The sequence below is a fragment of the Rhinopithecus roxellana genome, chromosome 7 (genome assembly GCF_007565055.1).
Source record: "Rhinopithecus roxellana isolate Shanxi Qingling chromosome 7, ASM756505v1, whole genome shotgun sequence".
NCBI lineage: Eukaryota > Metazoa > Chordata > Mammalia > Primates > Cercopithecidae > Rhinopithecus > Rhinopithecus roxellana.
The window spans coordinates 63,570,499-63,675,825 of record NC_044555.1 but is presented as its reverse complement, the minus strand read 5'-3'; the positions used below and the strand labels follow the sequence as shown (position 1 = coordinate 63,675,825).

The window sequence follows — 105,327 nt, the reverse complement described above, 5'->3', positions numbered from 1 at the left end:
GGCTTCTCCAGCAGTATAAGACCTTTTTTTTTTTTTTTTTTTTTTTTTTTGAGACAGGGTCTCACTCTCTTGCCCAGACTGGAGTACAGTGGCCCCATCTAGGCTCACCGCAACCTCCACCTCCCAGGCTCAAGCGATTCTCCTGCCTTAGCCTCCCGAGTAGCTGGGATTACAGGCTTGCGCCACTACTGCCCAGCTAATTTTTGTATTTTTAGTAGAGACAGGGTTTCACCATGTTAACTTGGCTGGTCTTGAACTCCCAACCTCAAATGATCCACACTCCTCTGCCTTCCAAAGTGATGGGATTACAGGTGTGAGCCACCACGCCCAGCCACAAGACTCTTAAAAACTTATTAGACTTAACAATGGGTAAACTGATTAATAAAAATGGTACATCTATGTAATGGAATATTATTTATCCATAAAAAGGAATGAAGCAGTGACACATGCTACAACACGGATGACCCTTAAAAACATTATGCTAAATGACAGAAGACAAATGCAAAAGACCATATTTTATATAACACAATGTATAAGAAATATCCAAAATAGGCAAATCCATAGAAACAGAAAGTAGACTAGTTTCCAGGGGTTAGCAGGAGGGAGGAATGAAAAGTGAGTGCTAATTAGGTACGATGTGTCTTTTGGGGCTGATGAAATTGCTCTGGAATTAGTGATATTCGTTGTACAACTTTGTGACTATACTAAAACCACTGAATTTGACACTTTAAAAATAAACTTAATAAAGCCTTATTGGACTTCTTAAAATACGGTTGTAGTCAATGCCATGTAACAGCCACACCCATAGTTCTTTTGAGGACATAATTAACAGATCTGGCACATTTTTTGCTGTTTTGTAAATCCCACATCTTTCTCTCTCTATTGATTTAATAATGGAAGAATCTAGAAGAGGGCAGAGAAGGCCATCATCTTAATTACATTTTTTTTCCTGAGTAATGTTGTACAAGTGAGAGATTTTATTGAGGGCTACACCCTTAATCTGATCTTTACCTTACAGCACTTTTGACAAAATGGTTTTATTGAAGTATAATTGAAATACAATAAGTTGCATAAAGTGTACAGTTTGACAGATTTTAACAAGTGTATATACCATTACCACATTCAATATAATGAACACACCCATCACTCCCAAAAGTTTGTTTGTACCCCCTTGTAACTTCTCTTTCTGCCCCTCTCCATCCCCTCCCCCAGGCTATCACTAATGTTTTCTCACTATACATTAGTTTAATTTGTCTAGAATTTATAGAATTGGAATAATATACAGTATGTACCCTTTGTTCTGGCTTCATTCATTTAGCATAACTCTGATTTGGCTCATATGATAAATGTATGGTTAACTTTTAAAGAAACTGCCTATTTTCCAAGTTGTTGTACCATTTGATATTCCTACCAGCAAGGAATGAGAATTTTAGTTTCTCCATATTTTCCCCAACATTTGGTATATATAACCAGCCTTTTAAATTTCAGCCATTCTCATAGGTATGTAGTAATATCACATTGTGATTTTAATTGGAATTTTCCTAATGATGTTGAGCATCTTTTTGTGCTTATTTGTCATCCATATATCTACTTTTGTGAAGTGTCTATTCCAAATTTTGGGGGCTTATTTATATTCTCATGATTGGTTTTGGAGTTCTTCATATATACTGGACATGTAATTTACAAATATTTTCTCTCCACCTGTGGCTTGTCTTTTAGTTCTGTTAACATCATCATTTGAGGAGCATACATTTTTCATTTCAATGAAGTTCATTTCACATTATTTTCCTCTTTTATAGATTGTGCTTTTGGTGTCATATCTAGGAAAGCTTTGCCTAGTCCAAGATCACAAAGATTTTCTTGTACGTTTTCTTCTAGACATGGATCAAAGTGCTCTTTTTATTGGCATATAGATGTGTGATTGTTACAGTATCATTTGTTGATAATACTATCTTTTTTCCACTATATTGCCTTGGCACCTTTGTCAGAAATTAATTGATCTTATATGCGTGGGTCTATTTCTGGACTTTCTCTTCTGTTGCATTGAACTGTTAGTCTTTATGCCAACACCACATTATCTTCATTAACATAGCTTTTTAATAAATCTTGAAGTCAGGGAGTGTTATTTCTCCAAATTTATTTTTCTTTTTCAAAGTATTTTTTGCTGCTCTAGTTCTTTGCATTTCAATACCCATTTTAGAATTTGTCTGTTAATTTCCATGACAAAAGCCTACTGAGATTTTGATGTGGACTGAGTTGAATGTAAAGATCAGTTCAGGGAGACTTGACATCTCAAACATATTGAGTCTTCTGATCCATGAAATTTAATTTTTCTCAATATTTAAATGTTTTTAGTACACAGATCTTGCACAGCTTTTGCCAGATTTGTCTATAAATCTCTCATATTTTTAATGCTATTGCAAATAGCATTATTTTAAAAATTTCAATTCTGATTGCTTGTATAGTAAATGGTATATATAACTTACTTATTAGTTCTAACAACTTTTTTGTAAATTCTATTGGATTTGGGTTTTTTTAATAGACAGGGTCTCACCATGTTGCCCAGGCTGGTCTCGAACTCCTGGCCTCAAGAGATTCTCCTGCCTTGGCCTCCAAAAGTTCTGAGATTATAGGCATGAGCCACTGTACCCAACCTGGATTTCCTATATAGACAATCATGCCATCTTTGAATGGACAGTTTTTTTTTTTTTTGCTTCCTAATCTGAATACCTTTTATTTTCTCTTCTTGCCTGATTTCATTAACTAGAGCTTCCAGTACAATATTGAATAGAAGTGGCGAGAGCAGATATCCTTAGGGGAAAATTATTCTACCTTCACCATTAAGTATGATATTAACTGCAGTTCTTTTGAAATGTTCTTTAGTGGTTTGAGGAAGTTTCCTTCTAGTCTTAGTTTGCGGAAAATTTTACCAGGAATAGATGTTGAATTTTTGTCAAATGCTTTTTCTGCATCTATCGAGATGATAATATTGTTTTTCTTTTTTGATCTGTTAATGTGATAAATTGCATTGATTGAATTTTGAATGTTAAAACTACTTTGTATTCCTAGGGTAAACTCTACTTGGTTGTGATACATTATACTTTTTATGTTATATATTGCTTGATTCAATTTACTAAAATTTAAAGAATTTTTACATCTATGTTCAGGAGGGAAACTGGGCTGTAGTTTTCTTTTTTTGTAGTCTTTGTCTGGTTTTGCTATCAGAGTAATTCTGGCCTCATAGACTACAGAGGAACATATTCTCTCCTCTTCAATTTTCTCTAAGATTTTATGAGAATTGGTATGATTTCTCCCTTAAATGTTAGATAGAATTCACTAGTGAAGTCAAGTGGGCCTGGCATTTTCTTTGTGGGAGGCTTTTAACTACATATGTTAGCTCTTAAATGCTTAAGCCTAGGAATAATATATCACACTTTTCACAGCCAGAACCAGCCATATGGTTCTACCTAATTGCAGGAAGGCTAGAAAATGTAGAGAAGCACATAGATATTTGGTGGTCAGTAAATGTCTATGCCATAGGGTCTTTCTGAAAACATATAGAAAACTATGTCTACATGAGTAATTGCTCAAAAATTAAAGTTTTGAGATGTAGTAATTATATTACTAGGCTAGTTCATCTCCTCCGACATTCTACAAAAATCCCATTGCTTTTATTGTACAACTCTGGAAATAAAATCTTATTCTCTGTGCTGTATCTCTGTCCTCTGTTCTATGGAAACTCAGTTTTCTCCTCCTATGGCTTCTGCTCCACATTTGTGAAGAAGAGGATTTTATCCAAGTTAGGCTTTGGCAGGAAAAAAATAATTTCTAGATTGGATCCAAGGTGAAAATGGTTCTTCAGTGTTATGGAAACACAAATACCATGATTCTTACTGTCTTACTCTATAAATATTCCAGTGTCTGCACAGCTTCTCTTGGCTACGGAATCATTTAAACATTTCATGTCTGCCAATATTTGAACTACAAAACCCCTAAAGTTTTAATTTTATTAATATTTCATATTATTAACACTAATTAATGAGGCATGTCAGATACGCTTGTTCATAAATTAAGAACTTATTAGAAGTTAAATTATTCAGGGTAGATGCCAAGATGCTGTGACAGCGACCCACTGTAGATTGGCTGATTCAGGGTACATGTTTCTTTCTCAGATCATAGTCCAGAAATGTGCAATCCAAGGCTAGTAAAGCCACTCTGCAATCCTCAACATGCTTCCATTTCATGGTTCAAGATGGCTGCCCAGTTTTCATCTCCCAGCCAAGATTAAAGGGAGAGGCTCAGGATAGCATGGGAACCTTCCATTATCAAGGAATAACTTGGAAGTAGCATACATTACTTCTACTCACATTCAGTGACCAGAACTTAGTCTTATAACTACATCAAATTGCAAGGGAGGGTGAAATATCCTGAGCTGGGAATTCATGTGCCTAGCTAAAGCTCAGGAGTTGTACTATTAAAGAAAGAGAGACTGGATATTGGTGAAACGTGAGCAGGATTTCAGGAGTACGCAATGTGGACAGGAAGGCAGAAGAAAAGGTTTGGAAGCAGGAAAAAGAGGGGCAGCTTTGAGTGGGCAGGGGTGGAGCACTGGGAAATAGGCATTGTAGGAACAGTCAGGGTGCCGCTATTGAAATTTTAAAAAATACAACCATTTTGTCACTTATTCTGTCTCTTCTTCTAATTCAAGGTTCAGATGGCCAAGAAAAGGTGCCTGCCTTACACTATATCAGGGAAATAAAGAAGAATCAGGTGGACGCTACTTCCTGAAACTCTTGGGCTTTCGTAGTTGGATGGGGAGACATCTGGATTTCCCATTCCACCAGATTTTTCACAATAGGGAAAGGTAGCTCCCCAGAAAGAAATTGAGGCACCATTTGTTCTGGGCTATCACAAAACACAAACAGACCACATCAACCACTTACAATGTTTGCCAGAATATTGATTCCATCATTTAATTCGTTTGGCCATTCCAAAAACAAGGAAGTCTGTGAGTATTATAAAAATGAAGTCACCATCGTACCTCATAGTGCCAGGCCTTAGGTTTTACTGATGTTTTCTTTGTAATATTTCTTGTACCTGTGCCTTCTTTCCCATTCTTTGTATGTTTTTCAAGCCTTCTCATCTGTTGCCTGAAGTATCTATCCTTGGCTAGGATGCTTGGGGTTCAAGCAAGAGAAAAGCCTAATTCAACTGATGCAAACAGTAACATTTTTGCCACCTATATGAAGGAGTCCAGAACCCCAGGTAGGCTCCAGGCACCATGGATAAAGGCTCTGGTTCTATTTCTCTTGTTGTCCTCTTCATTCTCCTCATGTTCCTGTGTTGACTCCAGTCTCAGTCTGGTTGTGAAATGGCTGTTGCATTGCAGGCATACATTCGTGTATAATGTCAGTGGACAAAGAGGGACTTTCTCTTGCCTGTATGATTATTTTAGGAGTATAGCGGATGCTGAAATATGCCACCTATATTCCTCTTTAGGATTGAATACGTATTCTCTCAGCTGCTGGAGGTGTTTTTAGCAGACAGCCTGCAGCTGTCAGTCCTTTTTGGAAATGCCCTTTGCTGAAAATACTTGCCTTGCTGAAATTCACTTTCCCTTCCTGGGAGCAGCCGATATCCAACAACTGTTTGTCACCAGTACATAAAGGTCCAGCTTCCTCATCCCAGCTCAGAACGATTCTGCAGGACCATCTTTAGAGTTCTTTGTTGGGCTGGTGGAGGCATTCACTGAAACTACATCACAGCTGAAAGTCTCTCTCACCCACTCCTGCTGTCTTCTCTTTCCTCCCACAGGCATCAATCTCAAATGCACTCCCTCATGAAATTCCCACATGTTCATTGCCTTCTCAGAGTCTGTTTTTCAGAGAGCCTGATATGCAACAAGAAGTGAAGAAACCTTTCACAGGTCACCCCTTACATCTCAGTGTCCTACTGTGCCACATGCATACTCCTAATTTGATTCTTGGTAGGGGGAACAGGACTGTCATGATTGGCTTACACCAAGTACAGTTTTTCCCCTAGAGTTGGGAACGGGGTCAAGCTCCCCTAATTCTTGTAGAGCAAGGAGGGGAACTGATCAAAACTGGGGCTCTGCAAGCAGTGAAAAAGCAGGCGATGAATGTTGAGTTGACAACCAACATTGTCTGAAGCATCAACTTCCTGCCTCAAGATTTTTCTTCTTGCTCATTGCAACCACTGCGATGGTCATCTTCCCCAGAGACTGTTTTATTCATATCCATTTTATGTTTTAAAAAAATCTCCGTGGATACCCACAGATCATATTATACATAATTTCAATATTTTTGTTTTATTTTGTTTTTGATCTAACCCACCCAGAGAAACAGCATATGCTCATCAGTCACAAGGGCTTGTTGTTTACTGTTTCAATACAGAAGGGATCGTAGAAAAGCAGGAAAGAAGGAGAAGGGCACCCCAGGTAGGACAGTGCAAATTGGGCTCTCCAGAAGCATGTGTTTTTGACAACCCAGGAAGCCGTATTGCATTCTCCTGGAGAATCACTCACCTATAGGTTCTAGGCTTCAGAATCAAGTAGGTTGTTTTTTTTTTTTTTTTTTTTTGAGACGGAGTCTCGCTCTGTAGCCCGGGCTGGAGTGCAGTGGCCGGATCTCAGCTCACTGCAAGCTCCGCCTCCCGGGTTCCCGCCATTCTCCTGCCTCAGCCTCCCGAGTAGCTGGGACTACAGGCGCCCGCCATCTCGCCCGGCTAGCTTTTTGTATTTTTTAGTAGAGACGGGGTTTCACCGTGTAGACCAGGATGGTCTCGATCTCCTGACCTCGTGATCCACCCGTCTCGGCCTCCCAAAGTGCTGGGATCACAGGCTTGAGCCACCGCGCCCGGCCACAGAATCAAGTAGGTTTTAACCTGATCATCAAAGATCCAGGTAACTCAGCTCCAATTTTTCCTTCCAGCTGCCTCTCTCACTATTCCCCTACATGACCATTCTGCTCTATCTTACATTGCTGTCTCTGCTTTCATTCTTCAAACCCTGCCTTAAGCCTCACCACCTCCATAATAGCTTTTCTGAGCCCTGCAGTCCACTTTAACTTCTCACTTACCATACCACCCACAGTATCAGCCAACAGATGTTCGGCATTCACAAAGTCCTTCAAAACTACTAAGATGTCATATGTAGATATTTCTGTATGTATTCCTAGCCTTTCCTCTAATCACATTTCAATGAAATCAAGTGATTCCTGGATGTGACCACACTACAACTGCCACAAAGACACAGAGCTCAATCATTTTAAGAACACTGCACAGACAAAAACTTACTCAGTCATTTCTCATACACACAAAAATAAACACACATGTCTTAGTCCATTAGGACTGCTATAACAAAATACCATAAACTGGATATTTTATAAACAACAGAAATTTACTTTTCACAGCTCCGGAGGCGGGGAAGTCCAGGATCAAGGCACCAGTAGATTCTGTGTCTGGTCAGGGCTTGGCTTCTGATTCATAGATGGCAACTTCTTGCTACATTGTCACATGGTGAAAGAAGCAAGGGTTCTCTTTCAGGGCCTCTTTTATAAGGCCACTAATTTCATTCATGAGGGCTCTACTCTCATGATCTAAATTACCTACAAAAGGCTTCATCCCTTAATACCATCACCTTAAAGGTTAGTGCTTCAACATATGAATTTGGAGGGAACACAGACATTCAGATCACAGCAACAGAAAATGTGGAATTCTTAAATGCCAGTGGTCTCTGGTAAATTCTTGAAGCATTCCATGTGTGAGCAGCTGGAGTGCAGAAACCCTGTGATAACTCTTGGTATTCCCAAAGTGACTTTGCACATGGTTAACAAATGTTTGATGAATTAAAGTGAATCATCATTCAGTATGCTCTGAGTCATTCATTTGTTAGTGAGAAATGTCATATCAAATAAGCATTAAGAGGTTACACAATTCGATGCATTAAAGTGTTAATTCAAGCTTTTTTTTTTTTTTTTTTTGAGACGGAGTCTTTCTCTGTTGCCCAGGCTGGAGTGCAGTGGCGGGATCTCAGCTCACTGCAAGCTCCGCCTCCCGGGTTTACGCCATTCTCCTGCCTCAGCCTCCGGAGTAGCTGGGACTACAGGCGCCCACCACCACGCCCGGCTAGTTTTTTGTATTTTTTAGTAGAGACGGGGTTTCACTGTGTTAGCCAGGATGGTCTCAATCTCCTGACCTCGTGATCCGCCCGTCTCGGCCTCCCAAAGTGCTGGGATTACAGGCTTGAGCCACCGCGCCCGGCCAATTCAAGCTTTCATATGAGAAAATTCAAGCTTTCATATGGGAAAGTTTTAAAAACTTGTCCCAACAATAGGAATTCATTCATTTATTAATTTATTCAAAAAGTGTTTTTTGAGTACCTACCACGTGCTCTTTGCTAGTGCTATAAATACAGTGATGAACAAATCGGACACTCTTCTTGTGTCAAAGAGATTTAAAGTCTATCTGGGAATATAGATATTACTTACTTTACAAAAATAGACAAATGTTATGATGGTTCCAAACAAGTTGTTCAACTAGATACATGCTATAAAGTACATGTTTCAGTTACTCATTGCTAATTCATAATGAATCATCTCAAAATTTATTGGCTCAAAACAACAACTATTATTTCTTATTATATCTCACAGGTCTAAGGGTTAACGTGGCTCAGCTGGGCATTTCTCACTTAGGGTGTTTCATGCAGCTGCAGTTCAGCAGTGACTGGGGTTGAAGTAACCTTGAAGGCTTCCTCACTTTCACGTCGGCAGTTGATGCTAGCTGTTGACTGGGATCTCAATGACCACTCCATGTTGCTTCCTCCCAGTGTGGCTGCCGGCTTCCAATAGTCAGCATCTCAAAAAAAAGCCCAGGCCAAAGCTACATTACCTTTTATGACCTGGCTTTAGAAGTCACACAGTGTCACTTCTGACATAGTCACATAGCCACCTTAAGAGGAAGAAGAGCGTAATAGATGGAAGGTATTGATTGTTACAGCCGTCTTGGAAAATACACAGCACATAAGACAGGTAGACAAACTTGTCTACTCGGGAGTCAGGGAGAACTTCCCGAAGAATAGTCACTTAAGATAAGATATGAAAATATGGAGCTGTTACCTGGAATAAGGAGTAGGAAATGCAAGCAAATGGAATATTATGTGTAAAAACCCTGAGGCAGAAAGGAACAGAACACAGACTGAAAGAAGTGTGGCCACAATATAGAGTGAGCGGAAGCATGCAGGACAGAGTTAAAGCTGGATAGGTAGACAGGATCCAGATCAAACAGGGCCTTTTTGGTTACAGTCAGAATCTTGTTCTTTAGTCTGTAGTACCAGTAATTCATCAAAGAGTTTTAAGGTGGTGAGTGACAGTTTGTTCTTACTACAGCAAGTAGGGAATACACTGAGGTTGCAGGAGGGACAGGAGTGGATGCATGGGACTACTTACAAGGCTGTTGTTGGGAGCCCAGTTGACAAGTGATGGGATCTAGCACTGGCTAAGTGGGTGGCAATAAAGATGGAGAGACATGACTGGATTCAAGCACCATAAAGAGGAAAATCAACAGCACTTAGGGATGGGTTGGATGGGATGGGGCATGGTGGAAGAAAAGTGTCAAGGATGAACAGTGGTGCCAACTATAGAGACACAGAAGACAACTAGGTTGCAGAGTAGAGGTCCTGAGTTTATTCAGTAGACGTGGAGTTGGAGATGCATTTGAACAATGAAAAGAAGGTACATAGAGTTGAGAACACAGACAAGGACCTAAAAATACAGATTTATGGGATCTCCGTGTTTAGCTGACAATTAAAGCTATAAGTATGGATAAGATCATCTTGGGAGACAGTATAGAGATTCTCATGGAATCCAACATTCAATGGTTGCCGAGAAACAGATGGATGCTAGAAACTGAGAAGTATCCAGAGATGTTGGAGGCAGGATAATATTATGTCCTGGAAACTAAAGGTTGTTAGTGCCACTAGAAGTGATAAGTGGTTATTTTTATGTTGAATGTTTCTAAGAGGTGTGCAAAGATAAGGACTAAAATATTTCTGTAGGTGCCAATAACATGAAGGTCATGACCGCAAGAGTTATTTCAGAGGAGTCATGAGGGCAGACATCAGATTGGAGTAGGATATTGGAGGTAGAAGGTTTAGGCAACATTTTTGAAAGGAAGAAAGTTGTAGGAAACTATATAATATGACCATCGTGCAATGGCATCCGTTTGAGAATAAGATATACCAAACATTGGATTTCATATACCAGATCATATACTCAAGAGACACATCACTGCATGTTCTCCTTTTGAGAGAAGGGAACATGAGGCAAATGGGGGAAAGTGCTGATAACTTATGTGTTCCAGATGACCACAAATTGAACCCACTCCAGCAGAGACAGAGAAGAACCAGAGCAGGAAAGCAGGAAAAGCTTCAAACAGCTGCATGAAAAATATTACTGTACAACCCCAAGGCTGATAGCTCAGAATCTGCATTTAGTGTGGACATGTTCAACTCTCATGGGTCTCTGTGCAAGTCTTGTAACCTTTCCATGCATTGACTTTTCTTTGGCTATTTACCATGGTCAGAGAAAGGCTGATCCTTGGAAAGCACTTGGAACAAAAAGTCCAACAGGATTTGACTAAATGAACATTGATTAGTTATCACTAACAGAATGATGCAACCCAGGAAGGACTATTAACTCATTGTTTCTAAACTTTGCCATTTTTTTTGTACTTGGCTACAGCCTTAAGAGCTCTTGCCAAGCAGCAGGGTTTCTGCATGTGCTTTGGCCTCCCTGAGGACCTCACAATGAGCCAGAAACTCTCAGCATCCATGAGAGGTCTTTAGGAAAAGAAGGAGAAAGGGCATGGGCACAACCACAGGGAGAGGCAGCTTATAGTGAGCACACACATAGAGACAGTGGGGAGGACAGAGGACACAGTCCAACAGGGGATGTACATTAGCTGTTCTTGCGGCTGGAAACCCTTCTCTAGCCTCCAGGACAAATTTTCCAGTCTAAGTCCTGGCAGTGATGCTGACCTTTGGGTTGCTTACAAGAGAGTAAATGAAAGCTTTCCCTCTCCTCCAACACATCCTTCTTTGACTTGAAACATGTGACAAGGCTGTTACCTCCAGCAGATGCTTGCTGGATGAATCAGCATTCTAAAAGACCAAGGCCCCAGGATGTGCCAAAGCATCAACAGAATCAGTAAGGATTAAGAAGCGAGTAGGGGCCGGGCGCGGTGGCTCACGCCTGTAATCCCAGCACTTTGGGAGGCCGAGACGGGCGGATCACAAGGTCAGCAGATCGAGACCATCCTGGCTAACACGGTGAAACCCCGTCTCTACTAAAAAATACAAAAAACTAGCCGGGTGAGGTGGCGAGCGCCTGTAGTCCCAGCTACTCGGGAGGCTGAGGCAGGAGAATGGCGTGAACCCGGGAGGCGGAGCTTGCAGTGAGCTGAGATCTGGCCACTGCACTCCAGCCTGGGCGACAGAGCGAGACTCCGTCTCAAAAAAAAAAAAAAAAAAAAAAAAAAGCGAGTAGGGAGAGACAGTTCAATGAATGCAGCCTTCTGCAAGGGGGCAGTTGCACCATCTCTGAAGTGGACAGCCCAAAAATCTTATTGAGAATAAAGGTTAAAAGGGTCAGAACTACCTCTGCAGGACCCTGAGCAGACCCAATTGGGTCTAAAATGGGTCTTGTTGAGGGAATCAATATCATAATAGTTGAATGGAAGCATTATCTCTGAGGATAGTCTCTGTATGTTAAAAAGTCCTAGTCCCACACAGTTATTTTCCTTTTCAAATGCATAGCCTCAGGGATACAAATTGGGGGTTTCCTTTTCAAATGCATAGCCTCGGGAATACAAATGAGGGTTTCCTCATTACCACATTAAAGCATTCCTGCCTCAGAAGTGTTGTGGCCTTGTTTTTCTCTGTTGCTGTGTTAGGCAGAAAGCATAGTTTCACAAGCTCCATTAAAACCCACGGTGAGGGCTTTAAGGTTATGGAGCTCAATCCTCATAGGAAGAAGATTGAGCCACAAAATGTAACTGATGTGTCCTCATGTCGTTCCATTTTTCAGTCTGCTTCTAGTCCTGGGTCATGTTCCCTTGTGTATATTCCCTCAGGTCCTATCTGGCAAAAAGTAAAAGCCTTTCCCCCTTGGGATTCAGATGTCCCCTATCAAGATCCAGAAGCTGATGTTTGCTATGGCTTCCTTCACTCCCCTCTGTTCTAACTGTATATCGTCTTTTTTCCTTTCTTCCTTTTTCACCAATGTTCCCAAGAATCTTATCCACTGTAGTGACTTTAGCGTTTACCTCCATGCAAGCATTTCAAATCTATATTCTCTCCTCATCTTTCCTACTGAATTCCAAATTGTCTTACCTCTAGACACCTTTACATTGTTGTTTCACTTGCATTGTAATCTTAACATGTTTAAACTCAGTTCTCTCCACACTGGCTCCTCACCTGTATCCGTCCAATACCAATCAAAGAAGCAGAATCAGTAGGGGATATGAATTGCATACAGCCAATATGGATTTGTTATGGGGAATAGCCTTCATGCAATTGTGAGAGTTGGATAAGCATCTCTGTATGGTTATTGTCTCTGATTCTGATGATGGAGCTTGAAGTCCATGGGGCAGGCAGTACGGAAAGAAAGACAGAGGTAAAGTGGGGAGATCAAGAACAGGTTGGAACCAACAAGCACAAGCTAGAATCCCATGAGGAAGAACTGGAATACATGTTAGTTCTTATTGCCTCTGACTTTGGTGATAAGGGTATCTAGCAGAAGTGGGACTTTTTGTCATTGACCTAGATACACATACCTGGCCTAAGAGTCACAGAAACCAAAAGGCAATCAGGGCAAAAGTAGAGCAGTTGCAGGCCCAGCTGTTGCCTCAAACCAACGAAGTGAGTCAGCAGATCGACAATAACATGTGTGAGCTGAAATAATGGCCACTGTTTCTCTTCCAGCCTTCAAATCTCCCAAGAGTCTCCCATGTGGCCAACCCTAACTGGAAACAAACAAGAGAGTGAATTCTGGGAAATGTAGCTCAGCCTAGGCAAGTTGATAACATTACAAAGCCATTAAGATCCACCCCTAGACAACTTGGCATCCATATATGTCTCCTTAAAGTATACTTAATCTCTGAATAATGATAATAAGAAAGGCATGCCTCTGCCTAGTGTGATATAACTATCTCTCATACAACTGAAAAAAAAAATGCTAACCCTTTCCCCAAGTTTCTTTTTTTGTCCTTGGGTGATGTTTATTATTTTCCAGGCTGCTTCACATATATCCTTTTATAGCTTGTAACTTAAGTGCTAAGATATAAAGTAAACTATTATTAAGACAACTTGTGTTAGATGATAAGGGGCCATGAAAGGGAAAAAAATAAAAATATCTGGCTAATATATAAAAACATATTTATATTAAAATAAGGAGGAAATACTTACAACTCGTATAGTCCTTGTTTCTGCAATGGTCATATGGTCATAGTTAATATCAATCACTACCTTTTCCCCATATTCTATCTATTGCTATTCTTTTTGCCCTCAGCAAGCACCTCAGCTGGTCATAGTTCTTTGTTTGGTGGAGTGACACAAAACTTCATTCTTGAAAGCTCTGGGGTATTAGCAGTCCTCCCTGAATTGAATTGTTACAGTTTTTTGTTGACTTTAATCTAGGACATGGAAGTATTAAGAGGCACTCTTAAAGATTTCCTGCATTCCATATATGCTTGCTACTCCTATTGTGTTACTAGTAGCAATTGTGTTGCTACTGGTCACACAATTTTTCCCTGATAGAACTGAACACCCTAGCCAGAAAATAACCTCATTTTCTGCCGGTTAATTCAATGGCATAAGGTATCCAGAGTGGACAGGCAGCAGTCTCATCTTCCATTTCAGTGGAATTAATGTTGGGTCCCCTTTTGAAAGTATTCCTCCCTTAGAACTACGATCTCTAGACTAGTAGAGCCTACAACATAGGGATGGGAAGCAACATTTTGCTAATGGATTAGTAGAGGTAATAGTGAGTGCTGCTACTCTTATTTTCATCCCTGGCTTTTTAGATCTATGAAAATATATATATACATTTTGAGATGAAGTCTTGCTTTGTTGCCCAGGTTGGAGTGCAGTGGCACGATCTCGGCTCACTGCAAGCTCCGCCTCCCAGGTTCATGCCATTCTCTGCCTCAGCCTCCTGTGTAGCTGGGACTACAGGTGCCCGCCACCACACTTGGCTAATTTTTTGTATTTTTAGTAGAGACAGGGTTTCGCCGTGTTAGCCAGGATGGTCTCGATCTCCTGATCTCGTGATCTGCCTGCCTCGGCCTCCCAAAGTGCTGGGATTACAGGCGTGAGCCACCGCGCCTGGCAGATCTATGAATATTGACTATGGGAGAAACAGGACCATATAGTGGACTCTGACTCAAAGCATCCTGGAAGACATTGCCCAGCCCTGCAAGGTGTTTTCAAAAGGCCATAACAGCATTTTCAAAAAGCCACTCTGTTTCTATCAAGACAGCTGCTTCAGGATGATGGGGAGCATGGTACGACCAGTAAAGTCCGTGAGCATGGGACCATTGCCATGGTTCATTTGCTGTGATGTGGGTTCCTTGTTTGGAAGCAGTGCTTTGTGTAGTATCATGATAGTAGATAAGATAAGTTTATGGATGGTAGTTTTGGAAGAAGCTTTGTAGACAGAGAAGGCAAATCCATATTCAGTATAAGTGTCCATTCAAGTATCAAGGTAGACTACTCAAAATCCTGCCCACTGTGAGGATGAATTTCCCCTCATCCCTGTCTTTCAAGGCTATTATAGAGCAGCACTGTAGATGCTACCACTACTTACTTTCATGTAGTGTCTTCACGTCATGCAGCATCACCAGTAAACCAAACCTGAGGTTTTTCTTCCTTAATCAATTTGTCATAGGGAACTCCCCATGAGACCATCCATACCGGTTGGAAAAGTGAAAGTATATAGCAGAAGTAGGGGCCATGAGCATTTGGGCTGCTTCTTTTTGTTTGTTTGTTTGTTTGTCTTTTGCCCTGTCACCCAGGCTGGAGTGCAGTGGCACAATCTCGGCTCACTGCAAGATCCGCCTCTGGGGTTCATGCGATTGTCCTACCTCAACCTCCCGAGTAGCTGGGATTACAGGTGCCCACCACCACACTCGGCTAATTTTTGCATTTTTACTTGAGACAGGGTTTCACCACATTGGCCAGGCTGGTCTCGAACTCCTGACCTCAAATGATCGACCCGCCTCGGCCTCCCAAAGTGCTTGAGATTACAGGCGTGAGCCACTGAACCCAGTCTGGGTTGCTTGTTCATGCAACTTGTGGTTTCAAGGCCTGATCAAGCCTGATCACATATACACCTCTCCCATTTGATAATGGAGTGCTTCTTTGCACACACAACTTTACGGCTTATCTAGTTGAACAACCTCAAGCTCACAATGGGGAGCTCAGGTTCCATGGTAAGTTGATGGCTCATGGTTAAGCATCCAGTCTCTACAAAGGCTCAGTAGCAAGGCCAAAGTTGTTTCTGAAAAAGAGAGCAGTTATCTGCAGAATATGACAGTGGTTAGCTCCAAAATTCTAAGGGTCCAGTTTTGTGTCACTTACAGGGGCTTGCCAAAGACTTCAAAATGCATCCTTATCTGTCACTGACACTCTAAGCAGCACTGGAGCTCCTGGGTCATATGTTCCAAGTAGAGCAGTCTGCACAGCAGCCTAGACAAAAGCCTTCTCTTATTCTGGGCTCCAATCAAAACTAGCATTTCTTAAGTCAAATTCATACAATGGCCAACCAAAGAGGAAAATACGAGGCATTCTCTCAATCAGCTTCTGTCTTAAAATTCCCTAAGCAAGTGTCTTATTGGCCTGGCTGGGACCTGTGCCAATCCCTCTAATTGCAATGTCTTGGGAGTAAAGTCCTACTAGTGACGCAGCCTTATTCATGCAATCACACCCATTACTAGAGTTTGAGGTATCTGTGGTTGGTAGGCCCCCTCCAAAACCATATTAGTTCCCCAAATGGTGTTCTGGGAAAACAAATCAATGTCCACCCTGGAAGAATTAAGCTCTTTATGGCCTTCACTGTCTTCATTCATGAAGACAGCAAATCTTCCCATTTAATTAAGTCTTTCCTCTATGGCTCTTAGTTACAATTTTTAGAATATGTGTATATGTACATGTGGTGTATCATACATTTGTTTTATAGCTTAAACCTTTATTTAGTTATTTTGGGTACATAAGAAAGCTATTAATCTTCATACATTTTCTATTTTTTTTTTTTTTTTTTGAGACGGAGTCTCGCTCTGTCGCCCAGGCTGGAGTGCAGTGGCCAGATCTCAGCTCACTGCAAGCTCCGCCTCCCGGGTTTACGCCATTCTCCTGCCTCAGCCTCTCGAGTAGCTGGGACTACAGGCGCTCGCCACCTCGCCCGGCTAGTTTTTTGTATTTTTTAGTAGAGACGGGGTTTCACCGTGTTAGCCAGGATGGTCTCGATCTCCTGACCTCGTGATCCGCCCGTCTCAGCCTCCCAAAGTGCTGGGATTACAGGCTTGAGCCACCGCACCCGGCTCATTTTCTATTTATATACTTTACTGAACTCTCTGTGGCAGGCAGAATTCTGAGATGACCCCCATGACCATTACTTCCTGATGCTACTCCCATGATTACGTTAGGCTGCATTGCAAGAGAAAATTTCCGGATGTGTTCAGGTTACTAGTCTTGACCCTGAGGTAGAGAAATTTCTGGGTGGGCCTAACTTAATCATGAGGCCTTCTAAAGTGAAGTCTTCTCTAGCTGGTGGTAGAAGAAAAAGTCAAAGAGAGATTCAAAGTGTGAGAGAGATTTGATGCCAGGGAGGTTCTCTGTTGCTAACATGGAAGGATCTGCAGGTCAAAGGGATCTGAGAGTGATATCTATTTGCTGACAGTAGTGCCTGACCAGTATTCATTAAGAAAACAGAACTTCAGTTCTATAACTGCAAGGACCTGGCAGGCTAGAACTTGTGCTGTATTTGATGTTTGCTATATGCATCATGTGAAAGACTAAATCCACTATAACTGTTCTACTCACAGTTGGTGCCAGAGGCCTCACATTCCTCTAGTGTGTTTTTTTTTTTTTTTTTTTTTTGTCTCCCTGCTTGACTTTGGGATTCCTTAACACTCCCCCTCAGGGAGAATCTGGATCTTGCTGCTCTTTCAGCTGGAATTCACTGTCATTTGCTGGAGCTCTGTTGGTGTGGTGGTAGGGTGTGGGGAGGAAAAGTGTTCTATAATACTATGATGAAATCTCAGCCTTTTATTGAGCATGTGTCCTTGGGCTATGACCTTCGCAGATATTTCTTAGTTTTTTAAAACTTCCCCTCTTAGGTGAGACAGGAAGGCTAAGGAGGCTGAAGTACAGGAAATGCACTTCTCCTAGGTGGGATAAGCCTCTGGTAAAATAATTCCCCTTAGTAAAGTAGTCCTTTTTTATGGAGAAGTCTCTGGGCGTATTTCAAATGATTAGATTAATCTTCCCCTCCGGCTGCCAGCACAGGAAGGGTCTTTCTTGGACCTTCATCATGAAAACATGGCAGGGTTCTTAGAGGTAAAGCCCACAACAGTGTGGGGGTCCCAGCTATGACTTCAGCTCCCACGGGTCTTTCAATGTCGTATTAGTCAACACTCAGCCTCCAGCAATTTTTCCAAACTGCCATTTAAGTTTATGGTTCCAACACGTCGTCTGCTCCAGGTAAGCAGAGCTTGACTGTGACTCTCTGGACTTCTCTGTCTTTGCAGATGATGTTGGTGGCAATTTGCCGTGAAAACGCAGTTCTCTTTTGGGTAAGAGAAAAGATATTGATTTTCAGTGTGTTCAGATTTTTCTCGTTGTAAGGGCAGGAATGATGGCTTCCAAGTACATGCAGGTAAAACAGAAAGTCATTAACTTTAATTTTTATTTCTGCATTCTTATATTTTTCAGTTCTCTTTACGACCACCCATTCCTACTTTAAAAAAGAATTTTTCATGAGTCTTTTATTGAAAGCACCAAATAGATATTCTCTAAAATTGCTTTTCATTTTTATAGTTTATTTTCATAATAGAGATCTGTTTTACTTTGAACCTTTAGTAAAAATATTCTTTTTCTTGTGCTGTAGAATTTTTTTCAACCCCAAGAGCTTGTGTTATTTCATTCTGAATATTTACGCTAAAAAAGGAAGAAATCTCTTTAAGCCAAAGGATTCTAAACAGACACTATTCTTAGACTGTCTTTATCTTCTTTGATCTTGACTTTGAACATTCTTACTTTAACCCTCTCATGGTTAGATTTTTCATTTTTTATTTTCTATTTTAATTTCTGAAATACATGTGCAGAACGTGCAGGTTTGTTACGTAGATATACACGTGCTATGGTGGTTTGCTGCACCTATCAACCTGTCATCTAGGTTTAAAGCCCCACATGCATTAGGTATTTGTCCTAATTCTCTCCCTCGCCTTGCCTGCCCCCCCACTCCTGACAGACCCTGGTGTGTGATGTTCTCCTCCCTGTGTCCATGTGTTCTCAGAGCTAGATTTTTAATAGATATGCATGAGCACAAGCACCAACCCAATGCACCCTACTTATCTGGCATTCGTTTCACGTGATTCCAATAGACTCAGGTCAAATCATCTTGCCCTTCTATTCTTCAATTCTTGAAAAGTCTGATACATATTGTAGTCTGTACAGATGTATTATGTGAAAGAGTAAATCCACGATAACTGTGCTACTCACAGTGTGTTCCCTGGACTGGTGCTGCTCTCTGAACTGTTTTGTACTGGTTCACAATTAGATAAGTACAGAAATGGAGAGTATAACCTTAGAGACTATGATAACAATTTCATAAAATAATTTTACATCTGCTGGGCAAGGTGGCTTATGCTTGTAATCTCAGGACTTTGGGAGGCCGAGGCGGGAGGATCATCTGAGGTCAGGAGTTCGAGACCAGGCTGGCCAACATGGTGAAACCCCGTCTCTACTAAAAATATAAAAAATAGCCAGGTGTGGTGGCGGGCACCTACAATCCCAGCTTCTTGGGAGGCTGAGGCAGGAGAATCGCTTGAACCTGGGAGGCAGAGGTTGCAGTGAGCTGAGATTGCGCCACTGCACTCCAGCCTGGGCAATAGAGCGAGACTTCATCTCAAAAAAAAAAAAAAAGAAAAAGAAAAAGGAAAGAAGAAATAATTTTACAAATTATTGTTATTATTTACAAATATTAGGTTTGTGGAATCTAATAATAGAACCTTGAACTTTTGTATGTCTTTGACTTGTTTTCTCTTTCATTTTTCTACTTAGTCATCTTTACTGATTTTACCAAAGTATGGATCAATGAACGATTGGACATTAGAAAAAAAAAAAAAAGTCCTTTACCACAGGTAGTTTGAGAAGAAATGCCTTAGAATGAAGCACTCCTAAATATCTCCTTGACTTTTACTCTACTGGCAACCCATTTCCCAAGGTACAGTGAGCCACCACATTTCCCCTTAAACTTCCATCACTTTACTGTGAAAGGATACAGAAAGAAAAGAACTGGGTTTATTAGGAAAGCAGAAGTAGAGCAGGAGAGCCAGACCAACACCATTTTAAGTTAACCTCCATCTTGAGACTAACAAGGCACATTCCTTGCCAGTCATGGCCCGTAGTCATAAGGTGTTTACATTTAAGGAAACAGCTTAATGATATCTGCAAGGACACATTCCTACAGCAACAGAGTGTCTCTATGTCCCTATATCCATAACAGTACATGATTTCAAGTTCATTATAGTTATGCTTTAATGTACTTATGCCAATTATGATATATTTATTTATTTATGCTTTGATGTATTTATAAATTTGCTTTGATGGATTTATGCCAGTTATGATGTATTTATTTATGATGTATTTATCCTTGGCATCCTAAGTGCCAAGGATGGTTTTATTTAAATCAATGAAGTAACAAATTTTGTCATACTTTCAGCCCACCCACATGTAGATATAACTTAGCTTAGCTTTTACATAGATAAGACTCCTAAACAAGAAAACTTAAAACAAAGATGAGGCATTCCTCTTCTTAATTTCTGAGGACACCCTAATCTGTAACTGAGTAGCTTTTAATAAACTGTCTCTTCTCACTGTACTCTGCGACTTGCCTTTAACTCTTTCCTGCTCAAGATCCAAGAACCCATTCTTGGGGATTCCTTTTCTGGCAACACCTTGAGAGGGCTGGGAGAATGAGGAGGCATGGGAAAATGGGAGGGGCATAACAGGGCTTTCATTCTTTCTCAGAAAATACCTGTCCTGCAGTACATAGATGGCTGCCAGGGTCTCTTTTGATGCTGTCTCTGAGTTGACAAGCTCAAGGAAGAAAGTTGGGGGCAGGGAGGTGACTCTTGAGAATCCTTTTCCTTCCTTCTCTCCTGGGGCTCATTCTGCTCTGACTCAGGGGACAAGACTGTTTTGTTGACTACAACCTCCTCAACACTGCACGGAGTGGAAAGATACCTCCCTCCTCCTGCCAGACTTTGATGTCTGTGTTCTCTTCTTCTCACCTCTGGTACTTTGCAGGAATGCTTCAGATGACAAGACATGCACCTGAGGTGCCTTGGAGACTTAGCTTATAGGCAAATAGATTGCACTGTTGTAGGTTGAGCTGTGAAGCCACTACTGGCAATCCCTACGCTGTATCAGTGTGATTCTTTTTTTTAAAGAAAACATTTTCAATGATTTGTTTAATTTAAATAAGAAATATCATCACGTTTACACATTTAAACAGTACAAAGGATTGTATAGTAATAAAAAATTATTTCTCCTACTCTGACTTCCCCATGCCCTGATATAGTATCATGCCTTCCCCATATCACAAATGGTAGCAAGATATGTGTATTATTTTGCTTGTTATTTCATTAAACAAAATATCTGAGAGTACCTTTCCTATCGATGCATATGCATCTTGTTCATTCTTTTTAATGGCTATGTAGTATTCCGTTACATAGGTATGCATAATTAATAAAATAATTTCCCATTAATGGATATTTACATTTACAAAAATGTCGCCAACCTTTTGTTACTATGAGCAATGCTGAATCAACACCTTATATGCACTTCTTTGCACAGATGAGCCTGATGGAGCGGGGAGACTACCTGGCTTTCTAGGGATTCTTAGATTCTTCATGTGTGATTGGTTTTTGAGATCTAACATAGGACATCATTTTTATCTTTGCTGTCTTTTAATGTTTCAATACAGCATGCCTGCCTAGAGAAATGTTTGGAACCTGTTTCTTGCCGTCCTATCTTCATGTCCTTTGCCAAAAATATCTTTTTCTAGTTCATAAATAGTAACATCAAGCAGGATAGGAATGGTGTCATAGCTCCGTGGCACTCCCTGAGTGACTTCTTTTTGTTTTCATCAACTCATTAACCCATAAGTTATTTGACAGATTATGAATCTATTTAACTATCTGATTGTCTTCCAAGATATTGTGGGATTAGAATGAATTGACAATCTCTTCCTCTACCTTACCTCCACCCTCATCTCTTCTAGCAGAGAGAAAACTGAAATAAAAATAATAAGAAAAATAGAAGTCCCGTTGGAATTTTCTCTATAGGGTAGCAAAGAGAGCAAGAGACTTTTTTTTTTCTCATTCCAGGCTCTTATTTTATTTTTTCATGTTCATATTAGTTCTTCCCAAGGTTTATATCGAATACTTCAAGCTTGTCAAGGAAAAATAATGGTTTCCCAATATTACATCTAATTGTGTTCCCTATTACTCTAACCCACGTGATTTATATACCTTTTACATTTTGACAACAATGGCATTCCTTTTAGTATTCCCACTAGGTAAGAATACCACCTTGTTCTCTCCCCTTTATCTTTGTTAGGTAAAAATGAAAGGGTTATTTCGATTTATTAATACAAGAGGCAACTGAGCTTGGATCTATCCTTCAAGATATCCTTGCACAATGAAAACAACAAATGTTATTTTGCTCTATAAACATTATATTGAGGTGTTTCTTCATGTCTTTTATTTTTGCTTATTTTTTAATGGACACATTGTAAATGTACATATTTATGGGACTCCCATCTCTACAAAAAAAAAAATTAGCCGGCTATGGTGGCATATGCCTGTAGTCCTAGCTACTCAGGAAGCTGAGGCAGGAGACTTGCTTGAGCACAGGTGTTTGAGGCTGCAATGAGCTATGATTGTGCCATTGCACTCCAGCCAGGAAACAACACTCCTTCTGGATAAACAAATTCAAATTCAGAGTAAGACCCTGTCTAAAAAAAAAAAAAAAAAAGAAAGAAAAGAAAGAAAGAAAAGAAAAAGAAAAAGAAAAAATCAAGGCAGTATTTTTTTTTTTTTTTTTTTTGAGATGGACTCCAGCTCTGTCACCCAGTCTGGAGTGCAGTCGCGCAACCTCTGCCTCCCGGGTTCAAGTGATTCTCTTGCCTCAGCCTCCCGAGTAGCTGGGACTACAGGTGTGTGCCACCACTCCCAGCTAATTTTTGTATTTTTAGTAGAGATGGGGTTTCACTATATTGGCCAGACTGGTCTCGAAGTCTTGACCTCAAGTGATCTGCCTGCCTTGGCCTCCCAAAGTGCTGGGATTACAGGCATGAGCCACTGCACCAGCCCTCAAGTCAGTATTTTGCGTGACCATCACCTTATCCATTTCCGATTTATTTCTTTGTGGTGAGGACATTCAAAGGCCAGAGAGCAACTCAAAAGTAGGTGTGGTGTTTCTTGTAATCCAGAAAGAATCAGTGGATAGGAGAGAGCTAGAAGTTCCTTCTCAGCCCCATAATAGAATGTATACTGGTTGTGGTTAAGACACATTGCTTCAGAGGTGACACAGGAAAGGAAGGCTGCTGGCCAGGCTATCCTAGACCTGGAATTTGGGGTGCACATTAACCCTTGTTTATGGACCTAAAGAAGTAGTTCTCTACTGGGGGCATTTTTCCCCTAGGGGACATTTGGCAATGTCTGGAGACATTTTTTGGTTGTCACAACTGGGGAATGGGGGATTGCTACTGGTATCTGTTGCATAGAGGCCATCAATGCATCTCTCATCGTGCAGGGCAGTCCTCCTCCCCAAGAAATAATTATCTAGCCCCAAATACCAATAGTGCCCAAGTTGAGAAACTCCTGGTCTAGAATTTTTATCCTATACTAAAACTTGTACCGCAGAGCTTAGGGGATTGGGGAGAGACAAAAATATGCATCTGGTCAAACTCCAGGTCACATCCCTAAAGATTCTGATTTCATTAGTGTGAGGTAGAGCCTGGATATGGTATTCTCATGAAGCTCCCCAGGTGACCCACGTAAACAAGGTTGAGAATGACTCCCCGGAGAGTCTGGTCTGATGGAGGCCACAGAAGAGCAGACCTCCCCCATTTTCCTGTGACTGGGGGGTTATTTAAAGGTTGGTTCCCTGAAGAGGTAGCAGCAGTGGAGAAACCCAGGGGAGATGGAACGAAGTCCCCCCAAGTGCTAGATAGGGTAAGATGGAAGTTCAAGTCTGGGGCTTTTGTGAGAATTGGGAAACAGCACTCCTTCTGGATAAACTTCTAGGTGAGTGCTCCCAGGGCTCTTAGCCTAGCTATCAGACCAGACTACTGTGGCAGAGAGAAAGATGCCCTTCTACAGTGGTTGTGGCCCCTGCCAAAACACAAAGCTCCTGAACCCAAAGGCATCTGGATTTTGGCTCCCACTTGCCCCTTCCTCTGGGTGCCTTTGTAGGGTGCACAAACTGCACAACCTAATGCAGCAACCCCAACTAAAATTTGCCTTAGCTAAGATGTTTCTGAGACAGCAAAGGGGCAACGTATTGCCTTACTGATTTAACAAGAACTAAACAATCAAAACAACAAACAAACAAACAAAACCATGAGAGGCTTACTCAAATGCCTCAAAGAAACCAGATCCGTCCTGTGGGCAGCCTAGAAACCCCATCCTGATGCCAGGATCCAGCGATGCCAAGCTACAGGGAGGAGGTTCCAGTCTGGTCGTGGTATCTTTGGGGTGGTTAAGAACAACCCAGGAAATGAGGAAATCTGGCTGCAGGAACCTACAGCTGGATGTGGATGAGACAGAACTTTCTGTGCCTTGTGCTCTCCCATCAGCTGATTCTGGAAGGAGAACCTCAAGCCCCATCCTAAACCGCAGCACAGCAGGCACGCACCTGGTCCAGTCCTCGATTTATTCCTTTGCAAAAGAGAAACAAACCAACCAAAAAAACTGTAGTATGGACTTTGACGTCGGCAGAACTACACACCTAAGTTCCAGTCCCTGCTCTGCCAGTAACGGGGGTGAATCTGGGCAAGTTTCTAAGCGTCGGTTTCTTCTTGGAGAAAGTGGACATAGTAATAGCGAACTTGGGGCATGGTCGTGAGGATCATACCAGAGAACGTGGCCATAGTATCCGGCCGCAGTGTGGCCACTCTGAATCCCCTCGGTTGCCCCTTCTGTTTCCGTGTGACTCACGCAGCTTTCTTCTGCACAGATGGTATCCTTCTAGACGTCTGGGATGTTCTAGGCGGTTGAGCCACCCGTGTGTGTATTCTGGGTGAGGGGGCGCGCAAATTGGAGCAAAGAAAGATACTCTAGGATATTTCGCTCTGCTGGGGCATGTCTCCAGCGCTGTCTGGCCAGAAAGCGCTGGCACAAAAGGAGGAGGTGGGTGGGTCAGAGCCCCAAACCGCGCAGTGTTCCAGGGGGGCGGAGAAAGGAGGGCAGGCCCCAGGCGGGAAGGAGGGAGGAAAAGAGGCGAGAGGAGGAGTTTTCCAGCCCGGCCTTCGCCCGCTCGCTAGCACGCAGTCCCTTGGTTTCTTTGGTCTCCTCCCGCCCCCTGGAAGCGCGCTGCGCTGCCGAGGCGAGCTACTTGCCCGCTCGTCATGGGGAGCCCCGCACACCGGCCCGCGCTGCTGCTGCTGCTGCCGCCTCTGCTGCTGCTGCTGCTGCGCGTCCCGCCTAGCCGCAGCTTCCCAGGTAGGATCGGAGGCGTGGCTGCCTCCTCAGCTGGGCACCAAAGACCCCCGGAGTCGCCGTTGGGACCCTTCGCTCGGGATAGCGGGAGGTGCAGGGGGTGCCCTTTGTTTGCGCAGAACTCCTCTTTCGCGGCCCGAGGGTGGGGGTGATGCGCAGCGGGGCTGGTGTCTGGGCACGCACCGGGAAGAACTGACTGTCCCATCTCCAGGCGCGGGGCGCCCTCGCGGCGACGGGAGCCCGAGCACCTTCTGCGTCCGGGCTTCCAGAGTTCCAATCAAACCCTTTTCGGTGTAGGAGGCTCCAGAGAGAAAGTTTGGCCGCAGACTAGTTTGCTACTTTCTCACACCCAGAATTTTGCTCACTGGAGGCTGGCAGCTTGTCCTGGAAGGAGCCTCTATGCCCTCCCACTACACGGCCCAGGCTACCCCCTTGGGGCCGCAGGGCACGAGCCAGGGTAAAGCGACTTTTGTGGAAGGCACGGGCGGGGCCTCCCCTGAATCTCTTAACCCCCCCTGCTGGGGATTCAGAGAAAGTCTGCGCCTCTGAGGAAGAATCGCCGGCTGAGTGGTGACATGTGGCATGCACTTGATTAGCCCCAGGGAAAGAGGGCTACTCGCGCAAGGCTCTGCTGGGCAGAGGGTGTGGCTTATTCCTGCTGGGCGTGGTCTCCGGCATCTAAGGGCGCCCTGGTGTTTCTTGGGGGCTCTCCTGGTGTGAGCAAAATTATCTTTGGAGATGCACTTTAAAAGGCTCCAGCTAACTTCCTCACCGTAGAGTCAGTCTTAAGTTAGCGAAGAGCTTCAGGGGAGTAGGGCGATGTGCCACGCACTCCTGTTGCCTCGGAATGGAGAGGAAATCCATGGATGCGTTTTAATTTAGTGTTAATGGGAAAGTGGGTGACGTGGGCTATAGGGCGTGCAAATATTTGGCTCTGCGTTCAACACTGTGGGCAGCTTAAATCTGGGGTATTAGAAATGAACCTACTGAGTTCTGGTAGAAGGATAGAGGATGCCCATCTTTCTACCAGTGTGCTTGGGAGATGTAGGGATGGCTGCGGGAAACTCTCTGCCTGCACCTAAATGAATGAATGAATAAAACAAATTTGTAAATTAATAAACAGGAACATCTGTGTTTTGAGCTGACTCTTAAGTTTTCAGCTGCTTTGTAGGAACTGATTCAGGGTAAAGTGGAAAGGAAATTTTATCCTTACTGCCAGGCAACTGTCATTCCCATGGTGTGTTAATACCACCTCTCCCACTCCTTTTAGCATGAATCAGGTTAAAATGAACCTATAGGGGAAGAGGAAGTCATTAAGTGCCCCAGAAGCAGCTTTCTGGGAGCAGGCAAATAAGGTGAGAAGCTAGAGATAGCTTTTCCGCACTGAATTGAGAGGTGTCTGTGAGCTGCCTGGGAACCTCAACTTCTTGTTGAGCCTTTCTCAAGCTGGGGACCCCTTCTCCTTTTCCATCCGACCTCCCTCCCTTCTCCTCCCCTGCCCTCCCCTCTCCTTTCTCTCATCTTCCACCTTTATATAGTATAGCTTGCTACCAGGGCCCAGCCACAGAATCATGAGTTTGCCAGTTTGGGCATTCATTACCACAGTCTTTTGGGACCTATCCCTGGCTTTCCTGGCTCCCTCTGCCAGCCTGCAGGCTGCTCCCAACTTTTAGCCACCATGTTCCTGCTTGCCACTACCTCCACTGACTCCTAACCTGCCCTCTGGCTCTGCTCAGACCACAAATGAGCCGAAGCTGATTGGAGCTGCTTGATAAACACTCCTCGAGCCTCCTTTTGGCATGGCTCAATGGGGTCTCTTGGGAATTGTGCTCCACCGAGGTTGTGAGATCCAGAGGAGGGGATTTCAGTCCAAGCCAGAGGCTTTGGAAGGCTGGGGAGGGGAAACTCTAGGCCCTTGGGTCCCAAAGCAAATCACATCGGCTGAGTTCACTCTAAGTGCTGGGTGACAAATTTTAAAGATCATTTCAAAGACACTCTCTTAGCAAGTGGACATCATATGTCCAGTAAGAGAGAAAGTAAGGGCCCTGAATCTGGAACTTCTGAAAGAAGGTGGAGATCTAGGGCCCCATCAGCAAGTCAATTATGTAACCATCTGCACGTGAATAGCAAATCTGTCAGAGTGAGAGTAAATCACTCTCATTCCCACTCCTAGAAGGTCTCTGGAGTTCTTCCATCTTAGAATTTAATGCAGCTTTTCTGACTCTCTGATCTATTTTTTGCAGCCTAGCAAAGATGCAGTGTCTATAAAAACCCACATGAAGTGTATGGAAAATTTGTAGAAAAGTTGTTTGTGTTTGCCTGTGTTTGTATGCTTATAACAGATGAGAATTTTGATTCTGTTCTTAAAATAATTCTTAGAGCTGTATTTGCATGTGAGATTTTGTAGGTTCACTCTGCCTCCTTCTGCAAACAAGGCTGAAGATGGAGAAAGAGTACCATGGCCTCTAAGAAAGGCTTCGTGAATCTTACATCTGGAGAAAACTGGGAAAGTAGCGTGGTTTTACTAGTCAGGAAAACCAAGTGAGGTTTGCTAAAAGCCAAACCAGACTACATCAGCTGAAGCAGTCTTCTGAAATACCACATTTGGAGATAAGTACTAGGAATGGAGCACCTAGCTCAGGTTCTATAATTAAGGTCTCACCGGGAACAGGCTAGGAATTCCTATTTAGATTTAAAACGTGTAATCAGCTGACAAAAGTACTCTGCAATGAAAAGGAAATATGCTGGGGAGAGCAGATCATTTTTCTCTAGCATTTTCTTCATTGATAACACTTTCAGTACAGTGCAATGTTGTTTGTTAATTACTACCCATTTCACAGATTTGGGAGCTGAATGAGACACCAGAAACCATTGTTAAAGCTGCATCTTCACATCTTCCCAACTCATCAGTCCTTGTACCATAACCAGTGCTGCTTTTCTCTTTTAGATTATTGCTATAACATTCTCACTTTTGGTCTCCCTAATTCTAGCTCATTTTACTTTCTCACTTTAGATAATGGTCTTTTAAGTCCGTTGACTTTAGTACTGTTTTTTATCACATCACTCCCCTACTCAAAAACTTAGGGCAGCAGCTCCCTGTTCTCCCTCAAGTAGAAAGTTCTTAGTTGTTTTTAGGGGCCTAGACAGTTTGCTTCTAGCCTAATTTTCCAGTCTTTTCCCACCTGGTTTCCTAAAATCCTATCCTTATAGAACCTGAGTCACATTTTCCTTCTTGGCAGATGCTGCTTTCTGTACCTGGAATCCTTCCCCCTGGCCATTTGTCCAAATTCTGCCCACCATCCAGGAACACCCCCATTTCGATGAGACCTTTCCTTGGTCACTCCGATGGGAAGCAACCTGCCTTCCTTTTAACACCCATGGTCTCACTCAGGTCTCTTATATTTATCACATATGTCACATATGATAATGCTGTATATTATCATAATTTATGCGCTCTTCTTCTTCTTGCAGATTTTAAGCCCTTGAAGTCAGGGGCTGTGCTGTGTCTTACCCTTATTTGTATTTCCCATGGTGCCTAGCAGAGCACTTTGTGCCACATGGATATTTGTGCTTAATGAATTAACAGTGCCTGTAACTCCAGTGATGGGCCATTGGACAGGAAAGGAGCTGAGGGAAACATGTGCACAGGTACACAGGGCTTTGTGCCACCATGAGTCTACGTACATAGAAACGATGGCTTACTGGCTACAGAAGTTCCTTTTAAATCTACGAACACTCTCTGTTTAAGCAATAACCTTCTCTGTTGGGGGCTGTAAGCTGAGAGACTGACTGCAGCCGCAAGCTGGAGTTTGCACTTACTATTTTTGTTGGCCACCTTGATCTATGCCTTTCCAAAGTGGTTGAATGGTTTCCTTAGTAAACGCAAATATGTGTGCTGCATCAATCCCTCTTTCAGAGAACACAACTGAAATTAGTAATTGAAAGTGAAGAGAGAATTTAAATAGAAGAAGTTTTAGTTTTGCCAGGCTATAGCATAGTATGAAAGTTGTAGCAGGCAAGTTATGATTAATGCCCAGGTTAAAGATTCGCTTCCAAAATAGCAGTGTGAATAATAACCTCTCCCAAGTTCCAATTCATAAGGAGTTTCTCAAACCAGCCCCTCAATTCTTAATTGATTGAAGTAATTGTGACAGGAAATCAAAGCATTCTATTTCAAATCTCCCCTGTAGGATTTAACCAGAATTTCCAAGATGACACTTTCCTAATGTGTGATGTCTGAACTGCTAACTTTTATGGGCCATTTGTTTTAGGAGGGTGATCTTTTAAGCCTGAATCTTTCTCTGGGAAATTTGGGTTTAGTTCTGACATAGAATCAGTTTCTACCTTTTCTAATAAAACCTGGGCTCTGCCCAGAGACTTATTTTCAAAGTGAACACTGAATGATGAAGCATTTATGTGCTTGGGAGACCACGATGAAGAAGGTGTGTAATTTCTTCTCTCTCGTAGCTTTCTGTCTTATGGGGAAATAGAGACATGGTTATTTCAGGTAATCAGTGTTATAATACAATTGAATTGACAGGCCCGGGGAGCACAGAGAGGAGCTATGTGGGAACACTGGGATTGGTTATTGAAGAATGATGCTGAGACTTGCTGATGCGGAGATGGTGGCACTAAAGGCCCAAGAAAAAGTGAAAGTAGAGAATGTGTGGGCTTCTCTAAGAACATTTTGAAATTGGAGACAAAAATCTGTGTGAGTGTCCTTTTTCTGGGGAGATGGCTCTATCCCGATTCAAAACCACTAGTTGCTAGAGCATCTTCATGAATTCTATGAGAAAATGTGCACTTAATGGGCAGAAAAAGCAACGTACAGAGTAAGATGAAATTACCAGAGTAGGTAAACTTGAATTGAACCAGTGAGCAGGTGGCCTTTCCAGTTACAGCCAGGTGTATAGTTTCCAGTTATTTTCACTTAAAAAGCAGCACCAAGCAAAACAGATGGAATCGTAAATTGTAATTGCCTTCAGGCCTGGGCTGGTAACTTGCTGTACCCCCCTGCCCCACTTAGTACAGTGTGACTTGGGGGGGGATCTTTAGTCAGTATGTGTGGATTTATTGATTGAAGTAATTGTGACAGAGAATCAAAGCATTCTATTTCAAATATCCCCTGTAGGATTTAACCAGAATTTCCAAGATGACACTTTCCTGAGAAAACGGATTGCAAGATAGCTAAATGTCAAAGGAAATTTGTCCATTTGGATAGGCAATGAATCAGGGCATAGTTAATTGCGAAGGCTCTTGGATGTCAAATCACCCTAAGACATTATTCTAAGAGACTTAGAAACTCAAGGGAACTCTGGGGGCAGTATTTGCAGATAAAGATTTAGAGGAAAAGCTTGTGCAAGAGAAAAGTCCTTGGTAGCACTGCTGAGCTCCCAAGTTTTCCAGATGATAATTGGTAGCACCTGGATCATACGGGTGTCTGGCACATTCTGACCTCAGAAACCTCTGGAGTACTCATTCCCGAGCTGAATGATTCACTCACCCGTAATCCTTAGCTCACACTGGATACTTCTTTATACATTGTTCTCCAGGGAGAAGATAAATGGGTTTGGACATAATGGCTTGGCTTATCCCAGAGGTTTGGGGTTGTAAATTGAGCATAATGATTTTCAAACTTTCTTCTGAGTAATAGATCCAAACATAGAATCTGGGGACAGACTTTCTGTCTTGGCCTTGAAATATCATTGCAATATTTCTTCTGTCCCACTCTTACAGTGACCTGTAGTGTAATCACATGTCCTAGCAGCTCATTTCCCCTGCTATCACTAGCTGTTTGCAATGTACATCCAGTTGTACTTAATGAGAACCTCCTCAATGCTGATTACACCCCATGATCTACACGCCTGCCACTTATTGTGTGGGTGGCTGAGCTGAATGACCCTGCCAATCCCAGCGATCCAAGATTGTTCACAAACACTAGTTAAATTAGGGCCACAGGGTGAGAATTAAGCCAAGGTTTGGCAGGCCCATTGTGGAGTGGTGAGGAAGTGGTAGAGTGGCTACATCCTCCACCTTCTGAGATTTTGCCCACAAAGTGGCAATTCCTTATAGGAACTCTGACAGACATGTTAGTACTGACTCAGTATTAGTCAGATCAAGGCTCCAATTCCTTTCGATCCCCGACCCTGAAATTCTGTTTCCATTTAGATTTTAATTCAGCTTTCCAAGGGGTAAGGTCATTATGTTGCACCATTACCTATTCACGGACCGGATGCCCCCAGCCACATGAGTAGGTTGTGGGATCTTGTTAATTTTTGTATTCTCATGGTCTGGCAGGGAGCCTGACTTCTGGGAGGCTCTCAGTGAATCTGTGGAGTGACATTTGCTGGGGGGCATGCCTCTGGCCAGTTCTGAGCCTGTGGGTGGGCATCTTGGTCTTTATCTAGATTTCTGCAGGAGTTTCTCTGTTCCACACCCAGGCTCCCTTGCATGGGTTGCCTAATTCATGGAACCATGGAACCTCAGACTGGGAGGATGCCTGAGACAGTAACTTGCCCTGCATTTTAGGGAGAAGCCTCTGAGGCTCAGCAAGATGAAGGGATTTGTCTGGGGCCACACAGAGAGTTAAAAGCAGAATTGGGAGTAGAGCTCAATCTAGTGGCTAGAATTCCTTTCACTTCATAGGCATGCATTGAATTCAATTTTTGAGTGGTCCCTACATGTCAGGCATCCTGTGGGACACCAGAGATAGGCAGGCAAGAATGAATGGCACTGAGCATTTGATATGGTTTAGATCTGTGTCCCTACCCAAATCTCATGTTTAAATGTAATCTTCAGTGCTGGAGGTGGGGCCTGGCCAGAGGTGACTGGATCATGGGGGGTGGATTTCTCATGAATGGTTTAGCACCATCCCCTTTGGTGTTATTTTTGCAATAGTAAGTTATCATAATATCTGGTTGTTTTGAAAGTGTGTAGCACCTCCTCCATCTCTCTTGCTCCTGCTCTGGCCATGTAAGACATGCCTGCTTCTCCTTCACCTTCTGGCTTGATTGTAAGTTTCCTGAGGCCTCCTCAGAGGTAGAAGCCGCTATACTTCCTGTACAACCTGCAGAACTGTGATCCAATTAAACCTCTTTTCTTTATAAATTACCCAGTTTCAGGTATTTCTTTATAGCAGTGTGAAAATGGACGAATACAGCATTGTTCACTGAGCCCCTGTCCAGGGTGTATCTCAGAGCTATTCTTTATACTGACACTTGGCTGTACTCTCAGCATCTCATATCTAGAGCTGTTTGGATGTTCTTCAAGAGTTCTGAGAAGTCGCTGCCCCAATGTCAGTTCTTGCCCTCTTTTGAGGTTGTCAGAGTCCCAAATGCTTCCTCTCTATACCACTTGCTTTGAGCTCCTTAACTGATTTGTGATTACATTAATAACAGTTTTATTGAGATACAATTCACATACCATACCTCATTCATTTAAACTGTATGACTCAGTGGTCTTAGCATATTCACAGAGTTGTGCATTCATCACCACAACCAATTTTAGAATGTTTTCATTGTTCCCCAAATAAACTTCAAACCCCTTAGCCATCATTTCCCAATCCCCCATCCTTAGGCAACCACTAATCTATTTTCTGCCTCTATATATTTGCCTACACTTGACCTTCCATAAAAATGGAATTACACAGTATTTATCCTTTTGTGTTTGGCTTCTTTCACTTAGTATAGTGTTTTCAAGGTTCAACTGTGGCAGGATACTGGCTAGAGTCAGCCCATGGTGCCTGACCACCTCTCAATGCTGGCTGCAGGGCCACCACTAGTGCATAAAGCACCTTGGAGTGAATTAGAAAAAGAGGCCCCCATCTGGGCACATGTAGATCTGTGGACACAGGGCTTGGTCAAGAGACAGACTTTGGGCAAGAAAAGGATAGAGGCTGGCCCAAGACTCAAGGACTTGAGACCTTGAGTCCAAGGATTCAAGACTTGGAGAGTGGAGGGCAGGCTAGATTTGAGATGAGACCCCACTTGCTCTTTGCGAGGGTGTGATGGTGGGTGCTGTAGTGCAGGGAACTCCCTGAACTATATCTAGGTAGTCCTGGATGTCAGTAGCTTAACCCCAAGTGGGACAAGCTATGGACCCCATATTCTTTTAGAGCTTGTAACTCTGTAAAAGGAGAACAAAACAAAAAGCTGTGCTTGCATGCAAGCAGCATCTGTGGTGAACTCTTGGGTCACGTGGCAGCACGTTAAAAATGCAGAAGCTCAGGCCCAAACTCAAGACCTACTGAATCAGCATCTTCATTTTAACAAGATCCTTCCAATGATTCTTCTACACGATGAAATTTAGGAAGCAGCTCTTGGCCAAGACAGGGTGGCTTGCCTGTTTATAACTACCACACAATGGCTCACTTCCCCTCCTCTCCCATTTCCTGTTGGCTTTGCCTTCATCACTGAATCCTCTGGCCTTCCTTTCCTAAGTCCCCAACATTCCTGAGATAAGCATGTACAGCCTGTAGGTTAGGTTTTTCCTCCCTTCTCTAACTCAAAAACAAATGCAACCCCCCTTAACTTCATCTCTTTTTAAATCTTTCTGCCAGGAATACAGCCCCTGCCTGGCTTAGCCTTGAGCAGCAGCAAAACACATCTTCAGGCTGATTGGTAACGGGGGCCTTGGATGGCTTTTCCCTGCAGCTAAGATGTATTAATACCTTATGAATAACTTTAGCTGTCAAGAAAACCAGGCTAGTGTGATCAGGACTGCTCCTGCCACTCTGCCAAGACTCCTGGGGCTGAGAATTTCTGGAACTGATCAGCTCTTAAAGACACAGGGACTTTTTATCTTCATACCAGAAATCAGTGCCACTGGGGTTAGCGGGGAGGCAGCACCTTGGGAGATGAGTGAGAGTGAGACCAGTGGGTTAGTGAGGAAAACACCCAGCCCCTCATAGTAAGCCCCTCAAGCTCCATGAATTGGGGATGTCAGAAGACTGAACTGTTAACAGCACTGAAAGGGGGTCTCTCACCTTTTCAGGCAGTTGGGTAAGTAGTAGTTTCCAACCCAGCAATGGTATTTTTTTTCTCTTTTCTTTTCCTTTTTTTTTTTTTTTTTTGCTTTTTTTTTTTTTTGACGGAGTCTTACTCTGTCACCCAGGCTGGAATGCAGTGACATGATCTCGGCTCACTGCAACCTCCATGGCCAAGGTTCAAGCGATTCTCCTGCCTCGGCCTCCCGAGTAGCTGGGATTACAGGTTTGAACCACTACTCCCAGCTAATTTTTGTATTTTTAGTACAGACAGGGTTTCACCATTTTGGCCAGGCTGGTCTCAAACTCCTAACCTCGTGATCCACCCTCTTCGGACTCCCAAAGTGTTGGGATTACAGGCGTGAGCCACTGTGCCTGGCCAGCAATGGTATTTGTACAGGCTGAGTTAGGATCACCTGGGGAGTCTGATGAAATATGGTTTCCCTGGCCCATATTTTGATACACAAATCAAAATCTGTGTATTTTGATTTGGTAGATCTAGGTTAGGGACCAGTAATCTAGGGTGAGGGTCTGCAAACAAAATCCAGGCAGTCCAAAGATGGCTCACTGCCAGTTTTTATATGATTAGTTAAGAATGGTTTTAACATTTTAAACTGATTGAAAAAAAATCAGAAGAATAATAATGTTTTGTGACACATGAAAATGATATAAAATTCAAATTTTGATATTATTGAAACACAGCCATGTTCATTCCTTTGAGTATTTGTCTATGGCTACTTGGCGATACAATGGCAGTTGAGTAGTTGTGACAGAGTCCATATGGCTTATAAAGCTGAAATGTTTTCCTTTACAGAAAATGTTGGCTGAACTCCTAATCCAAGGCCTTACTCAAAGTGTGGTTTGATAACCAGCCTCACCTGGGAGCTTTATAGAAATGTAGAATCTTGAACACCATCATAGATATGAAATAAGCACCTACCTTTTAACAAGATTCCTGGGTGTTTGGGGCTACTTCTTCCCTACCATGAGGCTCAACTTGGGACTCATCTTGGAGGTCCAGGCCAGCATGCTATAACTAGCCTTGTATATGGTTAATTTATCTGACACATAGCTGGGTTTGAACCATTCTTAAGGTTTGAAGTTTGGTAATCTCCTGATATCTTAGATGCTCTAAAAGCTAGGTTCCTGTTTTATTCTTGCCAATTCTTGGCTAAGATCCAGTGTCCTAATCTGAGGCTGGAGGTAGACTGGCTTTTGCTACCTGCTGACAGATTTCTTAATGCTTCTTGGATTTCTAGACAGCAGTCTCCAGATGTGCTGCCCTGCCAGGATCTTGGTATATAGTATGATAGCCCTCCACCTTCTCCTACTTCCTTCCATGAAGCACCGCTTCCCAGAGACATTCAGAAATGGTGTATGGGAAGCAGGATGCATTGTTATTTAGTTGCAAAAGGCTGGGTTAAATAGGTTTCTTTATTGCAGGACTGCTTAGGGTCATTGATATGCTAGTGTACCTTGTTACTCTCTGAGAGAGGATGAGGAGGAATAGTGAGGACCACAGAATCTCAGAGTGGGGTCTGTAGACCAGCAGTAGCAGCTGCAGCATCTCCTGGGAACTTAGTAGATATATACATTCTCAGACCACACCCCGGAGCTACTGAGTTGCAAGCTGGGTATGTGGGAAGTGGGCCTAGTCATCTGTGTTTTAGCAGATCCTCCAAGTGATTCTTATATTCACTCAAGTGTGAGAACCACTGGTGTGGACATTTCCAAATGGTTTTCTCCGAACATCTCACTAGCCTAGTGTTTCACATTTGTTGATTTCAATTAACACTGTGTTTTTGGTTTCAGGACAAGACATTTGGGAACATGACATTGAATTTCCTGAAGCATTTACTGGCGGCAGTGACTACTGCAGGCTTGGGGAGGTAGAAGTAGGGAAGAAAAAAAAAGCCCAACCTTTGGGTAGCATCATCTGTCACACATCTGTCTCTCTAGTAATTGTGTTTTGGTTAAAGGAAGTTTTTTTGAGTTGAAAGCCACCAACTTTTGAGTATTATAAACATATGTTCTTTAAAATGTGTTTTTTTTTGTATTAAAATATAAAGAAAGCTGGGGACAGCCCTTGGGGTGTTTCTCTCTCCTCTTCACGTTGCTTCCTTTCAGAATACTCTCTTCTGTAAAATTTTCTCATGCAAATTCCAAACTCATCTTTACAGGCCAGCCAAGTCCAGATGGCTCTCATTTGAGCGAGTGACCCTTTTCTCCATGGGAAGCCTCAGGACACATTCAGATAGGAGGGAAGCTGTGGCTCTCAGCATGAGGAGGCTGTGCCTTCCTTCTCAAAGCTCAGCTCACTCCCTCTCATTCCAGACCTTCTTCCTTTGCCTTCCAGGGCTAGTGGTGTCACAGCCATGGGCCTGTGTTTGAACACTTTTTGGTGTTTACTCTGTGAGGATATGTAACTGCTGTGTTGTCACTTAGTTTGAAATTCTCAGTGATAGTGAGGCTTGAGGGTGAGTTGGGAGAAAGCACTAAGTTACTCTCTTTCCTCCACGGGTTGGCCACTGAGGAGAGGAATGAAGGTTGAGAAAGCTATGCAGACCTTGATTTTCAGTGAAAATAGATGAGACAACTGACAACTTCCATTTCTATACATTTTTGGTGGGCAGAAAATAGATACTGTAGTTTACTTTTCTTGGCTTGGTGGACTGAATGTTACACATATCTATGAAATGGCCCATTTGGTATTGCAGATGAGCTGAAAGTATCCTCTGATGAATGTATTTTAACAAAGTTTTCAAAAATTATAGGCTGGCCACTTTTTTTCCAAAATTTTTTGCAAAAAAAAAAAAAAAAAAAAAAAAAAAAAATTACAGGCTGAGCACAGTGACTCATGCCTGTAATCCCAGCACTTTGAGAGGCGTAGGTGAGAGGATCACTTGAGCCCAGGAGTTCAAGACCAGCCTGGGCAACATAGTGAGACACTATCTCTCTAAAAAAAAAAAAAAAAGAAAAAGAAAAAGAAAGAAAGAAAAGAAATAGAAAAGAAATTAATCAGGTGTGGTGGCACTCACCTGTAGTTCCGGCTACTCAGGGGCTGAGGTGGGAGGATCGCTTGAATCCAGGCGGTCAAGGCTACAGTGAGCCGTGATCATGCACTGCACTGCAGACTGGGTGATAGAGTGAGTCCCTTTCTTTAAAATAAAATTATAAAAGTAAAACATGCTCATTATGAAAATATTCAAATAGAGGCATAAAAAGTTAAAAGCAGGCCCACCCTTCATTTTCCTCTTGATTCCATTCTCTTTTTCTGAAGTTGCCACTCAGTAGTTTGATATAAGCTTCTGGACAGTTTTCTATGCTTATGATTCTTAAACAAAAAAGGTAAAAAAATAACGTATTGCTACATGTAACAACAACACAGACATAATGTTCAATCAAATAAACCAGACACAGAAGAGTACACATGGCAATTCCATTTATACAAAGTTCAACAACAATGTGCAAAACTAGTCCATGGTGTTACAAGTCAGAATAGCAGTTGTCTTTACAGGGTAGCCACTGGGAGGGGCCACAAGGGGGTCTTCAAGGGTGCCAGCAGTATTCTATATCTTGATCTGGGTTGGGAGGTCTCATGGGTATGCACATACATAGAATGTATTGAGCTGTATACACTTAAGATTTGTGCACTTTACTATATATGTTTACCTCAATTATAAAGAAAAAAAATACCCACAAATGTATGTGTGGATGGGGCATAAATGGATTTAAGATGTCTTTGTTAGATTTCCATGCCATTGCCTATGGGGACTTTGGAAATACATGGTAGTGATTTGGGTTGTCAAAGTGATAGAGAAGGCCAGGCCTGCACAATAAAGAACTGACTCCCTCAGAATGCCCATAGCGCCCACATTGAAAAACACTGTTTTAAAAGTTTGCAGACTGTTCTATCAGGCAGGTGTTCAGAACATTGGGTAGACCTTTGAAATAGTCTTGCGTAGAACTTTACTCTGTCTTTAAATGGAGGTGAAGCCTCAAGAGCTGATGTGGATGGATGGGTTCTTGATTTGTTTTTGCCTTCTGAACCAAATTGTAAAGGAATGGAATCATCTCCTTTGCCAGGGAACAGAGGCAATTTGATAACCCTCAAATGTGAACTTGATGCAAGAGAGAGCTCTTCTCCAGCTCAGTGTCTCCCTCCCATGCTCATAGCTCTCTGAGGCCATGTGGCCTCTGCCAGTGTCTTGGTCTGGAGTCTTCTGCTGAAAGTCTTACTGCATCCTCCTTTTCTTTCTTGGATTTTCTCTGTGTCCCATTTGATCTCTATAGAGGAGAGTTAAGCATTTGAAGGACCACATGCCACATCACAAATTGCTATTGTTCCACTGTCTGGTTTTACTTTAAAGGCTAGCCCTCTTTTTGTCTGTCTGTGTTGACTGGGGACAGTCAGGCTACAGAGCTTTGCAAATGCCCCTTGGTGAGAACAGGACTTGGCATTTATTGAGGTCCCCTGCTTTGGGCTGACCTCCTCAGATTTAGGTGCTTGTCTTTTTTCTGTTTCTCCTCTCTCCCATCTCTGGGCAATGGGCAGGGACACACTTTGGCCCTTCATAGTATTAAACAATAGAAGGAGACTAAATTGGAAAAATATTATTTTTCCCTTGGACCAGAGTAATGCCTTCATTTATAAAGCCTTTCTTTTAAGTTTATTTTTGTTGGCTCTCTAAAGTGGGACCACAATTGATATTTCACAAGCCACATGCTGTTTTAATTGTCTTGGCTAATTAAAGGCAGAGTGCCTGGGGATTATGGGTGCCATGGACTCTCCCTGGGGTCTTCCTTTTGGGGTCTGCACAGAAGAGTTTGAATAAGAGGATGGAATATTGTCTAGTATTGTCTCTGATGAAACAGCTGCAGAAAGCAAGGCTGTCTCTGGCAGCTCATGTCTGGCAGGGATCATTCTCTCACCAGGCAGCCATTCTACTGCTGTTTATTTCTGGATGAAATAAAGTTAAAATGAACATTTCAGAGTAGCCTCAATGGGGAAAGAAGTTATATAAAGGCAGTGTCTGGATGCCAGAGAGGGAGGAAGAGTCCCCTGTAGGATGGAGCCCCAATTGCCCACAACAGTGACTCACAGCAGTTGCCCAGTGAGCAGTACCCTTATTGTCTTTCTTCCCTTCTCTGTCTCTGCTCTAGTCCATCACTATGCCTCCTGGGATTGCTTCCCAAATGAACTACTTGTACTTTGTCTTAGAGTATGCTTTTGGGGGAACTCAGACAATGGCTAGGCTGGAACTTAATCCAGGATTTTGGTTTTTGGTCCAGAGTTCTTTGTACTGCTGAATTGACTCCTGCTGAATAGAGCTCCCTAGGTCACTGAATGAACTGTAAAGAAGGCTTCTATGATGGACACTTGGAGGTTGTTTCACTTATCTTTTGATGCATAAGAAACCACTCCAAAACTTAGTGGTTTAAATAAGTGACAACTATGTATTTACTCATGATGCTGCAGTTTGGGCAGGACTTTGGGGGACGGCTCATCTCTGATTCACATGATGTTGTCTGGGGTGACTCATCTGAGTCTAGAGGATCCAGGAGAGTTCCACTCATGTGTCTGTGTCTGACACTTCATCTGGGATGACTGAAATCGCTGGGATGGCTGGTCCCTCTCTCTGCCTCTGTGCAGTCTGCATAGTTTAGCTCTTTTCCATCTCCCCATGTTGCCTTACTCTCCATCAGGAAACTGTCATTACATGCAGCTGGCCTCCCAGTGGACAAAAGCCAAAGCTACCAGGACACTTAAGGCATAGATCCAGAACTGTCACAGCATCACTTCTGTTACATTCTATTCGTCAAAGAAAATCACAAGGCAGGCCCATATTTGGGATGGTAGTGGTAGTGGATGGAGTCTACCTCTTATATGCATGTGCGGGGTGGGAGGAATTGTCAGTGGCCACTACGCAGGCAATCCACTACAGAGCTGGTTTGTGAGGGCATATAGGAGATGGGAGTTTAGTTTTCCAGGATGTTTGCTGGGTGCCTTCTGATTAAATGCCGGACCCCAGGTTGCTAGCCAAGTGTATTAGGCTGTTTAGCTACAGAATGTGGCATATACAGATTCACTGAAAGTTCACAGAAGTGAGTAAATCAGCATCCCTGGGAATATCAAAGGCTCATTTTCCAGTGCTTATTGATAGTAGCACTACCTCCCTCCCCGACTATCTCAGACTTCTCTCTCTTCCTTCTATCAAAGGCAAAGACTTTATTAAACAAAAATGAACTCAAAATAGAACATAGACCTAAATATAAAGCCTATAAATATGAAACTTCTTGATGACAACATGGGAGAAAATCTTTGTGAACTTGAGTTAGGCAAAGATTTCTTGAATATGACACCAAAAGCATGGTCTCTAAAAGGTGTAACTGATACATTTTACTTTATTCAAATTAAAAACTTCTCTTCCAAAGACCCCACTAAGAGAGTAAAAATAAATATATAAAGAACTCTCTACACTCAATCACAAGAAAACAAGCCACCTAATTTTTAAAACAGGCAAAATATTTGAACAGATACTTAAACCAAAGATATTCAATATTATTATCCACCTGCTATTTGGATTAAACTCACGCAACTTAACTTCTGCTTTCGTCTGCCAACTGTGAACAAAGCCACTTGCTCTTTTAGGGAAGTGATTTGTAATATACAGTGCAAATGTAAGGTATGGTTATACCTCCCACAAAACAACTTGCACACATTTCTGCTCCTTGGAGAGGGCTGACTAGCCATTTTCTCTGTCTCTCTCACTGGACTTTATGTGACAGACACCCACAAATTGCTAGCCATGGCCGTTAAGTAACCACTGGCCACTGGCAATTTGAGGCAGATCATTTACTGTAAGCTCGACTGGACGTGGGTGTCTCCTACCATGCTTTTCCAAGCCAGGCTGGTTTTTAGGCCTCCCTAAAAAAATCTCCCACTGCCTACTTGTTCTGCCCTCAAGTGTCCTGGTGTCCTTTCATTTCAAGGAACTTGCATCATTTGCGCCTATAACAAGGGGCTTTTAGTCTTCCTTGGTACTATGGATATGCAAGAAATGTACTTTGACTTTGATTTTTTCTTTGAATTCATTTGTAAGCAATGGTAAAGTTTGAAATGTATTACTACATATTATCATACATTGTTTTTTCTCAGGACCTAACGTTAAATTCAATGCTGAGTGCTTAATAAGGATACTGATTACATGAGAAGTAAGTAACAGAACAGTTTTCATCTAGTTTCTAAATTTAGGGAGAAAAAAAAGCTTGGATGAACAGCTGCAATGTGCCAAATAATTTCCCACTTTTGTGAATCCCAAAGGCCCCTCTTCATGCATTCAACATTCCTGAAATTTCTGGAATAAGAAAAAATTGTGAGAAGAACCCACGGGGTTTTTAAAACAAACTTTATACTTGAGGTGTGCTTGCCATGTAATAAACTGTACTGAATTGCTTTCGTACCCTTTTCAAAAATTAATTGGAAATTTTTGTGCAGATCTGTTTCTGGGTTCTTTATTCTGATCCATTGGTTTATGTGCTTATTTCTTCACTAATACCAAGACTGTCTTGATTACTGTAGTTTTGTAATATGTCTTAACATTGGGTAGTGTGATTCCTCTAACTTTATTCTTCTTTTCCAAAATTGTTTTGGCTATAAATTTCATATAAATTTTAGGAGCAGCTTATTTATATCTGCAAAACCTTGCTAGTATTCTGATGGCAATTATGTCACATCTACTGATCACTTTGGGGGAAAATTGATATCTTTAATATTTGAATCTTTCAATCCATGAACACTGTACATCTCTCCATTTATTTAGGTCTTAGATGATTTCTTTCACAAACATTTTTTAGTTTTCAGTATATAGATTCCATACCTGTTTTATTAGATTTGTAAGTATTTCATTTTCTGGGACTACTGGAAATATTTTTATTTTTTAAATTTTACTCTCTAATAGTTAATTGCAAGTATATAGAAATGTAATTGATTTCTGTGGTTTGACTTTGTATCTTGTGATATTGCTACCCTCAATTGTTGTTCTGTTGATTCTTTGAGATTTTCTACATAGACGATCATGTCATCTGTGAATAGGGACAGGTTTATTTTCTTTTCCTTTCTTTCTTTCCTTCCTTTCCTTCTTTTCCTTCTTTCTTTCCTTCCTCCTTTCCTTCCTTCTTTCCTTCCTTCTTTCTTTCCTTCTTTCCTTCCTTCTTTCTTTCTCTCTCTCTCTCTTTTTTCCCTTCTCCTTCTCCTTTTCCTTCTCCTTCTCCTTCTGTTGCCCAGGCTGGAGTGCAGTGGCAAAATCTCAGCACACTGCCACCTCCGCCTCCTGGGTTCCAGTGATTCTCCCACCTCAGCCTCCTGAGTAGCTGGAACAGCAGGCGCACACCACCACACCTGGCTAATTTCTGTATTTTTAGTAGAGACGTGGTTTCACCACATTGGCCAGGCTGGTCTTGAACTTCTCACCTCAGGGGATCCACTCGCCTCAGCTTCCCAAAGTGCTGGAATTACAGGCGTGAGCTACCGGGTCTGGCCAGGGACAGGTTTATTTCTTCCTTTCCAATCTTTGTATCTTTTCTTTCTTTCTTGTCTTACTACACTGGCTAGGACTACCTGTATAGTGCTGAATAGGGTAGTGAGACTGGGTGTTGTGTTGTTCCCAATCTTAGGCGGAAAGCATTTCAGTCTTTCACCATGAAGTATAATGTTAATTGTGGGCTTTCTGTAGATCCCTTTCATCAGGTTGAAGACATTCTCTTCTCTTCCTAGATTGCTATAAGTTTTTTTTTTTTTTTAAATCACAAATGGATGTTACATTTTGTTAAATTCCTTTTCTGTATTAATTGATATGATCATCTGGATTTTCTTTAGTTTGTTAATGTCGTGGGTTGCATTGATTAATTGATTTTTGAATATAAAGCTAGGCTTCCATTGTCAGGATATGTACCATTTGGTGTTAGCATATTATTCTTTTTATGTAGTGTTGTGTTTTATTTGGTAATACTTTATTGGGGATTTTTACATCTGTGTTCATGAATAATATTGTCCTGTAGCTTTATTTTCATGTAAAGTCGTTGTCTGGTTTTGGCATCAGAGTAATGCTAGCCTTGTAAAATGAGTTGGGACATGTGTTCTCCACTTCAATTTTGTGGAAGACATTCTGTAGAATTCTTTTAAAAATATTTGATAGAATTCACCAGTGAAATCACTGTGCCTGGAGATTTATTTTCAGGAAGATTATCTATTCATCTTGAGTGAGTTTTGATTGTTTGTGCTTTTTGAAGAATTGGTTCATTTCATCTAAGCTGTCAAAGTTATGTGTAGATTTATATATATAGTGTCTGCCGTGATACCCTCTGTTTCATTCCTAATATTGGTAATTTGTTTATTTTCTTTGTCAATCTTGCTTGAGTTTTGTCAACAATATGAATATTTTCAAAAAAACAGCTTTTGGTTTGATTGATTTGTTTCTATTGTGTTGTTTCATTAATTTCTGCTTTTGCCTTTATTATTTTTATTATGTCCTGCTTCATGCTTTGGGTTTGTTTTGTTCTTTAGTTTCTTTTTTTTTTTTTTTTCAATTTTATAACTTTATTTGATGTATTTGATGATCAGCAATTAGTTCTCATCCACATTGACTGTCTGTAGATTTTTGAAAGTGGTAACAGGTACATAGGTAACCAAAGTGTAGAGCTTATTTGGTGAATCTTCATCCTCATTACGTTTTCTGGACAGCCGCACACGGATTCGGTATGGGACATTCCTTATTCCTTTGGCCCAGACAGCTTTGTTGAGCCTGGTATCAATGCGCACATCTGGAGTTCCCATCTCCTTCATGGCAAATTTCCGAATCTCTTTGAGTGCCCGAGGGGCACGCTTCTTGAAGCCCACTCCATGGATGCGCTTGTGAATGTTGATGGTGTATTCTCGGGTCACCACCTCGTTGATGGCAGAACGGCCCTTTTTCTTCTCGCCACCCTTCTTTGCGGGAGCCATTCTGCCGGGTCCAAGTTAGAAAAGCTGTTCTTTAGTTTCTTAAAGTGGAAGCTTAAGGTATTGTTTTGAGGCCTTTTCCTTTTTCTGATATAAGCATCTGATGCTATAAATTCCCCTCTGAGAACTGTTTTATCCCACTGTACTCTCTCTCGTCTCCTTTTTGAACTCTAGTGACTGAAATGTTAAACATTTTGATATTGTCCCACAGCTTCCTGAAAAAACCAAGATTAAAAAGAAGATTGAAAAAAAAGTTTATTGAGCAAGGGGAAGACTAAGAAAGACAAAAAGTCATAGGGCATCTTCCTACCCTCTTAAGACCACATCTTTTCTAGAGAGAAAAATTCCTAATTCCCAGAGTTTTAGGTATCTAGAGTTTGCTATGCAAATGCTATAGTTGCCACTGCTGTCACTCCTGCCCACTGTCACCACAGGATTATATGGGGGCTGGGTCATGAGATAATGGAGAAAATGAACATAAAAGAAAACCAGGGAATTTTCTTCATTCTCTCTGAAGCATTAAAAGAAAACCAGGGAATTTTCTTCATTCTCTCTAAAGTATTACAGGTCTTCTTTTCCACTCTTAGAGACAGAGATAGAGGGCTTCTCCTGGAACTCTCTCTGTACCCAGTGTCCTACTTCTGTGTTTGGGCTGATTTTAGTCTAGTCCTGGGATACCAAAGTAACACCAATTCAGTGTTACCCCAAATTCTTAGTCTGCCTGCTAATGTTTACTTTTTCAGAGTCATCAAATAGCTGTTCACATGCACTTTGTTTAGGTTTTTCAGCTGCATTCAGTAGGAAAGATAGGGTGAAGTACGATTACTATGTCTTACCCAGAATTGGAATATTGTGACCTTTTTTTTTTTGACATTACATTATCCTTTTCATGGTAGTAAAATAGGTAATTTTCTTCCTCCCTTCCTTCTTTCTCCTTTTGTTTCTTCTTTTCTTTATTTTCTACTTTTTCCTCACTATGATGGCTAGTATATTGTTAGACCTGGATAAATAACTTTTGACTTCGTTGCAGATGGTGAAGAGTCTCTTGGGTGAGGTTTTATAGTCATTACAATTTAGAGAAAGGATTGGATTGTTTATCATTGGAAAACACTTTGTTTTCTAAAGGTATATCTACTAAGATGAGAGAAGAAAAAATCATAATCTAAAAAGTGGGGAGTAATAGTCTTATAGAGTCACTGTGAAAGTTCAGAGGGATGATATATTTGTACCAGGAACAAATATGTTACGTTTGTTCCTTTAAGTAAATCTAGTCCCATCCAAAAACATATTTATTGACATTAGCTCATTTTTGAAAGCCTTTTTAATATGAGCTAATATCAATAAATATGTTAATAATGAAAGAAACCTAACAATGCAGAATGATTATGCATCAAATGCTATATGTTTACTGTGGTTTGAATGTTTGTCCCCTCCAAAAGTCATGTTGAGATTTAATTGCTATAATAACAGTATTAAGAGGTGGGACCTTTAAGAGGTGATTGGGCCATTAGGGCTCTGCCTTCATGAATGGATTAATGCCATTATAGCAGGAGTGGGTTGTTAGTTATCTCAAGGATGGGTTCCTGATAAAAAGGAGGAGTTTGCCCCCTCTTTCCCCTTCTGTCTCATGTACTCTCTTCTGCCCTTCTGTCATGAGATTATGCTGCATTAAGGCCTCACCAGATACTAGTGCCATGTTCTGGGGCTTCTCAGCCTCCAGAACTGTGAGCTGAATAGGCTGAATAGACTTCTCCTCCTTATTAATTACCTCTCTGTGGTATTTTAACAACGGATGGTAGACTAGGACAGTGTCCTTCTTCTGCTTTATTAGATGGCTTATTTGAAAAGTGAACAAGCAACCCTGCTTGTAGTCTGAGGAATGGAAATTGTGGAGTGGAGGGAGATTCAGTAAGAGATGATCTTTCACCCAGATGAGGCTATTGTTAAACTTTTCACTAAATTGCTTTTATTTTGGCCCTTGTATTGGTATCATCAAACATTAAACAGCCTTAAAAAGTGAAATGATATCCAGTCATCTACAAAAGAGTGAATTGTGAGGAATTATGTGGCTTATTTCCCAGTAGAGACAAGTGATTTCACATTCTGCAGCAGACCCATGAGCCACACAAGTCACATGAAAGGTGGCCATAGCTCAGGTGTTTGGCTCAGCTTCCTATTCTATCCAAGCTGTTTCTAATCACAGATGAACCAGCCACACATTCTTATTTTGAGCAGACATCTGAAATTGACTTCAGCTTAATTGCAATAAAGTTAAGGATTGGAAAACATTTGTGTTAACATCTACATTCTGTTCAAAACATCAACGAAAGCCAAATCCTCCAAATTAATAGGATCTTTTGAAGTCTTCTCTTTCGAATAAACAGTGTTGACATGTAATTCATCATTAACTCATAAAAACACTTCAGTAATATAAATCAGGACTGAAGTCTAAAAGCCATTCTGCTTTCAATTAGAGCATCCAAACCTGGTATCTGAGATCTTTTGTCCTTTTTTATTTCCCAGCCACTCTGTTATTTTGTCAATCTCCCTCCTCATCTGTATCCTGCTCACGCTCTAGAAATCAAGTCTTTCCCTCAGATGCAATGCCTGCATCTTAATTTTAAAAGTAGTTAATAGAATATACCAACTGCATGTTTAAACAGGAAGAAACTAAGGCTCCTGAGTGGTGATGGGGCTGGCCAAAGTCACATGGCTAGCTAGTAGCAGAGCTAGATGAGGATTCTTAGCATCTCACTCCATTCATTATTTTACTCCTAGTCTTCTAGAAAGACTCTGTGCTGTTCTCAGAGTCTCACCTCAGAAATATCACACTAAGTTTTTAATTCACTCACAAATGTTTTTAATACCTTATATGAAAGAAAACCAACTTGTGATGTTATTAGGTTGTCGCAAAAGTAATTGTGGTTTTTGCCAATGGCAATGGAAAAAAAACCACAATTACTTTTGCACCAACCTATACAAGTCAGGATAGTGGCAGTTTTCTGATCATGTTCTGTTTCTTGATCTGAGTTCTGTTACATGGGTGTGTTCAGTTTATAACAATTCATTGAATTGTGTACTTTTTAAAAAATAAAATATTTATTACAAGCGGCTTATGGTATTATCCCTGAGTTTTGCTTGGGCCCCAGAACTTAATATGCTATTAATGTCCTTTATTATGCAACGAGTCACCTTTCTCATCCAGCCTAAAAATTAATTTTCCTCTTAACACTCTTTTATTCTGCTCTCCAGTATACTTTTGCTTCCTGGCGCCTGCCTAATGTTTGTACCATCAGTGTTGTAGAATCCTACTTCAAAAGAAGCATTTGCTTACAGCCCAGAATCATAGCGGTGATCATGCAGTGATCTTAGCCCCCACCCCAGGGTGCTTGCTTGTTTGATAGTCACTGTGAGTGTTCCTAACAAGCCAGGGCATATCTGGATTCATCATTTCCCTGCACATTTGTGCTCCAAATCTCCAGCAATATGTGTGATAAATAGTCTGGAGCTTATTTTCTAAATGATAGCAGTGAAACCTCCTGCTTTTCTTTCTTTGAATTGAATCTGAGACACATGAAATTGGTATTCTCTGAGGCTTCTCTCTTCCCCCTCCTCATCTTTCTTTTACAGCAGGGGAAAAGGCAGAAACCTAAGTTTGTAATTGGCAGTGGATTGAAAGCCGTAGATCCTTCTCTTCTCTCCAGAGATAAAGAAATGATCTTTTGTGAGCGTTCATCACTCTGTCTTTTTATTATTTCTCTCTCTTACTTTAGGGTCTTATTTTGTCCTGTCCTCCACCTTTCTGTACACCACTCCCTCCCCAAAGGTTGTTTTTTCATAGCGTAAAAGTTGATCCTGAGTCTGTATGCAAGACATTATTTGGTACTACAATTTCACAGAATCATAGAATCTTAATCTTGGAAAGGGCCATAGAGCCCCACCCTACTTCCCTCATCTCACCCCTCTTGCCAGCATCCTTTGGCCTCATGGGAACACTTCCAGCTTCAGTAAGCTTTGATGGAATCTCAAGATGGTCTTGAAGTCTTAGAATACCCTGCCTCACACTAGGCTAAAATCAGCTCTACGTAACATATAGCCATTGTCCTTATTTCTCACTTTGGTACTGCACAAAGTAAGTCTCTCTCCATTTTTATCCATGGGATGGCCATTGAGAAATCAGAACACAGGGATTCTATTTCCTTTTAGTCTCATTTTCTTCAGGCTACAAATCTAAAGTTTATTCACCATTCAATAAACTTTTTATTTATTTGTTTACTTATTTATTTGCTATGAAAGCTAGCCTCTGTTGGTCATTTTTTGTTTTTCCTTTCTAGCATCTTCTGGCATTTCTGTGTCCTTCTCAAAGTGTGGCCCCAAGTGATAAATATTTGAGGTGATAGATATGTAAATTACCCCAATTTAATCATTATGCATTGTATGCACATATCAAAATATCACTCTGTATTCCATAAATATGTACAATTATAACATGTCCAAAAAAAGAAAAGAAAAAAAAAAAAAGAATTGGCCCAAATGGTCTGTTATTCCAGTGTGGTTGCTTCAGTCCAGGATAAGCCAGACTTCTTTGGTTTAGCCTCTGCCCTCTTGCAGGCCACTGTTGCTCTTTTTTAAGAAACTATTTCACCTGCTGGCTCACAATGTGGACAGCTAGCTGGCTGCTCTTTCCCAAACCTGCCAGGGAAGGTCTCCCCGCTTGCTGGGTGTACAGTTTAGTGTAGGGAGAGAAATACAAGACTTCACGTTTATAATCTCTATTAAATTCTTCCTTGTAGGTTTCAAACTAGCTATGGCCTATGATTTCGTCATCTGTTGGTTTTGCCCATCTGTAGCCACCATTGTTGATGCCCTGTGCCATCTCCCCTCATCCGATCTCTGGATTCATCTGCAGCTGAGGTAGACAGTTCTCAAACATACTGACAGTTTCTCACCTTAGATGTTCACATGTCTTAGAGGCTTTACCTTTGGATTTTCTCCAGTCCTGTGGAAGCTCGCTCAGCAAGAATTTCTGGTAGAGTAGGAGACGTAACACCCCACCAGCTCTTAGCCAAAAAGGACAGGAGTCTGTGGGTAAATACCTGATCTTTTGTGTCCCTGGGTTGTGTTTCCTCAGAGGCTCCTCAGTGGGAATGAATCCAGGTTGCCCCCAGAAGTAACCTGCTCATTAGTATATCTTTATGGGCTCTTCCCCTTTTCCTTTCTCATTTCCCCTACTTTCTCACTGTGCTTCCTGGGATCACCTTCCAAATGAACAACAGCACCCAAGTCCTTGTTTCAGACTCTGCTTTGGGAGAAACAAAGCTAAGATCTTGTCCTCTCCAGCTTGGTTATTTTCTACAGATTTATTCCTCTTAATTCTTCCTTCACTGGTAGAATGACACAGAGCCCTACAGCACATCTCCTGAGAGGAGGTTGCCTGTTAATGGGTTGTGAAATTCTTGTAGTGGCCATGATCAGCACTTTTTAAAAACTAAAATGTAATAGAATAGCAAATATGAGAGGGCATCATGCCTTAAAGATTGTTTCATGCAACTTATTTTTCGATCATATAAATGTATGTGTGTACTGAGTCACAAAATGAAACATTTTCTGTGGATGATATTCAAAAAAGTGAAAAGTAATTGCTTTCTGTGAATACAATTCATAAATCAGTATTTCTCTAAATGGACCTTTATGTAAACTGGATTTACTAGCGAGGCATTCTCTTGCGTAAACCAAAGAAATGAGGTTACTTTGGCCTGATTTGCTCTTTTTGAACCAATGCTGATTCCAATGCTATTCTAAAAAATTCTTCCTTTTTTTTTTTTTTCTGTTAATAATCTGTACTAAAATAACACTTAGGATAAAATTGAAACTTTTCGTGTCTACAGTTTCCATACTCCATATTTGTACTGGTTTGAAAACTGTCTATCCACAGTCTTTACACTTCTTTGGTTTCCCTTAATTTTTCAGTGATTATGAAGAATAATTTCACTGTCCACCCTTTATATTCTTTAAGGCCCTGGGATGTAGTTTCCCTGGATCTGGAAATTTGAGCTCAGGTAAAATTGCCAGCTGGGGTCTCCTTACTCTTGAGCCCCTCTTCTTAATCTGTGACTTTTTTCCACATATAATATTAAAGCAAGAAAGATATTTAGGTGGACTTTAAGGAAGAAATTTCAACTTTCCTAAAAGTGAAATGTTGAGAAGAGCTTGGGAGTAGGCTGGGAAGGCTGTCTCCAAACTTTTGAGTTTTCACTGGGACACTCTCAGTACGTGAGGCTGGTGCCTGCATCAGATTATCTTCCAAGAGTATTTCCAGATCTAAGACTCTCTAATTTTATTGGCAAAGCATATCTTTTAGTTGGAGGCCCAAATGGTAATTTTTAAGAACTTCTCGGATAAACATGTTCTTATCATTGCAAACAAATGAGAAACAAACCTAACAAGCTCTTAGCATCAAATATATTTTAATTGCTCTGCTTGAAAAATTTTAAATTAAACAATGAGTAGAACAAAAGAATATTTATATAATATGGATATGGTAAACAAACAAAACAAAACACAAACACCTCTACTTACCAGCCAGTTTAATAAGAACTTACCAAGAAAAGTGCAAAAACGTTACCCTGTAGTCCTTGCAATTCTTTCCTCTGGATTCTTTTCCTTTCCCTATCTCCTCAGAGGTAACCAATGTCCTAAATTTTGTATTTATCATTCCTATCATTTTCTTTATAGTATTACTGAATATGCTTTTGTCCCTAAAAATACATTATTTACGGCTGGGTGCGGTGGCTAATGCCTGTAATCCCAGCACTTTGGGAGGCCGAGGCAGGCAGATCACCTGAAGTCAGGAGTTCAAGAACACCCTGGTCAACATGGTGAAACTCCATCTGTACTAAAAATACAGAAATTAGCTGGGAGTGGTGGCACATGCTTGTAATCCCAGCTACTCAGGAGGCTGAGGCAGGAGAATTGCTTGAACCCAGGAGGTGTATGTTGCAGTGAGCCAAGATTGTGCCACTGCACTCCAGCCTGGGTGACAGAGCAAGACTCCATCTCAAAAACAAAACAAAACAAAACAAAAACATCATTTACATTTACATGCTTTTGACTTGTGTATAAATGGACACGTGCTGAATATATTCTTTTTGTTGTTGTTGTTGAGACGGAGTCTCGCTCTGTCGCCCAGGCTGGAGTGCAGTGGCCGGATCTCAGCTCACTGCAAGCTCCGCCTCCCGAGTTTATGCCATTCTCCTGCCTCAGCCTCCCGAGTAGCTGGGACTACAGGCGCCCACCACCTTGCCCTGCTATTTTTTTTTTTTTTTTTTTTTTTTTTTGTATTTTTTAGTAGAGACGGGGTTTCACCGGGTTAGCCAGGATGGTCTTGATATCTGACCTCGTGATCCGCCCGTCTCGGCCTCCCAAAGTGCTGGGATTACAGGCTTGAGCCACCGCGCCCGGCCTGAATATACTCTTATACAACTTGCTTGCTTTTTTTTCACTTGACATTAGATTCTTAAGAGTTGCTCATGTTGTTACATGCAGTTGTGTTTTTTCATCCACGTTACCTTGTAAGATCCCATTGTGTAAATATGCCATCATTTATCCATGCTACTCTTGATGTGCATTTTGGGCTGTTGCTAGTTTTATGTTCTTGTAAACAGTGCTGTTGGGAAGATTCTTCTCTATCTCCCTTGAACAATGTGCAGGAATTTCTCTAGACTAAGTACCTAGGAGTTGAATTGCTGGATAATATGCATACATATCTTTGACTTTGTTCAATAATGCCAAATTATTTACTAAGGAAGTTAAACCAATCTAAACTTCCAGCACCAATGTGTATTTCCATTGCTCAACATCCTTGTTAACACTTGATCTTGTTGTATTTTTAGAGTTCTTCCAAACTAATGGGTAGGAAATGGTATCACTGTGGTTTTAATTATTGTTAGTGATATTTTAGTAATAATATAATAGTAATAATAATATGGTTATTGATTCTCAGGGGAAGAATTTTCCTTCTTTCACTCAGTGCCAGGGTACAAGATGAGAACTTTTCTTTGCAGTCCCTATACATGGGATGGATTTATTTCACTCTACACTGAGAGTATAGGCTGTTGGTATATCAGCTTTGTGTAGGAGGTGAGGGTGAGGGGATGTAGGCAGTCTCCTCTAAAACTGATGATCTTGAATAGTCCCTGGAGTTTGTCTTCTGTATCCAAGGTCTCACCAGTCCATGGAAATTAAAGCTCAGTTTTGGCAGTTGTCCTCAGAATAAAAGGTGAGCCTTAATATCTGGTACCTAATCATGATCCTGCTTTCACAGTATTTCTTACTTTCTTGCAAGCCAGAAGTGGATTTTTTTCATTGATTTTCATGTAAGCACAGCCAGGCTACATGGCTCACCATACTGCCTGAAATAGGATCCTAATTGCTTGACTTTGAAATTGATTCCATTTTCAACCTTTAGTTACTTTCAAATGTATTTCATGATATTGTGCTAGAGCAATCTGTAATTTGATGTTTTAAGGACATATGTGCCTCCTCAAACTATCCTCTTCAGAGTCACAAACTAGAAAATTCTCAGTGGAGATGGCTGACCCACCACTTGTTCAAGATTTTACAATAAGACAAAAAGTTGCCATTTGCAAACATTTGAGAATATTTTTTTGTGTGTTCATCAAGGGAGGAGAGAAAAAACCTGCCTAGAGTGTTTCCCATTTGCTGTCTGCTTTAATTTTTCATTTACAAGTCCTTGGTCAGAATTTCATTGAAGAGGGGAACTTCTAGGAAGCATTGGCATTCGTGCTCTATAAATGCCCTGTCCTAACTTCCCTAATTCAGCCTTAACGATGATGAAGATCCCATACCCAGTTTGACTGTGCTGTGTAAAATTTGAATGTGACTTGACTATTACACATGGAAAAACATTAAAAGACCCATACTAACAAAACAATTACTGACTGTTGTTGTTAGGGCTGCAAAATAGTGTGTTTGTACATCCCCCCCCCCCCCTTTTGATAGGTTTCATGTGAATTCATGTGAGTACCTTGATTGAATTAAATAATTCATGTAAATCACCCAAGGCAGTGCCTGAGGTAGTGTCTGTTAACTGAACAGTAGGTATTTCTTCTCTCTTACAAGCTAGGACTGTAAGGACTGTTTTAGGACTCACTGGTGTCTACCTTGGCCAATAAGACCAGATAAGATGGTGCTGTACAAAGCTGCTCCTGCATGGTAAGAGGCTGGAGAAATAGTTGCTACTTCACTTAATTTACCTTTTATTTCCTTCTTACCCTGGACTTTCATCTGTACACCAGGATGCTGGAAAATTGCTCAGAAAGACTCAATTTTTGGCAAAGTTCCCTTTAGGGCACATATTGCCTTTTTCACTGGCCAATGGTTTCTGAGAGCTGGCCTCATCCCTGCAAATGAGGACTTCACCAGTCCCTCCAGTCCCCTCCCTGCAGACAGCCTTCCTTGGTCCTGGGGGAAGGACAAGGGAGCCTGTCACTGCAGGCCCTTCTCCAGCAAGGGACTGGGAAGGGGCCAACATGCCTGCAGGCTCCTGTATTGACAAGTTGCAGCATCCTTAAGAGCAGCCAAGAAATAAAATGGTAATTTGCATTTGCATCTGGAATTTCTGAGCTTCAAAATCTTGGATCACAGCACTGTCATTAACAGAAAACAGGACACACATATAAATATCCATATCCATATTAGCCTCTTTGTTAGACTCTGGGTCAGCAGCTCGAGACTGAAAAGTAGCAGGATGATTGTACAAGAAGTAGAATGAACCTGAATGCTGTGTTTCAGGGCAGGGGGCAGCAGGCATAAGAGGGAGGAGAATGGCCTCCCCATTTATTGCACCCTGAGCCATCCCCCCAGGGACATCTAGAGCTTGACTACATTATGGCTTAAAACAGCTCTTATGGATTCTCTAGGGGACCTGATCACCACTGATAATGTTGTTTCCAAGGAAAAACCAATTTCAAATTATGAGCAACTGATTTATAAATGCACTTTGGGGACGCTGCCATCCATAGGTGAGAGGCCACATGACTCCCCTGTCATCAGTGCCCTGATACTTTGGCAGGGTTACAAGCCACCCTGTGCCTCTTTGTGGGGCTCTCTTTAGCTGAACAGTGGGCTAAATGTGGTATTCGTTGGATAGCACCAGATGCCTATCCATGCAACATATTATCTCCAATTGCCTGTTCTGCTGCCTGAGGTTTCTCCATGAGGATCAGGAAATTTCCACAATGAGAAGGAAGCCATTTGGGGAACCCTGTATAAAACTATAGTGTTAAGGCATTATGTAAATATGAGAGTAGATAAATGACTTAACAGATACGTACAGCAAAGATTATTCTGATTATCAACTTGGGAGTTCTAGATAAGTTGTGTAATACAATTGTTTTCAAAGTCTTTTGATTCCTACCTGCAGTAATAAATATATTTTATATCACAATCCAAAACACACTATACTATGCACACAGTATGTCATCAAATCCAAAACTCTATCAGTCGTCAGTCACCATTATTTTAGGTATCACTAAAAAAGAAAAATGATACCAATTAAACTATGCCATTCCATTTATTATAGAGCTCATCTTGGGTTCAGGGAAATTAAAATGTAAAAATAGTGTTTTAGAGTTAATAAAAAAATATATATATATGTATGTGTGTGTGTGTGTGTATTGTGTGTGTGTCTGTATAATTGAAACAAAAGTGTCATGAAACAATGCTCATTTTTACTATGTATGGTGTATTATGAGTATCTACCACTTTCCCCTATTCTAATCTAATGTATTTTATTGCAAATAAAGCTGGTCCTACTAAATTTATGGAATGGCTCACTAATGTTTTAATTTAATTTTAATGTGTTAAGTCTGAGCTACAGTATTGTTTTGAAATAGGGAATTGGAAATGATATGCCGAGACTGATTTCTTATCCCAAACCAGATGTCATGCTGTATGTTTTAGTCATTTATTTCATTCAAATGTAAATTGATGGTCTACTGTTTAAGTCAGGACTCTTGATGGCACATAACAGAAACCAGTTTCAAAAAAGCTTTGAAGAAAGGATGGGCTTATCATTTTATGTTAGGCAGAGGTATGCTGGTGGGGCCAAGCAATACTGGAACCAAGGGCTCAAATATTGTGGGATCTCTCTTTCTCTCTAACTTTCTCTGTTTTGTCTCCGCTTTTCTTTGATAGTTTCATTCTCTCGAATTAGCATTCTGTATGAGACTTAATCTTTGTCATTGGCAGCTTCAGGGCTCACATCTTCCTCATTTACCACCAGAGAAAAAATCCTTCCAAGATTCTCATTGGTTCATGTGATTGGTTCATATGATTGCTCCTGTAGTCAAGGGATAAGATAAACTCACCTCTACTAGAATCACATAGGTGTCATGAGGAATAATGCAGTTTTCCAAAAGAAAGGGTCTTATTTCTTTTTGAGAGGAACATAATAGATGTCCATCACACCTAGGAAGTGCTAGCACCAGGCATTGTGTGCTGGGGTTTAGCCTCACACAACAGGTATTGCCAAAAGCCTGCAGATGACCATTTTGAAAACTAGAATTGCCATCAGCTTAGTTGCACCTTCATTTTCCCACTAGAGCTTGAATCTCCCAGTGAAGATAATAACTGACAACAGCCACGGTGTGACTATCAGTTCAAAGGCACCGAATGGAAAAATGGGTGCTTTCAAGAGAGAAGCTACCCAGAAAAGAAACGATTCTACCTTCCACCACAGGCAGAACTGGCCAAAATAGCCATCTGTAAAAGACTTCAAGTAAAGTCCAGGCTTTTGTTCTTGGGTGCTCATGTTCTATTCCCTGTTGGGGAACCAGAGAATGTTTTATAAGGAAGAAGCCTTAGGTTTCAGCTGAGCAGACTGCAGCCTGTCACTTCCAAGCATTCTCATGATGTTCATTTCAGTGTTTCGCTGCTGTTTTCTGGAAATATCTTTCTTCACACTCTCTTCTCTCTCTCTTTCTGCCATTTAATGTACTATATTAAAATATCAATCTACAGCTGGCAATTAAAAGTTTACTGCCTACAATTATCAGTACACACTGTGGTGATTTTATTTTATTTTCTTAGACTCTGTCTTTTCTGAATTCAGTTATTCTCAGTTTTGCCATGATGTGCCAGAATTTTGTAAATTATACTGCTGGGTTACTGCCAAGAACGACGTACCAGTCGCAGCTTTATTTGGGCAGCTTTTTTGTGGCTTAAATACAGTATCTGTTTCTGTAAGTACAGCCTTCACTGAGGGAGATGGATGTCTCATTTTGATACTGATGGAACAGCTTGAGCATATCAGTAACGTGTAGACTAAAGTCTCAAGGGGAAGAAAACTTTTGAGAGCCTTTGTTAGTTTCACAGGGGCAGTAAGGGGAAACAAACCCTGACTGTATTCCCTGAAGAGTTTGATGTCTAGCTGGGAAGAAAGAACTTGAAATGACTTCTGAAAATCCACAGCAACATAAAATCAGTGCTAATTTAAAAATGTGAACAGAGTGCATCGATGTGAATGGAATGGTTAGGAAAGATAAACTGGGAGAGCTAGGCTTTGAAATAGCTTTAAACACGAGAAAGGAACTGAGAGGAGGGGAAAGGCTTTCAGGTAGGTTTCTGAGTCATGAAGACAGAAACAAGGAGTTGTGAAATTGCATGAGATTTAGGATCAGAAATGTTCAGTCCTTGTTCTCATATAACTGATAATCACTTCATTCTCTGAGCTGATAATACAATCATAAACAAAGTGGCAAAGAGTTGTTGCTCTCCCCAGGTTTACATTCTAGTCACTGAATGATACTTGCCTCATAAGGTTGCACTGCGGACTTAAAGAGGCAATGGAAATGAAAGAGCCGGGCAGATTTTTAAAATGATGTGCCATGGTAATTTGTTTATTGCCAGGTGGAGAAGGAGGAGGGCAATTTGATTTGCTTGACTGCTGTTGTTCCAGCTAGAGGTTGAGGATGGGAGTGTACTAGGGGAACATAATTTGAAAACATGTACTATGCCCTTCTACACACTACTGCTGCACCATTTTACAGATGAGCAAACTGAGGCTCAGGAAAGAAAAGTGGCTTCCCAAATCGGGATGGCACTGGAACTTAATGCCAGGGCTTTTTCGATTGCATCCTACCAGAGAGGATGGCCATGAGCAGTTGAGGAAACTCAGTATCTGCTTGCTGTTTCATGGGACATAACATCTATGCCCTGAACAAGTCGGAGAAAAGTAGACTTCCACCACCAATCCCCCAAAGGCTTTCTCAGATTTTCCGATTCCTTCATTCTGAGGGAGGAAATAGAATTAACTTAACAAATGTAGGTTTTCAAAGTATTTAAATCACTGTTTTTCTAATACTTTTGACAAGACCCACAGGAAGAAATATATTCTACTGTGACCTATTGTTAGAGTGAATATATTATTTATTGTACAAATCAGGAAGGTTTTGAGTGTGAAAGAGAACGCTACTAATAATAATGTTAGATGGTAACCATGTGAGGTGATGGATATGTTAATTAGTTTGATTATGGTGATTATATCACAATGGATACGTATTTCAAAACATCATGTTGTAAACTTTAAATATATATAATTTTGTCCATTATAGCCCAGTAAAGCGGAAAAAGTAATGCTGGGACAACAGGCATAAAATGGGACTGTGCTATGCAAACTGGGGACACCCTACCATACATACACCCATATAAAAACAAAAACTGTACAAAGTAAGGTTTATTCTTTCTATGTGCAGTGCACCCTGACATTTTCAATTCTATTTCACTACAAAAATACTAGTCATGACCTACTAAATGGGGTCAACAGTTTGAAACATACGATTCTTAGTTGATTGTTGGTATCGCTTAGGCACTTGTGATGGTAGTAAAGACAGGGATTTGGTAAGGTGAATGTCTGATATGTCCTATAAACTTGTTTCATCTGAACATTCTGTTGAATTTTCTGCCCCAAGAAAAGCACTGGTAATAAACATTTTCTTCAGTTTATTCCCCATGATTAACAAAAGGTTTAGACGAATCTTTCTGGATCCCTTTGTTCCATTTGGAACAAGGATCTTCCTCTGTGTATTTCCCCTCTTTTCTTACCCTTGGGCTTTTATCTGTTAATCTGCCACTTATTTAGAGAAGTAAGGAATCCAAGGAAGAATGTCTCATTTACAGATTCTGGCTCTCTGTGTACTTGTTCTGAGCTTTCATCTTGGGGTTGAAGCTGGTGCTCTGAAAAGCTAAAGTTTCTGCTCTGCTCTACTCCTTCAAATATACACACCTTTACACACATCTCCTGGACATCTCTCCTCTGTTGAAACTTTGCCAAGGTATAACAGAGTGGATCTTGCCTGCAAGTCAGGCATGCAGAACTGACTTCTAGGCTTCTTCAAAAATCCCTATAAATTAGGACTTTCCAGAAAAGAAGCTCCTGCAGATTTAGCTGTGGAGGACAGAAGGGTTACCACTGTACCTGTGTCCACACAAGCTATGGACAGGCCCTTTTGTTAGCCCATTTCTGTCACTAGAAATGTTTGTACACTCACCTATGTTAACAAGAGCTTCAAGAATACAAGAGACCCAGCAATAGCACCTCTCAGCAATAAAATAACTTTTGGTGAGCCCCCATTTTGCAAATGTTTTTAAGTCATAAAGGCATATAGGGAACCACAGGATTTTTCCTGCCTCAGAGTATAAACTATGGTAATGTCTTGAGCCTAAAAATCACTTTTTCCTAAAGCAAATTTTATTATCTGGATCATCTGAATTCATAGACTAAACTTGACAACAGTTTATTTTACTGAAAAAATGGACTATATGGCTTTTCTTGGTGGTTATTAAGATGAATAATATACATATGTGTATGAAAGATTTTCTAAATCACAAATCATACAGGATTGTTAGAGGAATTTTTAAAAACACAGAAAACTTTGGAAGCACTGAGATTCTTGACTATGCTTCATGCTTAAACTTTAAAAAGTATATCATGCCAGATGTAAGTTTGTCATATTTTTACATTTTTTTCAAGAAACTCATGTACACAGCAGCTCAGGGTTGTGGAGGCCTTCAGTTTATACTCACAGAATTAAATACAAAATGTGATTATGAACCCTCAAATTAGAAACTTGTAAAACTAAAACATATATTATGCCATTTAATTTATGGCAACCCTGTTGAGGCATGCCTAATTGGAGTATTTGAGGCTTAGAGAGACTCAGTGGCTCTCTTAGCTTGGTTTCCTAGAAGCAAAGCTTATGATTTGTTGAGGGAGTACTCTCAGGAGAAAAACCTATAGTTGAGGAAGGGAAGCAAGAAAGAGCTAAGCAAGGATAGAATCTCAGGTAAAGTCTAGCACCATAGGGTGCTTAGAAACATAAATACTGCAAGGTTGTACTTCCACCTCACCTTTGGAGGCTAGAAGTCTGGCTTCATGTTTCTCCATATCCGTCAAACATTGGTTGCCTCCAGGAAACAGATGGGGAGGATGAAGTGGCTCCTATCAGCTGAGGACAATTCTCTGGAGAAGAGGGCAACTGTGAGTTATTTGCAGTCAAAGGCTCCCAGCAGCTAGGAGATGGGCACACCAGCCTGAGTAGAGGGAATCTAATTGAGGAATAAGCAGTATCTGCCCCAGTGACCTAAGAGAAGGCTATTAAACCAAGGCTGAGAGGTACATCAGAATCTTCTGACTTTAAGGCAAATGCCCTTCCTCCTTTTCTACTTTCTACTCTTCCTACACCTTTTCCTCCTTTTGTTTTAAAAACAAATACTGTTTATTATGTCAGAATTTTTAGAAGTCAGGATCTGGGCATGGTTTAGCTGGCTCAAGGTCTCTCGTGAGGTTGCAAGCAAGTTGTTGTTAGCTGACTCAAGGTCTCTCATGAGGTTGCCAGCAAGTTATTGGCTTGGCCTGCAGTTTCATCTGAAGGCTCGACTTGTGGGTGTTATGTGTGTGTGTAGCTGGGGAGATCTTCTTATAACCTTACTTATATGATTGTTGGCAGGCTTTTGGTCCCTCAACACATGGACCTCTCCACAGGGCTCCCTCATGACTTGGCAGCTAACTTGACCCAGAATGAGTGATCCAAGAGAGAGAGCGTGAGACAATATCCAAGATGGAAACCACAGTCTTTTTATAACTTGACCTCAGAAGAGATATGGTATCCCTTCTACCAAATTGTGTTCATTAGAAGCAAGTTAATAAATTCATTCCACACTTAAAGTGGGGAGTTACAAAAGGTTATGAATGCCAGGGGATAGGGATAACTGGGGGCCATCTTAGAAGCTGCATATCAGAGTCTACCCTCTGGCACCCAGTGATTATTTCCCCCCAACATGCAAAATATACTCACTCCCCTTTTGTTTAGAAAGATAGCACCTATTCACAGCTAAGCAATTCACTGAGCCTGCTTTCTGACAGTATAATTTTAGGGGATCAAAGGCCTCTGCTTGTTCTGTAATGTCTCTGCCCTCCTAAGTCAAGCTAGTGATATTTCAGCATATATAACTCTTTTAAGAATTTTGTGGGTCTCCTGTGAATCTTCTTAGAGTTCACTCTGTTAGACAAAAGTTCACTCTGTTAGCCACCTTACAAATCTCAAAGACATAGACTCTTCTCTGTTGTTTGATTGAGAGGATCTTGAGATCTTAAAGGGCCTTTTGTAAGACTGAAGGTACTCTAAGGCACTACCATGATTTAACAAAGGATTTTACAGCCGTATTTTTGCCTTCATCTTTAAATCATGTTTTTCTGGCAGTGCCTTGGATTTGATCTTTGTTCAGAAGCTATTCAAATGTCCTCTGTTCTGTACCACAGCTGCTCTGTAATCCGTTGGCAGATCATTTGTTAGCACTAAATCATCTGGCTCCCACAAACAAACACCCTATGGCTTCCAATAGTACAAAATACCCTTTTCTAAACATCCAAATCTGCAGTATTGTCACAGTTTAAATTTATATACTGAAGCTGGACTGATTAGAATAAAACCATCCAAAATTATACGCATGAGGCCACAGTTTATGTGTCGCAAGAAACTTAAGGCATATTTTTCTCCTTTTCTCCAACATTTCTACCAATTCTGAATCATACACTGGGTATGCAAGGTAAATTAGACATGGTTCCCACCATTGAGCAATTTATAGACATGATTTATCTCCACAGAATACTTTAAAAAAGTTAGGTCTAGAACTGTGCTATCCAGTATGGTAGCTATTAACCACATGTGGCTATTTAAATGTAAATGTAAATTAACTAAGATTAAATGAAATAAAAACATTCACTTCTCTTGTTTTACTAGCCACATTTTAAATGCTTAATAACCACATGGGGCTAGTGGCTGCCCTATTTGACAGTACAGATAAAGAATATTTCCATCATTGCAGAAAGTTCCATTGGACAGCACTAATCTAGAGGAAACCAGTATGATAAGCATTTATCCTTTTTAAAATCGTATTTGCTGCTCTCTCCCCCACACTAAAATGAGTTAAATATCAAAAAGAAAGACACTACATGCTTCTTCAGTAAATATTCTAACATGCTTAACAATAAAGAATGCTGTAAGATCATGGCTCTTAACATTTATTAAAATCTACTGAAAGCTAGCATCTTTTTCTCCTAGAAAAAGCATGCTAGTAGTACCAAAAGGCATGTATCAAAAGGATGTACCAAAAAACATGTTCAATTACAAGGGATTCGTGGGCCCTCCAAAGCCCTTTCATTAATTCTGTAGTAGGCCATGATCCTCAGGTTAAGAAACCTTACTGCAAAGTGAATTTTATTTTCCCATTGACTTTCAGTATAAAATTGATGGTGCAATTTACTATTAAATATGCTTCTTTCTGACAATATTAAAATTATATTTAGAATAACGATGAGGGGAGAAACAAAATATAAAGAATGAAGAACTGTCTTCAAAATGACTAAGAAACCCAACACTTTGAGCTAAAAATATAATACAGAGCCAGCAAATCTACCAATTTGGGTCAGGTATTATAATCGATAAAGAAATATGTAGTTTTAGCAAATTTGCAAAGTTTTCCATTAGTCTTAAATCTCTACCACATCCCCACCTTACAGTGAGAAACCTTATGGTGTGATAGCAGGAACATTCTAGTAGCCTTCAAAAATCTAGACTCCTGATGTAATTTCAATACATATAATAAATGTTACTTAAGAGTGACTCTGGTGCCTCAATGATCTTGTCTATCTGGACATTCAGAATGAATGGGTGGGATTCCGTAAGCCAGGAAGATCCTTCTTTGAACTTTGGGAAAAAAAGAGTGGCTATTTCTTTGAAAATCTGTTGAATTAGAGAAAGTTTTTGCAAGGAGAGCAGAATTATAAATGCGGTTGGCTTCAGGTATGGCTGAGAGACAGAATCCTACATGGCTCTGAGTTTCTGATTTCTGAGCCAACGTACAATTTGTATTTGTGTGGAAGAAGCACTGAAGCATTCTTTCCAGAGTGGTAATCTGAACCATATGTAGACTGATTAATAGTTATGTCATAATAAAACCTCAATTAGCAGAATTCTAGAGGGACAGCCTTTTGTAAATAAAGAAAAGTTTACTAGGAAACCTCCCTTCTCCCCAACTTTTTTCTCTATTTTCTTTCCTTTTGAAAAATTTTAATGGTGGGGAAAATCTTTCCCCAATGTACATAAATCTCCTCTGCTGCTTTAGTAAGTACAGTCTACTGAACATAAGTGAGTCTGTCTTTGAACTTATTGTATCTTTCAGGGTGTCTATTTTGCAGACTAGTCATCATATTTTTATAGAAGTTAATATATGAGCTCAGGCTGAAAATAAACTGGAAATTTTCTGAGAGTGGCAGCTAATACCCATTTATTTTCTTTTCACTTAAAAAACATCTATCAAGGCCAAGAGCAGTGGTTCACGCCTGTAATCCCAGCACTTTGGGAGGCTGAGGCGGGCAGATCACTTGAGGTCAGGCGTTCGAGACCAGCCTGGTCAACATGGTGAAACCCTGTCTCTAGTAAAAATACAAAAACTAGCTGAGCATGGTGGTGCATACTTGTAATCCCAGCTACTCAGGGGGCTGAGGCACGAGAATCTCTTGGACTCAGGAGATGGAGGCTGCAGTAAGCCAGGATCACACCACTGCATTCCAGCCTTGGCATTCCAGCGAGGCCCTGTCTCAAAAAAAAAAAAAAAAAAAAAAAAAAAAAAAAAAAAAAAAATATATATATATATATATATATATATATATATATATCAAGAATACGCAGGAAAGTTCTTATTCATTTGTGGACCAGTTTAGATGCATACAGTTGCAAGTAACAATGCAACTCACAGCAGCTTAAATTGAAAGGATATTTATTGTTGACCTAACAAGAATTGTGGAGGTAAGACGTCTAGGTTGGTGTTGTAGTCTAGTGAGGTCATCCAAGATCCCAGGTTGTTTTTATCTATCCACTTTACCATCCTCCACTGAAAATCTTTAGTCCTGTGACGTCTCACCTTGTGGTTGCAAAATGGCTGCTCCAGCTTCAGACGTTTATCCTTACACAATAGCCTCCAAAGCTGAAAGGGAGAAAAGAGGGAAAAGTCTTCTCCTTGTGCAGTTTTCTCTTTTATCAGGAAGAAAAATCTTTCCCATAACCTCCCTCCCCCCACCCCTAAGCAGACTTCGTTTTACTTGCCATTGTCCAATACTGGGTTACACGCTTATCCCTGGAGCAATTCCTGGCAAAGGGGAATTAATTTTTTGACTTAAAGTCATCATGGTTCATCTTTTGGGGAGGGACACATTGCTGCTGAACACAACCTGTGATCTTTTAGTAAGAAGGAAGGGGAGAATGGCTACTGGACAGGCAACCAGCAGCTTCTGCTACACATGGATTCTTCATTTTGCTTCTGTGGGACCCACTCTTGGCATACTTGTTCTCACACTACTGAAGAAGCCATTTGCTGTTTGCCTATCAGTGATCCCAAAGCCAGCTATCTCATTTCTTTGAAACTGTAGGAGCAGAAGGCAGTAAGGCCTAGTGAAAAAAGAATGATAGATTTGAAGGCTAGGCAGACAGGATTTGAATCCCTGATTTACCGCTTACTGGCTGCATAACCTTGGACAAGTAGTTAAAGACCTTAGAGACTTGGTTTCCCTATTGATAAATCTAAAATAGTACCAACTGGCCAATGTTATTGTATAGATTTAATGAGACAGTGCATAGAAATTGCCTAGCATAGTACACATATCAAAGGCACTTAGTGTGTGTTATTTCCTTTCCCATGTGAATTCAGTTGCACAGAAATCAGATTGCATTTAGCTTAGTAGATAGACCAATTCGGAAAAAGAGTAAGTTTGACTTTAGCAGGTTTTTTTTCCTTTTTTCCTCCTTACTCATCTATGTTCACATAAAAGTCCCCTCTCTTATCTACAAAAGACTTGTGGGTAGAAAGCAGTGTGCCCTGTGTTAGGGTAGTGTCCAGTTACTAAGAGAAAGCTATAAAACCATGTATTCATTTCTTAATTGGATTTGCTTAAATATCTCTTAAGTTTAGTATAGGAAACAGAATCCTCTCTAGGTATTTTACACAAAAAAACATTTAATGCAGGAAATAAGGTACTCACAAAATTGGAAGGGCTGAAGCAATGGAAGTCAAGAAGTTGCATTAAAGGTCAAATGGCACCATGACTTCAGTCCAGATGCCAGAAACTCCTCTTATCACTCAGGCTAGGAAACTGTTGCTGCCGTGACTATCACCACTGCCAACATCACCATCTTCCCTACCACACAAAACTGATGAGGGGACAGTGGGCAGAGTTGACAACACTCACATCTGCTGAAGCCTATTTTCTGCATGAACAACTGCAGAAAAGAGTTCCTTCCCTTTGATTCCTTCCAAATCACTAAAAGTAGACCCTTTCACAACCTAGGGATAAGGGAATCTGGAAACCGTACTTTTCAACCCAATGCCAGGCTTTCTTCCGCCTTACCCATGTGAAAGCCCTCCTTATCTTACTCATCTGTGATTTTCCTGCTGGGCTATCCACCCATGTGCATTCTCTCTTCGCCCCTATTTTCCCTCTATGCCCTGTTTGGGCTCTGACATCCTGTTCTGGCCTACCATGCCTCCCTATCCTTTCTGGTACAGATGTCTGCCTTGCTCTAAAGGTCTTAGAACTCAACTGTTCAAGAATAGAGGTTTAGGAAAGGGTAAGAGATCTCCTTGCTTTGTTAAAAATTACCATACGTATCTTTGTATTTCCCAACAATTTAGTGTTAGAAGTTTTTGAACTTTGTAAAAAGGGAATCATATATATAGTATATAGTCTTCTGGGACCAACTTTGCTTACAATATTATTTTAGTTTTATTCATCCATATTGTTGTTCTCACAAATGAGCTTTGCCATCTTTTAAAATCTTTCTTAATGCATTTTTGCATTTTGGGGGTTATGCTTCATTCTTTATTCATTCAGCAGTCTATAATATTTTCCCATGTTAAGAAACCTCTTCAAAATGAACATTATTATGTTATGAATGGATCATAATATGACCATTTCTTGTAGTTGGATATTTAAGTTAATTCCTATCTTAGAATGTGGTAGATGAAGAAAATAGAAGAAAAAAAGGCTGAGATTTTCCATGTGGCAGACTAGCTGGAAGATGGTTATTTGCTGAAATGGGAAACACTGGAGGATGCACAGATTTGGTGATAAGAAAAGGAATCTGGTTTTGAGCAGGTTGAGTGTGAGTATGGAGATATGCAGGCAACAGTTGAAGATTCTACACTGCCTTTTTAGGAGACAGTTCAAGGCTAGAAACAATGGATTTGTCATCAGTACGTGAGGAATGGTTTGAGGCAAGTATGGGAGTGAGATGGTCCAGAAAAATAGTCTGGAGATGTGTAAAGGACCAATACTGGATTCCTGGGAAATACTTATGTCCAAATGGCAGGCTGATCTAGATGTGCTGTCCAGAGAGTCTGTTTAGAAAGAAGGAAGAAAATCGGGAAACTGCCGTCATTTGGAAGCCACTGCAGAAGAGAGCTTCATGAAATGAATGGGTAGTCATTCATAGTAAATGCTGTAAATGCTGTAGACAAGTTAGCCAGAATGACAACTGAGGGCAAAATGTGTGTGTGTGTGTATATGTGTGTTGGAGGGCTGGGTGGGGGGAGAAAGTTTGCTTCTCATGTATCTGTTTTCTTTTTGTTTGTTTGTTTGTTTGTTGTCTTTTTTTATTTATTTTTATTTTTTTATTATACTTTAAGTTCTAGGGTACATATGCATAACGTGCAGGTTTGTTACATATGTATACTTGTGCCATGTTGGTGTGCTGCACCCATCAACTCGTCAGCACCCATCAATTCATCATTTATATCAGGTATAACTCCCAATGCAATCCCTCCCCCCTCCCCCTCCCCATGATAGGCCCCGATGTGTGATGTTCCCCTTCCCGAGTCCAAGTGATCTCATTGTTCAGTTCCCACCTATGAGTGAGAACATGCGGTGTTTGGTTTTCTGTTCTTGTGATAGTTTGCTAAGAATGATGGTTTCTAGCTGCATCCATGTCTCTACAAAGGACGCAAACTCATCCTTTTTTATGGCTGCATAGTATTCCATGGTGTATATGTTGGAATGATTGAAGGTTTACATGCAGACATGCAGTTCAACTATTTCCTTGGGTAGATTCCTAAAAGTGGAATGACTTAATCAAAGGGTTTGAGCATAGGCTTTTGATTCACGTTGTTAGGTAGCTTTCCTGGTTTTCATGGTTTTTTGTTTTGTTTTGTTTTGTTTTTGAGATAGGTTCTCCCTATGTTATCCAGGCTGTTTTTTGAACTCCTGGGCTCAAGTAATTCTCCCACCTCAGCCTCCCTAGTTTCTGAGATTACAGGCATGAGCCACTGTGCCTGGCTCCAGTGCTCATTTTTTTTATATGCAATAATGAATAGTTTGTAATTTTGTACACATCTGGGTGTGCAGAGACAGGGTGAGGAAATCTGCAGCAAAGGAGAATACAGAATTGGGCTTTTGTAGTTGTGGGTGTTTTCCTAATGGACACAGTCCAGCCCTCATCTCCTCCCCACTTTCAGTTTCCACTCTCTACATCTCTCATCCAGAACACAAGTGGAACAGGGACCATTACTCATTAGCTGCATGGGGATTTGAATAACCTCACAGTGGAGTGGTGGCAGGTAACTACAGCTAAATGCATGACCAAGATAGAGCTAACTCTAGTCATTGAATAGACTGTGAAGTCTGGAGGGAAGTTCTCTGAATTTAAGATTACAGTTTTGAAGTTTGGCACCTGCTACTACTTCAAGGATTAAGGATTTACTGCTCACTGGAATTCAATATTTAATATTCTAAAAACCATTCAGCTCCAACTTGCAAATGAGTTAAATTAAAATAATACACAGACATTCTCTCTGAGGCTGTGGTTTTATTGGTGGCAACACTCATTAAGAAATTTTACTGGCTGGGCATGGTGGCTCATGCCTGTAATCCCAGCACTTTGTGAGGCCGAGGCAGGCAGATCATCTGAGGTCGGGAGTTCGAGACCAGCCTGACTAACATGGAGAAGCCCTGTCTCTACTAAAAATGCAAAATTAGCCAGGCATGGTGGCACATGCCTGTAATCCCAGCTACGCAGGAGGCTGAGGCAGGAGAATCGCTTGAACCCAAGAGGCGGAGGTTGCGGTGAGCCGAGATCATGCCATTGCACTCCAGCCTAGCAACAGAGCGAGACTCTGTCTCAAAAAAAAAATAAATAAATAAATAAAAAAGAAATTTTACTTAAGCCATACCTTCATGAGAAGTTCTAAATAAGCACACAGTCTATTTCAGACCTCAATTCCTACAAATACTGTATACAGAAGCAATTTTGTGTTTCTTTTGTCATTAAGATAAGACTTTTTTTTTTTTTGAGACGGAGTCTCGCTCTGTCGCCCGGGCTGGAGTGCAGTGGCCGGATCTCAGCTCACTGCAAGCTCCGCCTCCCGGGTTTAAGCCATTCTCCTGCCTCAGCCTCTCAAGTAGCTGGGACTACAGGCGCCAGCCACCTCGCCCGGGTAGCTTTTTTTGTATTTTTTAGTAGAGACAGGGTTTCACTGTGTTAGCCAGGATGGTCTCGAACTCCCGACCTCGTGATCCGCCCGTCTTGGTCTCCCAAAGTGCTGGGATTACAGGCTTGAGCCACCGCGCCCGGCCAAGATAAGACATTTGATTTACCTCCTTATCTTCCATTTACATTTATTTCACAAGATGGACCTGTTTTCAGGTACCATAAACACCCAGTTCTACTGAGTTTTCTTTGACTGCTGGGGAAACCGTGGACTGTGTCTGATGCACACATTTTATTGCATCTCCCCTGGCATGAGATTCATATACATTGGCATCTTCTCAGAGTGAAGTTGACTCTCTCTATTTCCCTCTTCCAGAATTTCACTTGGCATATGGTGATTCCAAAACAGTTTGAGGCTCATTTTGATTGGTTTTTGGCAATCTCAGCTCAGCCAGTTTTACTCTGAGAGATCCCCTGTTTGTTCCTTCATGAATGGCCACAGAAGCTTTTGCTCTTGGCTCTGCGTTCTAATAGCATCTCCTGCATGGTCTGTGGAAAAGCAATGCTTTGAAATGTGCGTCCCTACTATGTGGCTTTTCTTGCTGCAGTTTCTGTTCTTTTTTATTGTAGGATCGGGAGACTCACCACTAGAAGACGATGAAGTCTGGTATTCACACCCTAGATATAAAGGTGAATGCTTTGCTTGTGTGCTAATGAGGACTTGCTGATGCCAGGAGAACTTTCCTTTTTGCCCTGCAGAACAGATTGTAATAAAGTGACCAGACAACACATTTAAGTTCTAATTATCTATCAAGGAAAAAGTATTTTTTTTAAAAAAAAATATATATACTCCCTTTTTTAAAAAAGGAAATAAAACAAAATGCGTTGGAAATCTCTGAAATGCTGTCTTTCAGCATCCCAATGGTCATTTTATTCTCATAAGTTTCTTTACTGTCCTCACTTCTGCAAAGGCAGCTGTAGCTGATGAAAGTGAAAATCAAGCCATGAGTTCTGCCTAATTCACACATTACAGCCAGAATCATCCAGAGTAAACCACCCAAGGTCAAATCTGGACCAAGTGCTGATAATGTACTAAGATGAATGGGGAATGAAAAAACTTGATTTTCATAAGCTCATTTCATCGTGCTCTTTCTGAGCCCAGCATGGCTCCTGAAACGGTATGTTAAAGTATGTTGCTCAAATGAAACTTAACTTAATGATAAAGAACTCCATCTCTACATATTCACAGCAATCCACTCCCCAGCAGGTATAAAAAGCCTAAACAAGAAACTTCTATGCAGATTCAGGTAAGTAGGTCCACAAATATTTCTACTGGTGAAACATTTCTCTGAAGTTTAGGGAAACCTGGGAGAAATGAAGGTAAATTTAGAGATGCGTTCGCTCTGAATCTAGTTCCTCTTACAGTGGAGGAAGAATTTGGAAAAAAAAAAAAAAAAAAAAAAAAAAAAAAAGGTTAACAAAGTTCCACTGTGGCATTTTGCCCTGGAAATTTGTCCTAATTCCTGGGATGAGGACGTGGCCCTTGTTTGTTGTGATGTGTCTCAGATACAGGAGAATCAGGGTAGGACTGGACAGCTTTTGGCTGGAGATGTCCTTCAGTTTTCTATACAAGTCAACAATATTTCCAATATAATGACTGGTGCCTGGTGCTTATGTCCAGGTGTGCTTCCCACCACCTACCACATTTGTTTGTGACATCTGAATGCAAATACTCATTCCTACCTATAGTTTCTATCTTCATAGCCTCAGAAATTAACCAATCAAGCAAAGCACCAATATGTTAATCAGATGTTTGTGGTAAAGAAATGTTCTAATTCACAAAACTTCTCAACTATTTATGGGTTTAGATTTTTTTTCTTTGAGTCCCTTGTTGAAAAATCTTCCTAAAACACATGCATGCACAGATGACCCTTCACATCTACAGCAGGGGTTGCCTAGTACCCTCAGGTCATTGTTTTTCATGTCCATCCTCACCTCACAGCATTGCAAATGTGACAGGTAGACCAGATGGCCAAAATGTGTGCTTGCCCTAGAACTTACCCTGAATGTTTAAGAATACATTTTCTTGGGGCATTGTTTCTATTAACAGTTAAATTGCTTACTGGTAGCAATCGTTTCAGTATGTGTAAGTATATCTAAACATCATGTTGTACACTTTATACAATAAAATTTAAGTTTTATTTATTATTATTATTATTTTTTGAGATGGAGTCTCACCCTGTCACCCAGGCTGTAGTGCAGTGGTGCGATCTTGGCTCACTGTAACCTCCACCTCCCAGGTTCAAGCGATTCTCCTATCTCAGCCTCCCGAGTAGCTAGGACCTACAGGCACATGCCACCACGCCCAGCTAATTTTGTATTTTTAGTAGAGACGGGGGTTTCACTATGTTGGCCAGGCTGGTCTCAAACTCCTAACCTCAGGTGATCCACCCACCTTGGCTTCCCAAAGTGCTGGGATTATAGGCGTGAGCCACCGCACCTGGCCAAGTTTTTTTAATTTTAAAAGCTAGAGGCAAGCCATTATTAACTGAGGGTTTAGTTTTAGATCCTGAGGCCCCTGCACAGTGTCCAGCACAAAGTGTTTTTGAATTAAAATAGGAAAGAAAATTAAATGTAACCAACATTTACGACGCTCCTGGTATGTGGCAATCATGGCTTTTGATTATTTTGCTTGGAATACCATCATATATTCATACTGATTGAGTTAATTTGTGATGTATGTATAAGCAGGTCATATATATACATACAGTAGTTCCCCCTTATCTGCGGTTTCACTTTCCAAGGTTCCACTTACCTTCAGTCAACCTCAGCCCAAAAATATTAGATATTTTGAGAGAGAGATAGTACATTCACATAACTTTCATTACAGAATATTGTTATAATTGTTCTATATTATTATTAGTTGTTGTTAATCTTTTGCCATGTCTAATTTATAAATTAAACTTCATCATAGGTATGTTTGTATAAGAAAAAAAACAGTATATATGACGTTGAGTACTATCCAAGGCTTCAGGTATCCAATATCCCCCGTGGGCAAAGGGGGAGTACTGTATATCACAAATATGTGTAGTACATACAGATTATATCTGTAAACCCTTAGAGGAAGGAAACTTTATTCAAGGAAGTTCTTTAGGCCTTGTGTGAGCTCCTGCAAGTTTATATCCACATGGTCAAATTTAATCAGCTCTAGTTAAGCCTTCAGGACATCACTTTTACCTAAGAAGTCCAGGGAAGTTTACTTGAGTCTTGAGTTTAGGACTCACTTGCAGCTGTCTGCAAAACATTGTATGATGAAAGTATTAGCCAGGCCAGGCACGGTGGTGCGTGCCTGTAGTTCCAGCTACTTGGGAAGCTGAGACAGGAGGATCACTTGAGCCTAGGAGGCCGAGACTGCAGTGAGCGATGATCATGCCACTACACTCCAGTCTGGGTGACAGAGTGAGACCCTGTTTCTAAAAAAGAAAAAAAGAAGAGAAAGTATTAGCCGAAGGAAATGTGAAGGCAAAAGTAAAACAGTGGTCTATGCATAAGACGTGGCCAGAACTGTTGGTTTTTGTAACTGAGAGGCAGTTGGAGGCATATCCTCAGAAGAGAATTCCTGGAAAAGTAAAACAGGGTCTGTCCTCCTTCCTGGCCACATGATGGCGGTCTTACCTCACTCACTGACAGCTCAGGTGCTGGGTGGAGTGATGAGCCAGGCAGCTGCAGGGAAGGGGCTCCTATTCATAGCATTGAGAGCCTGGCAGACTTTAGTGAACTCCTCACTGTTCCCCATCGACTGTGGGACATTGGGGTAGTGGCTACTGTAGGAACTTATCCACCAGGGAGTTAGTGTTGCCCTTATATTTTGTGGATCTCAAAGATAACATTTCAAAAGCACAGCAGGGAAGTTCTGATTTATTCATTTCATCCTAGCTGTGCTTTGGGCAACTATGAGACCAAAATCAAAACACCTGCAACTTTGTCATCTGGGGAGGGTGTCACCCTGTTACCTAAATGGGGCATAACTGGGGGCACTTCCCTATGGAGAGCAATTGTTCTTTGACTTTAGGCCAAATTTATATATTATTGCAAAAACCTGGAAATTGTAGCATCATTTAGATTAATGCCAGTATTACAACATTTTAGAGAGAATGTGCATATAGCCTAGAAGAAATGCAAATTAACCAATTATTGAATCCCCGCCACTATGTAGGACATCAATTGCTCTCAAAAGAATTATTTATCTAAAAAATAAAAATAAAAAATCTTGTGTATCTAGTTAAGGGAAATACTAAAAAAGAACAAGCATTTATTGAACATACACTGTGTGCTAGGCACCGGGCTAGCTGCTTGATATGCAATTTTTATTTAGTCCTTATAACAGCACTATGGCATAAGTATAGTTATTGATTCAGAGAGGTTAGCTAACTTGTCTAAGATCACACAGTTAGTTATAGAGGAACTCAGATTCATGTTCAGATATATCCGACACTTAGTCCCATGATTATAACTTCCCTACCCAGAGACACCTAAGAAAACATGGGGCACTAATTGAAGGTCCACAATTTGGAATGTAGCCAGCCTGGGACAGTGAGAGTAAGGGGACACATTTTCTGAAAGTGTCATTTCGTATTTATCTCTTTTGTTTCTGCTACTCGTATTTATCTCCTCTTTTGTTTCTGCTACTTGTAGATACCCCGTGGTGCTCCCCCATCAAGGTGAAGTATGGGGATGTGTACTGCAGGGCCCCTCAAGGAGGATACTACAAAACAGCCCTGGGAACCAGGTGTGACATTCGCTGCCAGAAGGGCTACGAGCTGCATGGCTCTTCGCTACTGATCTGCCAGTCAAACAAACGATGGTCTGACAAAGTCATCTGCAAACGTGAGTAGGCCAGCTCTGTGTTGGGTCCTCAGAGATGACCAGAGCCAATGTTCTTTTGCTCCAAGATTGAGGATTTTCACTGAACACTGATGAGGAAAATTCTCTTTATGAGCAGGGGGACAAGAGGGGGGTTCTAAAGATGTGGTGGAAGTGAGATGGCTCCTCTCAGAGAGAATGATATGATCAGCTGTTTGAGAAAAGGGGAGAGAAGATCATTGTTCAGAAGATGAGTTACTTTTGTTCAGTTAGTGATGGATCCTGAAGAGGCATTGGGGATTTAGAAACAAATAAGACACACATGGGTCCTGCCATGAAGAGGCTCTAGCAAGGCAGAGGTGTCAACTGAGAGATAAGTACAAGAAGGAGCCGGGCGCGGTAACTCAAGCCTGTAATTCCAGCACTTTGGGAGGCCGAGACGGGCGGATCACGAGGTCAGGAGATCGAAACCATCCTGGCTAACATGGTGAAACCCTGTCTCTACTAAAAAATACAAAAAACTAGCCGGGCGAGGTGGCAGGCGCCTGTAGTCCCAGCTACTCCGGAGGCTGAGGCAGGAGAATGGTGTGAACCCGGGAGGCGGAGCTTGCAGTGAGCTGAGATCCGGCCACTGCACTCCAGCCCGGGCGACAGAGCGAGACTCCGTCTCAAAAAAAAAAAAAAAAAAAGTACAAGAAGGGTACTAAGTCAGTAGCAGATTAAAGAAGTGCTCTCCCAGCCGGGCGTGGTGACTCATGCCTGTAATCCCAGCACTTTGGGAGGCTGAGGCGGGTGGGTTGCCTGAGTTCAGGAGTTCGAGACCAGCCTGAGCAACACGGTGAAACTCTGTCTCTATTAAAATACATAAAATTAGCCGGGTGTAGCGGCATGGGCCTATAATCCCAGCTACTCAGGAGGCTGAGAAAGGAGAATTGCTAGAACCCGAGAGGTGGAGGTTGTAGTGAGCCAAGATGGTGCCACTGCACTCCAACCTGGGTGACAGAGGGAGACTCCGTCTCTAAAAAAAAAAAAAAAAAAAAAAAAAAAGAAGTGTTCTTCCAAGGAGTGGGGCTTAGGGAGGCAGGAAAGAGTCACAGAAGAAGTGATGCTTATTTATGAAAGTGAGTGTGCCTCAGGGGAGAAGATTAGAGGAGCAGCGTTTCAGGGGCTGGCTTTTAGCTTCATGACAAGTCATACCTCATTTGGAAAACTGCAAGTGGTACAGCATTGTTGAAGCACACTTTAGATGTCTTTGGTATTCAAAACAGCCACCACTTTTTGAGCACTTATGGTTTGCCAACAATTTCACATACATTTGATTTTTACAGTAACAATATCAACATGGGTGTCATTACGTTAACTTCATTGTCGGGGAAACCGAGGTTTCAAGGCTGCAGCCATGTCATCAAGACTATGCAGACTCTGCAACTGGGTGACTATAGTGGACAATCCGCTCTACCCAGATCTCCTCAATGCCTTTTCCTAGTTGTGTGTATCCAGTACCCAGCTTCTGAGTACTTGGCTCTTAAAGACTTGCAACTTCAACCTATTCAGAAGACTGCTCCTTCAGACGACTGCTCCCGCTCTCTCGCTCTCGCTCTCTCTCTCTCTCTCTCTCTCTCTCTGTCTCTCTCTCTCACTCTCGTTCTCTTTTCACAAGAGAGAGCATCTCCTGCGAGCAGCCTGTAGCTGCCCAGTGACTGACTGGTAAAGAATTCTGAAAGCCCAGCTTCCTTGCGGGGGCAGGGCAGAATGAGCTGTCATTCACACTCCAGAGCTTCCCTGTGGGATCAGGCTGCTGCTGACTTTGCCTGAGATCTCATGTTGCCTGGCTTTCTCCCCTTCCCTGTTCTGCTTTCCTCACCCCCTCACTAGTCTCCCTGGGAGCACTTTCTTACTAAACCTCATGCACATAAATCTGTATCTCAGAATCAGCTTCTGGGAAGCTCAACCTAAGATAGTGGCTTAGCTGGGTTGCCAACCCAAGCCAGTGTGATATGAAACTTTGTCTCTTCTGTGTGACATAAAACCATCTGTTGTTTCTTAAATTCCATTTTATTTATTTATTTATTTATTTATTTATTTATTTAGACAGAGTTTTGTTCTTGTTGCCCAGGCTGGAGTTCTATGGCGCAATCTCGGCACGCCGCAACCTCCGCCTCCTAGGTCCAAGCCATCCTCCTGCCTCAGCCTCCCGGGTAGCTGGGATTACAGGCACGCACCACCATGCCTGGCTAATTTTGTACTTTTAGTAGAGATGGGGTTTCTCCATGTTGGTCAGGCTGGTCTCGATCTCCCGAACTCAGGTGATCCACCTGCCTCGTCCTCCCAAAGTGCTGGGATTACAGGTGTGAGCCACTGTGCCCAGCCTTGTTATATTTAAATTAACTTTTCACCCCATGCTTTCAGTTTCTAGACTCTGAAACGAAACTCTATAGACAAAAACTAAGAAATGCTGAATATCTGATTTTTCTCATTTTCAGAAAAGCGATGTCCTACCCTTGCCATGCCAGCAAATGGAGGGTTTAAGTGTGTAGATGGTGCCTACTTTAACTCCCGGTGTGAGTATTACTGTTCACCAGGATACACGTTGAAAGGGGAGCGGACCGTTACATGTATGGACAACAAGGCCTGGAGCGGTCGGCCAGCCTCCTGTGTGGGTAAGAAAATGCCACAGCCCTCAAGAGGCACTTGCTTTGGGAGGAGCAGGGGGTATTCGTATCGTGGATTGTAAAGGGAGCATCACTATTCCTCCTGTAAGGCCTAAGCATGCAACTTTGCTTTCAGTAGCATCACTGGTTCTCTGGCTCAGCCCTAAATCTAACCTCAGTGTTTATCCTGGAGCTGACTTCATAGCGGATGGTTTCCATCTGACTTTTGTCTTTTTCTTGGTTTGCTATTGAGGCAACTGCAGGCTGGCAGAGATGTGGCATACACCTGCCGATTTTAGTTCAGGGGCCTGAGCAAAGTTATTGACACTATAGGGACAGTCCAGTAGAGAATATCTATGTGTCTTTCAGCCCCAGTGTACTTCCTTTGTCATTGACTCCGGTGGTCAGTAAGCACTCAATTTGTTCAGCTGGAAGGGATTTGGATATTTTGCCTCTGGGTGTGTTGGGCAGTGAGTGGTTCCCATGGTGTGGTCCTGGGAGCAGAAGCAGCAGTAGCATCCCCTGGGAACTGTTTAGAAATGCAAATTTTCACCAACCCACCCCTACCACCTGCTGAGTCAGAAACTTTAGGGTCAGACCCAGCACTTCGTTTCTTAATGAGCATTCCAGGGATTGTGAAGCACTCAAATAAAGAGCCACTGACCTAAGGCACTGCTTCTCAAACTTTACTGTGCAGCGAAGTCCTCTAGGGACCTTGGGAAAAATGCAGATTTAAATTCAGCAGGTCTGGGGTAAGGCCCAGGATTCTGCTAAACGATGCTTTAGGGCAAAGTTTCTGAACCTCAGCATGATGGACATTTGGGGCCAAATAATTCTTCGTTGTGGAGCCCTGTTTTTTTGTTTGCAGGATGTTTAGCAGAATCCTTGGATTTTATTCAGTAACTGCCAGTAACACTGCCCACAGGGGGCACCTCACAGATGTTGCTTTCAGTGTCCTCCCTGTGATTTGGTATGTGCATAGCTCTTCAAAACAAACCAAAAAGAAAATTGAATCTACTCCCTCATATTGGAAGGGGCAGAGGTGATGGTGGGAGGAGAGAAGCTCTAAAATCTTTCTGCTAAGCAAGCTTTGGCAGAGTACTCTAGGGATCATACTGTTGAAATTTCCAGATTGTGTGCAACAATGGAAAGAAAATGCTGATTGTTCTAAAAAAGCAACAGCATGTCTTAAGCTGGACCAGATGGGCCTGGAACCTTCCCAGAGGGAGAGAGAATGAACCCCGAATTCAGGAGATTCATATTACAGTTTGTCAGGACAAGGTTCAGGCATATTTGGGAGAAGGAGGATTATACATGCAATTAGGTAGGAGTGACAAAAAGGGGTAGAGCGATCCACAAGAGAGCCTAGAGCTCCCAGGAAAACAGAGAGAAATGGGCAAAGCAAGCAGGCAATTCTTTCTTTGATTTTCATGACAAACAAGCTGAGGTTTGTCCCCAGTGAATTTTATTCTAGGGATATCATTTATTTTTTTGGCTTTAATATATTAAAATAGTTTAATAAATTTGTTTTTGTGTTGGCAGGGGTAGGGGGTCCTTGAGTGTAACTCAGAACTTCAACCTATTTTAGGAGCTGACACATAGTGGCTAAGTAGTTCCCAGATTTCCACACAGCCTTCAACAGTCTTGGCCAGAGCTGTGCTGAGTGGTGAGAAAGTTGTCCCAGTTCTCTTCTAGACTGCAAGGGAAGAGAGAAGACTGGGCTTACTTTTGACTCTGAGGTGGTCAGTTCTGTGGTCTGGCTAATTTGAAGGTGCCACAAGTTAAAATTAATTCTCTTACACAGACCATACTCTGGCAATGGGCTGAAATTCATGGTTATTTCAGAAACAGATATAGATAAAAATAAGTCAATGTAGGAGGGAAAAAAATACTGCAAATTGCAGGAGGGTAAACTCTTTGAAGAGCCACAACATCCATTGATCTGGAAGAAAATAAACCTTAGAATGTAACCACTATTGTTTTGGGGGGATATTTTTCTTTCCATTTTTAGTTATTTTTGGTTATGTTGGCATTTAGATAGAACAATGGATAGTTGGAATCACAAGTCCTCATGTAGTGACCATATTTTGAGTAGACACATGATCTCTCCTTTAGACCAGCACTTCTTCCTAGGCCAAAACAGGAAGAAAACAAATTAAAGATACTTTAAAAACCATGGACAATGAAAAACCAGCAAAGGTCTTTTGACATGCAGAGAGTATCCATTTAAAATTGCTTTAACAAAAGACAATGTACAAACCCCGCTGAACGGATTGTAATAAAGTAACCAGACAGCACATTTAAGTTCTAATTCTCTATCAAGGAAAACATATTTTTAAATAAATATATATGCTCCCTTATTTTTTTGTTTTCTACAGAGTAGAATAGGTGGAGATTTATTAACACAAATGAAATTCTGGAATAAAAAATTTCGGAGATGTAATATATGGAAATTGATGGCATACGTTTCTCGTGTCCCAGCTGTCTCACAGCTGGTTTACCCAATGACCCATAGGAATAGGATCATTGCATTATTGCTGGGCTGCATTGCGTTGTTCAGTTGATGCAAACATCAGTAGGGCTAAGAATAAATGTATCCATGCATTGTTGCAAATGATGTTAAATTGTGCTAAATTCTTCCTGGGTTGACAAGTACACATTCTTTTGCAAACTTTCAGAGGCTAGTTTCAGTGTCAAAGCAACTTGATTGATTGAGATACGGATTCACTTTTTCCCTTACATGATTTGTTAGTACAAACAGAACAGGTCAACTTTTAGTGGCCCTCTCTAATATAAATGTATCACCAATGAATTTTTATTTGGGCTTCTTTCTTGTGAAGATGTTGACTTTTAGAGATGAGGTCTCATTATGTTGCCCAGGCTAGCCTCTTGCTATGTCGTCCAGGCTGGTCTTGAACTCCCGGGCTCAAGTGATCCTCCCACATCAGCCTCCTGAGTGACTGGGGCTACAGGCATGAGCCACCACACCCGGCTATGATCATGACTTTTAAATGTGGATTTCATTGCCTCCCTTCTTGCCTCTTTTGTCTGTTTTGGAAAGTTTTCTGGATTTTTGTATGGTGCCAAACAGAGGAAACCACTTCCCAGAGCCATCCACAGAGATTACACTCTGGCTGGGGGAAGCAAACAACTGGGTGACTTTTCAATGGCCAGATTTGTTCTGCATTTGGCAGTCACTCGCTTCCTATGCCCCCTTGAAAAGAACTCTTTCTTTCTCTGTCACCAAACTCAAACTATTTTATATTTGCATCAGTGATCTGTTGCTGCACAACAGACCACCCAAAACTTAGTGGTTCCAAACAACTATGTTATTGCTCAAAGATTCTATGGGTTGGAAAGTTGGGCAGAGCTTTGTGGGGACAGCTTATCTCTGCTGTGTGTGGTAATGGCTGAGGTGACCAAGTGGAGCTGGAGGATTCAAGCTGGCTTCACTCACAGGCCTGGTACCTCAGTTGGGAAAAGTTGTACTGACTGGGGTCTGGCTGACTCTCTTTCTCTCTCTCTCATTTATAATTTCTCATCCTGACTACATGGCCTCTCCAGTCAATTGGACTTCTTTAGATGGCAGCTGACTTTTAACATAGTGAAAGCAGAAGGCACCGGATTCTTTGAGGGCCTGGGTCTGGAACTGGCACAGGGTCGCTTCCCTTGCATTTTATTGTTATCTGTTGGCCAAGACATTGTCCTTTTGAACCTCTTCCTTCTTTCCACTACATACCTGGTTAGATGTGTCAAGGATTTCCAAGTAAATAGTTCAGCTTCAGCTGAGTGCTGGTGGCTCACACCTGTCATCCCAGCACTTTGGGAGGCTAAGGCAGGCAGATTGCTTGAGCCCAGGAATTCAAGACTAGCCTAGGCAACATGGCAAAACCTTGTCTCTACAAAAATAAGTGAATAAATAAAAAAAAATAAATAAATAATAAAAAAATTAGCCAGGCATGGTGGTGCATGCCTGTAATCCCAGCTACTTGGGAGGCTGAAACGGAAGGATCACATGAGTCTGGGAGGTCAAGGCTGCAGTGAGTTGATATTGTGCCACTGCACTCCAGTCTGGGTGACAGAGTGAGACCCTGTCTCAAAAAAAAAAATCCACCTTCTTAGATAAATAGTAGTTGATACAATGCAATATATTTGTTTCTCATATTTTATATGCACAGAGAAAACTAGAGCACAGAGAAGGGAGACAGTTTGTCAGATGTCTCCAATGAATAAGGCAGAGCACAGAGGCCAGAATTTTCACTGAAGGTTTCAAGATTTTTATAAATTGCAGGCATCCTAATTCAACAGGGAATAGTAATTATGTTTCTATAGTAACTTTGTTCCTTTCATTCATGGAAATGTATAACTTATAAAATGCTATCGGGGCCAAATCTGGGTAATAACAGACTTAGGTCTCTGGGGCATCAGCTGAAGGGCAGACCAGCTGGTCTCATCAGCTGAGAGAGAAGGCAGCTGCTTGAGAATGTGTCAGGATCAAGTCCTGTGGAGGCTCTTCAAGAGTTCATGGGGAAGCTATGACAGGCCATCACAAAACCGTATGTGTGCAAAGGTTGGCGGAAAACACTAGGTCAGCAGCAGGCAGACACACAAAAGGGTTTGGTTTATTAAAATAACTTCAAAATATGTAATGGCATTTAAAAATCCCAGACCACAAAGAAATTCCTAAAGAGAGGAAATGCTTCTTCCCAATCTATAAATGGGGACGCTAATAACACTGCTTAGTCTAATGGATGGTTGTGCAAATTCAGTAAACTAATATAGGGAAGATACTTAGCATGGGGTGGGCATGTAGGAAGGATTCCTCCAACATTAGTTATTATTTGTAATGATTTATTTCTTCTTGTTTCTTCTTTGGAAGAACACTGTTTCTGAAAAGCTTGGCCAGTTCAGCTGATCATTATTAGCTAGAGATAAGCTGGCTTTGGGAAACTCTGAGATTCTTCACCCAGATAACCTATCTTGGAGCCTGTGTTCTTACACTGTTAGTACATCTAGATACAGAAAACAAACAGCAATGTATCACCCAGACATTTAGTTTACCTGACGGACACTAAGTTGCTTTTCACTCTGACTATGCTGCTCCAAGAAAATACGGTAACACAATGTAATTTTACAGTGAAATCTATATGCTAATAAATATACTTTCTATAATGTAATTGCCAGCTATATTTGACCAGCAGGGGGCAGTCATTATATACTTGTCTTTCTGTGAAATGTTCATCTGAATTATAAGTTTGTCTTCTCTCACCTATCATAGTAAAAAATTAAATTATTTTTCAAAAAACTTAGCAACTGAGAATAGACATCTTGAATGCATTTAAGGCATCTTCCATTTCATCATAGTATTTGTATACTTTATTTTATCAATTCTGAGAAGCATATTTTTTCTACCTTTTAATATCCCCGAAATATGGATGCATTTCACAATTAGGAGTGACTTAGATTCAACAAAATATGGTGGTTATTCAATTTAGGATTGGTGCATTAAGGCTGTTAAGTTCACACCCCACTGAAGCATGACATAGAATGAAAATGAATTTGGATAGCTGAAGGCAAAATTGTTTAATAAGTTATTCATAACTTCTTACCCTAAATAAAATGAGAAATTATTAGACAAGACACAGGAGAAAGTATATAAAGAATTTTACTTGGTGCATTTAGTCTCTCAAAGACATCTGTCATTCAGAATCAAAAGGACATTTAACTTTCATTAAGGCCGTAATAGCACTTAATACTTATCAGTTGATATGTAAAGTAACGTGAAGCTGAATGTCCTTAATTTGCTATGCCCTCTTTAAATACATTCTCTACCTGTTCAGAAACATTAAGTAGAATTTGCAGAAATTTGAACTTCCTCCTGTGATTTCACTTCAGCTAGAAGATGAAATACAACCCAGTGTAGAGTTGACATCTCATTTACTTTGAGCCCTCATTAACCACCCATCCTTGTTATGACTATTGAGGCAGAATTCCTATTACCACATAGAGAAACTACTTGAAGAAATTGGGGAGGCTTTTGGAGGTCCAGAGCCACAGTAAAACTGCTGTCCCAGAACACAAAACCATAAGTGTAGTTCAGTAGCAGTTCAAGGGGAGAATGGACCCAGACAGACCATTGCCTATTTTAAGATATTAAGCAATATGTTGATAATAGATAGCAGAAAGAGAGAGAGAACTTGTTCTGGTGGCAAGTGCCCTGACTTAGATTATAATTCACAGTGCCATTATCTACATGTGTGGTCTTAAATAAATCACTGAATTTCTTTGAGCCTCAGTTTGCACATCTGTAAAATGAGAAAATTGGGCGGCTCCTCTATACCTCCATAGCATTCACTTTTACCTTGCCTGGGGCATTGCCATTTTCTACCTCATGTTATATTTCATGTGTGGTAATGTAATCCCCCCAATACATGGCAAATTCCCTGAAATGTCAGGAACACATGATTCTCTTGCCTTTGTGTACCTCCAACCCCAGCAGTTGGAATGAAGCCTTGGATGAGATTGGTACTCATGAAAAATTTATTGCCTTGAATTGAATCTGACTAGATGATAGCTAGAGTGCCTTTCTCTAATATTCCATGATGCTGTCCTCAAAGCAGGAAGTACTCACTAAAACCAAATGACTTCTAGTTTCAGCTGAGTAACTGCCATGTGGCCATCAGTAGGCAGAATTTGGAAGCATGGAGAGGAAAGGCTGTAACTAATGAATTACCCACAGGACACCTCGCAAGGCCAGTTGATTGCAGGTTTAGCCCTGCACATGTGAGTATTGAAACAATCTTCAAAACTTAGCAGGAGAGTAAAAGCATTATGAAGGGAGAAAAGGGGAATATATAGGGTGAACAAACTCTTTGAAAATGGAGAATACCCAGAGGCTTTGGTATTTTAAACTTTGGGTGTTGAACCCTAGTTTGACTAGATATTTCTTGATGATGATGAGAATGTTTTGGCTATATTTTCAGATATGGAGCCTCCTAGAATCAAGTGCCCAAGTGTGAAAGAACGCATTGCAGAACCCAACAAACTGACAGTCCGGGTGTCCTGGGAGACACCCGAAGGAAGAGACACAGCAGATGGCATTCTTACTGAGTAAGTGAAACTTGGCAGATAAAATGATGTTGTCTCTTTTATGTGAGATGTTTGCTACCCAGAGTAGGGGAGTGTATATATGCTAGTCTGTTTATGCTTTCAGATGTGGTCCACATGGTCACTACCTAATATACTATATATGTTACCTATGTATTTGTTGATTGCCTGTCTCTATTATAATATGTTCACTGCTATGTCCTTAATGCCCAGAACTGTGTCTAGCACATAGTTAGCACTCAGTAAATCCTTACTGAAGGAAAAAAGAGAAATAAGGGGTGGTGAATGATGTGATTATTATGCATTGCATGCTTGTATCAAAGCATCTTGGCTGGGTGTGGTGGCTCATGCCTGTAATCCCAGCACTTTGTGAGGACGAGGCAGGTGGATCACCTGAGGTCAGGAGTTTGAGACCAGATTGACCAACATGGTGAAACCCTCTCTCTACTAAAAATACAAAAATTAGGCAGGTGTGTTGGCACACACCTGTAATCCCAGCTACTCGGGAGGCTGAGGCAAGAGAACCGCTTGAACCCATGAAGCTGAGGTTACAGTGAGCCAAGATTGTGCCACTGTGCTCCAGCCTGGGTGACAGAGTGAGACGCCATCTCAAAAAAATTTAAAAAAATCTCGTGTACCCCATAAATACATATACCTACTACATACTCACAAAAATTAAAAATAAAAAAAATTTAAAAGAAGGGGTGGTGAGAAGGGAAGGAGGAACAGAAGGGGAAAGAGGAAGCCAGTTGGTTAATTTAGGGATAGAGTAACCCGCATTGCCTGCCCAGGCAGACCCTACTCATGCCCCCAGGCCATGACCTGCACTGGGAAGCCATCTGTGTCTCCCAGGTGGTGCCAGAGGCTGCCGCTCTTGTGCTCTGTGAGTACAGTTTGGTGCAGAACTTTTTCAACCCTTGTTTTTTGGCTGTATTTATCTCTTTCAAAGCTTTTTAATTTATTTTTAAAACTCCTGACCATATCAGACGCTTACAGATGCTTATTTAAAAAAAGGGAAGGTGTTGGCCAAGCACAGTGGCTCACGCCTGTAATCCCAAAACTTTGGGAAGCCAAGGCAGGCGAATCACGAGGTCAGGAGATCAAGACCGTCCTGGCTAACACGGTGAAACCCTGTCTCTACTAAAAATACAAAAAATTAGCCAGGCGTGGTGGCGGGTGCCTGTAGTCCCAGCTACTCGGGAGGCTGAGGCAGGAGAATGGCGTGAACCCGGGAGGCAGAGGTTGCAGTGAGCTGAGATCGTGCCACTGCACTGCACTCCAGCCTGGGCGACAGAGTGAGACTCCGTCTCAAAAAAAAAAAAAAAGAAAAAAAAAAAGGGAAGGTATCTTCTGCTTTCTTCCCCACCTCTACCCCATTCTCCTGGACCAATTTCATTCATAGTTTGACATATATCTGAGTTGCTTTTTGTTGGTATGTTTGTTTTACCAACCACAATGAGAGGCACTGTTAAGAAGCTTTTAAAAATGGGTGGATCCCTTTGTGAGGGTTAGCTATGTGTTGTTCTAATCTAGCATTTGGGCCTGTATCCCTGCAACTGTTTGGTTGGCCTTCATATTCCCTGGAGACCACCACTTCATGTTAGCATGTTCATATCTGTGCCTTAAAGTTTACGGGCATATTAGAGCTTCCCACTGGGTTTTCATCTGTAGATAAAAGGATACCTCTACTTTATCTCCTGGTGATCCATAAAGCAAGAAAAGACTTTCTAGAATCCTATCAACCCAGGCTGTGCATGACAAAACATTTTTACACAATGATTAGGCAATAACAGTACATTTTCTAGTGAGAGGAGGCAGGACATTTTGTTCCTACATTCCAATAATTTTCCCCCAGTGCCTCATCTAGCTTAAGTAATACGACTAGTTATGCTCTCCCATTGTAACTTCTCAAAGATAAAGTTTGACCATTACAAAAGTATTTGCTATCACATACACATCCCACGAATCCCTTTGGAGAAAATGTAGGCAATCAGAATTGAAAGGTAAGTTGACATAATCAGGGATTGCGTTTTATTTACCTTTGACTCTTCAGGGTCTAGCACAATGCCTGGCCCAGCCCCTACCACATAGTAGGTTTTTAGATTTTTGCAACTCTGACTGCTGTTGAAATCCTGTGTAATAAACACAAAACATCAAGCCATCAGATGACTCTATTTGTCTAAAAGCTTTGTGAGAATATTCACTTTGTTGTTTTTGTGGGTAACTTGTGTAATACGGTTAGCAGTGTTACATTTTATTTGATTTTTTAATTTTTTGAGACAGAGTCTCACTCACTCTGTCACCCAGGCTGGAGTGCAGTGGCACGATCTCGGCTCACAGCAACCTCCACCCCCCAGGTTCAAGCGATTCTCCTGCCTCAGCCTCCTGAGTAGCTGGGATTACAGGTGTGCACCACCACACCCTGCTAATTTTTGTATTTTTAGTAGAGATGGGTTTTTGCCATGTTGGCCAGGCGGGTCTTGCACTCCTGACTTCAGGTGATCTGCCCGCCTCGGCCTCCCAAAGTGCTGGGATTACATTTATGAGCCACCGCACCTGGCAGGATTGTTACATTTTAAAACAGCATCTCAGTACTCTCCTGTCCCTTTGTTCAAAGCAGCTGTCTGCTTCCAGGGTTCTACAGCCCAGAGGCCAGAAAGGTTTAGAGCAGGATGCGATGGGAATGCACTCCAACAGGATGCGGAGTTCAGAGAAGGCTGTCTTGTTCCCTTTACAGCTCTCACTTGGGCTCCTTGCTGCCCTGGCATTTCTCCTATGACCCCTTCCACCATTTCCTATCCAAGCCACTGCTCTATAGCTCCCTTGTGAGGGAGAAGGTTCTAGTGTCAAGCTCTGAGATAAGTGCTTCTTGTGAGTTCCCTTATTTATTCCTTCTGCTGTTTGCATGCCACAGGCGAAACAAAGTCTCAGAGAGGTTACATCTACTTATATTTGAAGTATCACTCCTCTCAGGTTTATCTGAATTTAAGTTGTGCTTTCTAAAGACCTTAAAGCATCTAAAGCCAACAGCAGCATGTCTCAAAATTTTCTCACGACCCCTCTCTCATACCTGGTAAACAGCCACCTCACCCTACATGTAAGGCTTTCCTCAATGGTGACAATGATAATACCACATGTTCATTATTGGCACATATTCTCATCATTCCCTGAACTGTAGGGGGATGGGGAATTTGTATGTATATTGAAAAACAGAACATGGATTTTGATCATGCTATACTTATTGGTGTTCTCATTAGGCAGCCAAGAAAAAAGATGAAGTCACCCTAGCTGTGTGACCTTGGGCAAATTCTTTAGCCTTTTTGTGCCTCAGTTTCCTCATCTGTGAAATAGAGATAATACTACCTACCTAATAGGGTTGTTGGATTAAATGAGGAGGATTAAATAAATATTTGCAAAATGCCTAGAACCATGCCTAACATGTAAGATTTATGTAAGTGCAAAGAACACTTTTAGTCATTATTATTGTTATTAGGATAACCAAGGAATCACAGAGAACTTGCCTTTAGGTCTCCACAGTCCCAGATAGAAAGAACAGAGAAAGTTCTAGTACACCCTGTAGGCCCAAATTGCCAGTGACTGCTTGGACTATATTCTCTAATGATTTTCCTCACAGAAAATTCCCTTGTCTTCCCAACAGTGAGGCAATTCAGGTCCCACCTGGAACAAGAGTGAGATTGAAGGAAGAGACTTGGGCCCTATATTTTTCATCCTCCCTCCCCTCTCTCCCCACTTCCATACCATTCTACCCTACAGCCGGAAAAAAGTCTAAGCTTCCCAGTAGTTTGGGTCTTCCATATTCTGGTCACGAACTGCTCTTCTAAAACAGACTAAAGCTTAGGAGATTCTATTCTTCAAGAAATTTTTGTTCTACTTAAGCTAGTCTAATTGTTGCCCCTCAGTCTCTCCATGTCCTGTAAAGAGTGGGGGGTCATCACTTGCTTGTCAGATCCATAATGTCATCTTTCCTGTTTCTGATTTTTTTTTTCTCTCTAAGTGTCATTCTAAAAGGCCTCCCCCCAGGCTCCAACTTTCCAGAAGGAGACCACAAGATCCAGTACACAGTCTATGACAGAGCTGAGAATAAGGGCACTTGCAAATTTCGAGTTAAAGTAAGAGGTAAGAATACTGCTTATTGTCGGCCCCCCCACCCCCCGCCCCCTTTAGAAGAGCAAAGGGAAGCAGGTCCTCAAGCCAGAACTCTCTCAAGTGCCTACTGTGGTGGTAGACTTGCCAGCTTTAGATTAGCCTCTAATGAGGCTTGGGGAAGTGCCCTATCTTAATGCCTGAATTTCATGATACACATATGGATGGGCATCAGTGTTGCCAGATTATTTAAGGAGTTCCCAGGACTAGTCTTACAGGAGCCCATAGCTGACTGTCCTGGAAGAATATTATTCAATAATTTTTCCATCCCTGAGCTTAGGTGACCAGCTGAAGCCTGTGAGTCCATCTACAACTAGAGTGAATAGGAGCCCCCTAATTTGGGCCACCAAGAGAACATGTTCTTAGTGTTCTAGAACCATTGGTATGAAAGAAAATGTTTGTAAGGATTATTTTATGCCTGATGGTTTGGGCAACTAATTGCTAACCATCTTTACTCCTTACTCTTCTGGACTTTACTTCCTCATCTATAACACTAGGAGCTAAACCAGTTGATATCAGTGGTCTCATTGGTATGGATGGGTGACCATTGCAAGGCTCACCCACTGACCAAATAGTCATCCCTCCTCCCTCACTCATTTCACAGGCTGATGTAGAAGCCTGATTGCAAAACTGATGCCTCTGCATCCTCACCTTTTCTGCTTACTCTGTGGATGGGAGCTCAGCACTGAGACCCCTCTGGACTTGTGTCCCTACAGTCAGACGCTGTGGCAAACTCAATGCCCCAGAGAATGGTTACATGAAGTGCTCCAGCGATGGGGATAATTATGGAGCCACCTGTGAGTTCTCCTGCATTGGCGGCTATGAGCTCCAGGGTAGCCCTGCCCGAGTATGTCAATCCAACCTGGCTTGGTCTGGCACGGAGCCCACCTGTGCAGGTATGTATGCAGCCCCTCCAGCCTGCAGCAGAACCTGTAAACCCCTTGGTTCTTGATTCCAGTGTAAGAGGAGTTTCCCTTCATAGACTTTGAGAAGTTCATGGCCATCCCTCTTTATCTGAGTGGATGAACATAGTCCCTAGATCCCTGCTGCAGCTCATCTCATCTGCTATCCATCTTGCTTCTGCCTATCCTCTAATTTCCCTTTCATGTCCTCTAAGGAAGAAGCTCAAGGTAGGAACCTAGGGCCAGCCTTTGGTGACATTATGAATCAGCAAAATTTGCTGTAGTTTCCTTTGTTCTAGAAATGTAAGGATCTTGTTTCTAAAGCCAGTACACTGTCATGTAGAGACAATATCATACCTGGCATGAAAGTCACATAGACCTTGGGCATTTGGAATCTTTCCTCCTATGTAAAATGAAGAAAATAATACCTCATCTACCTCTTGAGTTGTTGTAAGGATTAAATTAGGTCATCTGTGGAACAGTGGAATACAGCAGTGCCTGGTACAGGTAAAGCCTTATGCCAGCTCTTATTCCTGATGAACAAAAATTGGGCTGGGTAATGAGTCTGAAACTTGGGCTAGCCAGAAAATTATGGATGTATCTCTTGTTTATAGACTTCTCTTTTTCTCATTTCCTGGTACCCTTTCATCTTTATCCCTTTCTTTTAATTGAAGCCCCCATTTAGAGTTAAGTGACAGAGAGACATATATACCATCAGCTAAATGCCTAAGATTCTTCAATTTCATGTGTTAAAGTAGAAAGAACACACCTATTATAGACTCCCTACCATGTTGGCATTAAGGCCTGGGGTGTGGTGTCTAACAGGCTGCTAGACCTATGTGGTCCAACATGGTAGCCACTAGCTATATGTGGCTACTAAGCACTTGAAATGAGGCTATTCTGAATTGAGATATGCTATAAGTGTAAAATATATACCAATTTCAAAATCTTAGTGTGAAAAAGAATGTAAAGTATCTTAATTTTTTATATTGATTACATGTTGAAATGAAATATTTTGGATATATTGGGTTAAATAAAACATAAAATCATTTCTGCCTATCACTTTATACTTTTTCTTTTTGTTTGTTTGTTTGAGCTGGAGTCTCACTCTGTCGCCCAGGCTAGAGTGCAGTGGTGCGATCTTGGCTCACTGCAACCTCCACCTCCTGGGTTCAAGTGATTCTCCTGCCCCAGCCTCCTGAGTAGCTGGGACTACAGGTGCGTGCCACCACGCCTGGCTAATTTTTTGTATTTTTAGTAAAGGTGGGGTTTCACCGTGTTAGCCAGGATGTTCTTGATCTCCTGACCTCATGATCTGCCCACCTCGGCCTCCCAAAGTGCTGAGATTACAGGTGTGAGCCACTGCACCCAGTCTCTTTACACTTTTTTAATGAGGCAACTAGAAAATTTAAGATTAAACATAGTGGCTTACATTGTATTTCTCTTGACCAGAGCTATCCTAGACTCTGAGCCCCTGGGGCAGGGAAGAGGGCAGGAAAGAGGGCAGGAACTGTGTATCACTCAGTGTGACATCCTAGTGCCTAGCATAGAGCTTGGCACATGGCAGGCACTCAGTATATAATGGCTGAATGAATTAATGTGTGAATGAACAAATACTTCAATGCAAACCTAAAATGTGAAATATGAAAACCAAGATTATAAATCATACATGGCGTCTACTAGTTTTTCTCATATTATTTCTTCTTTGGAGCTAAGCCTTTTGTTTGCCTATCTATGTAACATCCTTCATTGACCTTGAACAGCTAGAATTAGTTGTCATTTATTTGATTAAAGGGAAGACCTATTTTAAAACTGCCTTGTCCCATGTCCTCTGTGCCTGTGTTGCTTGCTCTGTGGCCTTTGTGCCCCACATTGCTTTGTCCCTTCTGCACCAAGGAGGCAGACTTCAGAGATTCTGAGCCATTCCAAAGCCAGCCTGGCCATTGCCCGTTCTCTTACCCTTCTGCCTCTCTGCACCCCTTTCCCCAGCAGATACTATGGTGCTTGGCCCATATGCCTTTCACATTCGCATCTATGTTCAAAAGGCTACTTACTGCAATTAACTGGGTCTCTCTGTCTGAGAGCGTTTCTTCCCTGGCTATGAAAGCACTGTCAGCCCATGCACAGAGCCAGCCTGAAGTGATGGAGAGCTAGTGCCCTAGAAGCAGCCCTCAACAATGATGGAGCAATTGTATAAATACTCCAGTTCCCTCCAGTGGCTTAATTCTGGAGGTATGTTGTATATCATCTCCTAGGGTTCCCCAGTGGGAGTGAGTTCCAAATGCCCACAGCAACAACTTGCTTGATAACCAACTGGTATTGTTTTCTTTCCTTCACTGTCTCACTTCCTGACATAAGCAGAATAATGGTCCACCAAAGATGTCCACATCCTAATCCCCAGAACCTGAGAATATGTTACCTTACATGAAAAAAGGGACTTTACAGATGTAATTAAGTTAAGGATTTTGAGATGGGAAGAGTATCCTGGAATACCCAGTGGGCCCAATATAATCACAAGCCTTCTTATATAAAGGAGGCAGAACTGCTGTCAGAGTCATAGAAAGAGATGATGGAAGGAGAGATCAGAGAGAAGAGAGATTTGAAGATACTACACTGCTGTCTTTGAAGATGGAGGAAGGGACTACTAGCCAAGGAATGAAGGTGGTCTCTCGATGCTGAAAAACACAAGAAATCAGATTCTCCCCTAGAACCTCCATGGGAACATAGCCCTGCCAACACCTTGATTTTAGCTCCATGAGGCCAGGATCTTTTCGATCCTGACCTGCAGTATCTAAAATAATAAGTTTGTATTATGTTAAGTCACTGGGTTTATGGTGATTTGTTACAGCAGCAAGAGGAAATGAATATACTTCCTCACTCCTCCGCAAGTGCTTCTTGGGACCGCCTCCCAAATAAACTACTTACACTTGAATCCTTATCTTAGGGTTTACTTCTTACACAAATGGTCCTGTGTGTCATCATAGGCTCTGTTGAGCCAGAACAAGTAGAAGGTTTCTGACTCATGTGGCCGTTTCTGGTTACAGCCATGAACGTCAATGTGGGCGTCAGAACGGCAGCTGCACTTCTGGATCAGTTTTATGAGAAAAGGAGACTTCTCATTGTGTCCACACCCACAGCCCGAAACCTCCTTTACCGGCTCCAGCTAGGAATGCTGCAGGTGAGTCCTCGAGGCAGGGCCGAGGTGGCAGGGAGACCTTTAACAGGAAGGGCCCAGCCATTTCACTAAAAGCAAAGACCAGATTCAGTGCCTAATCCACTTACAGTGAGTTTCAGGAACTGGCACTTTAGAGCTACCACCATTCATTTCTGGTTCTGGGCCATAACCTGATTAACATTGACTCCTTAGAGTTAACCCAATCGTTTTCCAACTAATGAGGTTTGCCTGTCTTCACCAATAAGTCTAATTGACATACTGTCCAGGCCTAGCCACAGAACAATTGTCTTTGCTGAACCTGTCCAGGATATGCCTGGCTGAAAGCAATCAATTAGCTGCCTGCCCAAAAGGCTGGCCCAAGAGATGAAAGGAATCCAGGAGCCCTCAGTCCCCACATTTTTCCCCAGGGAATTTCTTTGACTCTCAGAGGGTGACAGCCCTTTTTTTTAGCACAGTGGTTCTCAACGTGTGATCCATGGACTGGACCAGCAGCATCAGCATCACCTGGGAGCTTGATAGACATGCCAATTCTCAGGGCCCCTCCCAGACCTACTGTGTCAGAATCTACACTTTTAACAAAATCTCCAGGTGATTCCTAAGCACTCTAAAGTTTGATGGGCACTTTTCTGGGAAATATGTCCTTCTCAACTATGTAAATTTTGTAGCTACTAAATGAGCAACCAGCATCTTGGGTGTGTGGAGAAGGATGACTAGAAACTATAAGGATCAAACTAGAAGTTGCTTGCTTTTGTCCTGAAGCTGGTTTGCAAAAGAGTGGCCAACTTCACTGAATACTAAAGAGGCAGGATGTGTGCTGTGCCATGGATACAGTGCTGCACATTTTTTTTAGAGAATATTTTATTCATTTGTTACAGTGGATAGAACTAAGTGCTTAAAACAGTCTTGATTTAATCAAGGGCTACAATTTACTTCTCATGTCAGCATTAATAAAACGTATAATAAGAAGTCTCTTTTCACTCTTCCCACGTACTTGAAGAATTGCCTGTGAACTCTGAAGAGCCATATAAGGTTTTTGTGAGCTCCCTTAATAGTAACCAAATTCATTGCGTCTTTACCCCCAGTCCCCACCAGCTTACCTCCCCTTGTATCTCCTTGTCCAAGCCAGGGGCCTGCTTTTCAGAAAAGACAAGCTTATACTTCTCTCTTTTGTGGGAAATTGGCATTGCAGGCTATATTCCATGATCATGCATTTCCTCATCTGTTCTTATTCCATAGGAAAATGAATTAAGCCAAACAACTTGCTTTTCCTCTGTGTCAGCAAACTATGGTGACCCCTGGCTAGTTTCGGTAAATTAACTTTTATTGGACACAGTCACACTAATTCATTTGTGCATGATCTATAACTACTTTTGCACTACAATGATGGAGTGAAGTGATTAGGACAGAGGCCATCCAACCTTGCCAAGCCTGAAATACTCTCCAGCCCTTTACAGAGAAAGATTGCCGTCATCGCTCTAGTCTGTCCCATCCCTTCAGACACTTGCTAGCTTAACAACTGGTTGGATAAGATATTTAATATCAAGATGTTTTGGTGTGACCTCCTCTTCCAAGTATACTTACATTTGCATTTTAACCAGAGCCTTCAAAGAAAGGTTTGGTTAACTTAGGCATTTCAGTGAGAGTAATACAAAAGCCTATTTCTGACTTTTTTTTAACTTTTCAACCAGTTCTGTAACCTCATGTAGGGACGTTTCAGTGGAATTTTGGTAAAACGTATTTGATGTTTTCATCTTTCAAGACTTCAAAATTTCTTTTCCCATTTAGCCAAATTCATCATATTTGTCTTACATTACTTTTTTTTTATTTTTTATTTTTATTGCCATTGCCATTCCTGATGAGCCCTGCTGACACGTGGTTGACTGGGCTACATGCCCAAGGTTCTTGGCAAGAGCCAGCTTAGAGGCTTGGAACCTTTTATCCTCTTTCCCCCTGGGATTGGGTGTGGAGGGCATAGGGCAGGGGAGTGTGGAGAGTGGAAACAGGGCAGAGAAGTGGACTCTGGAAATAGAGTAGTCTTCTCTCCTTGCAAAGAAAAAGTTAGAATCCTCTGGGGTGGTCTTGGGCACTTTTTAGAAAATTTGACTCACTCGAGGGCTCACCCTGTCTGGAAATACATAGACTGCCCTTTTGCTTAGGTTTTCAAAATCCCACTGTCAAGCCATATCGGAATGATTCCTCTAGGAAAGGTATTTAGGTTTTATAGCCACTAGCTTAACCCCAATTTCTCATCTGTTTTCAGTACAGTTCAGAGTGAGCAAATAAACTTCCAGAGACAGGCCAGTGCTACTTCTGTCAGTTTCTAGTTTGATAAGGATGTCTTTTTTAGCCATGCTCATACCTCCCCTGTTGGGTTTTCTTTTTCCCAGCAAGCACAGTGTGGCCTTGATCTTCGACACATCACCGTGGTGGAGCTGGTGGGTGTGTTCCCGACTCTCATTGGCAGGATAGGAGCAAAGATTATGCCTCCAGCCCTAGCGCTGCAGCTCAGGTAGGGGAAATTTCTGTTCTTAAATCTTACCCCTATGAATGCACTTTAAACTGATTAGGTTCCCTGGTTTCTTTCTATTCAGGATTGAGTCCAGGCAACCTTCAATGTTTAATTGCTTTTATTCTGGGAGTGTTATAACCATGCTAATCAGTATGTTGCTGTTTGTTCAAATACATTGTGCAATGGGTAATTACCAGTGTTTTCTTTCTTACCCCCTCCAACCAACCGTTTTTGCTTCGTGCATGTGTGTGTGTGTGTGTGTGTGTGTGGTTGGTGAAGGAAGGATGGCTAGGAGAGGAGGAGCTGAAAAAAAGATTTAAGCAATCCTTGGTCTTATTAGAAGAGCACGCATCCAATTAGTCTTTCCAGGCTTGGTCTCTTTTTTCTCCATTCTTCCAGAACACTTGTTTATACCTCTATGTTAACAATTATATTTTACTTTCATAACCCTTACAAAGTTGGAGCCGTGGATTTTAGTCTCTGAATAATGTATTAAAGAAGCAGAATTCAACACCCAAAAGATAGTTTCAGAATAACCCAAATTTCTACTTGCATCTCTTGACCACTGTGAAATGGATAATTAGACTAAAGCAAAACTCCTTAAAATCTTCCTTTCTCACCCAGCCTTTTCAAAACCCATTCAGAAAATTCTGCAACAAGTTTTAAAAAATCATTGACACAGGATATGAGCAAGTAGTACTAAATAAGCAACAGCTTCATAAAACCTACTTTGAGAATATTCACCGTAAATATGTAGATATCAACACAACTCTCTGTCTTAAGTTTTGTACAGTTCAACTTGAAATAAGAGGATTCATGAGTTCTCTTTAGTCGGCTGATGAATGGAGAAGGCTGGGTACACTCATATGCTTTTGTTTTTGTTATATTTTACTGCATTTGCATGTAGCACTTCCCCATACTGACTTCAGTAGCACATCAATAGCAGAGCTTTCAAATGTTGCTACTCGGTACCTAGCACAGTACCTGGCACCATGTTGGCGCTAAGTGGAGTAAATGACTCAAAATTTCATTGAAACAGCCTTACTATTTCCAGAGTTGATAACAGCTTTTAAAAGTATATTGTATATTTAAAAGTTAGTGTATAAATACTTCAAGTTGAACTGTACAAAACTTAAGACAGAGAGTTGTGTTGATATCTAAATATTTATGGTGAATATTTTCAAAGTAGGTTTTATGAAGCTGTTGCTTATTTAGTACTACTTGCTCATATCCTGTGTCAATGATTTTTTAAAACTTGTTGCAGAATTTTCTGAATGGGTTTTGGATTGAATGTGTCTGTATGTGTGTCATCTTCATAAAATCTTGATGTGTTTTTAAACTGTTGAATCTACTTGAAGAACAGAAAAATGCGATTAAAAAATACTTGCCATTCAGATTGTGTATGTTGGGGCTACCATAGACTTCTATAGGCAGAAGATGATTTTAAATACATTATATGGTGATTCTCAAACTTTTAGCCTCCATCAGAATCTCCTGGAGGGCCTGTTAAAATACGCATTGCTGGAGTCTACACTGTAGGCTCTAAACTGCGTTTCTGATTCAGTAGGTCTCTGGTTATACCCGATAATATGCATTTCTAATGAGCTCCCAAGAGATCACATGGTGAGGACCACTGGCCTAGTTTTTTACCAAAGGCTTCACAGTTTTGAAATAGAACTTTTGCCCAGCAGCCTTCAAGAAAAGGGCCAATCTCTATTTTGCAGCTGGATGATAGTCCAGGTAAATGTCATGCAGAAATGATCACTCAGGTGCATTACCTAATGGATTCTGTGTCAGGCCGGCATGCCTGTGTTATCAGACATATCAGTGAGAAACAAAGAGCTTGGAAGAACTTTTTCCCTTTGAATTGGAAAGGTTTTTTTAGACACCTTGGAGTCTAGTGCAGAGGAAAAAAGATGATTTAGGCAAAGAATGGGAAGCGAAAGAGGAGAAGGAAAAGCATAATGCCTGCATAATCTAAAAATTCTTTTGTCTGGCTATAAGACTATTTTCAAATAGCACTGAGGCCATGATAAAACCCTTGAAGGGAGTCAACAGAAAGAAGAGACTGGGTCCCTGGGGTGGCAGGGTCACCACCTACCTTCTTTCTTGCCCTCATTTCTTTTTTATCTGGAGGTATGATCTGATTCATGCTTTCCAGAGGAATTTTCCAGCAATCTCAAGGGAGACAGGGACCAAGAAAGCCATAATTTCTATACCCACATTATTCTTTGAGTCTACAGTGTTCCCTGGAAGATTTTCCAGGAAGAACTCCTTCCAATCTGACGACAGACACGTATGTAGCTCAGACATACTGTCGGCATCACACCTCATCCCCGATTTTGTGTGGTGTTTGATCATTCATCCCCAAGATTTCTGTGGTCTTTCGGCCCTAGTGGGATGCATTCCTGTGGCTGCTGCTAGCCTGCTGATCCAACCACTCAGCTCTTCCCATGACAGTTTTCCCCCTTTACATTCTGTGTCAATCAAGGCACAAGACTTACACAGGAATGTGTGTGGTAGCAGATGGTGGCACCGTGGTGGTGGTGTGGGGGCGGGGGGTTCCCATCCTAGTCTCACAAGCACTATAAAAAAAAATGAATGCTCCAATTTCTTATTGGTCACCCTTTCCAACAGGCATCAGCCACCATATTCCCTATTCCTCTGTTTCCTGAGAGCTCCCTGTGCCAGAACTCCTCCATGCTCCCAAAAGTAAACTCAATACCCTTCCTCTTAAAGATGAAGAGCATTTTATCTCTTCATTCACACCTTACTTTGCAGCCTACATTCGCGTGTTCGGAACTCATTAATGCACTTTGCAGTCATCTACTTCTGAGCTCCCCTCTCAGCACTGCAGGAAACCTGGCAGAGGCACTGTCATGTCTTTTTTTCATTTCTAGTCACTGGGAGTGAATTTGCAATTTAGCTCCTCACTGGGATAAAATACAAATTATTCCCTTCTTCCCTGAAACTCCCTCTTAAAAGGCAGAAAAATGTAGTTTGTGTTTTATGTAATGATTTTTTAACCTTGATCTGTTTGTATGAGGAAAACATATTTCACTTTAAATCCAGATGGCAGTGTATATTCTGCCTCATACACAATCTCAAAATATCTAAACTAAAAAAAAAAAAAATCTGGAGAAGAGAGTGAGTGGGCTCATTTGTTCATTGGGCTCCACTTATCTGTTTGTTTGCTTTCTCTAGCTATTCTCATCTAAATATGTTTGTGTTGATATGAAAATCATATTTTTTAGTTTAAATTCTAGCATGGTAGATCAGAAAGAACACCAGACACTTGAAACCACTTCATATTCTTTTTTGGAATTATTTGGGGTACAAATTATGATTAACCAAGTCAGAATACATGGGGTGTAGACCAAGCTCAATCCCTTATAACTCTGCAGTCCTGAGCTGGCCACTGAATAGGCCAGAACTATCATGCTGGGAAATAATGTCCATCAGCTTTACCTAGCCCAGAGTTTTTCAGCCTTGGCACTATTGCTATATGGGGATAGATAATTCTTTGTTTGGCGGGGAGAGTTGGCTGTGCATTGCAGGATGTTTAGCAGCATTCCTGGCCTCTACCCACTAAATGCCAGTCACATCTTCACTCTCCACTGTGACAACCAAAAATATCTCCAGACATGGCCAAATTTCCCCTGGGAGCGGGGAGCAAAATCACCCCGTTCATGATCACTGACTTAGTCCTAGTGTGTATGTGGTCATGCAACACTAGTCAGCAAATGTGGGCTTGGGGTTGATTCCAAACTTGGGTTGATTCCAATTTAATGAAAAAAAAAAAAAAAATCTGTTAGCCTTGTATGCACCTTGTACCAAATGTTGGTATATGGCACCATTGTAGGCCGGAAGTCTTCCTGACTATAATCTAAAACTAAAGCAGTGCTTTTCAAACTCTCATGTACATACCAGTCATCTGGGGATCTTGATAATAATGCAGATACTAATTCAGTAGGTTTGGGGTGGGGCATGAGAGTCTCCATTTCTAGCAAGTTCTCATGTGATGCTGCTGGTCCAAGGGTCACAGTTTGAGTAGACAGGGTCTAAAGGATGATTCAGTCCTTCATGGTATCAAAGCTTTCTCTGCACACGGTCACAGTAGGGCTCTGGTTGACCCACCAGGACCCTTGGGAGTCACGGTTTGACTTAGTCTCCTCTTTTCTTTGTCTGCCGCAGGCTGTTGCTGCGAATCCCACTCTACTCCTTCAGTATGGTGCTAGTGGATAAGCATGGCATGGACAAAGAGCGCTATGTCTCCCTGGTGATGCCTGTGGCTCTGTTCAACCTGATTGACACTTTTCCCTTGAGAAAAGAAGAGATGGTCCTACAAGCCGAAATGGGCCAGACCTGTAACACCTGACATGATGGTTCCTCTCTTGGCAGTTCCTCTTCATTGTCTACATAGTGACATGCACATGGGAAAGCCTTAAAAATATCCTTGATGTACAGATTTTTATTTGTAATTTTTAAAGTCTATTTTATTATGAGCTTTCTTTGCACTTAAAAATTAGCATGCTGCTTTTTGTACTTGGAAGTGTTTCAAAAAACTTATATGGCTGTATTTACTCTTTCTAACTTTCTTTACTCCATCATGGCGGGTTGATTTTGTAGAGAAATTAGAACCCATAACCATACACGGGCTATCAACATGTTATTCAATGTGATACCTAACTCTTTTCTATTTTGTTTTTTAAATAAGACTTTTATTAATAAAATATTTTGGAGCAAATTTAGTAGAACTCACTTTGTTTATCAAGCACCAGCCATACTTGTTCAGTGTGGTCAGTGGTTTCAGGGTTGTGATTCTTAGTGGTGTTTTAAGAATGGAAAAAATTTAATTAGTCTTTTAAGGAGCTCTGCTGAGCTGGGAGAGAGCTGAGCTGTTGGGTGTTCAAGTAGCCAATTAAAGCCACAAGCTGAAAATGAAAGAGTTAAGCCTTCAGTCACAGTGATGGAACAAGCAAGAGTCTAAAACCAGAGGAGGCATCAACTTCACTGTTCCATTTTCCCCTGTGGGACAGCACACTGGTCAGGATTCAAGTGGAGCAGCACAGATGTCGGATCATCTTTCTATTGAGGGAGCGCCGAACAAAAGGCTCTGGCAGTTTTACAGACCCTGGAGTCATGTGGTGGGGTAGGAGTGGAAAAGTCCTGGGTACTGAGGCAGAGTGAAGGAAAGTATCTTCAAATTTTTCCCCCTTTCCTTACCCCATAAGATCTCAGCAGAGGAACCTGAAGACCTCTTGCCCAAGGCCTCAGATAAAGGGCCTAGAAATGAAGGCACAGGGCTAGGAATGTAAATATGTGAAAGAGTGTGATTGGCCAGGGGGTCTGAGTCTTTGACTGCAACACCCCACAGAGACTGGCATATGACTGGCTATGCACCAAGTCTGGTGTGTGGAGGGCAGCTTTTCCGGTGAAGCCTGCCAGGTAAAGTGTTTGTCATCACCTATGGTCAGGCCTGAAAAATCACATATTGGTTTTTAACCAGTAGCCAAACTCCTCAATTCTCCCATGCAAACCTTGAAGTTTTTCCTCCATTTTCAGAAGATCAGTTTGGTTCACAATCTATTCCTAAACAAAATAACTAAGTGAATGATATTTCCCACTGATTTCCCACTGAAAATCTTGCAGAAGTTTTCTGTGTACCTTTTGGACCTTATAGAAACAATAGATAAATTCTAACATACAGAAATTTAACACAGAAAGCAGATTTAACAATTTTGTTTTTAAATATTAGGCAGGGTGATTGCTGAACTGCCAGTAGGTTTACACGCTATTTACAAGCTTGATTTTGTTCACAAAGCATACTAGAAGCCACTTTTTGACTTCTGTTTTCTTCAGATATATCAGAAACGTCAATGGCATGGCTCATAGAGGAATGTCAAATAGTGACCAATTGGAAACCACGAAAAGTTCAAGAGGGGTGGGAAGAGGGTGAGGGATAAAAGACTACAAATTGGGTTCAGTATACACTGCTCAGGTGATGGGTGCACCAAAATCTCACAAATCACCACTAAATAACTTACTCATGTAACCAAATAACCACATATTCTCCAAAAACTTATGGAAATAAAAGGAAAAAAGAAAAGTTCAAGAGATCATTTGTCACAAGTATATATCTGCCTCTACCTGTGTTAAAGCTCTCTTGTCTTGACAAGTCAGCCTGTGCCCTTTGCCCCATATCCTGAAAGGTTCAAGCCTTGAAGATGAGCTGACATTTAAGGAACTACTTGGATTTCTTCAAACCAATTTACCTGATGACTTGGAATATTGCAAGCACTTTTCCCAATATGATCAACAGACTATTTGAAGATCAATGAATGCACTATGGTATTTTAAAAATAAATACCCTGCCTCAAAATTTGGGGACATTTCTAAAGATTAATTAATAGCCTTTCTCCAGAGAACCGGTTTCCCACTGGAAATCTTGCAGAACTTTTCTATGCACCTTTTGGACCTCATAAAAACAAACAAACAAAAACACAATTCCTAGTTTTGCTTGCTCACAGTTTGGTACTGCAGAAGTTCTACTGCCAATAGGTTTGCATGCGTGTGTGTGTGTGTGTGTGTGTGTGTGTGTGTGTGTGTGTGTGTGTGTGTAGGGAAGAGGGAGGCAGTTAAATGGGCTGAACTCAAATGGAAAACTGTCTCCAGTAGATAACAGCTGAAATCTCAGTTCAGTTCTTTTAAACTTAGTTGGACTGCTTGGAATCTGCCTCCACTCCTAGTCTGCACATGTATGGTTTGGTGATCAATCAGAAATTTAGGCAGCCTACATACAGAATTTAGGGCTCCCCTTGTCAGACTCTCTCCCTTCTGAGATTTTCCTTCTCACTCTTCAGTTGCTATGGTTGCCCTTACTGTCTCCTCAGGTTTGTTAAGCCCGTAAGACTACAAACTTTCTGTCTTCATTTAAGCCTCCTCTACCTTCAACCGCAGCATGGTGCATACTACAACCTGCCCTTAGGCAAAAATTTTTTTTTTAAAACCCTGATGATTAATCAAGTTTATTTGCCTTCCAAGTGATGACTGCACTCCAGTATCTGTCTGCTTTTTGGCCTCTCTCCAATGTCTTCAGGTAGTGTGTGCATACATAAATATATACCTATATATTTATATATAATATATACACACATACATTATATAAATGTATTTAAAAAATTTTTGCCTAAGGGCAGATTGTAGTGTATACACACACACACACACACACACACACACAAATATATATATATATATATATATATATCCAGATATAGTTGTTGTCTGTGGGAGGTTAGTCCAATAGGAACTGTTATTAGAAATCTGGTAGTGAAGGATGAACTAGAAGGTGGAAGAGTCTGTCTAATCCATTCACAGAGAACTTTTTTTTTTGCAGATTTACCTCTACAAACTCTCAACTCTTGAGCTTAGATCATTGGCGTGGGCAATGAAGGAGAGGAAAGGCAGTGCACACTGAAGCAAGGATTAATGCTCAGAATGTTGATACCTATACTATTCCTGCAGTAAAATTTACCCCAAAAATCAGTGTCTTAAAACAACAAACATATTATCTCTCACAATTTCTGTGGGTCAGGGATTTGGGAGCAACTTAGCTGGCCTATTCTGGTTTGGAGTCTCTCTTGAGGTTGCTGTCATATCTTGGCTGGGACTGCAGTCAAAGGATTGAATGGGGCTGGAGGATCTGCTTCTATGGTGGCTCACTCACATGACTGGTAAGTTGGTTCTGGTTGTTGGAAGAGATCTCTGTTTGTCTCCACATGGATTTCTCTGCAGAGCGTTGCATGAATGTTCTCATAACATGGTAGTTGGCGTCCTCTGGTAGAAGTGATCCAAGAAAAAGCAAAGTGGAAGAGACAACATCTTTTATGACATAGTCTCAAAAGACACACACTGTTACTTCCGCAGTATCCTGTTGATCCAACAGATCAGCCCTATTCAATGGGGAAGAGGACAACACAATAGGATGGATACTAAGCGGTAAAGATCACTGGGGCCTATTTTGAAGGCTAGCTTCTGCTGGTTCTCATAGCTGCTGACAACTTCTTAACTGGGGACATGGCTATTTATTTATTTATTGGTATAAATTTAGAGGGTACAAGTGAAATTTTGTGACATGGATACGTTGCATAGGGGTGAAGTCTAGGCTTTTGGTATCATTATCACCCAAATACTGTACACATGTACCCATTAAGTAATTTCTCATTTCTCATCCCCACACACCCTTACCCTTCTGAAACTCTACTATTATTCCACACTCTATGTCCATGTGTACACATTATTTAGCTTCCACTTATGAGAACATATAGTATTTGACTTTCTGTTTCTGAGTTAGTTTACTTAATGGCCTCCAGTTCCATCTATGTTGCTGCAAAGGACATGATTTCATTATTTTTGTTATGGCTGAGTAGTATTCCATTTGTGTGTGTGTGGGCGGGGGGGATCACATTTTCTCTATCCAATCATCTGTTGATGCACACTTAGATTGATTCCATATCTTTGCTCTTGTGAATAGTGCAGCTGTAAACATACAAGTGCAAGTGTCTTTTTGTATAATGATTTCTTTTCCTTTGGGTATATACGCAGGGGTGGCATTGCTGGATCAAATGGTAGTTCTATTTTTAGTTCTTTGAGAAATCTCCATATTGTTTTCCATACAGGTTGGACTAATTTACAATTCCACCAACAATGTATAAGGATTCCTTTCTCTCCACATCCTCATTAACATCTTTTAGTTTTTTGACATTTTAATAATGAGGGGCATGGCTTCTTTATGGTAGAAAACATGGAGTAGTTCTAGAACAAACAAATATAATTGTGGCTTCCCAAATTGGTAGGAAAATTCCCAATTTTACAGCTTCTTAGCAGCTCCCTTGGGAGTCCCAGGTGGTTTAGGGACTTTTTTATGGAAAGTCAGCATAAAGTCTATTTCTTTAGCCTTCCACTCCAGATAAGAACAAAATCCTTTCTCTTTGAACTAGCTTGCAATGACTCTATTCTCTGTAATTAAGTCCTGAATGATACAGACAATAAAATTAAAAATGTAGTCTTGAAACACTGGATTTCTTGGACTTCTCTTCCTTGCAATTCCACAGTTAATAGTGATATCAAGCACCTCTTGAAGACATATCTTATAAGCCATGATAAAATCATTCAGTACAATTGACCATTTTTCTTCAGCAGTGCTTAGTCACACAGATTGAGGAAGAGAGAAGGCATACTGAAAGACTAATCTAGGGGTAGATGGTTGTGACAAAGGTATGGTGGCAGGACAAGGGGAGGGAGTTGATTGTAGTATTGACAAAATGGATTGTGCGATTACACACAAGGACAAGAATTAGTCTAAAAAGAAACTCGGGAGGCTGAGGCAGGAGAATGGCGTGGACCCGGGAGGTGGAGCTTGCAGTGAGCCGAGATTGCGCCACTGCACTCCAGCCTGGGCGTCAGAGCGAGACTCCGTCTCAACAAAAACAAAACAAAACAAAAAAACAGTAGTGGCGCTGACATACTCAAAGAATATAGGGAAAGGCTAATGATCCTAATGTGGTTTAAGAGTGAATATAATCAGTATAAAGATACGAGAGATTTGGAAGAGAGAGAAAATATTGAAATTGTGATGTTTGGAAGTTGAATAAATTATCCATATGGGTGATGTGGATACTGGCAAGAGTTAAGGCAAAGGAGATAAGTGAGAGTCAAATTCCGAGGATATATAGAGTGGAGGAGATAACTGTGTATAGATAGGTGACTGTAAGGAGAGCATGATGGAAAGTGATATGGTAGATGGCAGGATTCTCAGAGAAGGTCTTTTGCTCAGATTAGGAAAGTGATCAATTTAGAAGGAGCTGTGGGGAATTGAGCAGATGTTGACATTACCTCTCAACCAAGAGATATTAGAGTATGAAAGAGCAACCTGCTATAAGAAAAGAGACAAAGAGGAAAACAAGCATTTACTCAAGAATATTTTGAAAAGATACTAAAGCTATAGGAAGGTGCTATGGTTTGGATATATGACTCCTCTAAAACTCATGTTGAAATTTGATTCCCAGTGTTGAAAGTGGGGTCTAATGCGAGATGTTTGGGTCATAGGGACACGTCCCTCCTGAATGGCTTGGTGCCATCCTGGCAGTAAGGAGTGAGCTGTTCCTCTGTTAGTTCCTGTGAGAATTCCCCTGAGAACTTGTCATCAAAAAGAGCCTCCAACTGCACTCCCCTCTCCCTTGCTTCCTGTCTTTCCATGTATTCTCTGTACATACCAAGTCCCCTTTGCCTTCCTCCATGAGTGGAAGCAGTATGAGGCCCTCATCAGAAGCAGATGCTGGCTGTATGCTTCTTGTACAGCCTGCAGGACCATGAACCAAGTAAACCTCTTTTCTTTATAAATTACCCAGCCTCACCTATTCCTTTATAGCAACACAAATGGACTAAGACAAAAGGTCACTTTACTATGAAATGTGTGTGTGTGTGTGTGTGGCAATAGTCCAGAGGCATCAAAGTCTGGAAGAGAGTTGAGCTGGGAGACACTCAGAGCAGTATGAGAATGAGACAACAACAAGACCAGTGAGGGAGACAGCTCATGTCTGTAACTGGAGGATTATAGACATCAGAGACATGGATGAACTTGATAGGCCTTGAGGTTCCCATTTTCAGAGGACAATTGTTTTAGTGCCATAACTGACATTCCTTGTGATTCCTGGGTAACCTATCTTAGACACCAAGACAGGAAGAGTCAGGTCCAGCCCCGACCATGGCCAGAACTGACCTTAAGGTGGAGGCTGGGCCTGGTTCTTCCTGCCTTGAAGGGTCTAGCATAGGTTACACAGAAATCATCCTGAACTCCACAAGGAGACAGGACTTCCTAGAGAGTATTTGGCTCTATGTGTGGGGCAGGGAAACTCAAAAAGAGCCTGTTGCTGTTGTCAAAAGGCAAGAATATTTTCAGAGGTAACAGAGCTAACATTTTTAAAAATTTCATCTTTTGATGGACTCTTCGTTTGATTTCTTATCTTGGCTATCGTGAATAATGCCACAATAAACATGGGAGTGCAGATATGTCTTCAACACACTGATTTTATTAGATTGTAAGACAATTGGCAGGTGTGGTGGCTCACACCTGTAATCACAGCACTTTGGGAGGTCAAGGTGGGAGGTTTGCTTGAGCCCAGGAAATCAAGACCAGCCTGGGCCAACATAGCAGGACCCTGTCTCTATAAAAAATGTTTAAAAATTATCTGGGTGTGGAGACACACAACTGTGGTCCCAGATACTTGAAAGGCTGAGGTGAGAGGCTCACTCGAGCCTGGGAGGCTAAGACTGCAGTGAGCTGCGATCACGCCACTGAATTCCAGCTTGGGTGACAGAATGAGACCCTGTCAAAAAAAAAAGATTGTGAGACAATTGGATGTGTTATGATGGCCTTTGGCCTAACATCAGAACCACCCCAGCAAGAGGATATTAAACCAGACTTGCTGAGTGGATTGTGGGGAAATAGATTTTATAGAACACTGCACAGATGGAGGAGGATATATTGTTCAAGGATCTGGTATGGCTCTGCTGTCACCCCACAGATGAGAACGTGGCCTTGCTAATGTTAGTTCAAAATGGGAAGAGACAGGAATTAAATTTCATTTAATGGCAGACTACCCCATATCACACTAACCTCTCTGCTGATGACAATTATAACTCTGGACAAAATATAGAAAGAGAAGTTACTGGAACTCATTAGCACTCAACCAAAAGCAGGCAGAGACTGAAAGCACTATGACCTTGAAAGAATGCAAGCACATTGGGTAAGATGCACATTTGGTTGGGTTTTCCCTTGAAGACTTTTCCATTTGCTAGTGTACTGGATGTGAAACTCAAGCAGAAGGCTGTACTCT

The 105,327-nt window shown here is 41.4% G+C and overlaps 2 protein-coding genes across 3 annotated transcripts; one reads left to right on the top strand and one right to left on the bottom strand.

Moving 5' to 3' along the window:
• The first annotated feature begins 24,741 nt into the window (after nt 1-24,741).
• SRPX (sushi repeat containing protein X-linked) lies at nt 24,742-98,179 on the top strand. 2 transcript variants are annotated; one of them, XM_010381759.1, is made up of 10 exons: nt 24,742-25,023; nt 68,690-68,749; nt 72,755-72,946; nt 75,406-75,582; nt 82,557-82,683; nt 86,696-86,817; nt 87,561-87,740; nt 90,791-90,924; nt 93,309-93,430; nt 97,625-98,177. In XM_010381759.1, the coding sequence occupies exons 1-10, from the start codon at nt 24,930-24,932 to the stop codon at nt 97,806-97,808; spliced, it is 1,392 nt and encodes a 463-aa protein (XP_010380061.1). In that variant the 5' UTR covers nt 24,742-24,929; the 3' UTR covers nt 97,809-98,177. The 2 variants fall into 2 exon arrangements, with proteins under 2 accessions (XP_010380061.1, XP_010380062.1); XM_010381760.2 differs by lacking the exon at nt 68,690-68,749 and having other exon boundaries at nt 24,797-25,023; nt 97,625-98,179.
• On the bottom strand, nt 43,589-44,025 carry LOC115898680 (60S ribosomal protein L31). Its single transcript, XM_030934018.1, has one exon. It carries the CDS (start codon nt 44,004-44,006, stop codon nt 43,629-43,631), a length of 378 nt encoding a protein of 125 aa, XP_030789878.1. The 5' UTR covers nt 44,007-44,025; the 3' UTR covers nt 43,589-43,628.
• Nucleotides 98,180-105,327: the final 7,148 nt, after the last annotated feature.

Bases quoted from the DNA above. Each gene is read 5' to 3' on its own strand.
- SRPX (XM_010381759.1), top strand. From the start codon at position 24,930: ATGGGGAGCCCCGCACACCGGCCCGCGCTGCTGCTGCTGCTGCCGCCT. The intron at 25,024-68,689 runs GTAGGATCGGAG...TTTTTATTGTAG, and splicing joins GCCTAGCCGCAGCTTCCCAG to GATCGGGAGACTCACCACTA. The intron at 82,684-86,695 runs GTAAGTGAAACT...TTTCTCTCTAAG, and splicing joins GCAGATGGCATTCTTACTGA to TGTCATTCTAAAAGGCCTCC.
- LOC115898680 (XM_030934018.1), bottom strand. From the start codon at position 44,006: ATGGCTCCCGCAAAGAAGGGTGGCGAGAAGAAAAAGGGCCGTTCTGCC.